This window comes from Mustela nivalis, assembly GCF_964662115.1.
Source record: "Mustela nivalis genome assembly, chromosome: 4".
Classification (NCBI taxonomy): domain Eukaryota; kingdom Metazoa; phylum Chordata; class Mammalia; order Carnivora; family Mustelidae; genus Mustela; species Mustela nivalis.
The window spans coordinates 102,405,849-102,550,027 of NC_139023.1; the positions used below are offsets into that span (position 1 = coordinate 102,405,849).

The 144,179-nt window shown below is 37.8% G+C and overlaps 1 long non-coding RNA gene across 2 annotated transcripts; it reads right to left on the reverse strand.

The window, feature by feature from the left end:
* Nucleotides 1–2,012: 2,012 nt before the first annotated feature.
* On the reverse strand, nt 2,013–98,092 carry LOC309863937. 2 transcript variants are annotated; one of them, XR_014311303.1, is made up of 5 exons: nt 97,831–98,092; nt 25,665–25,732; nt 22,736–22,839; nt 5,261–5,326; nt 2,013–2,568 (listed from the first exon to the last, which is right to left on the reverse strand). It is a non-coding gene; the product is annotated as an uncharacterized lncRNA (long non-coding RNA). The 2 variants fall into 2 exon arrangements; XR_014311304.1 differs by lacking the exon at nt 22,736–22,839 and having other exon boundaries at nt 97,831–98,089.
* Between the last annotated feature and the right edge of the window lie 46,087 nt (nt 98,093–144,179).

Below are 144,179 nucleotides of genomic sequence, written 5' to 3' on the forward strand. Positions count from 1 at the left end.
AATCTATTTGTAATAGCTCTCTCTCTAAAATGATAATTACCCTCTACCACACATGCTGAAAATATTTTCTTCCACTTTGTGGTATCTTTTACCTTTGTTTACCTAAAAGTATTATTTTCATATACAAATTCTATGGTTTTATGAAGTCAAATGTATCAATCCTTTTTTTAGGGCCTCCAGTTTTATATCATGATTAGAAAGAATTATAGAAATATTTTCATTGACATCACTGCCACTTTATTGGTGAAGAGTGGGGACTCAAAAACTGGTTTCAAAATCCATAGGACTATTTTACAGAGCTAGGTAATCAAGTTGACAGAAAATATTAGCCACCTTAAAATTATTAAAAGACACCTTTTCTGGAGAAAATACTGACTTTCTTTGACATGAAGTTTTGGTCTAATATAGCAACTGTAGAAAAAAAGGGCATTTTATATTAAAATAGAATTTAATCTTCTCAAATAGGAGCTAGAATTATATTTTAAAATGTCACTTTATTTGAACTCAGGAGTTGGCTCTGTGATTTTTTGGAATCTACATTGTAGCCACATACCTCCTGGATAACTTGTATGGGTGTATTTGAATAAAAAAAAATGTGATTTTCTTCAGTGGAAAAATAGATAATTAAGTTGCTATCAATTCTCAGTCATTGACAGAGAAGAGCCAATAATTGATTTCAGAAGGGAAGGAGAATATTATATAAGCTGGCACTGATTTTTTAAAAAAATTTTATTTTATTTAATCTGTCTCCTGATGATTAACACAGAAATTCCTCCAGCAATTGTGGACTCCTTTATAAATGTGTCATAATTTACATCTTGCCAGGAGCAGCTTCAACTCAAACATGTGTGTAATTTACTCATCTGGCCTATTTCCATCACATCAACACTCTCAATCCAGACTCTTTTACACAAGTGATATGCTCCATGCTGAGAATATGTGCCCCTTTCACAGAAAAAGTGACCTATCATGTAAAGAATACCAAAAAGAATGCCATAGGATAGGTTTCATACTTCATTTCTTTCTTTTTTTTTTAATTTTTTATTTTTTATAAACATATATTTTTATCCCCAGGGGTACAGGTCTGTGAATCGCCAGGTTTACACACTTCACAGCACTCACCAAAGCACTCACCACAGCACTCACCTCCCCAATGTCCATAATCCGACCCCCTCCTCCCAACTCCCCTCCCCCCAGCAACCCTCAGTTTGTTTTGTGAGATTAAGAGTCACTTATGGTTTGTTCTTTTAACCTGTGAATATATCTTTATTGTGAAAAATTCAACAAAAATATATGTAGAAGAAAGAGTTAATTCTTCACTGTCCCTCAACTCTTCCCTCCACGAAAGTAATGTTTTTTTTTTAATTTTTTTATTTTCAGCATAACAGTATTCATTATTTTTGCACCACACCCAGTGCTCCATGCAATCCGTGCCCTCTCTAATACCCACCACCTGGTTCCCCCAACCTCCCACCCCCCACCACTTCAAACCCCTCAGATTGTTTTTCAGAGTCCATAGTCTCTCATGGTTCACCTTCCCTTCCAATTTCCCCCAACCCCCTTCTCCTCTCTAACTCCCCATGTCCTCCATGCTATTTGTTATGCTTCACAAATAACTGAAACCATATGATAATTGACTCTCTCTGCTTGACTTATTTCACTCAGCATAATCTCTTCCAGTCCCGTCCATGTTGCTACAAAAGTTGGGTATTCCTCCTTTCTGATGGAGGTATAATACTCCATAGTGTATATGGACCACATCTTCCTTATCCATTTATCCATTGAAGGGCATCTTGGTTCTTTCCAGTTTGGCAACTGTGGCCATTGCTGCTATAAACATTGGGGTACAGATGGCCCTTCTTTTCACTACATCTGTATCTTTGGGATAAATACCCAGTAGTGCAATTGCAGGGTCATAGGGAAGCTCTATTTTTAATTTCTTGAGGAATCTCCACACTGTTCTTCAAAGAAGCTGCACCAACTTGCATTCCCACCAACAGTGTAAGAGGGTTCCCCTTTCTCCACATCCCCTCCAACAAATGTTGTTTCCTGTCTTACTAATTCTGGCCATTCTAACTGATGTAAGATGGTATCTCAATGTGGTTTTAATTTGAATCTCCCTGAGGGCTAGTGATGATGAACATTTTTTCATGTGTCTGATAGCCATTTGTATGTCTTCATTGGAGAAGTGTCTATTCATATCTTCTGTCCATTTTTTGATATGCTTGTCTGTTTTGTGTGTGTTGAGTTTGAAGAGTTCTTTATAGATCCTGGATATCAACCTTTTGTCTGTACTGTCATTTGCAAATATCTTCTCCCATTCGGTGGGTTGCCTCTTTGTTTTCTTGACTGTTTCCTTTGCTGTGTAGAAGCTTTTGATTTTGATGAAGTCCCAACAGTTCATACTTCATTTTTAATCACTGATTTCAGATTCTTACCCCTTATACAGCTTTTTCTTCTTCCTATTTTTTAAACTATTACAGTTATGCACAAACAACTCAGTTTATAAATTGAATTTTAGTTCCTTTCTATTTATATTTCTTCTTTTCTAGTAGAGACACAAATGATCTGTGAAATGACCAAAATATGAGTATTAATGGGTAAAGAAGAAAGAAATAATTCAGCGACCATATACACCCAAAATTCCTCTCTGAACAATAAGCACTTGGACATGGAACCATATTAAAATTTCCCAGTAAAAGACATGTAATTTGGCTTCAATGTAGTGCTTATTTTTATTAGTAGTAACATTTACATGATTGTTAAAGGGCTTATTTCTTTTCTATTGTGCATGGTAATGTTGGGCTGAAGAAAAGCAGATAGACATATTAATAGCATTGGGCCTATAAGGTGGTGGGTTGCAGTTTTAGGAATATAATCTGCTAAAAATATATTGCATGCCTTTCAACGCACTCTACCTTGCCAGGCTTCCCGGCATAGATTTTGGGATAGGGTATGGAATGATAGGGAGGAAAGCTTATGATCAATAGATAAAGCTACAAAAATACTGGATCACAAAGGGCCTTCCAGAAAGCCATAATAATGGAGCCAAAGGGACTGAACTGGGACCAATGCTCAGTTGCCATTATTCATCAACATTTGCCAATCACCTACAAAGCCTAGGCTGTGGAACAAGGTTCCGGGGACCAGCAATAAATATGAGATTACTGTACCTCCCACCCAGTTAATTGTGTAGTAGAGAGCTGGGAACCTAGGAGGAGGTAGCAGGAGTAGTGGCAAATATGGTTGGTCACAAAGACAGAATGAAGCATGATAAGAATTGGGAAAAGGGGCGCCTGGGTGGCTCAGTGGGTTAAGCCGCTGCCTTCGGCTCAGGTCATGATCTCGGGGTCCTGGGATCGAGTCCCATGTCGGGCTCTCTGCTCAGCAGGGAGCCTGCTTCTCTCTCTATCTGCCTGCCTCTCTGTCTACTTGTGATCTCTCTGTCAAATAAATAAATCTTAAAAAAAAAAAAAAAGAATTGGGAAAATATGCTTCAGGTTCAAGGCCCTCTTAAGTGTCAATGTTTCCTTTATACTGCCCTAATGTGGTCTTATGAAGCTGAGGACACACAGTCAATGGCTGAAAGACAGAGATAATAGCTAAGGCATAGTCCTGGAGTACAGGTTCTTAAATTCAGGTTGTACTACATGAAATACGCATGGACCACCATATTACAAGATAGTATGTGACCCATGCCATTGGATAGGGAGGGGATAACTGAAAATTTACTCTCACTACACTGGCTATATCCCATTGTCTTTAATACCCACTGTTCCTTTCTTGATAAGGTTGTCTTGCCCTCAACTGCCAAGTCAGAGAAGCAATAAAAGGCTTTTTTGTTGGTGTGGCCAGTGTTTGGACTTACAGTGTATCCCAGAAACAAATCACTTAGCCTATAACCTGGTAGATAATATATGATGCAGTCTGACCTAAAAATACAAATTTACCCCTGGGTTCATTTTTCAATGGAATTGAGTTTAGAGCCCCTAAGAGAACAAAGTGATTAGCATGGGGAAGCAAAGTGAAGTCACAATTCAGAGCATTGAGAAGGGACTGTGCAGTTCATGAAATAAACAGAAGTAGGGGAATCAGTTTAATAGAGAAGCTGAGGGCTCCCACACATGTTGGGGTGCAGGGAGTTCCTTGGGTACCCCTCATGCATCTGATTTTGAAAGATGACTTACCAGTGCAGGATGGTAAGAACGGATTCGGAAAAATAGTGAACACCTTAACTGGTTCAGGAAAGAATAGAAGGGAAATTTAAAGCAGTAAATATAATTGACTATTTTAAGTAGTTTTGATGTGAGGGGAGAGAAATGGTACAGTGATGAGAGGGAAAAGTGGAGTCCGGAGAGGAAGTTTTTTTAAGATGGGGAAAGAAGCATATTTTGATGTTGGTAGTGAGGATTCCATAGAGAGGGAAACAATTATGTGGGAGAAAAGAGATGGAGTCCTGGAGTTGTGATTTCCTTGAACAAGTGAGAGGAGTTTCTAGAGCTGGTTGATAAATGAAGTTCATCCTTTGTCCCAGAAAGAAGGCAGACAATGTGTGCCAGTTGTGTCAACTTCAATGGCTGTGGCAATGAGAGCTTGTGGAAGTTCTCTTCTGGTTGCTTTTATTTTCTCAGCGAAACTGCAAACAGGGCAAGCAACTTGAGCATAAAGAAAGGCTAGCAGGTGTAGTGAATTTGGAGAGAGAGAGCAAGTATGAAATGGGTGAGAGAAGGAAGGCTCTGCAGATATGTGGTGGCAGCATAGCATGCAGGGTCCATGTGATGGTTGAGAACTATGAATTTAAAGTGAAATCAGTCAAGGTCAGCTGCATCATGGGTCTGGAGTCAATATAAACTCAGGTTACTATTATTGAGGTTGGTCAAGAGGGCCTAGAGAGAGAGCTAGATATGGGGAAATAGGGGGTATTAAAAGGAATGGTTACTGTTAATTGACAATGGAACTTAACCTCATCAGAGGCCATGAGGGAGTAAAAGAAATACAAAGGTGATAGGTGGGGGGGCCCTGGTTGTAGGAATGAGTGGTTAAGGTAAGTGAAAGGATAAGGTCCCTGGAAGACAGGAGGTCAATGACCAGTTTTCACATTCTATTAAAATTACCTGTGTATGTGTCTTTCTCCCACTATATTAGAGTTCCTCAACCTTGGCACTATTGTCATTTTGAACTGGATGATTTTTGGAGGCTTGAGGGGAACTGTTCTGTTTATATTGTAGGATGTTTAGCAATGTACCTGGGTTCTACTCACTTGATGCCAGTAGCACTGTCCCAGTGGTGATAATCAAAAATGTCTCCAGACATTACCAGATGTCTCCTGGAAGACAAAATCAGTTTTGGATGAGAATCATCCAAAATCCTGAGCAATAGAATCTTTCACAGTTTATATCTTACTCATTATTATATTCCCAGTGTTTAAAAAAATACTTGGATACATAATGAAAGCTCAACAGCTGTGTGATATCCTGAAGACTTTTAGTAATAGTGAGTAAGGTACTGTGTTGAAGTTATCCAAGATCACCTCTAGGTTTGGTGATTTGATAGGAGAACTCATAAGAGTCAACATATAATCATATTCATGGCTATGATTACTACAAATGGCACAAAGTGCAATCAGCAGAGGGAAAAGGCATGTGGGGCAAAGTCTGGGGGAAACCAGGTATAAGTTTCAAAGAATCCTTTCCCAGTGGAGTCACACGGGTTACACTAAATTCCCCCAGCAACAAGTTGTAACAACTCTTTTTGGTAGTGGTTGTCATCCAAAAAAGCTTGTTTGAAACTCAGTGCTCAGGGTTTTGTTAGCTGGTCATGTAGGCATCCTCTGAGCGGCACACAGATTTCAGACTCTCAGAGTGAAAAAAAGGTGTTTAGGGTAAACCATATTGATTGCACAATTTAGGCACAGTGAGCCACTTTCATCAGTTCTAGGAATGGTGGGAACCCTATACCCCAAAATCCAAGTTCTCAGACAAGATCAAGGGTCAACCTTGTTGTAACAGATCTCTTACTTTCAAAGGCTAGAAGTCAGATCTGCCATTTTAACTCTGCTGCTCTGATTTATATTACATATCCCATAGAGAAACAATACAATTTCCACTTAATCCCTGTTTTCAAAATTCCTAATCCCCTGTCCAAGTTCCTCATTTTCCACCTTTTTTTTTTTTAATGCCAATTTGGAAAAAAAAAATAAAAAAAGAAGTCTCTGATACAACACCACACAACCCTGCATTCCCCTATTTCATTAGGAAGCTTTTCAGGATCATTTATTTTTTATAAGGAATGATGTCAGGAGATCTAAAATTCTCTAATACTACCTTCAAACTGCCAGGAAAACAAAGTATTTTCCATATTAATTCCTACTGGAAAAAAAAAAGAGGGGCTTTTATTTGTGTAATCTTTAAGAAACCTTTTGTATACTCTGTCATAGCTACTTCAGTATTAGAGCAAAATACACTTAATAGAATAAACTTTTTCTTGAAAACAGGGTTTACTGTAGCAACAATATCATCACTAGCTGTTTGATCTGTTGACCAGATTTTTAAAAAGTTGTCCAATTACTTAAAGCTCTGTCTCAAAAAAAGAAATAATCCATATGCTAATTTACAATCTTCATAAGTATGAAGAGTTTTTTTTTTTTTTTATTAAAGGTTACTCCCTATAGACCACAGCAGAGAACAGAGAGGCTGTAGGAATGAGAAATGCCAAGCTGCTCTCTGACTCCCCTTGCTCAATTAAAATACCCTCTTAAAGAAGCTCTAATAAAAATTAATATGTAGTTCTACTAAAATGCTTCCGCACAGCCAAGGAAGCCATTAACAAAATGAAAAAGACAACCTACTAAATGGGGGAAAATATTTACAAATCATATATCTGATAAGGGGTTAATATCCAAAATATATGAAAAATTCATACAACTCAATAGCAAGAAACCCCAGTCTGATTAAAAAATGGACAGAGGATCTGAATAGGCATTTTTCCAAAGGAGATACACAGATGGCCAACAGGTACTTGAACAGATGCTCAATGTCACTGCTCAGGTAGGTGTAAATCAAAACCACAGTGAAATACCACTTTATACCTGTCAGAATGGCTATTATAAAAAAGACAAGAATTAACAAGTAATGGTGAAGATGTGGAGGAAAGGGAATACTGGTACACTAGTGGTGGGGATATAAATTCATACAGCCACTATGGAAAATAACATGTGGAAATTCCTCAAAAAATTAAAAATAGAACTACTATATGATCCAGCAATTCTGTATCTGGGTATTTGTCTGAAGAAAAGGAAAACACTAATTCAAAAAGATATGTGCACTCCTATCTTCATTATTTAGAATAGCCAAGAATGGAAACAATGTAAGTGTCCATTATGAATGAATGGCTAAAGAAATTATTTTTATATATGTATATATATATATAATGTATAGCACAGTGAGTATAGTTAATAGTTTATTGCATATTTGAAAGTTGCTATGAGAAAAGTTCTCATCACAAGAAAAAAATTGTAACTGTATGATGACAGATGTTAACTAGACTTATGATAATTTTGCAATATATACAAAAGCCAAATGATTATATTGTACACCTAAAATATATTTTATGTCAATTATACCTCAATAAAAAAGCTGAAAACTAGAAAAATGAAATTAATAAGATATGAGTAATAATATGTGTTTTGAGTAAATTTTGAAATATTTTTATATTTTATTTTATACTTTGTATAAATTTATACTTTTTAAAAAATATTTTATTTATTTGTTTGACACAGCAAGAGAGGGAACACAAGCAGGAGGAGTGGGAGAGGGAGAAGCAGGCTTCCGACTCAGCAGGGAGCCCAATGTGGTGCTTGATCCCAGGACCCCGGGATCATGACTTGAGCCGAAGGCAGGTGCCCAAAAACTGAGTCACCCAGGTGCCCTGATAAATTTATACTTTTAAAACAGTAACATGGAAGACGTTGGGAAATGGAGAGGAGAAGCGAGTTGGGGGAAATAGGAAGGGGAGACAAATCATAAGAGACTGTGGACTCTGAGAAATAAACTGAGGGTTTTGGAGGGTAGGGGGGTGGGGGGGGTTTGTCTGGTGGTGGGGATCACGGAGGGCGTGTATTACATGGAGCACTGGATGTGGTGCATAAACAATGAATTTTGGAACACAAATAAAATAGAATAAAATAAAATTTAAAAATAATAATATAAAACAGTAATTCATTTGGAACCTCTATAGTCATTAACAGCATGAAATCAGATCATGATTAAAGTCCTAGATCCTTTCCCTAGTAACCATGACCTCTGGGAAGTAACAATTTCTCTAAGCTTTAATTCCCTCATCTATAGAGTAATAATAATATCTACATCTTTTGAGTAGTAAAAGAAATAATGCACATAGTTTGGCCTCATGGTATTAGCCCATAGCACATTCTTAATAAATTTCCTCTCTTGTTTTAGTGACACACTATTTAATACTGCTATTTAACTATCCATGCATTCACTCAAAAAGTTTTATTTGACACTAGACCTTGCTCCACTTAGTAAGAACATAATCAATGAGCATGACAACCCTCACAGTGCTAAGAACCTAACAGGGAATTACGTATGTAATTATAACTAGATAACTACTAGAATAAGCAGGAGTAACAAAGTAATCAAAGCATAACCCACAAATTACTGAGATACATTACTGTGTTCGATACTGGCTTTTGGAATTTCTAAATTAGAGTACAGGGTGTATGAATCTATCCCATTTTGTAAAATAAATCTTATAGATGACTAATTATGTTGTTAAAAATAATCCTATAGGTGACTAATTGTGTTGTTGACCAGGTGAAAGATGGTTACCAATTTATTCACAGTGTTGGCAGGATGAAGAGATGATACTATGTACATTTTCCCCTACATTCACAGATTGGGGTTAAACATGTTACTTTTGAGATTTCTGAGAAATTTTTAATTAGGAAAAATCATATTTCTATATAGGAAGATTCCTTTAAAGACTACTACAATAGTCCACATAAGAAATGATGCATATCTGACCAGGGTATTGGAGGAAGAGAAGAAAGAATAAAGAAGATGATTCTAAGTTACCATGTTTAAACCTTGTAACTGGTAAGAGGCAGCCATGAGAAAGAAGAGTCAGGGCACCTTCTAGATCACTGGCTGAGGTAAGTGAATATACGTAGCTAACCAGAGAACATAATAAAGAGATGGGATGTCAAAATTGAGAAGTTACGGTTTGACCTTTGAATATGTTGACATATAGGCCCCTATAGGACATCAGAGAGGAGAAAGCGTTTGACAAGAGAGTCTCTTTCAGGAGAGATGCAGAGATTGCAGATAAATATTGACAGGAAAGTCAGCTTATCATTTGTTTATCTACCACTTGCTGAGTGCCAAGCACCTGCTGGGACTGTCAATGCTGGTTTGTCTCCTGCCCTCCATTCACTCCTCCACTTAGCCCCTGACTTCTGTGTCATTACAAATAACTTCAACTAACTCCACAATCTCAATTTCGAGCTTTTCCCGCTCTGCTCACCAGCTCCGATCATTCTAGTTTCCTCTGTTCAGAACCTTGACTTCAGATGTTCCTTTGCCTCATCAGAACCTATAATCTACAACAGTTTCACTGTCAATTCTTAGCCCCCTCACATTCTCACTTTCCCTCTTATTTAACTTAAATTCTAACCCCCTTTCCCTTGATGACTCCTGCAGAGCCTGACTTTCTCAGTCATCTCCCTTGCAGGTAGGGGTTTTCATGTGACTCATTTCTGTCCCATAAACTGTTAATAGAAAACCTGGTGGGGCAAGTATGGGTAAAGGTGATGGTTTTGGGAAATCTCCACCCCCCCCTTTGCCCTGACATTAATGAGTCTATGATGGCTAAAGCCTTGGCAGCCATGATTCAACCATGAATGAAAAACCACGAGAAAGAACTGTCCAGATGCAGGTCAGCGTGGATACACTGGAGCAGCTAAAGCAAAGGTAGCAACTGCATTCCTTTGGATATCTTTTAATGCAAAATGCAATCCCCAATCAAGGCAGAGAACATTCCTAAGTATTATGCCCAAGTAAGAATGATGGGGGTTTTGATGAATCTGTGTCCTTTACAGTGTTTTGTGCTGTTCTGAATGTTTTCTGCTATAAGCAATGGTGAAAGTTGATGTTTAAACAAAGGAAAAACCACTTTAGATCTGTATTATAGAAAGAGATAGGAGTTGGATATATGGAAGTTTAAAGAGGACAACATTTTCCTTCCTTTTCCTTCCTACATAACTCTTCCTTTCTCATTTTATGTGGTCTTGGTGAGGGTCAAACACCCCTCCTGACTGCATGGCCCTAGTAATTAGCCCAGGGAATGAAATTTGAACCAAGGAAGGTCAATCAGAATCCATCATTAGGATTATTCTAGTCAGCACTAGGGAGAAGGCTTAGCTCCAGTTCTGGGACAAGAAAGTCCTAGTCACTCAGGCCATCTAATTCACTGTTATAGGGTGAGGAGGCAGACACAGATAGAGTTTGTAATGCAAATGTTTATTAGGGATCAACCCCAGAAAAAGGATTGAAGACACATAGTTGGGCAAAGAGAGGAATGGATTGAGATGCAGGCTTGACAAGGCTTCAGCCAACCTGGCAAGAAACTCTGGTGTGAGGAAAGCCCAGCAGTGTCCTGCATAGGTTCCAGATGGCTGGTCAGCTTCATTCAGTCACCAGATGCATGTGTGACTTTGGGTGAGGTGGCTCTCTGTAGCTTATACCGATACTAAGGGAACTGACAACTAGAGGCTGTTGGCTCTTTGCATTTCCCACAGTTAACAGCAAGTCTTTCTGGAAGAGGGATTTGGCCAGTATGTCTCCATGTCTACAATACCCACCATATGGAGAAAATCTGACTGCAATAGGTGATAACGGGGCCAGAACATGGACAAAACCACTGCTGAGGGATGGAAAAAGAAATTTAATCTTAGGCTTGAGTATATGGACCCAGTTGCACCTGAAGGCAGAACTACCCTTGTCATTCTTAATTACTTGAGCCAGTCAATTCCCTTTTCTGACCTAGCCACTTGAGCCATGTCAGTCAGGGTTGAAACAGTTCTGTTTAAGACAATAATTGATTTGAAGAGTAGAGAGAACTTTATAGAAGTTGGGAGAATTGATGAGAGACTAAGATAGTAGCAATGGAGATGTACAAATGTTACATGGAATAATTGGCAGGCTAAAATGACGAGTATAATGCAAGAACCAAGGAGAAAAAGGATCCTCAGATTAACTCGTTAACATTTGGTTTGGGTGATATAGGAAGATAGTGAAGCTACTTATGGAGCTAGGGAATAAAGGGAGAGGTGGAAAGTGGGAAGAATTTAATGTTACATACTATATTCCAAGTGAATATAATATACTTACTGAAAAATCTAGAATGCTAAAAAACTTTCAATAAAAATATTACTACTAATAGGCAGGAAAACTTAAAACAGTTGGGCATCTGAAGAGTTTTTCTGCTTGGAAGAGTTGTTCATGAAACCAAATTAAAATTGAAAATTTGCTTGAGTCAGGATAAGTTAGTTAAATAGTGCTTTTTAATTATCATGAAGCTGTGACATTCATTTTGACTACAATGACAAATCACCAAGAAAACTTGAATGGGTTTCCAGTTGGTTAGAGCAAAAATCTGGAAAATACCTCTGTTTTTATCCCCAAGACCCAACACAGAGTCCCTTTTTTTTTGGCTTACGTAATCATTTCAGGACATGTTATAAATTTCAAGCTTATACTCTATATATTTAAGAAAGTTATGTTTTGACAGTATCAAAGGATTTGCCCTTTTGCCTCATAAGATAAACTATATGAAATAGCCTTATGAGATAGATTACTATGGAAATAAATATTATTCACATAAATCTTTATTTACAGAAAATGGCATCAATTGACATTCACCCCACAGTCTGGCCTACATCTTCTTTTACTGTCATTATCCTTGTTTCACCATCTAATACAGATACATGAGTAATGGAGACCAAAGGACAGCAAAAATCAAGGAGGAATCCATGTTTTCTTCTATTAGATTCCAAAGCCTGGAAATAAAGCTATTACATGTTATGTGCACTAATTTCTTCATTTCATCTGAAATATATATTTGACAGGGGTGCCTGGGTGGCTCAGAAGCCTCTGCCTTTGGCTCAGGTCATGATCCCAGGGTCCTGGGATGGAGCCCCACGTGGGGCTCTCTGCTCAGCGGGGAGCCTGCTTCCTCCTCTCTCTGCCTGCCTCTCTGTCTACTTGTCATCTCTGTCTGTCAAATAAATAAATAAAATATTTAGAAAGAAAGATTTGAAATATAGATTTGACATCTACACTTATGGAAGGAATGAGTGATATAACACCTGTTATACTGGTGATATGCAGTCGTTCTACAAACCATATAATTGTGAGTTAGATGTAGCCCCAACATTTCACATGTCTAGAAAAATCTACAGTCTAAAGGTACAAAAAAATGTGTCGGATCACCATGGTTCCTAATAATTCATACCCTGCCCCAGATCCTCATTTTGGTACCTCTGCCTCATTGTTCTTCAACATAGTTCTTTAGTTAACTCATGATACCTTATTTGTCATTGCCTCACACTGTCTGAAGATTCATTCTCTCCTCACTGGGACTTCTAGTCCCTTAACCCTTCCCAACTCCTAAAACTCTGTGGGATAAGTATCACTCTCAAAGGGACAAGCTGTTAAATATAAGCTGGGCAAGGACATCTTGCATATTTGAGTGATTTGGGATCCACCATGGTACATAAACAGATATATAGTATATTTTTGGTTTAAATTTCATGGAGGACTGACAACAACAACAACAACATGGTCTAAAAAGACACCTTAAATAATTATAAAAGAAAAAAAAAGGCCAAGAAACACTTTCTAGAACAACCACCTACCTGAACATTCAATTAATTCAATACCTACTTACTCTCACCCTCTCTTTCCCTGTCCTTGTGATCTTCTGTAGTGTCCAATATTGTCTAATAGAAATAAAATGTGAGTCTCACATGCAATTTCAAATTTTCTACTAACTGCATTAAGGAAGTAAAAAGAAACAGGTTAACATTGATTTAAATATATTTGACTTAACTTAATATATCCAAAAGATTTAAGAGATAGCAAGTATAATAATTATCAATTAAATAGCTCACATTCTTTTTTTGTGTGGGATTAATCTTCAAAATCCAGTGTGTATTTTGTACTTATAGCATATTTCACTATTCATTGAAATTACTTGATCTGTTTCTAGATTTTATAAAATGGTTAAAAAGTAGAGTCACATCTCCAAGTTATCCTAAACTTATTTAAACATTTCCAATAACCAAATATAGTGTCCAGTATTTTAATTTAAATTGAAATTAGATCAAGTTAAGTGAAATTAAAATTTCAGTTTCTCAGTCATTCTCAGTAGATTTTAAGTGCTTAAAAGCCTTATCTAGCTGGCAGTTACCATTTTAGAAAAAGCAGGTTTGGTCTATAATTCTTTCCCAGTTTTCTTTCACTCCCCCCACCCCCATCCCGGATTGCTGTATACAAATGTGATAAAGCTGTAGATGCTGGTCAGGACAGATATAAGAAAGCAGAATTCATTTGAGTCTTCACGGTTACTAGGCAATCATATGGTTGATTTCTCATAGACTTCCTTGCACAGGATGGCTACTAACTTGGTACGATAATCACAACTTCTCTATTCTGACTTCAGGGCAGACATCACAAATTAAAGATGGTGCTCTTTCCCACAGAGCTCAAGTGCAGCCTCAGAATACTTTTATAGGTTATTTCAACCCATATAAGTCCTCTTTAGACAGAGTTTCAGTCAGCCACAATAAATATATCGAAGTTAACATAAAAGTTGAAAGCATTCTGTCATCCTTTTCTTGCTTTATTCCATCATATTCCTTTCCAGAAGATATTTTAAATGGATGTAATGGGTTTTAGAATGGGATATATTATGATTCATGGACATTAGAAGGCAAGTATCTATAGCATATGAGTAAAAAGCAAATCTCTGTTCATAAAACAAGCTTGGGATTGAATCCACTTTTACCACTTACCCTCTATGTAATCTTGGGCAAGTCACCTAACTTTCCTGAGTCTTATTTCCTAATTTTAAAAAAATTGGAATAACATCTGCTTTGAAGGATTATTATAATAATTGAAAACGCAGGACATATCATGTGTTTGGTAGAGTCTGGCACATAGTAACCATTCAAATTAAATTGATATCTATCATCTTGAGAGAATTAAATATCTTATAGTATTACAGAAATGTTGACTATACAATTTTTTGGATTCCCTACTAACTTTTTAGTTTCTTGGAAAGAAGAATTATGTGTCATTCAACATTTTGTATCCTTTCTAGGAGTCAGCCAGATTCTAACCATAGGGCTGAACTTCAATGACTACTGAATGAATGAATCAGTGTACCTGTAAAGTTATAATGCTCTCATAACATTTAAAGATAAATATGCCTTACCTGATAAATGGTTAGTATCCAAAATATATAAAGGACTTATAAAACTCAATACCCCTGAAATTAGTAATCCAATTAAAAATGGGCAGAAGACATGGAAAGACATTTTCCCAAAGAGGACATACAGATGGCCAACAGACACATGAAAAGAGGCTCAACATCACTTATCATCAGAGAAATGCAAACCAAAACCATGCTGAGATATCACTTTACACCCATCAAAATGGCTAAAATCAACAACACAAGAAAGAAAGAATAGGTGTTGTCAAGGATGTGGAAAAAGGGGAACACTCTTGTAGTGTTGGTGGGAATGCAAACTGGTGTAGCCGCTTTGGAAAACAATATGGAGCTTCCTCACAAAGTTAGAAATAGAACCACCCTATTATCCAGATATCTTACTACTAGGTATTTATCTACAGAATACAAAAATACCAATTCAAAGGGACACATGCATCCTGATGTTTATAGCAGCATTATCTACAGTAGCCAAAATATGGAAGCAGCCTAAGTGTTCATAAACTAACGAATGGATAAAGATGTGGTATATATATAATGGAATATTACTCAACCACACACAAAAATGAAATCTTAACATTTGCAATGCCATAAATGGGGCTATAGAGTACTACATTAAGCTAAATAAGTCAGTCAGAGAAGGACAAATACCATATGATTTCACTCATATGTACAATTTAAGAAACAAATGAACAATGGGAAAAAGAGACAGAGAGGCAAACCAAAAAACAGACTGTTACCTATAGAGAACAAACTGATAGATACCTGAGGGGAGGTAGATGGGGGATGGGTTAAAAAGGTGGTGGGGATTAAGGAGTGACTTGTTGGGATGAAAACCAGGTGTATGAAATTGTTGAATAAGTACCTTGTATAGCGGAAACCAATATTACACTGGGTGTTAACTAACTGGAATTTAAATACAAACTTTAAAAAAATATGAGAAAGACAATTGTCATACGATCTCCCTGATATGAGGAAGTTGAGAGGCAATGTGGGGGGTTGGGGGGATAGGAAAAGAATAAATGAAACAAGATTGGATCGGGAAGGAGACAAACCATAAGAGACTCTTAATTCCACAAAACAAATTGAGGGTTGCCAGGGGTAGGGGGGTAGGGAGAGGGTGGCTGGGTTATGGACATTGGGGAAGGTATGTGCTATGGCAAGTGCTATGAAGTGTAAACCTGCTGATTCATAGACCTGTACCCCTGGGGCTAATAATACTTTATGTGTTAATATTAAAAAAAATTAAAAAAGAAAAAAAATATGCCTATTCAAAAAAAAATATACCTATTCAGATTAAATAGCTATTCAATACAAGCTGAAGAAATTTCTGTGACACTAGAGAGCAGTACAAGGACTATAGGAGGCTACAAGTTCAAAATCCTAAAATCTGTGTCAGTTTATCTTAGAGTCCATGATATTGCCAGTGTTTCAATTGGAGCTTAGATCATAGGAAAACTAGGACAACATAGTAAAGCCATGGTAAAGAATATGCTTTCACAGAGGAAAGACAACAAATTGAAAGGTCTCAGCATCAGAAAACAGGAAGTGGTTAATAGGAGTTATTTAGGGAAAGACTGGTGGTAGCAAGAACTACATTTCCCAGTAGGTGAGTATAGCATATCATAGTTGGGGAACACATGATTAAGGCAATCAGTAGAGGGGCACCCTGGCAATCAATTACTATCAAGCATATTTGATATCATGTAGAAGTGCTGCTATTAAGATTAACATGGGGTAGAACTTTAACATCTGGAAGGGACTGTGAGAAGTAAGGCAGGAAACCAATTCTAAATGAAACAGTGTATTAGTCGGTCAATCCAGAGAAAAACTCAATGCCATAGATTAAACTACCATACTTTCATACTTGAATTACGGCAATCATCTCCTACATGGCTCCTCCTCCTCCTTCCATCTTTCTTCCCTTCCTTTCCGTTCTTCATATGACAGCCAGAATAAAACTTCCAAAATGCCAAAGTGAGCCAACTGTTCTCCTAGTTTATGCCTTTCAAGAGCTCCAAATTGCTCCTAAACTTCAAACTCTCTTATGTGGTCTACCAGTTCCTATAAAATCTATTCCTTAATTCTCTGAACTCACCACTCAACACTGTAATTTAAAATCCAGCTATATTAAACTCTTTCCAGTTCCTCCAATGAATATCTGCCATGGTCTCTCTCACTTCCAGGTTTCTCAGCGTTCTTCCTTCTGCCAGATAATTTTACCTCTCCTCTGTGCCAGGATAACTTTTAAGCCTCATTTAGATTGTGGTTAAAGGCATTTCTTCTAGGAAGTGGTCTCAAAACTGTCAAGTTTGATTTAGTTGCCCTTATACTTCCTTCTATGAACATTCTACCTCCTCTTTGTAACTTCATCACTCACCCCCAAATACAATCAGGTTAGGGATCATCTATGTCATCTTTGGTTATATCTCCAGGGCCCAACACACATTATATGTTCAATCAATATTTGTTGAGTGAATAAATGTATGGTAGAAGCTTGTTTATAAAGAACATGTCTGGTCTTTGATTCTGAGCTTTAATATTATAGGGTAAGCAATAAGACTAGCCAAATGCTGAGGCTTGAAGTACTTTAACAGAGTTTACAAGAGATCTCCTTGATTGTATTCAGAGGTTGGGAATGGTAAATTATGAGTCCTACTTCTGAGGAGTGAATAGATACAAAGAGCTAAGCAGATGCAGATTCTTATAAACATTTTGCTTGTCTTAGTTGTGGCTAGGATGGAGCCTAATGGTTTCCTACACATGATTTTTTTTTTCTACTTACAAGCCACTAATAGAATATTAATTATTGTTGGCTATGTTCACATTAGTACTGACACTGAGGAAAAGGGGAGCATGATAGTTATACTTTATAATCTTCATACAATTATTTCACACCCTAATAGTGAAAATTGATGGTCTTTCTCTAACCTAGATTAGTATAAAGAATACAAAATAAGCATTTTTACCATTGACTAACAAATTAATATGTGGGAAGAGCACAGACACCATATTATCTCGATCAGAATTATCCCTAACAATGATCTATTCTGCTTTACTTGGTACTGCTTCTCTAAAGAATTTTACTGTAAAATTCCAACATTTACAGATTAAAAAAAAAAAAACTGCATTTGCAGCCAAGTGTTTTCCATTTTACTGATGATCCAAATCCTCGAGCAGCATAACCAATATGCAATATTTCATCCTGCACATAAAAACAAGGTAGGGTTTCTTGCCTTTGGAAGATACTTATTATGACCTTGACAAACTGTGGCCCCTGTTGTGTGATATGTCATCTCATTACAACTCAGAGGCAATAAAGATATTTAATTAGTGACATACTTCCAAGAATTTTGCCAAATTTCTTTTGATGAGTAAAGCAGCATTGAGTTACTCTTGATTTTCTTTTTCCTTTCAAACTTGATGGTGTGTGTGTGTGTGTGTGCGCGTGTATATACACTTAAGTGTATATATATATATATATATATATACACACACACACTTATACTTACAGGCTTAAAATGTTTTATATGTTTTTAATGAGTTTATTAAAATCTTCATTTATTATTTAATATATTTATATAAAATATATAATATTTAATACATTTGATAATATTAATATTTACTATATTTAATATTTATTTATGAAAAATAAGCACAAAATGGGTGCCTGGGTGGCACAGTGGGTTAAAGCCTCTGCCTTCAGCTCAGGTCATGATCCCAGAGTCCTGGGATCAAGCCCTGAATCAGGCTCTCTGCTCAGCAGGGAGCCTGCTTCCCACTCTCTCTCTGCCTGCCTCTCTGCCTACTTGTGATCTCTGTCTGTCAAATAAATATTAAATATAAATAAATAAAATCTTTAAAGAAAATAAGCCCAATGAAGGCAGAAGTTAATCTACTTAGCTTGTCAAATTGTATTCCCTAGTATCTAGCATAAGACCTAGCATATAACAGGCACAGGAAAATAATTCTTTGAATTACTGATTAAGCGTACTGAACATTTTAATCCTGAGTGTGTTCAGATTTTTCCAGAAAATAGAAGTCATTCTAGTATTTTGGGTAGGAAGAAAATTAATCCAAAGCTTTGGGAGAGGCCTGGAAGATTATTTTCAGCAAATTTGAAAGAATTGCAGGAGAGCCACTATCAGTGATCCTAGTGGCATGGAGTACTTATTCTCAAGAGGATGGCCGAGCACTGGAAGCTTCTGATGATTTCAGCTGCTTGCTTATAGCAAGTGATTCCTGGGAGAAGTGCTGAAAGCTAAGGAGTGCTGCCAACAATGATCTCATCGGTCTGCAAACAGCTGCTGCTGAGAAAAATGGCTCCTTTTTAAAAATCTTTGTGAATGCCTCATTGGCAGAATCAAACCCTGACTGATACTAGAAAGGGATTCTGGGAACTGTAGTTCTATAGAGTAGACCGAGATGAGGGTAAAATTGATGAAAGATGATTCAGTGCACTGAAACTTTAGGAGGAAGCTCTTATCAGAGTAAGAGTGAACTAGACTCTAAGTTCCATGATGAAAGGAATTTCATCAGCACCTGGGTACTTAGGGCAGTGATAGCTTGCTGAGCAACAGAGTCAGAATCGCCTTCCATAGCCTGGAATTGTAACTAGGAAGTGGCTACCTAGCTACTTTCCCCAGCTTCCCTTGCATCTAGGTGGGACAATGTAACTAGTTCTTCCCAACACACTGTGGACAGAAGTGATGTGTTTCTATTCTGAGTTGAGGTTATTAAGTGAAAGGCACTCCATTTTCCAAGGTCTCTTTCTTTTTGCCTGTTGTCTGGCTGCAGGTAGAGCATCCAGCCAAAGGTTCTGAAGAGATTCTAGGACAAGGCAGAGTCACTAAGGGAAATTTGTGGTATTTTGACCTCACTTGAGTTTAAGTTGCTGACCAGGAATATCTGATCAGACTGTGTATGAGAAGTAATTCATGTAGTGTAAAAATAAATGAAATTTGGGGTTGCTTGTTGGTCCTAAGTGCTTACGAAATAATTGATGAATAAATGAATAAGAAAGAGGCTTGCCATGCTCTTTGCAAAGACTGCTGTGTCATTGCCTAAGGATGAATGCCCATATAGGCAGACTCCATTCCAGCATATTCTTTGTGTGCTTCTTCCCCTTTACATATGCCAAATGTTGCTCAGAGATATGACAAAACTAACTTGTAACCAATTAGAAAGGGATCTCCCACTGTTAGGAATTAAAAATCCTTTGTTAACACAGCTTTCTGATCAAAATTTTGTAGGAAAAATACAAGTGGTAAGAGGTGTCATCCCTTACCATAATTAGTCTGCTTGATTAAACCCCAAAACTCCTTTTGGATACCCTCCTACATTTAGTAATTCCTACTTGACAAACTAAGAATAAGTGAGGATCCCATGTGATATACCCAAAACCTCACTCTAATCCTGTGGGAGGCTCAGGTATTGGAAATTAGCCAAATCATTATTTTCTGATAGGTCTTCAAATTCTTCTACTAAATCACTTTAATCCTAGCTTCAGAGATAAAAATGATAGCCAACACAGCAATAGGCACTATATGAAGTGACTTATGCATACCACCAGCTAATTAATTCCACGCACAAAACAACTTATTATTATCACCACAATTTTACTGGTGAGGAAACTGATGCTCAGTGAGATTAAGAAACATTCCTAAGGCCACACAAGTATTTAATAGTTTTCTTTGATCTAGAAAATGATTTATGCATCTCTTGGTAATTTGCCCAATACACTCCCAATTAGTAAGTTTGTCTTGCCAAGATTGTGTTTGTCATTATTTTCCCTAATAAATACTCTGCTAAGGAATGAGTTATTCATATATTTGGCAAGATGTCTCTCTTGATTTCAAAATCTTTCATTTTACACTTATTTATCCATTTCTGTACACTGTCTTTTTTATAGAATTTATCTCTTATTTTCTCATTGTTTTTAAAACCAGAGACCATTTGGTTAACCTGGTCTTATTGTTTTAAGGACTGAGAAATGTTATCATTCCAGTACCTTAGAACTAAAAATTAAAAGGACCTTATTAAAGAAATTTTGTGCAAGATAACTGTAAGCCTCAGTTGCATGACTAGGAATATTTCCCATGTCACAAATACTTCAGAAACATAAAGTGAGAGCTTTTGATTTGGGATATAAGCTAATAATTTCTCTGTTGGTATGTACAGATAACAACAGCTAACAATAATGACTGTAAATACGATTGCTATCATTATTCTATTTGTTGCCACAATTATTTATTGAATAAAAGAATACTCATAAAAGAATACTCATCTTTTTTTTTTTTTTTAATTCCTTATTGTTTATTCTTTCCTTACAAAAAGACACTGGGAACAAATAAATATGAAATGGCATATGTCTTATCTTTAAAACAATGATGTGGGGGCACCAGGGTGGCTCAGTGGGTTAAAACTTCTGCCTTCAGTTCAGGTCATGATCCCAGGGTCCTGGGATCAAGCCCCGCATTGGGCTTTCTGCTCAGCAGGGAGACTGCTCCCCACTCTCTTTCTGCCTTTCTGCCTACTTGTGATCTCTGTCTGTCAAATTAAAAAAAAAATATTTAAAAAAAACGATGTGAGGGAGATATTATTATCCCTATTTTACAGGTGAGTAGTAGGTTGAGGCTAAGGGAGATTGAAAAGTTTCTCCTGTGGACATAAATAGGACTAATTAGTGACAGAGATCAGATATGAATCCGATGTCATGTTCTGCTATCTTCATTACATCATGCTGCCTCTAACTCATTTATAAAGACATATCTGAGTCAGTCTCATTTGCTTACCTGGAATCAAAGAGAAATTCTCAGCAATATATTTGAATAATTGTAGAGTAATATCATGGACATCCGGAACATACATTAATGTGTCTTACCTCTGTGTATTCTCCTTCCTGGGAACTGCTTTGCCAACTCTTTTCTACTACTATCCGGGTCCTGGCCAGCCAATTAGCATACAAGCTGGTTGTTTTTTTTTTTTGTTTTTTTTTTTTGAGGCGGTAATACCTAAATGCTAACCAGGTAAATACTTCTCTTAGAAAGTCTTCCCAATTTCTTCCCTACAGATGATCTCTTAGGAAGTACTTGATAGGAGGAAGAGCTGGTCTGGGGGAGTAGAAAAAAAAAAAAAAACAGTAGGTCAGGCAGTCACCTTAGCAGACAGACGGAGGTCTAAAACTTAATTTAACTTATTTTTAGCTCTGCGGGTTCACTGAAGACTGTTAAGAAAAGGCATGACATCCACCCCTGATGATTAACAGTATTGATCTCATTAGCATTATTGCTTTAGCTCTATAATTTTATGAAATGAAAGGAGAAAAAAAGTCTAGAAGAGCAGCAAAGTTTGATCCAATAAAATTAGAGGCTTTATTTTAAAATTTTAGTGTGACTTTATTCTCTGCTAGGTGGCTGCTTAACTATTTATATTGCTGCCAAAGAACTGCCCTCTCTCATCCACAGCTGTTTCTCACCCAGAAAGCTTATACCCCAGCTGGGCAGCCTTAGAATCTGGATCAGGAGCCAACACATGGCTTGTTAGAGAAGTGATTCTACACATTGGAATCACCTGGGAAACCTTAACAATTCTGCTATCTGGGTTTCCTGCTCAGAGATTCTGATTTAATTGGTCTGGGTACAGGGGATCTTAAAACCTCGCCAAGCATTTCTAATGTGGAGCCAAAATTGAGAACTAGTGAGCAACTAGGCCAGCCCTAGGAGGCTCTATGCTGAAATCCTTGGAATTTGTAAGGTAAAATGACACTAACTAGTAGCTACTCCTGCGATTTTCCTCTTATCTGATTTCTTCAGTTTCTTTCTTTCTTTCTTTTTTTTTTTTTTTCCTTTCTTTGTCTTTTTGAAGAAACCGAGATGGTCCAATAAGAAAGAGAATGGGACTCAAAGTGTTTTGGGAAATCGGGCTTTTTGAGACTGGCTATCCTGAATAAGAATTCATGTTTTGGCTTGGCTGACTGGCTGGGAAACAAGTAGATTAGAGATGGTGAAAGATGAATTAGAGACTAAGGAAATATGGTACAGTGAGAAAAATTAACTTGAAATTAAAACATGGAATTCATTCCTGGCTTTTCCACTTATTGTGACTGATTCTTTTTCCTTATTGGCCAAAGAAAAGATCTGACTCTTTGATCCTTGAAGTATTTCCTGGTTTAAAAAAAAAGCTTCATTAGAGAAGAGGAGGGAAACTCTACCTGAATTTCAGGAAGCAGTGCTTGGGTAGTCTCTGGCCCCTTTGTGGAATTATATTGGCTTTCAGAAAGCTGGAGGCAATCCAGCTTCATCCAACATTTGGCTCCTTTCAAAAAGCATCGTAAAACATCGTAAGGAAGAGTTTCTGATCCCAGGTAGTACCTGGGGCTTTCCAATTACTTAGTTTCCATCTCCCTGACACTTTACCATGGGTGACATGGACTTTCTGCTCTGGAGGTATGATTCCTGTACCTACTTGATAACCTAACCCCTAGAGGAGCCCTGACCTTGTATCTAGGTGGCATTTTTTCCCCCCACTACCAGATACCTACACTTTCCTGCTCAACTACTGCTGGTGCTCAGCTAGGTCGAGCTTACCCCAATGAGATGTTTTTCCTGAATCCAGGGAGTGAATAGAGAGTTCTTTCCATTGAGGTGACGGGGCTGAAAGGGTGTTCTTTGTAACTAATAACCTTGGCCACTTCTCTATTCCTATCTCTCATGTACATAACGTGGTCATGACTCAGCAAAGGGTATGATATTCCCTTCTCCCCGGGCCTTCTGCACTTTATTGGGAAGGGGTGGCTCTGGGGAGGGGGATGGACCCCACTTTGAACTCTCAGGATCTCAGAACAGAATAGGAGGAGAAGTTTGGACAGGGTGTGTTCCACATTGGAGAGCACAGAGGAGGTATGGTGGATCCTGTGGGCATGTAGTCTCTGAAGCTCCATGTTGTGGTAGGTGCTCAAGGAGGGGCAAGTGGCAGTGATTCTCTTCACCTGGTGGAGGTGGGAAATGATTAGTCTACCTTGTGGTTTCGAAAACTTATGCATTGAAATTACCTGGGCATCTTCGAAAACCATACAGTTGACTGACTCCAATGGGACTATTAGATTAAATGAGGATGTGTAATGAAAAGAAGATTGGTGGAAGCAGATTTTATCTGAAAAGATTTTTCTGACAATAATGCTAAAAACAATGATGAGGCACACATTGTATATAGGGCACTAGATAAAGCACTTGGAATGGAGAAGCTCAGAAGTCACTGGGGGGTGGGGGGTGTGTGTGTATGGCATGTTTCTCATATCTGTGTCCTACACATTTACAAGGGGAAGGTCCTATTCTTTTTCTCCATTTGTGTAGGATCTGATATATTTCTACTGGTTGGTGGCTCTGGGAGTCCTGTGTGCCTTTCATGCTCACTGGTCCCCTCTGTCCCACCAGGTGAAGAAACTGCAACAGTTGCTGCTGGTTCACAAACTGGTCCCTTTTAACATAGGACAAGGGGAGACAGAAGAAAGAGGGAGAGCACAGAGATTGGTAGTCAAGAAAAGTCACAGGATTGTCGGGGTGGCTGCAGCAGGGGTAGATCTCCACTGTCTCCCTCCAAATCTTAAAAGTTTATAGAGGCTCTCATAGTGTTCAGTAGCCTATAGTCTTCAGATAATATCAACAACACATTGTTCTCTCAAGACCACATCCTTGAAGCCATTCCCATGGTCGGAACACTGGGAACAATGTGTATTTCAAGGATGGGGGGTTTAGGAGCCTCCTATTGACTGCATTTAGTTTGTAGGTCAACTGGTGGTCCCATCCTCTAGATGACATCTAGACAATGACATCTAGAAAAAAAATGCTAGCAGTTGATGACCAGTAGAAGGTGCAGTGTATGAGGTGTAAAGGAAGGGGAAGGAGCTGGGGAAGCTCCTGGAACAGGTGTGGCAGATACTGGGGAATGGTAAAACCACCAAGGAAGCAAGTTTCTGGAGGTGAAGGGAAGTGTTCTTAGAAGAAAGCTCCTCAGAAATCTATAGCACCCATGCATCTTCCCTTTCTCCACCAGAAACTGACATTCTCAACAACCTGAAGTGGTCAGATGGGAGGCAGACCATATGGAAAATTGGCAAAGCTAATAAATAGCAGGAGGGAAGGTAAGGGTATAAAGGCTTTTGGCAGAATTGAGCAGGAATGCTTTGATGAGTTTTGAGCTCTTGTTTCTCTTTCTGTCCTGTTGTATCTTGTAGAAAAGAGAGAGGTTTGTTTCACAGGTGGTGAAAATCATTGAGAAGCAGGAGGCAGTAGTTCTCAGGGAAAATGAGGAACTCACGCAGTTGCTGACCATGCTAGACAGGGATGTGTTTGAGTTTTTGGGCTGCCCTTGGGGCATTCTCACTGAGTTTTCATGCAGTGGAAAGAGAGGAATAAACCTTGGGTCAGGCTACCAATGGATAAACCAATGGTTTTTAAGGGCTCAAGGCAAGGGAGGTGGCGGTGAGAGTGTGAGGGTAGTGTTATCTCCAGAAAATTACCCTGCTTAAGAGGAGTCAGCTGGGAAAGAAGTCCACTTTCTAGAAGACTTCAGGTTGTGTCCTCCAAAACTGCCTGCTTGAAGGGTCATTTGTGCTGAAGGCAGTCAGTGTCTTCTCTTCTTTCCTAATCTATACCACCTCCCCTTCCATAGAAACTTGCTTGTGGAATTTGTGAAAAACTGACCGTGTAAACTACTTTTAATATTTCCTTAAATAAGTGGGGATTTTGTTTTGGTGTTGCCTGAGGGAAGTGTGAAGGTGGGGAGTGAGGGGAATGCTAAGCTAACAAGAGGGGTCTTGGTATATGGTGTAAATAGTGGTCCTGTCCCTTAACCATCCCCAAGGGTGAGGATTACATCTCCTTATGTATGTAGGTTTCCCATCAACAAAGGAGAGGGACTCCCCAAGACAGAGACACTATTTTACTTTTAAGTTTTAGCATTTGCCATGATCTCCACATTTTCCCACCCACCCCTGTAAGCACGCCCCCCCCCACCCTTTTTCTTTTATTATTGTTGGCATATCCTGAGTTTTGCCTGGATGTAATTGAAAAAAAAAAAAAAACTCTCAAGAACTAACATAGAAATGTTTTGCAGAACTTTACCATGACTATAATATTTACCTGATGATGGACACTATAGTCTTGGCTCACAGTCTTCTTTTCAACTCTGAGATCAATTATGAGAAAGCCTGAAAGTGGCAAATATTTTCTTAGCTTCTATTCCATTACGAAGGACATATAGCCTAGTTCTGACCAGTAAGATATAAAAAGATATTATTGGGGAACTCCTGAGAAAGTTTATTTTTTTAGAGTGAGAGTGGGAAGGGGAAGGGTGGAAGGAGCCTAAGCTCCTCGCCCAACACAGAGCCCGAGATGGGGGTCCATCTCACGACCCTGAAATCATGATCTAGGCTGAAATCAAGTCACATGCTCAACTGACTGAGCCACCTGGGCACCCCAAGAATTTTTTTTTTCTTTTGTGATTTTTAAATTTTTATTTTTTATAAACAAGATGGGATTGGGAGGGAGACAAACCATAAGTGACTCTTAATCCCAAGAATTTTTGATTAAAAAATTCTATAGGTCAGAAAGGTCTCTTTTTAGCCCTTTTGTCCTTCACGGATGTGTAAGGAGTGATGTCTGTCCTGGTAGAAAGCATTTTTTCACAAGGTGGCAGTTATGAAGATGAATTCCAACCTGCCTAGGGTGAGGAGTTAATGGGTTGAAAATATATAAGACTTTAAGGAAAATATTTCCTCAGTTTACTGAAAAGAAAATTAAGGATCGTGTACCTTCATATTCCTGTGTGGCTATAAAAGCTCTATGTTTGGAGCTAGTTTTTTGGAGAAGTATTCTCTGAGTTGCCTCTTTTTAATATCACAGTTTATTTTTGAAATCTATATCTTGCTGTGTTGGTGGGTTGACTAGAATATTTAAGATTTTTTTTTTCCAGGAAGATTGCAAGAGTGGTATACAAAAAATTTGAGGAAGTATATCTGGGAATATTTTTTGCCTTTTTTGTGTGAATAATTCATTTCAGTTCCACAGAATTCTTTTAAGTGTAATTGACCTACAATGTCACATTAGTTGTAAGTGTACAACATAGTGATTTGACAATTCTATACATTATAGGAAGCTCACTAAGATAAATGGTTAACATCTGTCACCAGACAACATTATTACAATGTTATTGACTATACTCTCCTTGCTGTACTCTTCATCCCTGTGACTTACTTACATTGTAACTGAAAGTTTGTACTCTTAATGTCCTTCACCTATTCTGTCCATCCTTTGCCCCCACCCCTCTGACAAATACCAGTTCTCTGGATTTGAATCTGCTTCTGATTTTTGTTGTTCTGTTTTTTAAGATTTCACATTTGTGGCTCCCAATATTTTCCCTGAAATTTTCATACAAATTTCCTCCATTGTTTTCTGTATCTATTGTGCACATTAAAAAGCTCAGGGATGGGGCACCTGGGTGTCTCAGTCGGTTAAGCATCTGCCTTTGGCTCAGGTCATGATCATAGGGTCGTGGGATAGATCCCAGAGTCGGTTTCCTTCTCATTGGAGTGCTTGATTCTCCCTCTCCCTCTGCCCCTCCCCACCATTCTTATGTGTGTGTTGGCTCCTGCTCTCTCTCTCCCCCTCTACCTCTCACTGGCTCACTCATTCACACTCTCTTAAATAAATAAAAATTCTAAAAAACAAAACAGAACAAAAAACACCTCAGGGACAGCCTCATCCCTCCCACCCAGCCCCCTGAACCAATATCTCCTCATGATATAACCAAGTGTTTATTATTTTGCTACTTTTCTTAGTAGATTGTGAGCCCTTTCGATCTGCTTGAATCTTTCCTCAGGTTAGGAAAATATTCTATCTTTGTATGTCCTACATTTCATTTTAAGCCAGGTACAAAGATGTTCAAAAACATGTATTAAACTAATACTCATTCACATTTTAAATATCTAAGCTGTTTTTCATATATTTTACGTGCCTCATTTGCTGTTATCTTTTTAATCTAACTGTGAAAGAGTCCCTGCAGTTTATTTTCTGTAGTTGGATCTGATCTTGGCTATTTCTAGGGCCATTTAAAAATGTCACTGTACTATTACATTGTTTTTTTTTTTTTTAACTTAATGTTAGTATTCTTTTTATCTCTAGTCTTGTGCATTCTCTCTGTATCCTTCCTTGGTCCCATTAATTTTCTTTAATTTCACTGCAGGTGATATAAATGGTTGACTACCCCCACTCCCCTCAGTATGGCTGCTTCTCCTCATGTGTTCATTACTGAGCTGGAGCAGATCTGTTGCTGAATCCCATTTCCTCCAAATAGCATTTACAAGGCTATTGGTGGCCTTCTCCTTTCAGAAGTTAAGGTGTTTAACTGAATTCTTTTAAATTTTCATTGATTTATCAGTCTGAGGGGTGTGCAGAGAAAGATAAATACATCTACAGGAAACATGATTTTTACAGTTTCATTACTTGAAACTCTTCTAGTAGGGCCAAAAGTCACATTTCTTATAATCCAGGAATATAATGGTACCAGAGCCAGCTCTACCTTGTTGGTAGAAATCTAGAATGCTCTTATAGTTTAGGAGAGCGTATTTCTAGTTGAAAAATTCTGCTACATTGGTGAGAAGCAAGATCAGAGAACCTTCCATTGCAGGTTTTTATTTGATATGACCAGGGCCCTCTCTGAATGAGATATCCTGGCCCTTGTTTGTGCTGGTGATAGGACATTAAGTGGAGAAGTGCCAGTCTTACCTCTAGCCCTATCACCTCAAATTTAGAAGTATTTGTTTTTGGTTTTGCCCCTCACCCCCCAAGGATTTCCTTAGCTCTTCCCTATGTCACAGCACTACTCTTGGGGAGGGGGAATTATGAGTATGTGGAGCCCTTCAAGCTAATACCTTCTTTATAGGCAGCAAAAACCCTTGAGGTTTTTGCCATGATGTATTGAGGAGACACCCACATGTTTGTGTGTGACCTGGGGGACAGACTTTCTGTATCCCCCTATTTCTAGTGTGCCTTTTTGTGTGCAAGAGCTGAAAAAATAAATACATTTCCTAGATACTCTCTTAGCTGGAGTTCTAAATGGGACTTAGGTTTCTCATTCAGATGCACTTGCATGTTACTTGGAAGATAAGAGTGAGGTGCTGGCTGTTCTAGGTTCTGCTGGCAAATACCATGCTGGGGTATCCAGTTTTGTGGTGCTTGATTGCGGAGGGGAGGGGGGTCTCAGCTTCCAAGGTTTGCAGGTCAGAGTCTGATGGCAGAGCTGCCATTTCCTTCCTAGCTCAGTTCTACAGTGCTATTCTCTGTCATTTCTGAAAACTTGCCTGCTGATTCAGTTTTCTAATGATTTGGATAGTCATCTAATAGACTGTGTGAACTCTTGCGGCTAAAGTTAATTAAATTCACTAACTGCCTCTTAGAGTTTGACCAATGTGAACTTCAAGGTAGGATTTTTCGCTATTCTTATTTTTCCTTTAGAACTTAGCTCAATTTCTAGGAAGGATTTTAGATATCTGCTACCATACTACCATCTTGTCTGAAAGTCTTTTAAAACATTTTTATGTATGTCTTTATGAGTCGTCTTTATTTCAGATCAGTTTTAAAATTCCAGATATTTAATCAAATCAGCCTCTGTGTTTACTCTCATTTGTATCTTTGGAATTTTGCTTAAGAAGTAAGATAATTTTTTGGAGATTTCATAAGTGCCCCATATCTTCAAAGCCTCAATGGTAGTATTTTACTATAAACCAGAAAACCTCTGTATGAGTCATTTTCTGATAGTATATTTTGTGAAAGAAGGCTTAATTTTATAACCATTCTGAGTTCTTGATGCCAAGTGTTTTTGTTTTTCCTGCTTTCACTTTAAATGTTGTTCATTTTCTTGCTCTCACTGTCTTACCCTCATGGAGCTTAGTGCGATGGGAAAAATTGAAGGAAACAGACTGATGGAGCAGATGTGCTTTCTCTGTGTATGCATCTCTGATTTGAGATGGGGTGGGAAGGAAGGCTTCCTGTAGGAGGAATATTTAAACTGATTTTGAGGAAGCTGCAGGCTTTAGCCTAGTATAAAAGAGGGGTGACAGTGAATGCTCTAGATAGAGCAATGTTTTAGAAGTTTAGAGACTCTGATGCAAGAAAAACATGGGTTCTATAAACTGCAGGCAACTCTTGGAGTCAGGGTGAGTGTGGTGCTGGAGTCAGGGGAAATCCTAGTGGTCAAATTAATAGAAGGTGAGTGTGTTTTACTTCTAGTGTGAACAGAACCCAGAGTCCCACACAGCCCAATTTCTTTATGGAGTGGCATGTAAGAAAGCTCAGTCTAATCACAGAAGGGGATCAAGTAGTTCTGATTTCTACTTGTGTTTCTCAGAAGAACACTAAAATCCTCATCTGTCCCCAATCTGAATTCCTTTTTTTACAGGGTGTTCAACTTTATTTTTATTATTTTTTAAAATTATTAACATATAATGTATTATTTGCCCTGGGGTACAGGTCTGGAAATCATCAGGCTTACACGTTTCATAGTACTCACCATAGCACATACCCTCCCCAATGTCCATAACCCAGACACCCTATCCTTACCCCCTACCCCCTGCAACCCTCAGTTTGTTCTGTGAGATTAAGAGTCTCTTATGGTTTGTCTCCCTCCCAATCCCATCTTACTTTCGAACACCTCAAGACTGGCCTTGCGTCTCTCATTCTCCAGTTTTTTCTTGGCACCAACCTTCATCTCTCTCTTCTCCCTGCCTTCCCCCAACACCCCACTGCCCACCTCCTTTCTCATCTCCTTGTGCTGTTTTCTTTAGTTATTTGAGTCTTTCTCCTTCTCTGGCCATTTCTTTGACTACCACTGGATCTGACATCCCAAAAGACCCAAAACAAGCCTGCAGGAGGTAGAACATTTTTTAGATGGCAGGAACTAAGGGCTGACCGTGGCTGTAGGAACTTGGACACTTAGGAACTTTGACTTTATTCTGAAACCTGTGACAGATATGGAAGGACTTGTAATCAAGGAGTGACCTAGGTTTACATTTTAGAATGTTTACTTTCATAAAATTGTCAAACATATACAGTTACTTCAATTACATATCCTGGTAAGTGCTTAGCCTTTATTTATTAAATTTACATATGTTCAAACTCCTCTGTCCTAATGATATAAGAGAATTTTTAATTCCAGATGACTTTAAACAACTTGGCTAAATGTAAGTAGAAAATTGAGGCCAAGGGGAAAAAAGATCTCTTTGCAAAAGTAAGTGGATGGTTTCTTTGATTCAGCTTTAAGCTTATTCCCAGGATGTCCAGTTTCCCAACTAGAAAGAGGAATGTAGGGGAGAAGGAACTACTTCTTCAGAAGGAATATCTTCCAATCTTGAATCACATTGGAACTTTTTATGACTGGTGCACAGAGTGTTAGACTTATCAACCTTAACACATTATAGCAATTATGACAATGCTTTCAAGGATGATTTCTTAAGGGTGTTTTGAGAAGTTAAGGACTATACAATAAAATGTAAATTTAATGTCAGAGGTTATAAGGACTGAATATACTTTCTAGTGTGTAAGATTCAGGGATATGCACTAGATTCCTAGAGTGTGAATGGTTTGCATATCTATTAGTTGTCCTGTATCTGTTAACTCTTACAGATTTGTACAAGGAACAAGTATGGAGTAGGACATATGATATTTTAATCTGAAAGGATTTTTAAAGCAGATGCTTTAAATTTACTTTTGACCTAGAAAACATATCTGTAGGACTGGAAAATTCTGATTCTAAGAATTATGCTGTTCAGACACGCTTATGCTATAATAATTTCTAGTAACTGTTTTGCTACATGGTATGACCCTATAGTGACCAAGTGAGTTTTGATGAAGTTTGCCAATGACCATGATTTAGGGTATGTCTACCCTTTCTCTCCTGCAGCAGATCGAGGTCTACTCCAGGTTCATGAAGGAATGCTCAATAAGGCATAATATAAAGATATCCTTTCAGGCCTGGTATCTAGTGGAGAGGTGTGGAGATTAAGACATGTAGAAAGTACCTGCACATAGTCAATGCACAGTGAATGTGAATCCCCTTTTACTTCCCAAGGCACTAACTCCTAGACCGCATTTGAGTTGTCATTAAATCTGATTGCCATGATGATTATTATAAGAGAATGACTATATCTAACACACCAGTGAAGTGTCTTATTCACTTTTGTTTTTCACTGGCTGTGGTTTTATGATTCTAGTAAGAGGGGAAAGGTGAGCCCGGTGTTTTGAAAGCTATCATGGAAGATGTGCTACTTGAAGGAAGGATAGTTGGGTTTAGAGAAATACTGTAATAATCCAATCAAAGATAAAAACACAAACAAAATCCAAGAGATGTGTCATGATCAAATTCTTGTGAGAAAGGGAGAGCTCATCCTTGGGGGATAAAGGAAAACACTCCACTGAATGAAATTGATCAAACCTTTGTGAGTTTTTGTTTTGTTTCTTAAGTTACCAAAGATACACAAGCCACCAATCTATGTAGTGTAAAGTGACAGCAAAGACAGTTTGGCAAAACTTAGTGATATAGAAAACAATTACATGTTTCACATTTATTAAGCTGAATTTTTTTTTTTTTTTTTTTTTTGCTATTTTTACACCTCAATATTATAATAGTTCCCCTTTTTGTGACACTACAGTGTTGAAATGTACTTATTTTAAACTTTCAGGTCAACATTCAATATCAACTAATCAGAAAGTATAGTTGGACACATGGGAGTGTTTTACAAGTATCAAAAGGAGAATCTTTAAAAATGTACTTAAATATAAAAAGTAGAATTCCTGATCTTTTGTCCCCCTCCCTTTTTTTCTGAAAGCTGGAATATTCTAAGATTATCTCAATCTTAGAACTGCAAAGAAAACTTTAATACTTAATTTTGGTTCAGGAAACAATGTAAATTCTAGACCATCAAGTGCTATGGCAATAAGGTGTAATTTTCTTAAAAATATGTTTTAACAGGAATATTTTCATGTAAAGCATCTTATTTTTCTCTGAAAGTCATGCTTTTTCCAGCAACCAGTAATTTCATTTTAGTATTTTAATCAGTATTTTTCTCTTTTCCACAATCTGTTGATAGTGATGGGGAATTTGAACTTGACCCTGTTTAGTCATGCAGATCTTGAAATTAGTATGTCTTTCTCAGTGGGGACATCATTTGAATAGGGAATCAAACTGTTGACTCAGTATAGAAATACTGAAGAAGCAGTGCAGTGTGACATCATAAAACATTCAAAATGAAAATTACAAGGAAGTTGCAAGGGAAGGAGGATGTCTTAAGGTTCAAACCCTCAAGAAAAATTCAATAAAACTAGAAAAGTCATTTTCCATAGCTTTAGTAATATCTCCTTGTTAAGCTTTAAACTTGAAAAGGAAGTATTACTGTTTTGTGGATCTTGTTTTTTGTTCTTTGGTTTTTTGTTTGTTTGTTTTACTTAAAGTTTAAAGACCATAAATGAAATGAAACACAATTTAAACCACTTTTTTAAAGTTCCACAGATGATTCTAATATCCTGTCAAAGTTAAGAAATCCTGCTTTTCTTTTGACACATGACCTTCTCTTTGGCTCACTTAGCCAGGATTCCTGAAAGTAAAACATTTCTTAATTTCATATCAAGCCAATATTAGAAAACATCTATATTAAAAATTCTTCTCCTGGGAAGCTGGGATTTTTAGCTACTGTGCCCTTGATTGTTCTGTTCTATTCTAGCAATTTTCTGTGAATTTCTCTACCTTTTCTGTAAATCATCCTCTATTACTTCTCATTGCTTCCTAACTCTTGACTCTCTAACTTCATCATTTTGACAACTATTACTTTCCTCACCTCAATATGCTACTTCTCCTCCTTTATCTTTACTTTTGGCTCCTATTTCAACTTTGGTAGTCTTCACTCTCTTTGTTAAGCAGCTCTGACCCATTGCCATCACACAGGCTTCTGTTCTGCCCACTGAGTAGTCAGACAGTGAGAGCTGCTGTTGGAGATTATGAAGGCTTGGCTCCTGCTTGGAGAAAGTTTCATTCTTTTATTCAACCTGCCATATCCCTTTCTACATTTAAAATGGAGTGTGAATTTTGTTTCCTGATGAAATGATAGCAATACCAGTTACCTTCCCCCAGTCAAATGAAAACCAGTCTTAAAACCTTAAAGGACATGTTTCTAGAGAATATGGCCTGGTTTTGTCAATTTTGTAAGGGTACCCCAATGATAATTTTAGAAATCCTTCAGGGAGAAAAAAAACACTTGAACATATCATTTGCTATAAAAATCATCATAAAAATGTTCTGAAATCTTCAAATAAGATAAATACTCTAAAACTTTAGTATTTGACAACTGGTATTACATTTTCTTCAGTGAATTTTATGTAGGGTTTGGTTCTATATCTTTTTTCTCTTGCCATGTCTAGGCTACTCTTATGGTGAGTTAAAGGGACTTTAATGTCCTCTAATGTCTATAAAAAGAAACAATTTATAAGCATACAAGTACGTCATACGGCATGGCTTCAGCACCTGTGAGGGAAAAACTTGTGGTTATTCACAGAGCACATCAGCAATGAATCCAGAATGGGACTTCAGTATGAAAAATCCCAAAAGGAATGCAGAGGAGAAGTCAAGATGGGAGAGGAATAGCAGGCTGAGATGACATCAGGTTGCAGGAGTTCAGTTAGTTATCAAACCATTCCCAACAACTACAAATCCAACAGGAGATCAAAGATTAGAAGAGCAGTAATTCTAGAAACAGAAAATTGACCACTTTCTGAAAACAGGATGTGTGGAGAAGTGAATCTGAAGTGACAGGAAGATAGACTATAGGGGGAAGGGCCAGCTCAAGGCAAGTGGTGGTGCAGCAGAGCACACAATTAGAACTTTTAAAAGTCTGCTCCACAGAGGGACATTGCTCCAGAGGTTAAATGGGGGTGGACCCCTCTTGGGGACAGTGTGGTCTCAGGTCCCGAAGGGTCAATGAAGGATCAGGGGTGTCTGAGTGTAGCAAACCTCACATGTATCAGAGTGGAGAAGCCAGCTACAGAGATGGAACTGATGAGTGAACTCTCAGCTTCGGGTTACCTTAACTGTGATCTCTGGCACAATCAGGCCATTGCTCTTTGAGCAGGGACCCCACAAGAGGCAGATCTGGGAGAGCCACTGGAAGAGCAGAGCAGCAGGATCTGCCAGATTTGGAGACTCCAAATGGGGCTGTGTGCCAGAGACAGAAATGTTTGGTCACAGCATGGCTGGAGACTGGGGAGATGGGAGTGATTGAGTGCTTTTCTCCAAGGGCACACTGAGAAGAGGGGTTCTGAGCTGTTGGCTCCTCTGGGCCAGAGATTGGGAGGCACCATTTTCACTCCCATCCTCCAGAGCTCTATAGAAAGAATTCAGGGAACAAAAGCTCCCAAGAGCAAACCTCAGCAGATTACTTAGCACAATCCACTGGCAAGGGTGGTGAAATTCTGCTTTGGGCAAAAACACTTGAGAATCAGCACGATAGGCCCCTGTCCCCAGAAGATGAGCAAGAATATCCATCCAAGACAAGGCTTACTGATCAAGGAGAACAGTGGAATTCCAGAGGATGGGAAAGCAAAGCATGGAATTCATGACTTTCTGCACATGATTCTTTAGACTTGCAAAGTTAATTAAATTTTTTAAATTTTATTTTTGATTTTTTTCTTATTCTAAATTTTTAACTTTTACTCTTTCCACTTTTAACATTTTTAACTTGTTTATCTTAACAATACCTTTCTTTAAAAAAATCCATTTGATAGCATGGAGGACATGGGGAGTTAGAGAGGAGAAGGGAGTTGGGGGAAATTGGAAGGGGAGGTGAACCATGAGAGACTATGGACTCTGAAAAACAATCTGAGGACTTTGAAGGGGTGGGGGGTGGGAGTTTGGGGTACTAGGTGGTGGGTATTATAAAGGGCACGAATTGCATGGAGCACTGGGTGTGGTGAAAAATAATGAATACTGTTATGCTGAAAATAAAAAATAAATTAAAAAAAAATAAGAAAAAAACATGAAAATAAATAAAAAAAAATCCATTTGAACGTTCATTATTATAGTCATATTTTACCCTTCATTGTATCTAATTTTATCTTTTGCATACATATAGGGCTTTTTCTTCTAAAAATTGTTGGGATACATCTTCTTCTAATACATCAAAATATACAAATATAGCACATGGCTTTGTTCAATTCGCCAGCCTGAGAAAATTCTCTCCACTTTTTCTTTCTTTTCCCAACCAATTTATCAAATCCTTTTTTTAGAATTTTTAAAAAAAAATTTTATCTTTATAGTCATAGTCCATTCCTTCATCGTGTTTACCCTTATTTTTGTGTATATATAAGTTTTTCTTCCTTTCTTTAAAATTTTGGGAGGTAGTGCCTTCTCAGAGACCAAAATACATCCAAAATAAAGTGGGCAGCTGTTCTATTCACCAGTCTAATATATACATACATATATGTGTGTATATATATATATATATATATATATATATATATATATATAATTTAAAAAGTTTTTGAACTTTTTTTAATCCCCTTTCTTCTGACAATTTGGGATCTCTTCTATGTGGTTAGCACACATTTTTCTGGGGTCTTTGCCTCCCTTTTAATATTTTATTTGCTCATTCATATATTCTTATCTGGATAAAATGACAAGGCAGAAGAACTCACATAAACAAAACAAAACAAAACAAAACAAAAAGAACAAGAGGCAGTACCAAGGCTAGGGACCTAATCAATACGGACATTGGTAATATGTCAGATCTAGAGTTCAGAATGATGATTCTCAAGGTGCTAGCTGAGCTCAAAAAAGGCATAGAATATATTAGAGAAACACTGTCAGGAGAAATAAAAGCCCTTTCTGCAGAAATAAAAGAACTAATATCTAACCAAGGTGAAATTTTAAAAAGCTACCAATGAGGTGCGATAAAAAATAGAGGTTCTTAATGCTACGATAAATGAGGCAGAAGAGAAAACTAGTGATAGAGAAGACCAAAAGATGCAGAATAAAGAAGGTGATGAAAGAGAGACAAAAAACTACCAGACCACAAAGGGAGAATTTGAGAGATAAGTGACACCAGAAGATGAAACAATATTAGAATAATTGGGATCCCAGAAGAAGAAGAAAGAGAGAGAGGGGCAGAAGGTATACTGAAACAAATAGCAGCAGAGAAATTCCCTAATTTGGTGAAGGGAACAAGCTTCAAAATCCAGGAGGCACAGAGAACCCTCCCCCCCCCCCCAAAAAAAATTGGCCCATACCCCATCATCTAAGAGTATAACTTACAAGTCTCAGTGACAAAGAGAAAATCCTGAAAACAGCTCAGGACAAGAGGTTGGTAACATACAATGGTAGAAATATTAGATGGGCAGCAAACCTATCCACCGAGACCAGACAGGCCAGAAAGAACTGGCATGATATATTCAGAACATTTAATGAGAAAAACGTGCAGTCAAGAATACTATATCCAGCTAGGCTATCATTGAAAATAGAAGGAGAGATAAAAAGCTTCTAGGACAAAGAAAAACTGAAAGAATTTGCAAACCCCAAGCCAGCTCTACAGGAAATATTGAAAGGGGTCCACTAAGCAAAGAGGGAGCCTAAAAGTAAGAGACCAGAAAGGAGCAGAAACAATATACAGTAACAGTCACCTTACAGGCAATACAATGGCACTAAATTTCTCTCTCTCAACAGTTACCCTGAATGAAAATGGGCTAAATGCCCCAATCAAAAGACACAGGATATCAGAATATATAAAAAAAAACAAAACCCATCAATATGCTGCCTACAAGAAACCCATTTTAGACCCAAAGACACCTCCAGCTTTAAAGTGAGGGGGTGGAAAACAACTTACCATGCTAATGGGCATCAAAGAAAGGTGGGTGACAATCTTTATATCAGATAAATTAGATTTTAAGCCAAAGACTATAATAAGAGATGAGGAAGGACACTAGCTCATGCTCAAAGGGTCTGTCCAACAAAAAGATCTAACAATTTTAAATATCTATGCCCCTAACATGGGAGCAGCCAACTACATAAACCAATTAATAACAAAATCAAAGAAACACATCAAAAATAATTCAATAATGGTAGGGGACTTTAACAGCCCCCTCGCTGAAATAGGCAGATCATCTTAGCAAAAGATCAACAAGGAAATAAAGGCCTTAAATTACACACTGGGCCAGACGGACATCACAGCTATACTCAGAACATTCCATCCCAAAGCAACAGAATACACATTCTTTTCTAGTGCGCATGGAACATTCTCCAGAACAGATCACATCCTGGGTCATAAATCAGGTCTCAACCAGTACCAAGAGATTGGGATCATTCCCTGCATATTTTTAGACCTCAATGCTCTGAAACTAGAACTCAGTCACAAGAAAAGAAAGTTGGAAAGAATACAAATACACGGAGACTAAAGAGTGTCCTACTAAAGAATGAAAGGGTCAACCAAGAAATTAAAGAAGAGTTGAAAAAATTCATGGAAACAAATGAAAATGAAAACACAACTGTTCGAAATCTGTGGGACACAGCAAAGGCAGTCCTGAGAGGAAAATACATAGCGGCACAAGCCTTTCTCAAGAATCAAGAAAGGTCTCAAATACACAGCCTAACCCTACACCTAAAGGAGCTGGAGAAAGAACAGCAAAGAAGGCCTAAACCCAGCAGGAGAAAAGAAATAATAAAGATCAGAGCAGAAATCAATGCAATAGAAACTGAAAGAACCATAGAACAGATCAATGAAACTAGGAGCTAGTTCTCTGAAAGAATTAATAAGATTGATAAACCCCTGGCCAACTTACCAAAAAGAAAAGAAAAAGGACCCAAATTAATAAACTCATGAATTAAAGAGGAGAGATCACAACCAACACCAAAGAAATACAAACAATTATAGGAACACATTATGAGCAACTATACACCAGCACATTTGACTATCTGGAAGAAATGGATGATTCCTAGAGACATATGAACTACCAAAAATGAACCAAGAAGGAACAGAAAACCCGAACAGACCTATAACCAGTAAAGATATGAAAGCAGTCATCAAGAATCTCCCAACAAATCAGAGCCCAGGGCCTGGCGACTTCCCAGGGGAATTCTAACAGACATTTAAAGAAGATTAATTCCTATTCTCCTGAAACTATTCCAAAAAATAGAAATGGAATGACAACTCCCAAATTCATTTTATGAGGCCAGCATTACCTCATCCCTGAACCAACGACACCATCATTTACAGAGCAATATCCTTGATGAACATGGATGCAAAATTCTCACCAAAATACTAGCCAATAGGAACCAGCAGTACATAAAAAGGATTATTCCCCACACAAGTGGGATTTATTACTGGGCTGCAAGGGTCAACATCCACAAGTCAGTCATTGTGATATAATACATTAACAAAAGAAAGAATAAGAACCATATGGTACTCCCAATAGGTGCTGAAAAAGCATTTGACAAAGTACAGCATCCTTTCTTGATCAAAACTCTTCACAGTGTAGGGATAGAGGGTACACATATCAATATCATCAAAGCCATCTATGAAAAACACACGGCGAATTTCATTCTCAATGGGGAGAAGCTTAGAGCTTTCCCCCTAAGGTCAGGAACATGGGAGGGATGGCAACTATCACCACTGCTATTCAACATAGTTCTAGAAGTCCTAGCCTCAGCTATCAGACTACAAAAAGAAGTAAAAGGCATCTGAATTGGCAAAGAAGAAGTCAAACCCTCACTCTTCGTGGATGATAGGATACTTTGTGTGGAAAACCCAAAGGAGTCCACCCCAAAACTGTGAGAACTCATACAGGAATTCAACAAAGTGTCAGGATATAAAATCAATGCACAGAAATCAGTTGCATTTCTAAACACCAACATCAAGACAGAAGAAAAAGAAATTAAGGAGTCAATCCCATTTACAATTGCACCCAAAACCATAAGATACCTAGTAGTAAACCTAACCAAAGAGGCAAAGACTCCGAACTCAGAAAACCAGAAAGCACTCATGAAAGAAATGGGGTAAGACACAAAGAAATGGAAAAACGTTCCATGCTCATGGGTTGGAAGAAAAAATATTGTGAAAATGTCTATGCTACCTAAAGCAATTTACACATTTAACACAATCTCTATCAAAATACCATTAATGTTGTTCAAAGAAATGGAACAAATAATCCTAAAATTTATATGGAACCAGAAAAGACCCTGAATAGCCAGAGGAATGTTGAAAAAGAAAACCAAGGTTGGTAGCATCCCCAACCCGAACTTCAAGCTCTATTACAAAGCTGTCATCATCAAGACAGTATGGTACGGGCACAAAAACAGACACATGGATCAATGCAACAGAATACAGAACCCAAAAATAGACCCTCAGCTCTACGTCCAACTAATCTTCAACAAAGCAGGAAAGAATGTCCAATGGAAAAAAGACAGTTTCTTCAACAAATGGTGTTAGGAAAATTGGGACTGCCACAGGCAGAAGAGTGAAACTGGACTATTTCCTTACACCACACACACAAATAGACTCCAAATGGATAAAGAATCTCAATGTGAGAAAGGAATCCATCAAAGTGTTTGAGGAGAACACAGGCAGCAACCTCTTCAACCTCAGCCACAGCAACTTCTTCCTAGAAACATCACCAAAGGCAATGGAGGCAAGGGCAAAAATGAACTATTGGGACTTCATCAGGATGAAAAGCTTTTTCACAGCCAAGGAAACAGTCAACAAAACCAAAAGACAACTGACACATGGGAGAAGATATTTGCAAATGACATATCAGATAAAGGACTAGTATCCAAAATCTATAACAAACTTATGATAGTCCACAACCAAAGAACAAATAATTCAATCAAGTAATGGGCAGAAGGGTGCCTGGGTGGTTCATTGGGTTAAACCGCTGCCCTCTGCTCAGGTCACGATCTTAGGGTCCTGGGATTGAGTCCCACATTCGGCTCTCTGCTCAGCAGGGAGCCTGCTTCTCCCTCTCTCTCTGCCTGCCTTTCTGCCTACTTGTGATCTCTGTGTGTCAAATAAATAAGTAAATAGCTCTTTTAAAAAATGGGCAGAAGACATAAACAGACATTTCTGCAAAGAAGACATCCAGATGGCCAACAGACACCGAAAAAGTGCTCCACATCACTCAGCATCAGGGAAATACAAATCAAAACCACAGTGAGATTCCACATCACACCAGTCAGAATGGCTAAAGTTAACATGTATGGAAACCACAGATTCTGGCGAGGATGTGGAGAAAGGGGAACCATCCTACACTGTTGGTGGGAATGCAAGCTGGTGCAGCCACTCTGGAAACAACAGAGAGGTTCCTCAAAAGCTTGAAAATAGACCCAGCAATCACACCACTGGGTATTTACCCTAAAGATACAAATGTAGTGATCTGAAGGGGCAAGTGCGCTGGAATGTTTATAGTAGCAATGTCCACAATAGCCAAACTATGGAAAGAACCTAGATGTCCATCAACAGATGAATGGATCAAGAAGATGTGGTATATATACACAATGGAATACTATGCAGCCATCAAAAGAAATGAAATCTTGCCTTTTGCAATGACATGGATGGAACTAGAGGGTATTATTCTGAGTGAAATAAGTCAATCAGAGAAAGATAATTATCATATGATCTCCCTGATATGAAGAATTTAAGAAGCAATTTAGGGGTTTGGGGGTAGGGAAGGAAAAATGAAACAAGATAGGATTGAGAAGGAGACAAACCAAAAGGGACTCTTAATCTCACAAAACAAACTGAGGATTGCTGGGAGGAGGGGAGTAGGAAGAGGGTGGTTGGGTTATGGACATTGGGGAGGGTATGTGCTATGGTGAGTGTTGTGAAGTGTGTAAACATCACGATTCACAGACCTGTACCCCTGGGGCTAATAATACACTATATATTAATAAAAAATTAATTTTATAAACGAAAAATCCCAGCAGGAAATGTACATTAAGAGTATAAAAAATGAAGCAGGTGATATTTTTCTCCCTGTAAGTTTTGATTGAACTTCACTCAATAGCACATTTGCTTTTGCAAGGCACTAAGTTCAGGAGATGCAAACATCTTTAGGAGTTAAGGGGAGAGTAACCAGGAGGAGGAGATCTCAAGAGGAACAAGTCAATGAATGTGGCTGTTTGGCTGGCAAAAGAGAGAGTTTACGAGGGGACATAATCAATGTTTTCAAATATTTGAAGGGCTCATGTGTGGAAGCTCCACCCAACTTGTTCTGCGGATGCTAAGGGGGAGAGGCTAGGGGCAAAGGGTTCATTTAAAGGATGTGAAGAATTCATGATATAAAATATCATGATCTCCAACAGAACATTTCTGATTCTAGGATATACACGACTCTCCTACACATTGATTTCTTAGTGAATTGTCTCCAAGTTAATTTAGAATTTAACAATGGGCTATTTATTTCTTCTTTAGAACACGTCTGTAATCTTAGGCTAAATTATCTTGGACTCTTTTCCTCGTCTTAACCACCTAGTAAGCTCTATATACCCTGATTATCATCGTTGCTTAGAAAGACATTTTAAAAAGTGTTAAATCCTTAACATGATTTGGTCTGTACAGAAAAGAAAAATGATTTTGATGATCTGGAACAAGTTGTTTTGATAAGTGAGTAACGAGGTTGACTTTCCAATATCTTAGCCTTATCTGTACATATAATTTGAGTAAATTACCTCTACCCATTGAAATGCACATCTGAGGGGCACCTGGGTGGCTCAGTGGGTTTAAGCCTCTGCCTTCGGTTCAGGTCATGATCCCAGGGTAATGGGATCAAGCCCCGCATTGGGTTCTCTGCTCAGCGGGGATCCTGCTTCCCCTTCTCTCTCTGCCTACCTCTCTACTGCTTGTGATCTCTGTCAAATAAATAAATAAAATCTTAAAAAAAAAAAGAAATGCACATCTGAGAAAATATTGTAGATGAGTATCAAGTATCATTGCTCAGGACAAATGGAGGAACAGAGGCATGGTTATTTCCCCTGATGAGTGAAAGTAAAGTAAGGATGGACATCTTTTGAAAATTTACTCCTATCCTATAGAGTGTGAGATAATCAGGAAATAAAAATTGAAAAAAATTGTTTGAACTTTTCATTGCTTAATTTTTTATTTTAAAAGTCTTGAAAAAATGAGTAAATACCAAGATTCCCTTAAGAATGTTTCTGAAAGCACTAGGTGTGGGCAACATTCAAATGGGTGTAAAGAAAACATTAAAACATAAAGAAAAAAATCTCTTATGAGGCCTTACAACTTCAGAAGTATTAGCAACTGAGGGATGCCTTGGTGGCTCAGTTAGGTAAGCATCTTCCTCTGATCCCAGGGTCCTGGGATTGAGTCCTACATCGGAATCCCTGCTCAACTGGGAGCCTATTTCTCCCTCTCCTGCTCCCCCTGCTTGTGTTTTCTCACTCTCTGTTAAAATCTTAAGAGAAGTATTGACAACTGAGATATAACCTGGCAATGTGCACATAGAATAATAACACTTTTTTCTTATTAAAAGACTGGATACTCTAGTTCTTCTAACTATGAAAATAAATTGAAAAAAAGTCATAAAAATTTCAGAATAAATGAAAATAATTGAAATCCTATGCAGATAAAATCACTATAAATATATTCAAGTACTTTGTTTATGTAGAAAGCACTCTAGAAAACTAGCATGCTTCTTATAGAGAAGATTAAGAGACATGACTTAAAATTTTTTGTTTTTCTAGAATTTTCCATACTTAGTAGGTATGGAAAGTATTAGGTAATACTTTTACCTTTTATAAGTAAAAGTATTACTGTTTTGGTCCCAGAGACCTGTAATTAGTTTGGGGTGGGGCCCAGATACTTTTAATTATTTTTTCATTTAAATTAATTAATTATTTTTGAAGTTTTTATTTATTTATTTTTTATTGACATATATTAGTTGCCCCAAGTGTGTAGGTCTGTGAATCATTAGGCTTACACATGTCACAGTACTCACCATAAAACATACCCTCCCCAGTGTCCATAATCCAGCCACCCTATCCCTATTCCCTCATCCCCCAGCAAACCTCACTTTGTTTTGAGACATTGAGACTCTTATGATTTGACTCCCTCCCCATCTGATGATTTTTTTTTTTCCCTGTTCAGGTTTTCTGTTTCTTCCTGGTTCGTTTTTGATAGTTCATATATCTCTAGGAATCATCCATTTCTTCCAGATAGTCAAATGTGCTGGTGTATAGTTGCTCATAATGTGTTCCTATAATTGTTTGTATTTCTTTGGTGTTGGTTGTGATCTCTCCTCTTTAATTCATGAGTTTATTAATTTGGGTCCTTTTTCTTTTCTTTTTGGTAAGTTGGCCAGGGGTTTATCAATCTTATTAATTCTTTCAGAGAACTAGCTCCTAGTTTCATTGATCTGTTCTATGGTTCTTTCAGTTTCTATTGCATTGATTTCTGCTCTGATCTTTATTATTTCTTTTCTCCTGCTGGGTTTAGGCCTTCTTTGCTGTTCTTTCTCCAGCTCCTTTAGGTGTAGGGTTAGGCTGTGTATTTGAGACCTTTCTTGATTCTTGAGAAAGGCTTGTGCCGCTATGTATTTTCCTCTCAGGACTGCCTTTGCTGTGTCCCACAGATTTCGAACAGTTGTGTTTTCATTTTCATTTGTTTCCATGAATTTTTTCAACTCTTCTTTAATTTCTTGGTTGACCCTTTCATTCTTTAGTAGGACACTCTTTAGTCTCCGTGTATTTGTATTCTTTCCAACTTTCTTTTCTTGTGACTGAGTTCTAGTTTCAGAGCATTGAGGTCTAAAAATATGCAGGGAATGATCCCAATCTCTTGGTACTGGTTGAGACCTGATTTATGACCCAGGATGTGATCTGTTCTGGAGAATGTTCCATGCGCACTAGAAAAGAATGTGTATTCTGTTGCTTTGGGATGGAATGTTCTGAGTATAGCTGTGATGTCCGTCTGGCCCAGTGTGTAATTTAAGGCCTTTATTTCCTTGTTGATCTTTTGCTAAGATGATCTGCCTATTTCAGCGAGGGGGCTGTTAAAGTCCCCTACCATTATTGAATTATTTTTGATGTGTTTCTTTGATTTTGTTATTAATTGGTTTATGTAGTTGGCTGCTCCCATGTTAGGGGCATAGATATTTAAAATTGTTAGATCTTTTTGTTGGACAGACCCTTTGAGCATGAGCTAGTGTCCTTCCTCATCTCTTATTATAGTCTTTGGCTTAAAATCTAATTTATCTGATATAAAGATTGTCACCCACCTTTCTTTGATGCCCATTAGCATGGTAAGTTGTTTTCCACCCCCTCACTTTAAAGCTGGAGGTGTCTTTGGGTCTAAAATGGGTTTCTTGTAGGCAGCATATTGATGGGTTTTGTTTTTTTTTATATATTCTGATATCCTGTGTCTTTTGATTGGGGCATTTAGCCCATTTTCATTCAGGGTAACTGTTGAGAGAGAGAAATTTAGTGCCATTGTATTGCCTGTAAGGTGACTGTTACTGTATATTGTTTCTGCTCCTTTCTGGTCTCTTACTTTTAGGCTCCCTCTTTGCTTAGTGGACCCCTTTCAATATTTCCTGTAGAGCTGGCTTGGGGTTTGCAAATTCTTTCAGTTTTTCTTTGTCCTAGAAGCTTTTTATCTCTCCTTCTATTTTCAATGATAGCCTAGCTGGATATAGTATTCTTGACTGCACGTTTTTCTCATTAAATGTTCTGAATATATCATGCCAGTTCTTTCTGGCCTGTCTGGTCTCGGTGGATAGGTTTGCTGCCCATCTAATATTTCTACCATTGTATGTTACCAACCTCTTGTCCTGAGCTGTTTTCAGGATTTTCTCTTTGTCACTGAGACTTGTAAGTTATACTCTTAGATGATGGGGTATGGACCAATTTTTTTTTGGGGGGGGGAGGGTTCTCTGTGCCTCCTGGATTTTGAAGCTTGTTCCCTTCACCAAATTAGGGAATTTCTCTGCTGCTATTTGTTTCAGTATACCTCCTGCCCCTCTCTCTCTTTCTTCTTCTTCTGGGATCCCAATTATTCTAATATTGTTTCATCTTCTGGTGTCACTTATCTCTCAAATTCTCCCTTTGTGGTCTGGTAGTTTTTTGTCTCTCTTTCATCACCTTCTTTATTCTGCATCTTTTGGTCTTCTCTATCACTAGTTTTCTCTTCTGCCTCATTTATCGTAGCATTAAGAACCTCTATTTTTTATCGCACCTCATTGGTAGCTTTTTAAAATTTCACCTTGGTTAGATATTAGTTCTTTTATTTCTGCAGAAAGGGCTTTTATTTCTCCTGACAGTGTTTCTCTAATATATTCTATGCCTTTTTTGAGCTCAGCTAGCACCTTGAGAATCATCATTCTGAACTCTAGATCTGACATATTACCAATGTCCGTATTGATTAGGTCCCTAGCCTTGGTACTGCCTCTTGTTCTTTTTGTTTTGTTTTGTTTATGTGAGTTCTTCTGCCTTGTCATTTTATCCAGATAAGAATATATGAATGAGCAAATAAAATATTAAAAGGGAGGCAAAGACCCCAGAAAAATGTGTGCTTACCACATCAGAAGAGACCCAAACCTAGGTTTGAGAGAATAAATGGGGGGGGTTATCTATATATAACCCCCCCCTTTATTCCATACATATATATTTTCTATTTATAATATATTCTACATTCTATTTATATAGTATAAATATATAGATTTAATATAATTATATGTAAGATATATATATTTATATATACATTCATTTATCTATATATATATAAATATAAATATATAATAGGTTATATAATATAGAATATATTCTATTCCATTATATATATATATATATATATATATATATATATGTGTTTGAGTAGAACAGAGCCTCGCACTTTTTTTGAGTCTATTCTGGTGTCTTAGAAGAAACTACCTTCCAAAATTTTAAAGAAAGAAAAACTTCTATATATGCAAGAATAAATTTAAACACAATGAAGGGATGGAATATGTCTGTAATGAGGAAGTTTACAAAATTCTAAAAATGAAATTGATAAGCAGTTGGTAAAAAAAAGACAAAAAAATTAGGAAGGAATGTGATCAGTGTGGAGGTGAGAACAAAGTCATCTGCTAAGTTTAGGTTATTTTTTTATATATTAGGAAAAATTGTAACCCAAATTTTTAAAGAAATAAGCCTTATGTGTTTACAAAAAATGGTTAAATACAATAAAAGGCTAAAATATGAATATAAAAATGAAAATTTAAAAATATTTTTAAAAAATGGTATTGATAAGATAAAATAGTTGAAAATGTCAATGGAGGAAAGATGAAGAGTTAAAAAAATAAAAAAATTTCTAAAAATTTCACTTTGAAAGACAAGTATCATGGTTAAAAAGCCATGAATTCTATGTGTTGCTTTCCCATAGCTGTGGAGTTCCACAGTTCTCATTGATCAGTGAACTTGGTCTTACCTGGATGTTCTTGCTGATCTTCTGGAGAGGGGCCTGTTATAGTGATTCTCAAATGTTTTTGCCCGAGGCAGAATTGCACTTCCATTGCTGGGGGCCGGGCTAAGTAATATGCTTGGTTCACTCTATTTGGGTTTGCTCTTGGTAGGTTTTTTTTTTTTTTTCCCCATGAACACTTTCTGTACAGTTTTAGAGGATGGAAATGAAAATGGCAGCTTCCCAATCTCCTGCCCAGAGGTGTCGAGAGCTCAGGGCCCCCCTCCACAGAGTTCCCTCAGAGAAAAGCCATTGATTACTCACATTTCCCTGGTCTCTGGCTGCATTCTGTGCTCACCTGTCTTGTGGCTGGGTGTTTTTATCTCTGGTGCCCTGTTTTGAGTCTCCAAACCCATCAGATTCCTGCCATATGCTCCTGCTCTGCTCCTCTCAGAGGAGGAAGGTGAATCTCTCTGGATCTCTCACTTTTGGGGTCCCTGCTCAAAGAGCAGTGGTCTAACTGTGCCTCAGATCATGGTTTCAGGTAACACTGAGCTGAGAGCACTCTCCTTGGCCCTGTCTCTGTAGCTGGCTTCCCTACCCTAATACCTGGCAGCTTTGCTGCACTCAGACACCCCCAGTCTTTCTGTGACCCAGTGGGTCCTGAGACCACACCGTCTCTATGAGAGCTCCACCCCCACTTAGCCTCTGAAGTGATCTCCATCAGTGGAGCAGACTTATAAAAGTTCTGATTTTTTGCTCAGCTGCTCCATCACTTGCCAGGAGACAGCCCCTCCCCCACGGCCTATCTTCCCATTGTTTGGGATTCACTTATCTTCATGTTCTACCTTCTAGAAAGTGGTCGATTTTTCTGTTTCAAGAATTGCTGCTTTTCTTCTCTTCTATCTCCTGTTGAGTTTGTAGGTGTTCAGAATAGTTTGATAACTATCTAGCTGAACTCCTGGGACCTAATGATATTTCAGTCTCCTACTTCTCTGCCATTTTGCTTCCTTCTAATTTTTGAATTTTAAAATTTACATATAATGTACAATTTTGGGGGGTAAAGCTCTGTGATTCATTAGTCTTACACAATTTACAGCACTCACCATAGTACATACCCTCGATCCTGGTAATTCTTAGAGTTCCCCAGTTTTTCTAATATTCTCCCAAGGTTGAGAAAGCTGCTCTAGTGTAGGTTTTTGTTGTTATTGATTAACAACCACCTTCTCAGCTGGTGAGGCTTGGTTTCCTAAACAGAACTGCACTGTTTCTTACTCTATGTCTTGGGGTACATATCTATTTCATGAATTTGTCAAATCTCTGCTGGTGACTCAAAATCACTGCAATCCTGTCTCTTATCTGAGGTCTTGAATGGTATCACCAAATGCTTATTGGACATTTTTATTTAAATTTTTCCCCTCAAACATCCCATTATCATTTCCACAGCATTATCAGTCCCCCCTGTGAAAGTCTGCAATCATCTTTGCCCTTATCTCTTCCTCCCAAATTCCTTTCCTTTCCTTCTGATTGCTTCCTTTAAGTATAGCTCTTCAGACTTTTCTGCCTGGAGTCTGTACCTTTATCCAAGGCTCTCACCAGCTGGCATGGTTATTTGTAACAGCTTTCTAGCCTTCCCAAATGTAGGCCTTCTGACCTTTGATGTATCCTCTGTATGATTAGCAGGTGAATTTCAGCATTGCTTTAATTTCATTCCCACTTGGCATTGATTCCTATTTTATTTATTTATTTTCTCATGTCAAAGGTCTGGATAATTTGACCTAAGACTTTCCACCTAACATTGTTTAATGCTGTTCTTTTTGTCTGGGACGTCTGTCATGTATGCTACTCAGCATGCTTTGATTAATTCAGTGTTTCCCAAAGTTGATACTTCTCACTGATGGCACTTGAAATGATTTTGGGTGGTATATGAATACACTTCAAGAGTGTTTAGTTATATATTTAAGTTTAATGTAAACCAGAAAAGTGCACATGTACTTCAAATCTATGATTTGACAGATTTTTATGACTTAGACTGAGACTAAAGTAAATATTCAAGTTTTTTAAAGGATCAATTTAAATAGGATGTTAAATATGTAATATGGGAAAAACTGAAGTTAATACATGAATAGCTGACATCCATAAAAATAGTGATTTATGTTATTTTCACTTTCTGGAATATGGTGGAACAGATTCTATCCATTCCTTCAGGCCTAATTTAACTTCAGAAATCTTCATAAAGTCAACCATGGCAAACCTGCTGGAAATATATAGAAGGATAAAGAAAAACAAAAACCATTGGTTTTGACCCAGAACTCTATTAATGTCTGAATGCAAAGTTTTCTTGAACAGGGAGCTGATGTGATAGCTCCAGATGGCCTACTCATTTGAGTGGCAAAGGGACAAAAAAATAAAAAAATAAAGCTAGAATCAGTACTAAAGGTGAGACCTAGTTGAGCATGCAGGCAACTCCTAAAAAATCAACAAATGCATACTGAGAAACACCAGAACTGTAGTCTTGCCATACATTTTGTCTTCTTGTGCACCACCTCTTTTCCCTCTTCTATAGAAATCCTGCCCTGGTGTGCATTCCAAATGGAGACCAGGGACCAGGAACTAGTCTTGGGAAGGAAGGGTGTGAGGCACAGATATGGGAGGTGAGAAAACATGCTGTGGGCTGCTGTAGCTTGTCTGGTTCCTTTATGCTTGAAAAACCAGTCCTAGAGTACTTTGGGGAAGAAGCCCAAGGTGGCAATTAATGTTATTCATCCTCCCCCATGCCACAAATAGAGGTTTTTCCCATGGTTGAATCATGGTTAAATCATAGGATGTTTGTTTTTCTTTTCCTATATTTTCTCCCTCAGGGATCTCCTACACTCCCACGTCTGCCATGAATGTGCCTGACTAGATGAGAGTCCAGTAATCATGGCATCTTTGAGGTATCCCTTCCTCTCCCCCGGAACTAAATCATTCAACTGTGAAACCAGTTTTTCACAATAATTTTTTAGTGGTTTCACTCTTTATCAAACAAGGAAGAAATTCAAGTGAAGTTGAGTGTGTGTGTGTGTTTGTGTGCATGCAGGTATGTAGGTGCATTAGTAAAAACTGAACTATGAGTTGGGTGTCAGGTTTTAATTTTAGATCTGCCTTTAACAAGCTGGGTGTGTGCAACTCATTTCCTCATCAGTAACATGAAGTGTGGGATTAGAACACCTCAAGTTTAATCCCAGCTCAGTCACAGTGAAGAATGCTTTTCTCTTAAGTTTTATTAGAGTATTTCCCTGTACTTTCTTAAATCTTCTGTGGTCTCACTGGCAGATACACTGGAATCAAGTTTATCAACTCATGTAAAAACTCTTAAGAGGCAGGTGGTTAGGCTTAATCCAACTTCTGACAGCATTCTGGATATTGAGGGGAGAAAAGTAACTAGTTTTATCAGCTCCTGGTTTGAATAAGAAGTCATGAATGTTCTGAGAAATTGGGACTAGGAGATGAAACGATGTTTTGAAACCTGAAGGTAGGCTGCTTGATAACCAAAACAAGGATATCAAACTTGGTTAAGGAATAATAGTGCTCCACAGATGGTCTTTGAGAGATTGAAACACAACCAATTGGACATTTCTGGCGATCTGAAGAAATATGGCAGTTTATTCTTCTGCCTCAGGGAAAACTTTGTATCTTAACATGTGAAGCTCCACCTCCTGCTAAATTCTTCTGGTGTTTGAGAGCTCATAATATTATACATTATACATCCAACTGTTCCATTTCTAGAGAGTGCTGACATACTTTAAATGTGTATTGTGTTTTCTAGGGAGATGAAGAACACTCTGATTATATACTATTGGGGTGTGTGTGTGTGTGTGTGTATGTTAAAGTTTGCAAGTCTTCATTTTCATAGGAAAGTATGGCATTTAACAAAGAAATATTCTGGATGGTTTTTCTGCTTATGCACCTGATGAGTTAGAATTATGATGAAAGATTTTAATGTGCCACTTTTAATTTTTTCCTATATTTTCTGTTTTAGCATAAGAGGTACTCTCTAGTAACTCCTTGTTCTTGGGAACCTGAATGTTGCAAGAGCTCTAAGAATGATCATTCCTAACAGATCTCTTTACAACAGACTATCCCTGCCCTCATGCCAAGACCACCCATCATTTTCCCAGGAATGGGATTAAAAGGCTTCAACAATAAATAGCACTGTCTAACAGTCTGGCTCAAAAGAAGTATTCTATCTCCTGTATCATATCCTTCTTCCAGGGGAGATTTTTAATGAAAAATAGTTAGGAAGAAAAATTCCTGTAAGTCCAGGATAATAATTTTTCTTTTCAAGGTGTTCAGTACTTCCACAAATGAACATCACAAAATCTTTGTTTTACTCCATTTCAAGAGCAGCAATAATAATGGATATCATTTGTTGGGCAGACAGTGAGCCCTAGGAATTTGCTGTATTAACTCATACAGTCCTTCTAACAAGCCCACTGGATTGTGATTCTTGTTTAGCAGATAATGAAATGACTCCAACAGTTTAATTACCCTGTCCAAGTTCACACAGCTAATAAACTGTTGCCTTCTTAACAAAGTTTACAACCTTATTATACTACTTGGATTTTCTTAAAGAATTCCTTTTTTGCCCATTTGCAAGGAATTTTATAATTGTTTAAAGAACAGATATCTGCTTTCAAGTTCTCATTAAAAATGATTTTTTTTTTTTTTTGGAATTCACTCAGAACACAATTAGAACAGGCCATAAACATGCATTTATAATTTACAAAAACAGTGGATGGGTTTGGAGTAGTAAGTTCTGATATGATCATCTCTTTGCTATTGGGAGAAACTTTTAAAATTTCATCAAAACATGTGGCGTGGGGATTCCCTCTGCTACTGGCCTTAGGGGGAACTACTTGAACTCTTTTAGTTATGGGACATGCAGAATTTTTCAGGCAGACTTTTCCATTTTTAGACAACTTGAATGATTAGTTATAACACTTCAAATTTATATCCTCTTTGCCATTGATCTGTTACTCAGCTCTTTAATACATCTTGTTTCATTTATGAAAGCTTGTTCTTATTTTGAGTCCAAGTCTCTTCTTATTAACTGCAGCTCCTAGGAAGGATGGAAACTTTTTCTGTATAGAATGTGAATGAGGAGGTGGGCATTGTTGGAGTGAATAATTTCTAATTTAGTATTCTTAATGTATCTTTTTGCAAAGATGGACCTATTCCTCCAGGATCTCACAATAATGAATATTTGCCTTCCTCTTGTATGAACCCCCTCTGAAGCTACAAGGTCAAGAGCTTTACAAGAGCTCTGTGTACCCTCCTTTTCTTCCCCATTATAGACATGTTAAAAACAGCAACACAGAAGACAAGAGTGTTTCTGACCAACAGCAACAACTTGACACTTTAGCAATAGTAGGTTGGCCTACAAATAGAGAATTTTAAAGTAAATCCTTGGTAGCTAAGATTGTTGGTTTAGTTTTAGGAATTGAAATTTTGACTTTTGACTTACTTGTTAATGTCAATGTGGGTAAAACACTCAAAAGAACCTTGTATTACATACCCTTAATTGTACTTTTTGTGCGCTTTAAAAATGCGTTCTGAGGGCTTGGTAATTGGAAAAAAAACTTAACCTTATTTTTTTCCCCTTCTGATTTAGAAAGGGGCCATATTTTTCTAACTTGAGACTTTTGTGTAAATGTGAGATGTATCCTTATTTTTTTCTGCTTTTCTCATTCTTGTGTGTAAGGTTTAAGTGTGTAAAGGGGAGTGTGCAATCAGATAGAGTTCAGAAAATGCATATGCAAGATTCAAATAGATAAAATCATGTGATTTCACTAGACTTGGTTCTAATTACTGCATGACTCCAGTCTGTGGAGCATGGTTGTTATGTTCCTCAGTTAAGATAGAATCAACCACACTGTTGGTGCAGCTCTCCAATCAGCTTTATGTCACCATAATTGTTATTTGATAGGTGGAATTTACCTTTGTTGGGAAGTATGCTCCAAGATCAGAATTTAAAATTTGAAATCCATCTGATCTTTTACTTTGTCAGAGGAGATTAGACCAGTCTGACAGGACTTTATTCAACCATGCTGGTTTCTTTTGAGAATCTCCACAAAGTGTTTACCTATTGATATATTTTCCTACTTATTTTTCTCCTTCAGAAATGTCAGTGATCAGACGCCTGGGTGGCTCAGTGGGTTAAGCTGCTGCCTTTGGCTCAGGTCATGATCTCAGGGTCCTGGGATCGAGTCCTGCATTAGGCTCTCTGCTCAGCAGGAAGCCTGCTTCCCTTCCTCTCTCTCTGCCTGCCTCTCTGCCTATTTGTGATCTCTCTCTGTCAAATAAATAAATAAAATCTTATAAAAAAATAAATGTCAGTGATCTAATCCTGATGGATATTCCTTTCTCTATATTTGATCCATTCTTTCTCTGTTTCCTTCTCCTTTCTCTACTAGTTCTGTTCTCTCCAAAAGGGTAGCCAGTGTCCTGTATTTGAGAGGCAATTTAAAAAGTTACACCAGGACTCAAAACACTTTGAGTGCATATTTTTATGTAGTGAATTTATGTGATAACCACAATTTGAGTGTATGTCCTGGATTTCAATCCTCAAGTCTGAGTTAAGTGATGTTGTCTCCATTTTACAACTAAAATACTGATGATCAGAGTGGTTAAGAAACCTATCCAGTGTTGTTAGTAAGCAATACAGCTGGACTAAAGTAGTGGAGCTATAAACATACAGTGGTGGTGAGGTGGTTGGGTAGAAGTTAATATGAGGGTCTGCACAAAAAATTGGCCATATCTAATCTGAACCATACTGGGGAGTTGGGGACATGTTATTTATTGTCAGTTAACTGAATATTGGGGATGAGGCTTATAGTTATTCTTGTATAGCTCTAAAGGGAAGAAAAAAATAGGAACATTTTTGTTCAAATATAATAGAAAATCTACTACCTTTAGGAAAAATAATTCTACCCTTACCCTTTTCCACCCATAAAACACCACACATCTGAGGTTTCTCAAGAAGATTTTATCTTTTAGGATTGTGTTAAGATGGATTTGTGGGACCATCTCAAATACTTCTTTCCTAAAGGTGTTCAAATAGACACACAACCAATTTTCAATGAGTTACAGATTTCTTAGCATTGGATGCTGCAGATACTACAAAGAATAAGACTGGCACAGTCCTTCCCTTCCAGAGGTTATATTGAGCATAATGTTTGGCAGAGCTAGAAAGTAGAAAAGGTAGGAAAGGAGTGAATCTACTCAGAAGTTGCTCTAGGTCAGAGGGGAAAGAGATGGGATGCTTCTGAACAGTGGCTGGGATGTGGCAGTTTGGTCCAGGTTGGTCCTGGGGCATAGTGGTTAATGATATGCCATCCCAGCTCATAAAAAGCCTCTAGTCCAGGTGGGTAAGCCATACTTTAAAGAGTGTTGATTGGTTCTGCCTAGGATTCAAACCTTGGGAGCTGACCCCTTTCTTTCTTTTTTCTTTATTTTATTTTATTTATTTATTGTATTTATTGTATTTATTTATTTATTTATTTACCATTTCTATGTGGTGATCTCATTGTAGATTGTGAGCTCTTTTGGTCTATTTCTCTAGAAACGGAGACCTCAAGCCTGAGATGCACACAATGTGGCTGTTCTTAGGTCAGCACTTCGTTCATTCTCGCATTTTCTGTGAAAATAATAAATCAGTCTTTGAACAAATCCTTCCAAAACTGTAACAACTAGGTAAGAGTGTCAATGTTTACATTATTATTCAGCAGATATAATAAATGCATGTATAATAAATGTGACGGTTATTTAGTTCATATATTTGCCTTAGAAATGAACCTATTTTTTAAAACTGTGGTGACCAAAGTATAATTTGACCTCTTTTAAACATTTTCTACCTCTTTACTTATACCCGGAATTAAGTATTTCCAATTTTAATTTACAGTGCTCTGGGATGTGAGACAAATGTCCAATGGAGCTAAAAGCAGTAAATTTCCCTTTATTATTGTTGTTATTTATTGTTGAGACATGCTTCATTAAACAGTTCCTGTCTCATTACTGAAACAACTTAATATGGCTTTGCACGATTAATGGTTTTCATCAGCATTTATCATGGAATTGTTTTTCACCTAAGACATGGGGTTTGTTTTCTAAATGGGGTCTATGCTAGGAATAGGGATCTTATTACCAAGAAGGTGCATAGTAAGTTTTAGGAGGAAACTAACTTAAATCAATCAATAAAACAGTCTCTTTAGAGCATTACATGAAAATTATAATAATGTACTGCCTACTTTTTTATTTAGGAGGTTAAATACCTACTTTTTTTCTCTGATACTGACCAAGCAGAGAGAAAGGACACTTAGGTTTTAGCTTGCAATAATTAAAGTGGGCATTTCTGTGTAGAAAAGAGAAGTGAGCTGAGGCAGGTGATGCATGGTCTAGTTGAGCAGGGCCATTTCTATGGCCCTCTCTTGCCTCATCTGTAAAATGAAAAGAGGGCTGGTATTTTTCTCTAAATTTGCTTCAAGTTCTGAAGCACATGGTTCTCACATTCTCTACTTGCCACTGCAAGACATCTTTGATGTTAATTAAGGAATGATGGCACTCATAGTATCAGCTTATGAAGAAAACTCGAGAAGGAGGTCTAGTATGACAGAAAGAGAACCCAACCAGGAACTGGAGAATTTGGGTCTCAGTTTTAACTCTGTCTACAACTAGCTTTGTGACCTGGAGTGAGATCCTTACTCCAGTAGTCCATACAGTCGTTTTCAGTTCCAAGATTCTGGGAGTTCAACAGGGAAGTCCAAGTCAGAATGAAAGCATACACCTATACCTGATGTTATGAGGAAGTGAACTTGGGACTGAGGGAGACAGATTTGATGATTTCTTTTTTCTTCAATACAGGCTAGGTGTTAAACATTTTAGAGCTTTTCAGATTACCTTTGGCACAACTTTGTTCAAGTTTGAAGAGGTAGAGGATCATTGTTTCTATCCCATAAATCCCGAGTTTGGACCTGAATGAGAAATAAGTAAAGCCAGATAGATCAGGATCAAATCATAGACTCACAAGGCCAGATTTGGGTGTATTTCTTATATATTTCCTTAGTAGTGGAAAATTTGACTGTTTCTGACTATTTTCCTGTAAGTATAGGCTTTGGAGTGATCTGACAGAATTCTCTAAAGAAGATGTACTTTGATTTCCCGCCTCACATCTGCTGAACTATAGTAGATGACAAGGAGGGAGATGGTTCTTTAAGAAAGAATTTGGGACCCTGACCTATGAACATTCACCACAAAAAATTTAAGATCTGGAGAAGAAGGCCAGTGTCAGTGAAAGGGGGGAAGAAGCCAGTAGAAGCTCCTGGGGCTGCTGGTCTGAAAAGGATGTGGGTCTGCATTTGGAATCCCATGAGGAGTTTTGTTAGTCTACCCCTTTTTGGGGACCTCCAAAATATTTTTCTCCAGGACTGCGCTGTTCTCTATCATCCTACAGAAAATTCTCTATTCTCTGTAGTCCTGAAAGATTGAAGGTAGAAAGGCTGAGCCATGCTTACACAGCTCCTTGTTCTAATCTACCCCATCAGCTGTGTCTTTTCTTCTTGTCTGGGGAACACAGAAGGGAATGTGGAGAAGCTGGAGAAAGTGTTATTCTAGAAGCTCTTTCTTAGAAACAGGAGATTAGGGTATTGGTAATTTTCTCTAACAACAGCTTTATCTTTCTACTTGTGTTGACAATATTTATTAAAAATTCTTTTCCCCCCACTAAAAAAGATTTTAACACTAAAGCTGAATATATACAAGGAAACTGCTGTTTATAAATAATTGTTCATTGATTATTATGAAACCTTTCTTCCCTGCTCTTGGCCTTGATCTAATATGAACGCATGAATTTTTGCCTAAGAATTCCATATAAGTATTTTGGCCTTTTCCTGAAGGACCCTTCGGGGGATGAGTTAATATAAGCTTTACTCATGGAGGTCAAGGAATTTTTTAGATGTCTTGAGATCGTATTGATAGTTTCTTGGGAGGAACTAACTTAATACATTGTTAATCACTTTTGCCCTGCTTCTTTCTCCACCAAAGCTTGGGGCTATAGTATCTGGTTTTATATCCAATCATGCTAGATTAGCTTGCTTGAGTGTAGCAGAAATCCTGGGAGCTTTGATGAGACTGGTGAAAATATTGATACCTTGATGTAGAGGTGACTTGGATATAGTTTAAACTAGAAAAAGGGCAGCTCTCATCCTCCTATATGCTATTTTACCTGTCTTTGTGAATATACTTTATGAATAAACTTCCAGACTTTGTTGTCTTCCTCCCCCTATGTATTTCAGAAATAATGGGACCAGATTTTTGTCAGATCTGGGCAAGAATACTGAGAAAGATTTGTGGCCAGGAGGTGGTGAAGACAATGGAATAGAAGGGTATCTAGAAATGTCAAGCTGAAACTGAGAAAATGGAGCAAAATAAATTAAAAAAAAAAAGGCTAGGATTCATGATAACAGACTGCCAGTTGAAGTAAAGGCTATTGCTTTTTTTGTTTTTTAAACATACAATGTATTATTTGTTTCTGGGGTACAGGTATGTGAATCATCAGTCTTACACAATTCACAGCACTCACCATAGTACATACCCTCTCCAGAGCCCATAACCCAGCCATCCTCTCCCTCCCCTCAACCCTCCAGCAATCCTCAGATTGTTTTGTGAGATTAAGAGTCTCTTATGGTTTGTCTCCCTCCCCAGTCCCATCTTGTTTCATACTTTTCCCTCCCTGCCCTCCCCAAGACCTCCTGACTTGCCTCTCAAATTCCTCAAATCAGAGAGATCATATGATAATTGTCTTTCTCTGATTTATTTTGCCCAGCATAATACTCTCTACTTCCATCCGTGTTGTTGCAAATGACAAGATTTCAGGGTTTTTTTTTTGCTGGCTGCATAGTATTCCATTGTATATGTAAGTGTGTGTGTGTGTGTATATATAAAATCACATCTTCTTTATCCATTCTTCTGCTCTTGGACATCTAGTTTCTTTTCATAGTTTGACTATTGTGGGCATTGCTTCTATAAACATTGGGGTGCAGGTGCCTCTTCGGATCACTACATTTGTATCTTTAAGGTAAATATCCAGTAGAGCACTTGCTGGGTTGTAGGGTAGCTACCTTTTCAACTTTTTGAGGAACCTCTATGTTTTTTTTCAGAATGGTTGCACCAGATTGCATTCCCAACAACAGTGTAGGAGAGTTCTCCTTTCTCAGCATCCTTGCCAGAATCTGTGGTTTCCTGACATGTTAATTTTAGCCATTCTGACTGGTGTGAGGTGGTATCTCATTGTGGTTTTGATTTGCATTTCCCTGATGCCAAGTGATGTTGAGTACTTTTTCATGTGTCTATTCGCCATCTGGATGTCTTCTGTGCAGAAACGTTTGTTTATGTCTTCTGCCCATATCTTGATTGGATTATTTGTTCTTTGGGTGTAGAGTTTCATAAGTTCTTTATAGATTTTAAATACTAGCCTTTATACTGATATGTCACTTCCAAATATCTTCTCCCATTCTGTCAGCTGTCTTTTGGTTTTGTTGACTGTTTCCTTTGCTGTACCAGAGCTTTTCATCTTGATGAAGTCCCAATAGTTCATTTTTGCCCTTGCCTCCATTGCCTTTGGTGATGTTTCTAGGAAGAAGTAACTGTGGCTGAGGTTGAAGAGGTTGCTGCCTGTGTTCTCCTCAAACACTTTGATGGATTCCTTTCTCATATTGAGATTCTTCATCCATTTGGAGTCTATTTGTGTGTGTGGTGTAAGGAAATGGTTCAGTTTCATTCTTCTGCATGTGGCTGTCCCAATTTTCCCAACACCATTTGTTGAAGAAACTGTCTTTTTTCCATTGGACATTCTTTCCTGCTTTGTTGAAGATTAGTTGGATGTAGAGCTGAGGGTCAATTTTTGGGCTCTGTATTCTGTTGCATTGATCCATGTGTCTGTTTTTGTGCCTGTACCATACTGTCTTGATGATGACAGCTTTGTAATAGAGCTTGAAGTTCGGGTTGGGGATGCCACCAACCTTGGTTTTCTTTTTCAACATTCCTCTGGCTATTCAGGGTCTTTTCTGGTTCCACATAAATTTTAGGATTATTTGTTCCATTTCTTTGAAAAACATTGATGGTATTTTGATAGAGATTGCGTTAAATGTGTAAATTGCTTTAGGTAGCATAGACATTTTCACAATATTTTTTCTTCCAACCCATAAGCATGGAACGTTTTTCCATTTCTTTGTGTCTTCCTCCATTTCTTTCATAAGTACTTTCTGGTTTTCTGAGTACGGAGTCTTTGCCTCTTTGGTTAGGTTTACTCCTAGGTATCTTATGGTTTGGGGTACAATTGTAAATGGGATTGACTCCTTAATTTCTTTTTCTTCTGTCTTGATGTTGGTGTATAGAAATGCAACTGATTTCTGTGCATTGATTTTATATCCTGACACTTTGTTGAATTCCTGTATGAATTCTAGCAGTTTTGGGGTGGACTCCTTTGGGTTTTCCACACTAAGTATCCTATCATCCACGAAGAGTGAGGGTTTGACTTCTTCTTTGCCAATTCAGATGCCTTTTACTTCTTTTTGTAGTCTGATAGCTGAGGCTAGGACTTCTAGAACTATGTTGAATAGCAGTGGTGATAGTTGCTATCCCTGCCATGTTCCTGACCTTAGGGGGAAAGCTCTCAGCTTCTCCCCACTGAGAATGAAATTCGCCGTGTGTTTTTCATAGATGGCTTTGATGATATCAAAATGTCTACCCTCTATCCCTACACTGTGAAGAGTTTTGATCAAGAAAGGATGCTGTACTTTGTCAAATGCTTTTTCATCACCTATTGAGAGTACCATATGGTTCTTATTCTTTCTTTTGTTAATGTATTATATCACAATGATTGACTTGTGGATGTTGACCCAACCTCGCAGCCCAGGATTAAGTTCCACTTGGTGGTGGTGAATAATCCTTTTTATGTACTGCTGGTTCCTATTGGCTAGTGTTTTGCTGAGAATTTTTGCAGCCATGTTCATCAAGGATATTGCTCTGTAAATGATGGTGTCTTTGTCTGGTTTGGGGATGAAGGTAATGCTGGCCTCATAAAATGTATTTGGGAGTTTTCCTCCCATTTCTATTTTTTTTTGGAATAGTTTCAGGAGAGTAGGAATTAATTCTTCTTTAAATGTTTGTTAGAATTCCCCTGAGAAGCCGTCTGTCCCTGGGCTCTGGTTTGTTGGGAGATTCTTGATGACTGCTTCCATATCTTTACTGGTTATGGGTCTGTTCAGGTTTTCTATTTCTTCTTGGTTCATTTTTGGTAGTTCATATGTCTCTAGGAGTCATCCATTTCTTCCAGATTGTCAAATGTGCTGGTGTATAGTTGCTCATAATGTGTTCTTATAATTGTTTATATTTCTTTGGTGTTGGTGGTGATCTCTTCTCTTTTCATTCACGATTTTATTAATTTGGGTCCTTTTACTTTTCTTTTTGATAAGTCTGGCCAGAGGTTTATCAGTCTTATTAATTCTTTCCAAGAAATAGCTCCTGGTTTCATTGATCTCTTCTATGGTTCTATGGTTTTTTCAACTCTTCTTTAATTTCTTGGTTGACCCTTTCATTCTTTAGTAGGACACTATTTAGTCTCCATGTATTTGAATTCTTCCCAACTTTCCTCTTGTGACTGAGTTCTAGTTTCAGAGCATTGAGGTCTAAAAATATGCAGGGAATGATCCCAATCTTTTGGTACTGGTTGAGACTTGATTTATGACCCAGGATGTGATCTGTTCTGGAGAATGCTCCATGCGCACTAGAAAAGAATGTGTATTCTGTTGCTTTGGGATGGAATGTTCTGAGTATATCTGTGATGTCCATCTGGTCCTGTGTGTCATTTAAAGCCTTTATTTCCTTGTTGATATTTTGCTTAGATGATCTGTCCATTTCAGTGAGGGGGGTGTTAAAGCCCCCTACTATTACTGTATTGTTGTCAATGTGTTTCTTTGATTTTGTTATTAACTTGCTTATATAATTGGCTGCTCCCATGTTAGGGGCATAGATATTTAAAATTGTTAGATCTTCTTGTTGGGCAGACCCTTTGAGTATGATATAGTGTCCTTCCTCATCTCTTATTATAGTCTTTGGCTTATAATCTAATTTATCTGATGTCAGGATTGCCACTCCAGCTTTCTTTTGATGACCATTGGCATGATAAATTGTTTTCCACTCCCTCACTTTACATCTAAAGGTGTCTTTGGGTTAAAATGAGTTTCTTGCAGAAAGCATATTGATGAGTCTTTTTTTTATTCATTCTGATATCCTGTGTCTTTTGATTGGGGCATTTAGCCCATTTTCATTCAGGGTAACTATTTAGAGATAGGAATTTAGTGCTATTGTATTGCCTATAAGGTGATTGTTACTGTATATTGTCTCTGCTCCTTTCTGGTCTCTTACTTTTAGGCTCCCTCTTTGCTTAGAGGACCACTTGCAATATTTCCTGTAGGGCTGGCTTGGTGTTTTCAAATTATTTTAGTTTTTGTTTGTTCTGTAAGCTTTTTATCTCTCCTTCTATTTTCAGTGACAACCTAGCTGGAAATAGTATTCTTGGTTGCATATTTTTCCTGTTTAGTGCCCTGAATATATCATGCCAGTTCTTTCTGACCTATCAGGTCTCTGTGGATAGGTTTGCTGACCATCTAATATTTCTACCTTGTATGTTACCAACCTCTTGTCCTGAACTGCTTTCAGGATTTTCTTTGTCACTGAGACTTATAAGTTATACTCTTAGATGATGGGGTATGGACCTTTTTTTTTGGGGGGGGGCAGGGGGGTTTCTGTGCCTCCTGGATTTTGAAGCTTGTTCCCTTCACCAAATTAGGGAATTTCTCTGCTGCTATTTGTTCCAATATACCTTCTGCCCTCCTCTCTCTTTCTTCTTCTTCTGGGATTCCAGATATTCCAATATTGTTTCATCTTCTGGTGTCACTTATTTCTCAAATTCTCCCCTCATGGTCTGGTAATTGTTTATCTCTCTTTTTCTCAGCTTCTTTATTCTGCATCATTTGGTCTTCTCTATCACTAATTTTCTCTTCTGCCTCATTTATCCTAGTATTAAGAGCCTCCATTTTTGATTGCACCTCATTAAGAACTTTTTTGATTTCAACTTAGTTAGATTTTAGTCCTTTTATTTCTCCAGAAAGGGATTATCTATTGTTTTCCATGGTTTTTTTGAGTCCAGCTAGCAGCTTGATAATCATCATTGTGAACTCTGGTTCTGACATCTTACTTATATACTTATGTCCTTAGTCGTCACTATTGCCTTTTTTTTTTTTTTTTTTGAGGTGAGTTTTTCTACCATGTCTTTTTATCCAGGTAAGAATTGATGAATGAGAGTACAAAATACTAATAGGGTATCAATGACCCCAGAAAAATATTCACTAATGAAGTCAGAAGAGATCTGAAAGCAGGGGGAGAAGAAAGGAGAAAAAAAAAATCATATATATGTGTGTGTGTGTGTGTGTGTGTGTGTATACATATATTTATATATGGGATGTATGATTGTAAAGATGAAAATTAAAATGATTCTAAAAAAGGAATTGATAAGAAGTTGTTTGAAAAAAGGCAATAAAATAGAAAGAATGTGATCAGGCTGGAGACTATAACAAAGTCATGCGCCAGAATTAAGGTATATTTTGATCTGTTAGAGAAAACTGTATACCAAAATTTTAAAGAAAGAAAAACCTAGATGTCTACAAAAATAAGGTTAAATACAATGAAGGGATAGACTATGACTGTAACAATGAAAAATTAAAAAGATTTTTTAAAAGTATTGATAAGATAAAATAGTTAAAAATGTTAAAATAGGAAAGAGGAATAAATAAAAATAGAAGAAAAAATAAAATAAATTAATTTGAAGGACTGAAGAATCATGGGGAAAAAGCCATGCATTCTATGTGCTGTATTCCCATAGCTCTGAAGTTTTGCACTTTTCATTGATCGGTGAACTTGGTCTTGGCTTGCTGTTCCTGTTGATCTTCTGGGGGAAGGGCCTATTTTAGTGAGTCTCAAATGTCTTTGCCTGAGGTGGACTTGCACCGCCTTTGCCAGGGATCAGGCTGAGTAATCTGTTTGGTTCGCTCTTGGCATCTTTTGTTCTCTGAATGCTTTCCATACAGCTTTGGAGGACAGGAATGAAGATGGAGGCCTCCCAATCTTCGGCCCTGTAGAAGCCAAGAGCTCAGGGCCCCACTCCTCAGTGCACCCTCAGAAAATGCAATCACTTCCATCTCCCTGGTCTTCAGCTGTGCTTTGTGCCGATGTGGCCTGTGACTGAACATTTCTATCTCTGGCACACAGCCCCATTTGGAGTCTCCAAACCCAGCAGATTTCTGCTGCATACTCCTGTGCTGCTCCTCCCAGAGGAGGATGGGGGGGTATCCCCATATCTTCAGCTTGTAGGTTTCCTGCTCGAAGAGTGGTGGCCTGACTGTGACTCAGCTCACAGTTTAAGGTAACTCTGAGCTGAGAGCCCCCTCCTCAGCTCTGTCTCTTGAGTCAGCTTCCCCACTCCAATACCTAGTAGCTCTGACACTCTCAGATACCTCTGGTTTTCTGTGACCCCACAGGTTCTGAGACCCCAGTGTCTCAGTGTGGGCTCCACCCCCTGCTTAGCCTCTGGAACAACATCCTTTAGTGGAGCAGACTTCTAAAATTTTGATTTTTGTGCTCTGCTGCTCTACCACTTGCTGGGAGCCCGCCCTTCACCCCACAGTCTATCTTCCTGTATATCAGATCAGATTCACTTCTCTATACATCCTACATTCCAGAAAGTGGTTGCTTTTCTGTTACTAGAATTGCTACTATTTTTCTCTTTGATATCTTGTTGAGTTTGCAGGTGTTCAGGATGGTTTGATAACTATTTAGCTGAATTCCTAGGACCCGATAATATTTAGGTTTCCTACTCCTCTGCCATCTTGCTCCTCCCTATGGCTATTGCTTTTTGAGAACACCAAAAATATGAGTGGCTTTATATTCCATCAGTTGAGTGCAAACAAAAACCATAAGGCCAGGAACTATTCCAGGTATGGCAGAGGGGGAGAGGACAACAAAGGAGACAAAGCCTTGATTTAGTGCTATCTGGAACCTGCCTGTCTGGTTTAGAATATTGGTTCATCATGTTATCTCTGGCAAATTGTTTAAACACTCTGTACCTCGGTTTCATCATCTCTAAAATGCGGTTAAAGATAGTAACTACAGCTCCAATAATGTGACTGTTGAATGTGGTATGGTAAAGATGATACAGCCAAGGGAAAGGGACTTGGAAGGAAGAAGTTTATGAGACTCACAGGTCCCAAAGAGGGGTCATATGGAAAGTGCCAGGTCTTGGTCAGGTGGCAAAAAATAGGGGCGAAGGGAAAATCTGCACCAGGGCTTTTCTCGGGGTTTCCACAGAAAAGGTAAGGAAGGGTACGGTAAACAGTTTAGTATTGGCCAGTTTGAATAATTCTCATGGGCTTCAGGCTAAAGGGGTGGTTTCATGTGGCCTGTTATCTGGCCCTAAGGTAATTTCAGGCAGGGAAATAGAAGCTTGCTATATATGAGATAAAGAGGTGGCTGGAGCTACAGACTCAGGATTGGCTGGTTTGCATGTAGAAGATTTGCTCCCAGACAAACTTTTTACTATCTCTAAGAATTGGCTAGTCCTGGGAGGGCATCTCTCTCCAGTTCTGTGAGGTAACCAAATACCAGAGCATCAGACATACAGAAAATATAGTTAATATAATTGGACATATAATCAATGGATGTCAAATAGACACAGACTGAATCTAATGAAACACATAATACCTACCTTATTGTGACATTTGATGATTTAATATGTAAGTAGTTCACCAGCTCAACCGGGTCTTATGTCCTCAGTCTAACTGCTTGGGAGACTGAGGTGGAGGGGGCTGCACAGCTAGCTTGGCCATAGGTAGATAGGGCCCAGAGTATGTAGGAGAATTTGGAAAGCAACTGGAAGATTTTAAAAATGTCCATGGTGAGTGGCATGTTGGAATTGTACACAATAGTTAAGCTAAAATAATTTACATAACATGATTTTCAAATAGATACTTTGATAAAATATAGTCAAACTGTATAGCATCAATTGGACTACAAGTTATTTACAGAATTTGAACTGAACATTATTGATACCCCAGAAGAAGAAAAACAGGGTGTTAAAGTAAATATACTGTTAAGAGATGTATTTTCTTTTATAAAGTTAGAGATCAACAGTTACTTTAGTTGATGCATGCTTGAGACAGTGTCTAGACTGAAGGTGATCTGAACTTTGCGATACCATGGGTATAACACTGTGAGGGACAGGTTTTACCATCTCTTCTGTCATGTTTGAACTAGAGTTAAATGGTGGGAGTATTGGTCTTGGATCTATAAGACCCAGACATAGATTTGTCTCTGTCATTTCCTAGGTATGTGACTTTGAAGTATTCCCATCTGTAAATGGGAACAACACTAATTTAATAGAATGGTCATGAAGTTTCAGTGAGAAAATATTTTTGAAAATATTTCCAGTGGGAATTCATTCTCACTATCCTAGCTTCTGTTTCCAGTCATAGTATCTGTCAGATAGACATTCCCTGCTTTTTTAGAGTTCATGGAGAAGGTAGACAGTTCATTCCTGATGCTAGTGGGGATTCAAGTCTTAGACTCTTTTATTGTGCATGAAAATGGATGAATTCAGGCTTTGCATTCTATTTGAAGTTATTCCTCTAAGCATTTTTCTAAGCACTAATATCAACTGCATGGTTTGTCATGATAACTAAATCAAATTAAGCATGTAGAACCCTTAGTTCAGTACCTGACACATAATAGTCACTCAATAAATGGTTGTTATTAGTCTCATTTCATGTATATATGAAGGAGTTTCATCTATACTTTTGGGATTCAGATACAAGCTAATCCATGGATCATTAGCTCAATCAGTGAGGAAAAAAAAGTAGTAGGAGTTAACTAAAATTACAATGTAATTATTGGACAAAAGATTAGTAACAAAAGGACAAATGAATCTTCTAGCTTTCCACAGGCTTTGTTACAGCTCAGGGTGTTTCTTTGAGAAAATATAATTCTCTAATAGAAACCTATTTTCTTCATAATTAAAGCCTCAAATTCCTTACATTTCTGGACTGGCAATGAACTTTGATTGTTAATACCAGCAACTTACAGTAATATCAGGCCAATAAGGAAACTATTATTTCACTTAGGTGGAAATTACTTAAGAAAGAAATACTAATAATTGTTTAAGTAACAATTATATAAGTAACAGCCATCTATTATTTACTGGGCATTAGATTCTCTTAGGAGAGAGAACAGTCAATAGGAACCAATATTTACCATGAAAAAGTGTATTTAAAACAATTAGACTACTCTGGCACTTAGGAGTTCAAAAACTATTAATTTCTTCTTCTCTCAAGGAATTTGTAAGTGGTATAGAGAAAGAAGACATACAGAAAGTAAAAATTTAGTACAACAAAGGATTTAAAGAAAAATAGTCTTATCATTTGAGTAGTACCTACAGCAAATGCTGCAGAAATTCCATTGGTCTTTCAAATAATGCTTCTAGAGGGAGGGGGTTTTAATGTACCACGGAAATTGTGAGATAAAGCCCATTAATTAGCATAAACTTGAAGCCAAATAGCAGGAAAAACATGTTCCAGGACATTGCAGATCAAATCATATTTCTATAAAAAGAAACTGCTGGATGTTCAGCTGACAGATCATCAACCATAAAAGGATACTTTAATGGATTTTAACCATTATCTCAACACAAAATCACAGAGGCAAGTTTATGTGCATTGTTAATCACATGTTGTGAACCTGTTTTTTTTTTTTTTTAAGTAGCAAAAGCATCAGATGAGATGTTTCTCTTATACCAATTTTAAAATTGCAATATCTGATTTTTGAGAATCACAGAAAAAATAGTTCTTTAGGGCAATCTTTCTCATTGGAGAAATAGTATGGTATAACAGGAAGAGCTCTCTGAACAGTGTGAGTGCTTTATAAAAATACTGAAATCCTTGCTTTTGCTAATATTTAAATTCTAGAAGAAAGCATGTCCCAATCTAGAGGATTCATCTGTATATATTTGTGTAGGACATGTGTGTGCGTATATTTTAAACCAGCATCGCTTTTTTTCATTTTAAGTTATTCTGATGACCCAGTTGTTTCTTGATCTATTTTAAATAATCTAATCTTTGAAAATATTGAAAAATGATCCATCTTCCAGACTTGTTAAAGTTTTAAGAAAACAAGGATGTTCATTAAGGTAAATGGCTACAAACAAGTACCAATAGTTTTCTGATATATCACATTCTTATAAAGAAAATATAAAGGGAAACATTGCATTTACTTCTACAGCTGTATAGCATTTAATATCTGGAAAACTTTTTTTTTAAAGACTTTATTTATTTATTTGACACACAGAGAGAGATCACAAGTAGGCAGGAAGGCAGGCAGAGATAGAGGGGGAAGCAGGCTTCCTGCTGAGCAGAGAGCCTGATATGAGGCTTGATCCCAGGGCCCTGAAATCATGACCTGAGCCAAAGGCAGAGGCTTAACCCACTGAGCCACCCAGGGACCCGTATCTGGAAAATTCTTAAGAAATGTACAGAAACTAGAAGGAGGAGTCAAGATGGCGGAGAAGTAGCAAGCTGAGACTGCTTCAGCTAGCCGGAGATCAGCTAGATAGCTTATCTAAAGATTGCAAACACCTGAAAATCCATCGGCAGATCGAAGAGAAGAAGAACAGCAATTCTGAAAACAGAAAAACAACCACTTTCTGAAAGGTAGGACCGGCGGTGAAGTGAATCCAAAGCGACGGGAAGATAGACCCCGGGGGGAGGGGCCGGCTCCCGGCAAGCGGCGGAGCAACCGCGCACAAAATCAGGACTTTTAAAAGTCTGTTCCGCTGAGGGGCATCGCTCCAGAGGCTAAACCGGGGCGAAGCCCACGCGGGGTCAGCGTGGCCTCAGGTCCCGCAGGGTCACAGAAGGATCGGGGGTGTCTGAGTGTCGCAGAGCTTGCGGGTATTGGAACGGGAAAGCCGGCTACAGAAACAGAGCCGACAGTAAGCTCACAGCTCGGTGTTACCTTGAACCGATCGCAGGCTCGGTGAGCTCGGAGCGCGGCCGGAGGTCAGGCAGACGGGAATAACTGGGCGCTGTTCTCTGAGGGTGCACTGAGGAGTGGGGCCCTGGGCTCTCAGCTCCTCCGGGCCGGAGACCAGGAGGCCGCCATTTGTGTTCCCGTCCTCCGGAACTCTACGGAAAGCGCTCAGGGAACAAAAGCTCCTGAAAGCAAACCCGAGCGGATTACTCACCCCGGCCCCGGGTAAGGGAGGTGTAATTCCGCCTGGGGCAAAGACACTTGAGAATCACTACAACAGGCCCCTCCCCCAGAAGATCAACAAGAAATCCAGCCGAGACCAAGTTCACCTACCAAGGAGTGCGGTTTCAATACCAAGGAGAGCAGCAGAACTCCAGAGGAGGAGAAAGCCAAGCACGGAACTCATGGCTTTTTTCCTGTGATTTTTTTTTTAGTCTTGCAGTTAATTTAATTTTTTCTTTTTCTTTTTTTTTTTTTTTCTTTTTCTTCTCGCCTTCGGGTAAATTTTTTTTTTTTTTTAACTGTTACCTTTTTCTTTTTTAACGATTTTTTACTAGTTTATCTAATATATATATTTTTTCTTTTTTACATTTTTCTCAGGTGTTTTCTTTTTTAAAAAAAATTTTTTTTTCTTTTCTTTTTTTTTTTCTTTCTTTCTTTTTGAACCTCTTTTTATCCCCTTTCTCCCCACTCACGATTTTGGATCTCTTCTAATTTAGTTAAAGCATATTTTTCTGGGGTTGTTGCCACCCTTTTAGTATTTTACTTGCCCCTTCATTTACTCTTATCTGGCCAAAATGACAAGACGTAAAAATTCAACGCAAAAAAAAGAACAAGAGGCAGTACCAAAGGCTAGGGACCTATTCAATACAGACATCGGTAATATGTCAGATCTAGAGTTCAGAATGACAATTCTCAAGGTTCTAGCCAGGCTCGAAAAAGGCATGGAAGATATTAGAGAAACCCTCTCGAGAGATATAAAAGCCCTTTCTGGAGAAATAAAAGAACTAAAATCTAACCAAGTTGAAATCAAAAAAGCTATTAATGAGGTGCAATCAAAAATGGAGGCTCTAACTGCTAGGATAAATGAGGCAGAAGAAAGAATTAGTGATATAGAAGACCAAATGACAGAGAATAAAGAAGCTGAGCAAAAGAGGGACAAACAGCTACTGGACCACGAGGGGAGAATTCGAGAGATAAGTGACACCATAAGACGAAACAACATTAGAATAATTGGGATTCCAGAAGAAGAAGAAAGAGAGAGGGGAGCAGAAGGTATACTGGAGAGAATTATTGGGGAGAATTTCCCCAATATGGCAAAGGGAACGAGCATCAAAATTCAGGAGGTTCAGAGAACGCCCCTCAAAATCAATAAGAATAGGCCCACACCCCGTCACCTAATAGTAAAATTTACAAGTCTCAGTGACAAAGAGAAAATCCTGAAAGCAGCCCGGGAAAAGAAGTCTGTAACATACAATGGTAAAAATATTAGATTGGCAGCTGACTTATCCACAGAGACCTGGCAGGCCAGAAAGAGCTGGCATGATATTTTTAGAGCACTAAACGAGAAAAACATGCAGCCCAGAATACTATATCCAGCTAGGCTATCATTGAAAATAGAAGGAGAGATTAAAAGCTTCCAGGACAAACAACAACTAAAAGAATTTGCAAATACCAAACCAGCTCTACAGGAAATATTGAAAGGGGTCCTCTAAGCAAAGAGAGAGCCTACAAGTGGTAGATCAGAAAGGAACAGAGACCATATACAATAACAGTCACCTTACAGGCAATACAATGGCACTAAATTCATATCTCTCAATAGTTACCCTGAATGTGAATGGGCTAAATGCCCCTGTCAAAAGACACAGGCTATCAGAATGGATAAAAAAACAAAACCCATCTATATGTTGCCTCCAAGAAACTCATTTTAAGCCCGAAGACACCTCCAGATTTAAAGTGAGGGGGTGGAAAAGAATTTACCATGCTAATGGACATCAGAAGAAAGCAGGAGTGGCAATCCTTATATCAGATCAATTAGATTTTAAGCCAAAGACTATAATAAGAGATGAGGAAGGACACTATATCATACTCAAAGGGTCTGTCCAACAAGAAGATTTAACAATTTTAAATATCTATGCCCCCAACGTGGGAGCAGCCAACTATATAAACCAATTAATAACAAAATCAAAGAAACACATCAACAACAATACAATAATAGTAGGGGACTTTAACACTCCCCTCACTGAAATGGACAGGTCATCCAAGCAAAAGATCAGCAAGGAAATAAAGGCCTTAAACGACACACTGGACCAGATGGACATCACAGATATATTCAGAACATTTCATCCCAATGCAACAGAATACACATTCTTCTCTAGTGCACATGGAACATTCTCCAGAATAGATCACATCCTCGGTCCTAAATCAGGACTCAACCGGTATCAAAAGATTGGGATCATTCCCTGCATATTTTCAGACCACAATGCTCTAAAGCTAGAACTCAACCACAAAAGGAAGTTTGGAAAGAACCCAAATACATGGAGACTAAACAGTATCCTTCTAAAGAATGAATGGGTCAACCGGGAAATTAAAGAAGAATTGAAAAAAATCATGGAAACAAATGATAATGAAAATACAACGGTTCAAAATCTGTGGGACACAATAAAGGCAGTCCTGAGAGGAAAATATATAGCGGTACAAGCCTTTCTCAAGAAACAAGAAAGGTCTCAGGTACACAACCTAACCCTACACCTAAAGGAGCTGGAGAAAGAACAAGAAAGAAACCCTAAGCCCAGCAGGAGAAGAGAAATCATAAAGATCAGAGCAGAAATCAATGAAATAGAAACCAAAAAAACAATAGAAAAAATCAACGAAAGTAGGAGCTGGTTCTTTGAAAGAATTAATAAAATTGATAAACCCCTGGCCTGACTTATCAAAAAGAAAAGAGAAAGGACCCAAATAAATAAAATCATGAATGAAAGAGGAGAGATCACAACTAACACCAAAGAAATACAAACTATTATAAGAACATACTATGAGCAACTCTACGGCAATAAATTTGACAATCTGGAAGAAATGGATGCATTCCTAGAAACATATAAACTACCACAACTGAACCAGGAAGAAATAGAAAGCCTGAACAGACCCATAACCAGTAAGGAGATTGAAACAGTCATTAAAAATCTCCAAAGAAACAAAAGCCCAGGGCCAGATGGCTTCCCGGGGGAATTCTACCAAACATTTAAAGAAGAACTAATTCCTATTCTCCTGAAACTGTTCCAAAAAATAGAAATGGAAGGAAAACTTCCAAACTCATTTTATGAGGCCAGCATCACCTTGATCCCAAAACCAGACAAGGATGCCACCAAAAAAGAGAGCTATAGACCGATATCCTTGATGAACACAGATGCGAAAATACTCAACAAAATACTAGCCAATAGGATTCAACAGTACATTAAAAAGATTATTCACCACGACCAAGTGGGATTTATTCCAGGGCTGCAAGGTTGGTTCAACATCCGCAAATCAGTCAATGTGATACAACACATCAATAAAAGAAAGAACAAGAACCATATGATACTTTCAATAGATGCTGAAAAAGCATTTGACAAAGTACAGCATCCCTTCCTGATCAAAACTCTTCAAAGTGTAGGGATAGAGGGCACATACCTCAATATCATCAAAGCCATCTATGAAAAACCCACCGCAAATATCATTCTCAATGGAGAAAAACTGAAAGCTTTTCCACTAAGGTCAGGAACACGGCAGGGATGTCCATTATCACCACTGCTATTCAACATAGTACTAGAGGTCCTAGCCTCAGCAATCAGACAACAAAAGGAAATTAAAGGCATCCAAATCGGCAAAGAAGAAGTCAAATTATCGCTCTTCGCAGATGATATGATACTATATGTGGAAAACCCAAAAGACTCCACTCCAAAACTGCTAGAACTTATACAGGAATTCAGTAAAGTGTCAGGATATAAAATCAATGCACAGAAATCAGTTGCATTTCTCTACACCAACAGCAAGACAGAAGAAAGAGATATTAAGGAGTCAATCCCATTTACAATTGCATCCAAAACCATAAGATACCTAGGAATAAACCTAACCAAAGAGACACAGAATCTATACTCAGAAAACTATAAAGTACTCATGAAAGAAATTGAGGAAGACACAAAGAAATGGAAAAATGTTCCATGCTCCTGGATTGGAAGAATAAATATTGTGAAAATGTCTATGCTACCTAAAGCAATCTACACATTTAATGCAATTCCTATCAAAGTACCATCCATCTTTTTCAAAGAAATGGAACAAATAATGCTAAAATTTATATGGAACCAGAAAAGACCTCGAATAGCCAAAGGGATATTGAAAAAGAAAGCCAAAGTTGGTGGCATCACAATTCCGGACTTCAAGCTCTATTACAAAGCTGTCATCATCAAGACAGCATGGTACTGGCACAAAAACAGACACATAGATCAATGGAACAGAATAGAGAGCCCAGAAATAGACCCTCAAATCTATGGTCAACTCATCTTCGACAAAGCAGGAAAGAATGTCCAATGGAAAAAAGACAGCCTCTTCAATAAATGGTGCTGGGAAAATTGGACAGCCACATGTAGAAAAATGAAATTGGACCATTTCCTTACACCACACACAAAAATAGACTCAAAATGGATGAAGGACCTCAATGTGCGAAAGGAATCCATCAAAATCCTTGAGGAGAACACAGGCAGCAACCTCTTCGACCTCTGCCGCAGCAACATCTTCCTAGGAACAACGCAAAAGGCAAGGGAAGCAAGGGAAAAAATGAACTATTGGGATTTCATCAAGATCAAAAGCTTTTGCACAGCAAAGGAAACAGTTAACAAAATCAAAAGACAACTGACAGAATGGGAGAAGATATTTGCAAACGACATATCAGATAAAGGACTAGTGTCCAGAATCTATAAAGAACTTAGCAAACTCAACACCCAAAGAACAAATAATCCAATCAAGAAATGGGCAGAGGACATGAACAGACATTTCTGCAAAGAAGACATCCAGATGGCCAACAGACACATGAAAAAGTGCTCCATATCACTCGGCATCAGGGAAATACAAATCAAAACCACAATGAGATATCACCTCACACCAGTCAGAATGGCTAAAATCAACAAGTCAGGAAATGACAGATGCTGGCGAGGATGTGGAGAAAGGGGAACCCTCCTACACTGTTGGTGGGAATGCAAGCTGGTGCAGCCACTCTGGAAAACAGCATGGAGGTTCCTCAGAATGTTGAAAATAGAACTGCCGTATGACCCAGCAATTGCACTATTGGGTATTTACCCTAAAGATACAAATGTAGTGATCCAAAGGGGCACATGCACCCAAATGTTTATAGCAGCAATGTCCACAATAGCCAAACTATGGAAAGAACCTAAATGTCCATCCACAGATGAATGGATCAAGAAGATGTGGTATATATACACAATGGAATACTATGCAGCCATCAAAAGAAATGAAATCTTGCCATTTGCGACAACATGGATGGAACTAGAACATATCATGCTTAGCGAAATAAGTCAAGCAGAGAAAGACAACTATCATATGATCTCCCTGATATGAGGAAGTGGTGACGCAACATGGAGGCTTAAGTGGGTAGGAGAAGAATAAATGAAACAAGATGGGATTGGGAGGGAGACAAACCATAAGTGACTCTTAATCTCACAAAACAAACTGAGGGTTGCTGGGGGGAGGGGGTTTGGGAGAAGGGGGTGGGATTATGGACATTGGGGAGGGTATGTGCTTTGGTGAGTGCTGTGAAGTGTGTAAACCTGGTGATTCACAGACCTGTACCCCTGGGGATAAAAATATATGTTTATAAAAAATAAAAAGTTAAAATATTAAAAAAAAAAAGAAATGTACAGAAACTAGATGAATAAAATTAAAACATATGGAATGGCATGACAAAACGATTTGAGAACATGAGAGAAGATTTGAATAAATGGACAGACATGCCTTAGGAAAAGTAGGTTTAATTTTTTTGAAGAGGTCAACCTGGTTTAAATTTATGCTATACACAAGGTGGTCATCAGCCAAAATCCTGATGTGTTGTGGGGACGTGTGGTGGAACTTGACAAAATGTTAATCTTTTTTTTTTTTTTTTAACTTTTTATTTTTTATAAACATATATTTTTATCCCCAGGGGTACAGGTCTGTGAATCACCAGGTTTACACACTTCACAGCACTCACCAAAGCACATACCCTCCCCAATGTCCATAATCCCACCCCCTTCTCCCGACAAAATGTTAATCTTAACAGAGTTAAGACTCTACTTTCAGTTGGAAGAATAAATGTGCAGGTATAGCTGAAAGGGTTCTAAAAAACACAAAATACTAAAAAGGAACACTGCCTAACCAGATATTATGTATCATAAAGCTGATGAAATTGAAATAATATGAACTGAGAAATAGATGGTTAAGAAACAAATGAACACCCTTCCTTAGACTCTTTTCTGTATAGGGATTCAGCATTTGAGAAAGAGTCTTAAACCAGTGAGGAAAAAATGCATTAGTGAATAAATGTTTAATATGTAACCATTTGGGAAACTATAAAACTAGTAGAAGAAAGTATGGGTAGATTTTAAAGATGATATTGGCGTAGAGAAGCTCTTCTAAGTATGATATGAAAGCCAGGAACAATAAAAGAAGAAGATTGATGAATTTAACTATAAAAAGTAAATGCTTCTCTATGGAATGAACACGCCATGTGAGATTGAAAGACAAATGGCCAGTCCACAGAAGTATTTTACATGGGCACGAGACAGAGGTCTACTATCCTTAATATACAAAAATCTTAGAAATTGATAAGAATATGTGCAAAACACAAAAATATAGTATATCCCAGAAACTTCGTTCAAGAAAATTAGTGGCAGACTAAGATCAGAAGAGGATAACTGACATTAAACCTGAAATAAAAGTACAGAAATGAATTTTTACTAATGGAATAATAAAATGTTTTCCTTACAGTGGGAAGTATTTCTAACTTCACTAGATATATATATCTAATATATAGAAATATTTCTCATATACTGAATGTGATTCTAATCTTCACTGAAGATCTTTTAAAATAAAGGTTTTTTAAAATGTATATACTGGCTCACATAATTGGAAAGTCTAGAAGGTATACAAGTTTTAGGCATGGTTGGATTCAGGGGCGCAAACTGTTGTTAGGACCCAAGACTCCATCTGTTGGCTCTGCTTTCCCTGCACTGGCTCAGTGTCGAGGTCAGCCTGTTGGTTCTAACTTTTCATCTTCCAAATTAAGCAACTGCAGTAAAGAAAGTTTCTCTTCCTCCACAGTTCAGTTGAATACCACTGCAGTGACTAATCCTCAACCAATTGCTAGAAATAAGGAGATGGACTGTGCTGGTTGATCAGGTCTGACTTACATGTCATTTAAATGCCATGAAATTTAGGCTGGATTAGACCATCTGAACCATGTGGACTAAAAAATAAGACAGGTATCTCCAAGAAACATCAAAAAGTTGTTATAAGGAGATGGAATGGAAGCTAGGCAAAAATTTAGAGTTTACTTTGAGATAAAGATTCAGATGCAGTTGTAAGAAATAGAGATCTTTTAACCCAATTTTCCCTAATGGTCACATTTTGCAAAATTATAGGATAATATCTCAATCAAGATACTGAAATTAGTGTAGTCAAAATACAGACTGTTTCCATCAGCTTGGGATCCCTTAGGTTGCCATCCTATAACTACACCCACTTCCCTTCTGCCCTTCTACCATGCTAAACCCTGGTAACCACTAATCTGTTCTCCATTTCTATAAATTTGTCATTTCAAGAATGTTATGTAAATGAAATCCTACCCTTCGTAACCTTTTGGAATTGGCTTTTTTTTTTACTCAGCACAGTTCTCTAGTTGATTTAGGTTTTTACATGTATCAATATTCTTTTTATAGCTGAGTAGTGTTCCATGGTATGGATATGCTGCAGTTTGTTTAACTGGTCACCTGTTGAAGAACACCTGGGTTGTTGCCAATTTTTGGCTATTGTACATAAAGTTGTTATGAACATTAGTATACAGGTTTTTGTATGAGCTCAGATTTTCATTTCTTTAGGGTAAGTGCCCAGAAGTAAAATAAATGTGGTTTTAAAATGAAGATTATTCCATATTAAGGAACTACTTTAAAGTTTAAATATTTTTTTCAATGGTGTCCTTCAGAAGAAGGGCTGATTATGAAAACAGAGGTAAGTAAGCAAAGAGAAAGTTTGTTAGCTAGAGTTTCAGAAATGGAGTGGATGAACAAATAGTTAAAAAGACAGTGGATCATCAAAAATACAGTGGATCATCATAATAATTCCTTAGGTTGATAAGCAAGGACAATTTCAAGCAAAATTCCATAAAGAATTAAGATATCTTTGGAAGTTTTGACATATGGCGAATGCCATCTGAACCATCTCAGGACTTTGACTGTATTATTTAAGTGGTAGTTATATGAATGAGTTTGAAATTTTTTCTTTAATAATTATATGCTCCTTCTAAATGCAATAGTTTTAAAATTATTAAAACAAAATCATGCAGGAATTCTTTTAAATAGAAGTATGACTTGGGTCCCTGGGTGGCTCAGTGGGTTAAGCCTCTGCCTTCACTCAGGTCATGATCTCAGGGTCCTGGGATCAAGCCCCGAGTCGGGCTCTCTGCTCAGCAGGGAGCCTGCTTCCCCCTTCTCTCTATGCCTGTCTCTTTGCCTATCTATGATCTCTGTCAAATAAATAAATAAAATATTTTAAAAAAAAGAAGTATGACTTAAACTTATACACACACACACACACACACACACACACACACACACACACACATATATATATATATATATATATAATTTTATTTATTTGTCAGACATATACAGAGGGCATAAAACAGGGGGAGTGGCAGGCAGAGGGAGATGCATACTCCCCACAGAACAGGGAGCCCAATGTGGGACTTGATCCCAGAATCCTAGGATCATGACCTGAGCCAAAGCAGACACTTAACTGACTGAGCCACACAGGTGTCCCAAGATTTTATACTTTAAAAATCTTTTTTTGCCCTATTTCAGTTTTCCTGTAGAAAAGGGTAGATACTGAAGATACTTGCAATCTTAGAATGTTTTTGAAAAGAAATTTATTATAGTAAATTAGAAAACTTACACCCTAGCAGTTGAATCACATCAACATTTTAGACATAGAATTTTAAAGCACATTTTTATTTGAGCCCAACACGTTCCTAATACAACCTGGCTAAGATGACTGACAAACTGTATGTAATGTGCATTCACTTCTATAAAACATTTTTATTACAGGATCTCATACACTTCAGAAACAGAGTCGAAAGTTATAACAATGTCAGAATCTGAATGATACCCATAGCAGTATTATTATAATTTAATATTCATTGAGTGCCAGCAGTGAGCTAGACTTTCTATAAAACACTGCATGAGAGTTGGTTCCTGTCCTCTAGACAACCACCCTGTATATATATATATTGAGGCCTTTTGTTTCTTTATAAAAGCAAAGCACAAAAGTTTTCATTTGGAATGTATGAAATAATTCTGAATAAATGAAAGCTCAAAATGTAAAATAACTATAGCACCATGCCTTACATACCATAGTTAGTGAATAATTATTATTTATCTAAACATGGGCCACTAATTTAAACTTAAAATTTCATCAATCAGTTCACATCATTCATTTTATAATATTTATTAAATCCTCACCAAATGCAAAGCCAAGAGGAGAAAAGAGGTGAAGGTAGGAAAGCGTGTGATGTTTGGGGTGAGGCATATTGACTGACAGGACTGCACAGAAGCCATGAAGCAGAAATTATTACATAGGATGATTTTGGCTACAAGTAACAGAAAATTGGACTAATAGTGGTCTAAGTAAATAAGGTTTTTTTTTTTTTTTTTTTTCCCCCTCTCACATAGCAAGAAGCAAGATGATGGATGATTGCTGGTCTTGTTTCCATTGTTGTTTTCACTAGCAAGCATATAGACTCTAGATTTTCATTCCGTTTTTCTTCATCTGCTGGCTCTCTCCTCCTCTGCTTGATGTTCCCTGATTTTTAATAGGGCTACCACAGCACCAAGTGTTATTTCCATATGGGAGGAAGAAGCAAGGGGTGCCTAGGTAGCTCAGTTGGCTAAGTGTCTGACCCTTGATTTCAGTTCAGGTCATGATCTCGGAGTCCTGATTTTGAGCCCCACATCAGGCTCCATGCTCAGCAGGAAGTCTGCTTGTCCCTCTCCCTCTGCTCCTCCCTAGCTCATTTTCTCTCTCTCACTCTCACTCAAATAAATAAATAAAATATTTTTAAAAAGGAAGAAGAGGCAAGAGAAGTTTCCAGCCACATCTGTTCCCTTTATCAGGAAATGCAATCACTCCTAGTTGCAAAAGTAGGTGCAAGAATGACTTTCTGGCAAAGGGAAACATTGTGATTTTTGTCCTAGAATGATTGTAAGGAGCACATGCAGACTGGACTTCTACCAGTAGAAATAAGGCATATTGGCAGTTTGAAGTCAGTCTACAGTATTCCACATAGGAGGAGGAAAATGAAGTTGGTGGCAAAATCTCAGAGGTCTCTAGGCAAGTTTAAGAGGTTAGGCTTTCTCAACAAATACCTAGTATTTGATAGGAGTCTCCTATAAATGGATTAGGTGCTTGACTGTCATAAACCTTGGAACATTGCTAGGATTTTATGTTTTATTGTGATTGAGAATTTTCTTGGTATCGCAGTTTTATCTCCTAGAAAAAAATGCTTGCCAAATAGGCCTTACAGAAGGAGAGTTTTGCAACCTATTTAGCAAAATAAGCAGGAAAATATAACAAAAGATGCATCTATCATTGATCCACCAGAAGCCAGATTTATCCTGGAGCAGCCTATATGGTCTCAGAATTCCATAGAGATATGGGGTCCCCTAAAACCTGACAGTGATAAGTGCCTGGCAGGCTGTTTTTCCTCCAACATGTGGACAGCCTGCCCTTAAGAGGTTTTGTGAATACTCTCAACACATTCATTCTCAGTACCTTTTGTCTAAATAGGACGTGAAAATAACAATGGGATGCTTCTGGAATGTTATCTGTATACAAAGAATTTGCCAGCGTATATACTTTACTTACCATTAAATACCAATAATTTTTGACCTTATACAGCAGATACGAGGAGTTTTAAGAGACCATGATTTATGTAATTCTGGCAAAATACTTTGAAGTGTTACAAAGAAAATCTGAGAGTTGTGCCAGGTATTTTCCTATTTAGTGAATATGTATGTGTATGGTCTAGGAATGACAGATTTAGGGGTGAGGTGCTTTCTAACTTTTTCAGTATCACTTGGTGCTGATTTTTAGTGATTATGTAAATTAGCTGAAACTTTGACCTTTTGGAGAATCAGTTCCTTTTTTGTTGTTCATTTTAAAAAGTTTGTAATAGGTTCTAGGTCTTTGTAGGAAATGTGACCACTGTTAGCATTGCTTTTTAAAAGCTAAAATCCATATTGGTTTCCTTATTTATGAATGAAAGGATACAAGAATATTCAGAGACTTGTTCAGGGAAAAGGTGGGGGAGAGATCATTATATCTTAACTCATTTCTATTATACCCTGTTCCTTTCCTGTGGGAAGATATGAAAATGTGATGTTTCATTAAGACAGGTTAACCAGGAAGTAGAGTCCCAATGGCCATTTCATATCTAGAAGCAAAATTACGTAACTGTTGCTAAGACAGATTTAATCAGCAGGAACCAAGACTTGAGGCAATGACAGATAAACAGAGATATAAGTTCTGGTGACAATGTAATCAAAAACATCTGGTGATGTCTAAACGACCTTAAAAGGCCATCCAGAAGCATTTTGCTAGGATTCCTGTACTGTCAGCCTAACAGAGGTTATGCTCCGTCCATTGGAAATTAGGAACTTTGATAGTTTGGGGCAAGCTAATGCAGCAAAAGTCCAGACTACATTTTTGGACCAAATGTAGAAGGATGTGGCTATAAAGACTGTAGCTCTAGATGTGTTCTGTTGGTCAGCTCAAAACCCCTGCATATCTAGGTTGTGTGTATAACTTTATTTCTTATATTAAGATCTTTAGTATTACACACACATACATATATAATTACCTTTTTTATCTCTAATAAAGCAGTTTATAGTTTGCTCCTTTCAGTTTTCTATGGATTGGTTAAAATTTTAAACATAGTTGTGTTTCTATGCATAATGAACTAGAGAGGACTGTAGTTGGTGGTTTAGAGAATAGCTCCATTTGGTGATACTTCCCACATGTGTTTGGCTGGGCTAAATAAGCTACTTCTGTTTTGAAGAACACTGGATTGTTTATGAAGGGTGTTGGCACATTAGAATTATATAACAAACCTAACAAGAATTTCCAAACCATCTTTGTATTTAAGTCGGTAAATGTCAAAACCTTGCACAAAGATCGGTGCTTACTTTGTGGGAAGAGTGGTGGAAAGAGCCTTCTTAGGAATAAAGTGTTAGAGGAAATTTGCTCTCCACAATTCATGTGTTGTGTACAGTTAAGGAGGAGAAATACCTTGCTTATAGATGGAAGACACTTATATTAGGATTTCATAATGTGCTGGAGATACTGATGGACCTTCTATCTGGAATGATGAATGGGAACTGTATGTGGAGGGAAAAAATTAACATGAGTTATGGGATTCTCCACATTGCTTGACATAACATGTTCTAACTTGGAGCTTGTCTGCCTTCAAATATCTCTTAAGTTGCAAATCTATCTATAAATGAGCCCATGTATTTTAGATGACTGGTTATAGGGATATTGCATGCCATTTTCATTATCTTATATGTCTAATTTAGCAGGAGTAAAGTGTTTTTTTTTTTTTTTTTTTTGTGATGGGATTTACATTTGCGGTCTTTGTCAGTCACCCAGGGGCAGGAATTCTGTAGTCTCCTGAGCACATAGTACTCTGTCCTATTTGAGGGGAGTTAGGCTTGGCAGCCAGATACAAAAAGGAAAACAAACATTAGATCTGGATTCACTTCTGATTACAATCTGCCAGTTAATGTTGTGTCGATAGAGGTAGCTGAAAATGTGTGTGTGTGCGTGTGTGTGTGCGTGTAGATTTAGGGATAGTTTTGGCTACCACAGGTGGCTTCTTGTTTTGTTGGGCTTGCTGAATCTCCTTATAGAAAAGAGCCATGTCCTGTTTATCAGGTTTCTTTAAAAATCCTTTTCTTCTCAGTGCCCAAAACACATTAGCTATTATTCTGTGTGTCAACATGCCTTCTTTCTTGAGCATAGCAAATAAGGCAGCCTCCCTTCAAATGTAATCCAACCCCTTAAGGGCAAATTTTTTTGTCATCATTTATGTGGGTAATTACAGGTATTCCTGCTATAATTTACAAAATTATAGGAAGTTTAATTTTCTTAGTTGTGGGTTTTCATCACAGAAAGTTGTCTGACTAGTTCCAATGCTTCACTCTGAAATCCATTGTAATATATTAATTTTTTACTTTAAATTGCAGTTCGACTGTTCTATACAACCACAGTGGGTGGGAGTCGATGGTAGATGAAGTAGATGAGTTTAAACTAAAAAGAAGCAATGAGGGTCTTTCAGGAAATTCTGATTTTATAGAGTCTAGCCAAAGTGTTTTGGTTTTGATTGACTGATATTTTGCTACTGAGATTCAGCAACTGATGAGCAGTTTTACCACAGTCCTTGAAAGCTTGCACTGTGAGAGTAAATAATTGCTATTTCTCCTTATTTCTTCCCAGTGTGTTAGTTTACAAACAGAAAGTTTCTGTCAAAAGCAATTAAAATATAAGTAAAGTAAGAAGTGGTAAATTTTAATTCTACTTTATTCCAGAAATCAGATTTCTCTTAAAATAACATTATATATTCCTTCTCTGAAATAATTCATACACTTCGTTGCCAGAATGTCTTCTATATACAAGAGGTTAAAATATGGGTGCCTGGGTGGCTCAGTTGGTTAAGCATCTGCCTTTGGCTCAGTTCATAATCCCAGGGTCCTGGGATCAAGCCCTGCATTGGGCTCCCTGCCTGCTCAGAGGGGAGCCTGCTTCTCCCTCTCCCACTCCCTCTCCCTGCTGTGCTCTCTCACTCTCTATGTCAAATAAATAAAAAAAAATTCTTAAAGAAAAAGAGTTAAAATAAATCATTAGATAGTTTTAAGGAAGTCAAAGTACAGTTGAATGTACTATTTCAGAGAGTCTAAGTGCAAACTTCGTGTGGGTGTATGTGTTTAAATTTCTCCTTGGTTATTTTGCATAACAATAATCAGTCATTGGCAATACATTTTTTGAGTTGACATGGCAAACGTACATAAGAAGATATAGGGTAAAGTTGACAAGAAAAAAAAAAATATATATACTTTTGGCAAAACCAAGAGTTGGACACTTGAGGAATATATTTTTTAATTAAAAACAAAAAATAAAAAAAAACAAAGTCTCTCTCTGGCACAAGGATGAATGAGCTGTATCTCCAAAGTGACCCAAAGAAAAAGAAGGGAGGTTTTTATTGTTATGACTGTTCTTAGGAAGAAATCTTCAGAATTACATAAAACAGGACCCAACATTTAATAAGCAAAATATTTACATTCTCTCTGCCTAAAACTTTCCTGTAGGAGATGAGGGAATGTGTAACATGAGGGCCATTATGTCTGTGAGAAGCGTTTGTCCTAAGGGCTTTTTGCCTGTTTAGTTCACTGTGTGTTCTAGTAACATTTCTTATCTTCTAGCACATTGAGGTAAAACTTTCTGTATGATAGCTTTGTGGCTTGACAGTACAATGAATTTTTTTTTTTAAAACCAATAGTATATTCTTAAAACACTGAACTAACATGTAAGATAATACATAACTAATTAATACAATTTGTCTGGTTAATGATTTTAAGGGAATAATGCTAAGTTGAAAAGGTAATGCCCTTGCAGTTAACTTGGAAGAGAGAGAAAGGCATGGAGAAACAATGGCTATGCCAGTTTTCATACCCCTTATTTCCCCAAATTAAGCTAAAAGGGGATCAAAGCATCCATATGCTGATTTAGTATCTTGATTGAGGTTCTCTCTCCCAGGAGGAGTCCATTAGATTTCCACACCCAAACAGGAAGAGTCCTGGTGTTAAATCCATCTGGGGTTATTTTGCTGCTGGCATTTTTCCTGCTGTACCCCTGCCGCTCTGTAAACTGATCATCTCTCTTCAGATGACCACCCTTCGTTGACACTGCGTTGACACTGCGGGAGAGTGTTAATCTTTCTGGCCTTGTTCACGGCATGAGCACATGAGGTAGCTGAGTGTTACTTTCAATCCAGGTTGCTTTTCCTTGGAGTCCCAGGTTTACAGTTCCTAGCACCCAGCAACCTGACTCCCTGCATCAATTTTCTTTGAAAGTACTGTAGTTCCCACAAGTCCTGGCCCAAGATTGGTATACTGTCTGCCCAGTATGGTGTATAACCTACCCATGTTTTCTACCCTGGGAAGTTCACTCAGCTGTCAGAAGTCTTTCTTTATGAGCTTTCAAAGTACACATGAGTTCCTAACGTAACTCATCCCCCATGAGCTACCCTCTGGTATTTGTTTCACAAGGGAAGAAAGAAAAATCAAGTCACAGACAGAAGAATAAGTGTGGCATCATTTTTTTTTAAAGATTTATTTAATTGAGAGAGAGAGAATGAGAGAGAATAAGCAGGAATGGTGGGAGGGGCAGACGGAGAGGGAGAGAGAATCTTCAAACAGACCCCTGTTGAGCATGGAGCCTGATGTGGGGCTTGATCCCAGGACCCTGGGATCATGACTTGAGCCAAAATCAAAAGTTGCATGTTTAATGGACTGAGCCACCCGGGCATCTTTCCAAAGAAGAAAAATAGCCAAATAATACAATGTAATCCCAAAGAAAAGTAGTATATTGTGAACAACCTACTTAGTGAACAGAACACAAGAGTAGTGTCAGAGACTTGAGTTCAGATCCTGATTCTCCTCCTTTTGACTGTATGATTTTGCTCAAGTAATTTAAAGTTTCAAATTATTCAAAACTTTCTGTGCCTCAACTTCTTCATCTGCAAAATGGGGGTAATCATATCTCCTTCACAGGGTGGCTGTGAGGATAAAATAAGATAGCGTTTATTTAAGAACCTAAATAACAATAGGCAACAAATACAAGGTAGCTATTGCACTATTTTCTATAAAGGCAAACTAATTCTTCAACTTTTTTTAATAGGGTGTAAATTTATGCCATTAATATTGCCGTTTAATAAAGCACATACTTTTGTTTTTAAAAGTCCTTTCTGTTAAAAGAAAAAATGCCCAAAGGAAAGCAACTAAATACAAGTTTCTGCTGTGATACTAACTCTTGCCAAATATCATTGCACAACTGTTGGTTTGCAACATTGCATTGGCTTAAAAAAAAGAAATGCAATATTTGTTAAAGCAAATATTCCAAGTAAACAAATTTCTTTTATAATTCCAAAGTCAATGTGGCTAATACCACAATGGAAAACCTTACAAAATAAATAACACTTTTTAAAAATAATTTTGCTTTTTAAAAATTTCAGTTTGTATACATGGTATTCCTTTCAAGCTAGATTTCCAAGTTTGAAAGAGAATTAATATAATTATTTGAAAAGCCTCCTTGAGCTAAGTGTATTTGTGTTTCTTAGAATAGAAATGGCCCTTGGCTTGGTATCTACAACCATGGGGACTGTGATCTGATGGTCATGATGTTAAGGGCTTATCTTTGATTTTTTTTTTTTTTTTTTTTAAGGACAAGTGAATGTGGCAGTTGAGATACTGAAGACTATATTTAAAGAAATTCTTTTTTGAGTATAGCTGATGTACCAAGTTACATTAGTTTCAGGTGTACAACATAGTGATTCAACTTCTCTGTGTTAAGCTATGCTCACAAGTGTAGCTAACATCCAAACAGTATATTTTTATTAATATATATTAGTATTTGTTTTAAGAATTAATACATTTAAAAAAATTATTATAAAAACATTTATATTTCTCATAGAAAATCTGGAAAATGTAGATAAATAAAAAGACAAAACCACCGGTAATCCTATCAGTCAGAGATAATTACTGGATATCTTCGAGTCTTTTAAAAATTCATTTATACCATTTTACTCAGTTTTGGCAGCTATAAAAAGTACCAATGACCAGGTGGCCTGTAAAAACGGATGTTTATTTCCTGTAGCTCTGAAGGCTGGAATTTCAAGATCAACGTTCCAGTGTGGTTGGGTTCTGGTGAGGGCTCCCTTCCGGGTTGCAGACTGGGGAGTTCTCATTATATCTTCACAGGGGTGGAAGGAGCGCACTAGCCCTCTGGCCACTTCTTAAAGTTGGGTTAATCCCATTCATGAAGACTCCACCCTCATGACCTGATTACCTCCCAAATACCATCACATGGAGAATTAGATTTCGATGGGTGAGTTTTGGGGCACATAAATACTTAATCCATAATCACTCTTGTATCTACATCTATTTAAAACAACACAATCACACATCTGGAATTTACATTTATCCGCCTAGCAATGTGTTTTGCATGTTTGTCCATATCGTTTTTCCTTTATATTTTTAACATCCAAAGACTTCCATTGCATGAATAAACCCCAATTTAATCAATCTTCTATCATTAACCTTTTAACTTTTTACTAATTTTCTTCAATTATACATCGTACTTCCACAGACATTTTTGTGGCTAACTCTTTGTATACTTCTGTGGTTTTGTTCAAAGTAAATTATGGGTCAAATGTGATATGTAAAAATATTAGAACTGTTGGATATATATCTCAAATTGCCTTTCAAAAGCAAGTACAAAAGGACATCACTTCTTCCAGTCCTTCAGTGTTTATTTCCCCAAAGCCTCGATTATTTCTATTAAAAATTTTTTTATTAAATCAGTAAGACTAAAATGCATATGATTTTACTTTGTCCTTATTCAATTATGTGATTATATTTTCTTGTATTTGTCTATTACTGATTTGTAAAGGTATGCCACATGAATATGTAAATGTTAAGGAGTTAAAGTTGAGATCTGAATATAAAAAAGGAACATGCTTATTTGCTTTCCTGCTTTTTCTCATTTCCTGCTTTGCTGTTCTCAGCCCTTTTTGTACTGGGTCTCACAGTTCCTTAAGTGAAGTGGTCCTATTTTGACTTAAAAGGAACTGAAAATTGATTCGACTTGGAACTTCAAATGGTAGATCAAATTTATGATTTATGCCCTTTAAAAAAGGGCTTGCTTAAATTCAGAACTCTATAAACATACATCATCTCACATTATTCCTGTACCTTTCACCTACAGATCAGATGGGATTAAAAAAGAGTAAATGCAAATATTATGACACATCACTCAAAGTCTTAGAATGTTGAATGGAAAGGACCTTTAAAGCTCTAGTTCAACAATTTGGTTGGTTCACAGAGGAAGAAGGTGGAGAACCTCTAGACTTTAGAGTTAGAACCCTTGTTCAAATCCTAGTTCTGTCACTTACCGAAAGTAAATAGGAAAATGTACTCAACCTCTTGGAACATTGGTTTTGCCATCTCTCAACCATGGTTAATGTTAACTGGTTCATTAGACTATTGTGAGGTCAGTTGCTTTCCCGTACTCTAATGACTTACCTGGGGTCACTTTACTAATTAACCGGACAAAACAGACTAGAATCCTTATCTCTTAATTATTCATCCCATGCTCAGTTCACTGTATCCCAGTTCTCTTTCTTAATTAAGGATCTTGAAGCATGGCATATCAAGGTATAGCATTTTAACTGAAAATATACTAGAATGAAACAAAGGTGTGGTGAATACACTTGTTTAGTTGACCCAATCTCTCAGTGCTGTCTAGGGAAAGCCCACCAGGAACACATACCTATGACTGGACAAGCTAGATTTATTCCTGGGTGCAAGGAAGGGAGAATTTCATTGGGCAATGTGAGACATTTCAGAAGTTTTTGAAGGACTTATCACAGGATCAAGACAAATGTGAAATGACTTGGGGGGATGGTTTAAGGAAGTGGCTTTGCCCTCATTTGGATGTTATCCATAGTTGGGGATAATTCTATGATTAGACATTTTTTAAAAAAGATTTATTTGAGAGAGAGAAAGAGATAGCATGAGGAGGGGCAGAGGGAGAGGAAGGAGAGAAGCAGACTCCAAACTGAGTGCAGAGCCCAATATGGGGCTCTGTCTGAGGACCTTGAGATCATAACCTGAGCCGAAATCAAGAGTTGGCCACTTATCTGACTGAGACACCCAGTACCCAACTGGACTAAGACTTAAGTCTGGACTAAGACTGGACATTTTTAAAAATCCTGTGTATAAGATGGGAAAAGTAAAGTAAGCCCAAAGCGGCAGTTGGGAAAAGAGCAGCAAGTTTCCATATTAGCCAGTACATGGGGATGTTTGGTATTTCTATGGTTTGCACAATGACCTTGTTTCTATGCTTAAAGAAGTTATGGAATAGTTTTGTCTTTCTTCGTCACAGGCATTGGTGGTGATTTAGAAGCTTATTTATGATCAATTGTAGAATATCAAGGCCTATTGTGAGTGATTAGCTCTTAACACTGCTAACGTCTGGCTGTGTTAGGCCAGTTTCTGAATGTAAGAAGCTGCTTTCCTTTTTATCCGTGTTATCTTCTCTCTTGCCACTTTTAGGCCAGCAGGGACTCTGGGACAAAATTCTGGCCAAAGAGATACAAACATGTTCTGGGATCTTTCCGTTAAAATTGGATTTTACCTATTAAAATGTATTGGCACCATCCCTTCTTGCTGGCCCATCTTCCTGCTTGGGGGAAAGAGGATGTATTTATAGAAGGTGCAGCAGTCTTTTTTTTTTTTTTTTTTTTTTTTTTGTAATAATGAGGAAGATCAAGGAAATCTCAGTCTTTGGCATGACTGCTCTGCTGAACCAATCAAGCATTAGTAATTGGATTTCTCACTGTAGGGGGAAAAATAACTCCTAATTTAAGAAAAAAAGTCACTCTAGTTAGGCTGTTTGTTACCTATATTTGAAAGCATTCCTAAAACATTAGGTATCCATGTTCATATTTACTAAACTAGATACTTTTCTGGCAGCCAGATTTTTATGATGGCTCAGAGCATATTCCATTTGGAAATATAACTTGGAAATACCCCATTTTTTAAAATAAGGCTTATGTTAGGTGGAAAAATTGTTTTTTCTGCTTCATAAAATTTGTCATTACTTCATTCAGATGCAATTGCTTCCTTGGTTTCAGAAACCTACATAAAAATGAAGGCTTTATAAACCTTCCAGATTAAGTTCAACGGAAAGAAGTGTGGGCACATTTTTGTAGACTTGACTATTAAAAGGTGAATACAGCTGTAAACCTAATTGCTGGATAATTGTGACTTCACTGTTGCAGTTTCAATGGTGAAGTCCCAATGGGTCCCTACAGGCATTGTGATTTGTTAAGCTTAACAATGTATTAGTTGGCTTTAATGATCACTGACTAAAGGGTAGAAAGACCTCTTATCCTCCGAGAAGGAGAATTCCATGGTTACTCTCTACCACTGTGGTTAGCAGTTTAGAGCTCCTAGTACAGAATCAATGGCCACTGGAAAACTGATACTGTGTTGAAAGATGAGGATGAGGACAACAGCTAATTACTATTTTTTTTTTAAAGATTATATTTATTTATTTGACAGAGCGAGACATAGCGAGAGAGGGAACACAAGTAGGGTTAGTAGAAGAGGGAGAGGGAGCAAGGAGCAGGGAGCCTGATGCTTAATGACTGAGCAACCCAGGTGCCCCAATAGCTAATTACTATTAATATCTAGTGTGCAAGAACACTAAACCACAGGGGCCAGTAGGAATTCAATGTCTTCCAGATTCTGAATGAGAGGTTTTAATAAAAGATAAGGGATGATGTTCAGAGAAACTTGATGTACTGACATTTAGGACTCATATTGAAAATTATGTGTCTATGGTTAGAATAAATTTGACTCAATCCACCAAATGATAATTATTCCACAGGTGTTTCTTATCTGCCTTTATACATAGTAGGTGCAAAATAGTTCAAGAAATGGTTGAAAGTCCATTAGAATTTGGCTCTGCAGAATGGCTCTGCAATAGTGACTATAATTTATCAAAATATTCTCTATAAATGGTAAATCAATTAGCAGGTCACAATTCCTATATTACAGTTATATTACTGAGTAAAATATATTAATGTTCATTGTGGTGAACCTATACTATCCAGATGCAAGGAAATTGAGTAATTGATGAGGAAGATCCTTGTCCACTTAATTAAATAGAATGTGAATCTTGCATGGAGTGCTTGACTCTACCAGAAAAATGTGTCAGTGCATGAAGCTGACCAGTGTCTTTTTCAAGAAAAACTCAACCCTAATCCACAACAAAACTGTTTCACAATATAAGTTTAATATTCTATACTCAGAATATTTTAAAAGTCTGAGTTTTTCTTCCAGTTCTTATATAGGCAGATGAAATAAATCCATCCAAATGAAAGGATTCATACAAACAGCCCCCTGAAGGGTTATTGGCTATAGGTATGTGTTGAAATTATAGGCGCTATACACCTTCATGAAATTTGAGTAAACTGGAGAAATTCACTGAAAGAGGAACATGCAGAATATAAGTTTCATGGTAATCCTCTTCGGTAGGATTGTCATTATGTAGGCTTCTCAGACTTCCTTCCTGTTTTGCATTTCTTCAGGAAAGAAGCTCTTTGAAATGAATAGGAGATCCATCCCAGGAAAGATACTGCAAATGATGTTTAGAAGCTTGTCTGGTTTTCCTATTTTGTTGTTTTTGTGATACTGAACACCTTCCCACAGAATTAAGTTCTGATGAAGTCTGTGTCATGACGAACTTATTTTCAGAGAATGAATGCATGAAAGAACAAACTCTTAGTCTTTTTGCTAGGAATTTCTCTCCAAATCTGTTAAAAGCAGAGGGAGGGGCAGATGAAGTCAGTGAGCTAAGTACTAAATTGGATATATCAAATTAGCAGTAAAAAATAAAGGAGGGAGTCTAGAGGCCATTCTACCTATCACAGGGGTCCTGAAGGTACTTCGCAGCACTGGACTTTAAGACTGGTAAGGAAGGCAGTTGCCACAGGGATAAGCTAGTTCACCAAAACGATTTTGCTTAACCTCTTTGGCAGAAAGGTTGGCTATGTTTTGCACCTTCTTTGCACTTACTTGTGACCAGGAAGACTAAGTTCTGGCCAAGAGGAGTTACTAATGCCTTCTCCAGGCATGGCCCATAAAACACCTCTCACTCAATCTTCCATGCTCTTTTTCTCCTCACCTGGCTAGATGTAGGAGGATCCAGCAATGTACTCTGAGGCCCTGAGGAATGGTAGAGTCTCTAGCTAGAAGCAGCTGGGTTCCTTTGTGGAGCAGAGACCCCCACCAAAGCATATTGCACCATGATTTGCTTGAGAAATAAACCTTTATTGTGTTAGTCTTTGAAATTTGAGAAGTGTTTGCTACAGCAGATAGCTTATCCTAACTGATTTTGAAATTTGTACCTACCAGTGGGGCACTGGTATAACAACAAATGTGGCACTGATTTAGTGTTTGCCTGTGGGCAGCGAGGACTGTGATATTAGAAGCTGAAAATATGGTCATGAATGGGAAGAACCTTGGATGTTGTCTGGGAATCCAGAAGGCATGATGTATACTTGAAAATCTTATAGCTTTAGGACAGTGATTCTTAACCGTGGGTACATATTAGAATCACTTGAAGAACTGTAAAAACTATCTATGCTCTGTCCCCACCCCCAGAGATTCTGACTTAACGTGTGTGTATGTGTTGGAGAAGGGGAAGATCATTAGTAGCATTTTAACAGTTTTCCAGGTAGTTCTGATATGCAGCCAAGCTTGAGAACCAAAGCTCAAGGCAGAGATCAGCAATTGGCTTTTTTGTAAAGGTCAAAATTGTAAATATTTTGGGCTCTGAGAGCACTATCATCTTTGTTGCACATATTCAACTCTGCTGATATAGCATGAAGGCAGCCATGACAATATGTAAGCAAATGGGTAGCCTTTGTTCCAGTAAAATTTGTTTACAAAACAGGCAAAACAGCTGGATTTTACCTGTGGGCACTTGTTTGCTGATCCTTTCTCTAGGCCTGTGATTCTCAAAAACTTTCTTCTTGGGACTGATTTATCTTTTTAAAAACTACTGAGAATTACAAAAAGATTTTGTTTATGAGCTATATTTAGGAAAAATTACCACATTAAAACTGAGAAGTTAAAGATACTAATGAGCTGAAAATAATCATAAATCCATTATGTTAAAATAAACAATATATTGTTACTGTATTTTCAAAAGCACTTTATTAAAGGATGACAATGTTTCACATTTTTTGTAAAACTCTATACTGTCCAGTTTAATAGGCATAGAGATTCTCATTTGCCTTCCCATTTGCTCTGTTATGATATGTTGAAGTATATGAGGAAAACGTGGCCTGACACAGATGTGGACATATTTTCTGTGAGAAGGGCAATCTTCTTTTGTCAGGGTATTTGAATAGCCTTTTCAAATAACTATGGATAGTTTTTGTAATAATTCAACAGGTGATAATTTAAATTGATTACAATGTGGATTCTGAAACCATATCAAGGAACTTTTTGCACATTATTACATTAAAATCTATTGGTTTACTGTACTTCAAAGGGATTTTTTACCCATGAATGATTTTGTGATATCTTTCATCGGTTTCTTAGAAAATATTGTTTCACTGATTTACACATTGACACACCTCATTATATAATATTTTTAAAAATCACATTTGTTAATATCAGTACTGATATCTTCAGAAAAGTCTTTAAAGATTCAGAACTGTCAGGCGCATGGTGTCAGAGATGATTTTTCCAAAATTCTAATTCTTACTTGAAAGCTTGAGTTTTATCATTGGCAACAGATACTGTCAGGTTGTTCGCCTTCAAGTGACAGGCTCACTTCATTTATTTTCAAGAAAATGACTGCCAAATACCCAAGTCTGAATAACCATATTTTGTTTATCACTTGTTCTCTCAAGTAAAAATGGTGTCCCATGAAAAAGAGATGAGTTCAGTTTGCAACTCAAACAATCACATATTGCTTTTCCTCCAAGACAACCATTGTATTTTGGTATGCAGCAGAAGTGCTTTACGTGTTCTTTCCTTTTGATCCCACAGAATATTGAAAAGACTTGTACTCGAGGGTTGAGATTTAATAAAGTGAATAATTTTTCCTGTTTCAGCAGGGGCATTCTTAAGTGAAAGGTGTTTGTTTGTTTGTTTGTTTGTTTTTTGTTTTTTGTTTTTTTTGCAGCAAGTTTATGGTGACAAATAGGACCCAAAGTCCAATGATACAGTGATGCAGTTTGCTGAAAGTGCCTTGATTTGTGCTAAGGCACCAGCAGTTTCACCCACCACTGCTGGTGTGGCATCTGTGCAAGTGTTGTCAACACTGTGAAAAAGGCAAACAACCTCTTAGAGTTTTTATAAAAGTAGTTTTGACTTGTGGATCCACTAAAAGAATCTCCAGGATTCCTAGGTGTGTGCAAACCATACTTTGAGAACCCTTGTTTTAGGTCATGTTCATCAGTGTGTTGGCTTCCTCTGGTAAGGTGTTTCAAAAAAGAGATGTGTTCAGACAGGGTTGCTCAGTTTTCAAGCTGACCAGAAAACAATAGACAGTCAAAGACTTGGGGTAAAAAGTGGTTGGGAAGCCAACTGCCTCCAGATCCTAAATAGAGCCATGAAAGTCAGGTAAAACTTTTTAGTTGGTTGTCATGAATTAGTTTTAGGTCAAGGATCTGATTAAGAGTGAAGCCTTGTGATATGAAACCATAATAAAAGTAGCTGTTAAGGAGAGGGAGGGAAGAGAAAGACCTGAGACTTACAGATTGGAGCAAATGCAACAGAAGCCTAGAATGTTTTTGATGAAAATTTTATTGTCAAGAAATCCAAAATATCAGACTAAAAAACTCACTGGCTGAGCTGTAAAATCACATTTTGGGTTCTCAGACTTTTGGTAACACTCATTTCAGCTGTTACCAAAGGGAGTAAATACACAATAAGAACTCCTAAAAGCTGAGTCCAAGGAGTAAAGAGGAAAGAGAATTGTTCCCAAGTAGCAGAATTAAAGCTTAATTAAATAACTCACCTTCTCCCTAGGATAAGGGCTTTAATAAGACCTACCAAGCAGGATTTCAGAATTGCAATAGGCCAGTGAATACTGTAATTCCCATTATTCCCCTTTTGGAATAGAAGTTCTAATTGCATTTATTCTGTTCATGATCCACCACTGTACATAGACTAGGCTCATAACAACACCACTCTCTTCCTTACCTGCCTGCCACGTACAAAGGTCTGAGCCGGGACTCCACGCCATAAGGAGGTGGTGTGGCCACTGGATGGAGGAATCCTGATTAGTCAACAGAGCATAATCTTGCCCTACACCTTGAATTGGATTGTGACATGAGCAGGGAGAAAATTTTATTGTGCTAAGCCAGAGATTTTTGTTACCACACTTGTTACAAATGTTCTCTGTTACAGTATTTCAACGACTCTGAAGAAAGTAGAGTCTCTTCCATTGATTGAAACATGAGAAAATGAACTGAGGCAGTGGCAGAATCAGAATACATAGTAAAGAGGTAGACTCAGTAAGCTTCTGGAGACTGAGGAGATTTGAGCAAAAGGGACAGCAAGGGCTGTGGGATGAGTTCTAGCTCTCTATGTCTAAGTGGGTGGAAGTTTTGGATGGTACCAATAGAACAATCCAGTGAAGTTGTCCAATAGGCAGTAGTAATATGGAGGCTAAGAGCCAAGGGCAGAGGTCTCAAAAGGAGGAACATACAAGACAATCATCAAGGTATAGGTGATGGCTGAAGCCATGGGAAGGAGCAGTGGTGGATGGAATTTGTTGGGATGACTACTGAGAGGGAGAAGAGTACAGAGACCATCTAATTAAGAGTAGAATGCATAAAAGAGAATACTCCCAGAAAGGGCAAACTCCCAGAAAGGAAGCAAAATGGTAGCAAAAGTCTAGTCCATTTTGAAGAAAAAACAGTTCAAAGAATTATTAAATATTAGAGTCAAATATTGCAAAGAGTTCTAATTTTAAATTTAAGTGGGTATTGGTGACCTTCATCAGGATAATTTTAATACAGCTTTGATGTAAAATTCAAATCATTGTGGGATAAATGCCTCATGATTTTATGGATGAATAAACAGACTGAAGGTGTTAAATCTTGACCAAGGTCCACGGTACATATTGGAACTTGGCTTGGAACGCTTGCCTATCCAAGACTACAACCTGTGCTCCTCCACTCTTCCAAACACAGAAAGATGCTATTCAGATATAATTTTGATTATCATTTTGCTAAAGCAGTATAAAATAGAAGGCTTACAGAAACTGTAAAGGTCAATATTTTCAGAGAGAAAGTTATCGGTGACTTTTCTATATTTTCTGAGACGATTCCCCTCTCATTCCTCCTTCCCTGCTTTCTTTACCTTAAGCTGATTCTATGGATTTTGTTGGTAATGTGGAGTTAAATTTTATAACATGAATGGGTGTGTCACTGTTATACACTTTTAATAGGATTATTTTGGTTTTAGAACACAGGTTGTATTAGTCTGCTGAAGTAAACTTTTTCCCTAAAACTACGTCTAAATAAGATGATTGATAGAACTTTTTCTCTCTAAAGTTGTATAAAACTTAATTAGCAAGATCAAAGCCTAGAAGAGCTTAATAGCCACAGTCACATTTACCAGATGCCTGGTTAGTAATTTAGCTTTTAGAATATAATCCCTAAACAAGTAAAAAACAGAAACAATTTTTTTTTAGGAGATTTAACTTATGATTTTTTACTTCAATAAACCTAATGGAAAATCTTAAGTGCTGTTATAGAGCACTATTTCAAAATAAGCTCCTTAGCAAAATAAATGAAAGACATGTAGAAACCTGAAGAAGCATTTATGCTTCAGAGCCAAGGTGTCTGCAGAACTTGTGGAGGAAACCTCTCTTTCTTTCATTTCATATAAAGACCATTTTGTGTGAAATAAAGGAGAGTAATTGGCATCACTTGAATTCATTATTCATTAAATTTAACTATTTTTGGCTTGGTATATACTGATTTCCTAATCTGGAATGCCTGCTAAAATATTTTCATTAAGATGTGTTATTTTAAGTAGTAAAGGACCTTCCAATTTAGGACTCAGAACATTCAATTTGGAGTATATATAAAGTCAAGAATAAATACAGTCAGCATTATTAAACATAAACCTTGCTACTGCCCTACTTCAGTTGCAATTTTTGATTGCATAATTCATTCTTGTTTATCCCCTTTGCATTTCTATAGCAACTATTTCTGTGGAATTTATGTGTTTGGTTGAAATGTCCCAGTAGAACAAAAAAGAAGCTTTTGTAAAATTTTTCTGAAGGCTGAATGTAGTGATGAGGAATTGAGAAAGGACCGGGCTTGTTTGCAAAGCAATTAAAAAAAAAAAAAATCTCTTTATATGTGTTCAAATGTGTGTGCAAACACACACTGGATGTGTGTCTCATTTTAAAGACCATAAACCTCATCTGATTATCCATATTCACTTAAAATGGGGTGACAGATGACAATCTCCCTTTTAAAAATTAGTTGATAGGAAACAATTCAGAGAGCAGAGATATTCAGTCTCATCTAAAAAAACCCCCCAAAACTCATCTTATTTTTAAGTTACCCATGTGGATTTTTGTAAAATTATAAATAGAAAAATGTAGCTATCACATGCCAATTACATGTTACATAAGAGATAGGGTAATGGATGTGCTCCATGTTTTAAGGGATACTATTATGCAATGCACACTGCCACATGGGAAATTCAAAGGAAACATAAAATGGTTTATGAAAGAACAAAATTAAACTAAGTTTATTTTTATTTCTAAACTAAGCTTATTTTTTAGCAATTGTAAAACATTTTATTCAGTTGTTCTCATCAGGACTAAATTTATCTTATTCAGACAATTAATTCAGAAGGTTCAGAAAATTTTTGCTTATGAGATTGAGATCTGACTGTTTTTCAGAATCTGTTGTATGCTGGAAGGATAACATTGCAATTTCTAAGTCTCTTATCAAATGTTAAGACTGCTTAACACATTTTATAAAAGCAATAAAAATAGAAAAATTATATATTAACTAAATTTTGTATTTTTAACATTTTAAAACATGTTTTGTATTTAGGTGAAACAAGGCTAAAATTTGTGTGTGTGTTTTTTTTTAAGATTTTATTTATTTATTTGAAAGACAGAGATCACAAGCAGGCAGAGAGGCAGAGAGAGAGAGAGGAGGAAGCAGGTTCCCTGATGAGCAGACAACCTGATGCAGGGCTCTCTGTGGGGCTTGCTTCGGGGCTTGATCCCAGGACCCAGGGATCACAACGTGAGCCAGAGGCAGAGGCTTTAACCCATTGACCCAACCAGGCACCCCTGGGGTTTTAGAATTAGAATAGTTGTCTTGTATGGTATTAGTTACATATAATAAAAGCAAGTAAAACAAAAACTTTGTAATTTCATACTAAATGTATTCACTAATTCATTGAACATGTATGAATTATTTACTCTGTGACAAGATATTCTACCTATATCTCTGGATACATAACAAAAGTTTAGCTACTCGATACTTTCCGAAACCTGAGGACTAATTCTTACTATCACTGTGTAGTAAGATAATTTGGTGCAGGTCCTGAGTAAAAGGGAAAAAAGGAGCAAACAAAACAAAAGTATACTGATGAATTACAAAAACTACTATTTTTTGAGAATGCAGATATTTAACTGGGTTGGGACCAAAGGTTGTTAGTGCTGTTGGCCACAACTATCTGAAAAGAGCCCAAAATGTCAAGCTGACCTCTTAATGGTGACTGGGTAATTACCAAGGTTCAGTGGTTTGTTCTTGATGTGCATCCAAACATTTGGATGTCTGTCCAGCATTTTTAGTTAGAGCTTTCTCTTCTATTAACACAGTTTAGGAAAGTGTAAAGTAGGAGCTGAACATTTATGATACTATTTTTATCATTATATGAAACAAATGAAAGCAGTCCATATTTTGAATGCATTCCCTTAATTTTTTTTATCATTATATGAAACAAAATACATTTTGAATGTATTCCCTTAAGTTCATGTGGGGCTAAAGTTGGTTGGCATTAGTTATTTATGCCTCATTGTTGATAGCAAGAATGCAGATGTTGTGAATTCAGAACCTGAGGGACAGACAATAGCTAAGATCCCCATAGGCTGTGACATGTTCCGTGAAAGACAGAAATGGGTGATGCGAATGATGGTAATGGGCTGGAGGGGGTGGGAAGGAAGTCAAAAAGAGGCTCTCCAAGGAGGCAACACCTAACTTGAGGTCCAAAGGATGAGGAGCCCTGGGGGAAAGAATGTTGCCGGCAGGCAGAACTAGTAGTGCAGAAATAGGCAGTGAAAGGAGCGCGTTGGTTAGGAACAGGAAGGAGGGTAATTTATGCTCCACTGGAAAGAATCTTTCTGACTTAGGTGATTTCATATCCAATGGAGAATGCTCCGCTGTCAAGCCGCAGAGCCTGGGTTGCAGTACAGTAATCAACCATCCCCAATTGCAGCCACTTCGAACAACTAGATTTCTCTCTCACCCACTCCATCTGTCCATTGCTGTCGGCCACGTGCTCTGCTCGGCGTACTCCTCACTCCAGGACCCTCGCTGACCCGGCAGTCATGACTGGGAACACAGCCGTTACGGTGCAGAGTAAAAAGCAAGCCCGGCACATCCAGGGCAGCCTCTTAAAGCTTAGCAAACGTCGCTTCCACTTGCATTTCATTGGCCAAAGCAGTGACTAATCTCAAGTCAGGAAGGGAGTGTGGCTCTCCAGCGTGCCTGGGAGACGAGTAGAGCTACAAGTATTGATGAGCGGAAGTAATAATGTTCCCTGTGTGGGTCAGTGAATGACCTGGTATTGCATGTACAAGTGGTGAGGGGGTGCGCGTCTTCAGGGAAAAGGTCTATTGCTTTAATCAGATTCTCAAAGGAATCCGTGACACAACAATGATTAAAAACCACTGGACCAGTTGAAAACTGTCATGTAAACAGATAATTGCTATACAAGGCAATTTGCAGCATGAGTGAAAGGCTGAAATGATTAAAATGTTGTGAGTGGGGATGTGTGCACGTGCGTTGTGTGCACATTTGTTAGGTGCACGCAAGTGTGTGTGTGGTGATAAGGCAGACATTGAGCAAATTCATAGATCAAAGAGTGGAAGGCAGAGAGCAGAAAGCAGCAGATTAAAGACCCCAAAGGGTTAGGGGAAGTGACTGAAGCCCCAGAAGATGTCTGAGGAGAAGGTATCCAATATTCTCTACAAGTGTTAGCTCTGGGGATCAGCTAATTCCCCGATGGAATTAAGGAGGAAAGGGGAGCGGGAGTAGGGAAAGGACGATACTCCCACAGCTCAGGCTGCAGGGGGAGGGGAAAGAGAGGACCTCTGTTTTGTCTGATAGATGGACAAGGGCAGCTACTTACACTGAGGAGATCGTGGAGTATGTTGACAATTCGGAACAGCTGTAGGGGAAATCTGAAACGGAGCTGACTGGGGACAAATGAAAGGACTGCCAGCAGCACTGAGGGTCCAGCTGATGTTGGAGAACATAGATTTGGTGTGGTGCCAGTACACAGAGTTACGGGATTTTTCCGTATCCATGCTCAGCTGCCTGGAAGCAGAAGCTGAGAAAGTTGATGGTTGGATTGATCTGGGGCTGGGGATTGGCAGAGCAGGTGTGGCAACATGTTCTGCTGATAATAGGAAGTTCAAGGATCTCTGAACAGGCAGAAAAGACTAATTTAACTTTTAATTTTTTAAATTAAGCTGGTCTGGGGGCGCCTGGGTGGCTCAAGGGGTTAAAACCTCTGCCTTCAGCTCAGGTCATGATCTCAGGGTCCTGGGATCGAGTTCCGAATTGGGCTCTCTGCTCAACAGGGAGCCTGCTTCCTCCTCTCTCTCTCTCTCTCTCTCTGCCTCCCTCTCTTCCTACTTGTGATCTGTCAAATAAATAAATAAATAAATCTTAAAAAAAGAAAAAGAAGTTTAAATTAAGCTGGTCTGTAATGGCGAGAAACCCCTTTGCACCTCTAATTGCTCGTTGTGAGTTGTGGTTGTCATTCCCAGGACAACTTGGTTTTGTCATGAATTCATAACTGATGTAACATCTAGAACCAGTATGGTTAAGAGTAAGCAGTATAGCTTATTTCTTACTGCTTGAGTAGGAGTAATCGTGCTACAGCCACAGAAGATTTTATGGGTTCCTGATAGCCCCTTACTTATTCCTCTAGTAAAATCTCACAGAAGAAAGGTAAAAGAAAAAAAAATCTCTAAAAATAAAATCACATACTCAGAGACAGAATTGCTTAGCTAAGCATCTTGCTATTAATTAATATGTTGTATATTTTGCTGCCTTGGCTGCTAGTAGGACATTGTATTTAGGGAAACTATTAAATGAAGACAAAAGAAAAACATCTGGAGTAGCTAGCTCCGAAGCAGAGTGTGGTTTGAAGTAGTGTTGTATTGGGTGCCTCTTTCCCCAGTTGCCTGCCAAGTCCCTGAATTTTCCCAATTTCAGGGAGGTTACATCATAAGCATTTGATTAAAAATCATGTTGCTGTTCATAGAGGCTGCATATGCATGCTTAAGGCAAACACAACCATCATGCTAATTCTTCTGGCTTTCTTGAAACCTGTCCTTTCACTTCCCACCTCCTTGGAATGGAGGTTTTGTCTCTGATGTGTCTCTTGATGAGTGACAGGTGAGGTGAGCGAGTCTGATCCTTTAGAATTATGTTTGAGGCTGAAATTAAATGAGACTTTTCACATCCTTTCCCAACAGAAAGGAGTTAGCTAGCAGGAGGCAAGCAAGTTAAAATTCTAAAAAGAGGTTGTCGCTACAAATGGCTCTTCCCCAGAAGACCCTCTCTCAGAATTTCGGTTGTTGAAAACGAGCAGGTTTTATCTCCAGGAACTAAGTCTCTCTTCGCTTCTGGGCTGCCAGCTTGTCGACGATCTTCAGCTGAGGCAGCGCTGCCAGAATGAAGAGCTGGAGAATCTCCTCGACTCTCTATTTATTTTAGAGTATGATAATTTGAGGGAAAATTAAAATTGCCAGTTTTCCATTACATACGAAAGCTCTCAGTGCCGGTTATCTCATCAGACCTCACAAATATATTTCTGCAGAAAATTATGTAAACAGATGGAAGAGCCAAGAAAAGGGGGGATTAATGTCTGGTCAAAGTCCACACAGTGTCTTTAGGGCGAGGCTGGGCACCTGCCCCTCTGGACTGATCTGCTGGAGCTCTTCCTGTGCTAGCCCAGGACAGGGCAGCATGCGATGCCCAGATCACAGAGCCAATACTGTGCTGAGGGCTCGTGATGAAAGGGCCAAGGATACTAGGTTTTAAGTCTTCACGTGTTGACTGCAACAAGCAGCTCCTGAGTCCCAGAGACTGCGGCACTCTGAAAGCAGGAGCTGTGTGTTCATCTTCGCAAACAGCACCAACCTCAGTGCCTGGCACAGCACTAGAAATCCACTCAGTGGTGAATCCCGTGGAATACATTCAGCCTTTAACAAGGACCCAAACAATCTCCATTCTCTGCTCAGTATGTTGCCATGGCTTCTCGTTCCACTCTGAGTTCAAGTCGAAGCCCTAAGCCAGGTGATTTGCTGCCTGCTGCCTGAGACACTGGTGCTCGTCTCCATCCCCCCTTCTCTCCCCATGTACCCTTCTTCTACTCCTTTTCTGTGACCCTCGGCTGTTCTTTAGGCCTCGGCCCTTACTCTACATCCCTGAAAGGCCACCAGCTTTACTTCCTTCAAGACTCTGCCCAAGTGTCATTTTTTTATTGTCCTATTTCCATTGTTCTTGTCCTCCCTTGTCCCCTGCCCACCTGTACCTTTGAGCTCCCTCAGCCTGGTCTTACATAGCACTTACCACCTTCTGACTTTAATCTGCTATATTATTCACTTAATTATTACTTTGATGTTTTGCTGTTTGTGTCCCTTTTCCTAAGACATTAGACTACAAGGGCAAAGATTTTTGTCTTTTTTTTGGTCACTAATATCACTAGCATTCCATCCAGTGCCCGACACATAGAGAATGCTCTGTAAATAATTGTTGAATGATTAATAAAAGTGGATTAATGAATCCAGTAAATAGATGAGTCGGAAAGTGAAAAGGATACACCTTTCAAGCCAGCTATGAAGGTGAACCGTCAGTTGTGGTCAATTTATAGAGGCAAACATTTATTTTCATATTCAGAATCTCTTGTAATTCATGATGAACTTGGCCAACTTTCAGAGTCCAAGCTGCAGACATCCAGCCTATTAACTATTAAAGTCTTAACTCTTGTTAACATGTAGTTCAATCCCTGATGAACTCACACAGAGCACGTGTGGAGTCTGGTATTTTTCCAAAGTGGGGTCTGAGTCCCTCTGCATTAGAGTTGCTTGATTAATATTAAGGTTCCTGAACCTTACCTAGTTTACTGAATAATCTCTGAGAGATTACTCGTAGATCCTCAGGTATTTCAGATGAATGAAAATTTCTGAATTACTAGTGTATAGATCTATAGAAAATGAGGACTGTAGTAGAACAGGATCTCTTATTATAGTATGGTTATTCCATAAGATATTGATAAGATTGGAATTTTTAAAAAAGTGTTCCTAGAATGAATAATGGAAACTCTGAATTAAATAGATTTTTTTTTTTTGTAATAGGAATTCTCAGATCCTTTAATAAGTTGACATCACTGTGAATTCCCAGTAGCAGGATATAGTATGTATATCCCTTTATTTATTGTGGGTATATTTTTTATTTCATTGTGGGTATATTTTTAGGTACCTCTTACTACCTTTTAGGGAGAGGTGATTTTGTTTTGTTCTAAGGAAAAAGTCTGAGCTTTGCTGTTGGAGATAACACCCAAGATTCATTCCTGATTGTAACATTCTATAATTTTCTTTTTTGCTTATTCTCCTCAGTTTGTAATCTAATTGGGGATTTTTGCATCCTTGAGAAAAGTGTAAAATAACATATCTGCATTTCACTATTCCTAGGACTCATCCTTGCAAATGAAAAATGTATCTCTCCCTCTCTCTCTCTCTCTCTCTCTCTCTCTCTCACACACACACACACACACACACACACACACACACACACAATGTGTGAGAGAGGAGCAATGCCAGTTCAGAGGGCCCACAGAAAAGCTTATGTACATACATCTGAATGAATTGGGTCTGTTTGTTAGAGTAAAATTTGTAGGTTGGTAAGTGAGGGTTCTGTTCTGTTACATGTTTGTGGGATTCACATGTATACATACCTCACTGGGTATTAGCATGTACGGGGCCTGTCCCTCTGTATTGATCACCACTAATCTATTCCTTATGTCACTTTCTATTCCTTTGGCGTGGCCCCTGGAAACAAGATAGGTATGTGCCTGGAATAAAGTGCCTTCTCCCCTTTTGAAAGCCATTTGAGGTCTATGGCACATTACATCCTTCTGTGTAATGGAAGTATCCACACATGGGCAATCGCTGTCTACAGATGTAATGAACCAAGTGGGAGGTAATGAGAAGTGACTGTCACACCATCTCTAGGGCCCTGTTCCTCCCGCCACACAATTACACTGTGACCCTAGAGAAACCAAGAAGACTATAGCATTCTTCCCCCTTCCTAATGGTCTTAAAATCAGGCCTTGCTTACCAGGGGGAGCTAAAATGCAGCATTATTCATTTGACAGTCAGAGGATGTCCAAGGAAATATATAATTATAATACGGGAGGCTGTTCTATACACAATCATGCACTGTTTCCTCAGTTCTGACTTGGCCTCTTGCCTGAAAGATGCCAGTAGACTAAGACAGTCCTTTCCTGCTTTTCCCTGGCATGTGTTTTTGGGGTGAGAACTGTTACTTCTTTCATAACGGGAGAGTCTAGGGCTCCGGCGGGTGGGCAGAGCTGCAGTCGGGGTAGAGGAATACGTGCCGCAGCTTCACAAAAAGAAACTCCTCTCTTTTAAGTAATGATGATAAATGCAGCGAGAACAGCTTCTGGGGGCTATGTCTCACCAATCCTATTTCTGAGTCGTGTTTCACAGAGCGCCTTGATTACAGTGACCATTCCCACTGGCCTATTCTTGCGGTGAGGGAGAGGTTGGCAGGACTGCAGAAAAGGTAGAGGGCTGCCTGCTGAGTCAACTTTTAGAGAGCATACAGAAAGTGCAAAAAGGTGGAAGCCTTTTAAAATTCCTTTCATTGTCTTCATTTTGCTCTTAGAGCTGCGGCTTGCCCATGCTCTGAGGGAAGTCTGCCAACCGCTTGCTGAATAGTGAATGGGAACAAGCTGGGCTGCTGTGTTGCTTGGCAAAGAGAGAATAGCAGCGCAGGCTGGCTGCTGGATGGAGGACACCCTTTCCCCTCCTCTGTGCCTCTGCCTGCAGGAAGCCCCCAGGTGGCGTTAGGGGACATTAGCGTGTAAATCACAGGGCCTGCTAATTTCTCACCACTTCATTAGCTGACAGTTCAATGAAAGCGCTCTCCTGCCATTCACCTCACGTCTGGGACAATGACGCTTCTCATCAGCAGAAGTTCAGAGTTCAGGCTTTCTGTGTTGACACGCTCGTGACTTTTTGGTCACCCCCCTCAGCATGTGCTAGTTTATTCTCTGACCCTGCTACTAGCAAATACTTCCTTGGACGTCCCCGCAACACCTACATCAGATTTCCGTTTGATTCACACGTGGGTTAGTGGTGCCAGGAAAAGCTGCAGCTTTTCTTGATCCTGTCCCTCTTTTTTTAATGGAATGGGTTTGAAGATCCTACAGGGCATTAAAATGACATTCTATATTTTAAAGACTCTCCTTCACAGCATTACTAATAACCATTTTTTTTTTTGAGAACTTACTATGTGATACGTATTGTTTTAAGGACCTTCCAAGCTATTGAATCTTATTACTTCTATTTTATGCAAAAGGAAACAGAAAGGTTAAGTTTGTTGCCTAGGACACACAGCATTTTAAACACAGGAAGTCTGCAGCCAGAGCCCGCACTCTCAGTAGTAAGGCATTTTTCCTTAAGTAGTCAATTACTTGATTAATTCCTTTTGCCTTAAGTAGTCAATTACTTGATTAATTCCTAGATCAATTCAGCAAACATTAATGAAACACCAAATATGTGGCACTTATATCAGAGTTTAACTATTAGAGTTGAGCTCTCCTTTGATTTTCATTTCTGCCTGACAGAAGATATTTGTTGAGCACCCCCTATGTCCCTAGAGTTGTGCTCATGGAGATGCAAGAGAAATACAGGGTGTGACCTTGCCTTTGAGAAATTTACAGATCTGTATCACTTCTCGGCCTTTTGGCTAAGATCAAGTGGAGAAATTTACAGACCTGTAGACCAGAGGGTGACAAGTTCTTTTTTTATAAAGGGGCAGATAGTAAGTAATTTTGAAATGAGGTCATATGATTTCTGTACCAGTAAGTGTAAAAGCGGCCATAGACAATATGTGAGTAAATAAGCATGTCTGCGTTTAATAAAACTACAAAAGTAAATAGGCCGTTATTTGGCTCATGGGCTGCCTGCCATAGAGATTAAGAGAACCATATAGAAAGGTGAATAATGATAGTGTAACTGAATGCGGAACTGTGCGTTCTGTCCAGTGAGACGCACAAATGAAATAGTGTCAGAGAATAAAGAGGCCGGTGTGCATTTTAGTGATTAGGCAAATGGTTTCTAGAGGTGGAACATGAATCTTTCCAATAGTGGGAAGTATCTGAGACATACCTGTGATGTTGTTAGGTAGGTCTCATGAACCAAGCCCTGCTTGTTCTTCCTGTGTACGGCGGGCAGACTGGTTGCCTAATATCCTTTGTCTCCTTCTTCCTTGCTAACAAAACCCCAAATCTGTTTGGCATCACCATGTCTTCAGGTCTAATGACACGACATTTATTAAAGATGGTCTTAACAATTGTATTCTCTAATTTCCCAGCTATATGGTCAAATTCTGACCAATTAGAAGTAGGGGATACCAACTACAATAACGTCGAGAGAGATGTTTGGCCTTTCAAATCAAGGGGGCAGACAAAGCTAGCACCACACATCCCTCATGTTCTCCTGCCATCATGTGAATATGAAACTGAGTTGGGACAGCCATCTTGGTGCCTTGAAGGAGTAAGCCAACATGCTGTGTGTAGGGGAGGGGGCCGAGAGGAGGAGAAGGAGCGTTGGGTAATGTCACCCAGCTACCGCACAGGAGCTGGCTGCCTATCTCCACCTCTTCACTGACAATTAACTGAATGTTTTCATTGCTTTAAGTCACTGTTAGTTAAGTAACAAATGTGGCTTTTAAAATATTTCAGGAGAACTACCTAGAAGTTCCTTACTTCTAGACGTTTCCCACTCTCTCAGACATCTCAGAAAATTGTGCTAAATCAGATGAGGATTATTTCTGAGACTTTTCTTGGTATCTCCTTCTCCACAGTACACTAGGAGACAAAAACATAGAGTATCAGCCCATTTAATATTCATTTAAATATTAGTCTTGAAACATGTAAGACTGAGATTAATAGTGGTTGTATCTGCATTCCTGAGTCTCTGTAGATGTTAGAATCTGGAGGGTATTTTTTGTTTTGGTTTATTTTTGTAATTTTCTATAGGAAATATATACACAGAAATCTTAAAATGGCTTTGACAACACCAAACTAATCTTATGATGGCAAGCTTCTTTTCTGGCTGACACTATTTTCCTACCCTTGTTTTCTCTTTGGCTTTTAAGCTCACCTCCTAATTTTCTTTCCCACGTTACATCATTCATTTGTCTTTTAGATGGTCACATTTTTCACTTTAATGTAGCCTATCACATGATGTCTGAAATATGAGTATGGGGTCCTTGGAGTCTGAATCTTATTTTAAAAAGTTTCACCCAACTGTCTTCGACAGTCATTCAGTCATTCATTCATTCAGTAAATGTTAACTCTTACATACCAGCCACTGTTCTATGTGCCATAGAATTAGGAGGAACGGATATTTGAAACTCTTTGCTCTTCTACCCTCTTTCCTCTGACACACACCTACTCATTCTGTGATACCCAAAACAAGTGCTGTTTCCTCCATGAAACTAGAAGTGACCCACTCTCTGGCTCTTTTCAGAGTGCTGGTATATTACATTTATTGGTGTACATCCTTGTCTGGATGCTGAATTCCCTTAGGGGATCTCCTGTGTCATTTTAACCCTCCCTTAGCATCCAGCCATGTGTTGCCCCTTTAAACAGCCAGACCCTGTATCCACAAGGGCCACAAACTACATGAATTGCATGTTCTGATACATGCTGTCTGTGGAGAAGGTCATGGACTTGACCTATAGTGTGTCATACCTCACTGTCCGTTCTCACAGACACCAAAGTCACCTACTATTGTCTTTTTGAATCTTCTCACCATTCGTCAGATACACTTCACTCTTTGTCTTTTTCAGACCCTCTCAGCATGGCCGCTCCCCAACTTTCTTACTTTGGCAGGGAGGCTCATGCAGAGGGACCTAGAGACCAATTCTACTTTATGCTCAGGAAGTCCTCAGTGATATATTTAATAAGTAAGTGGATGGGCAAATGAGTGTTCCTAGAAGATGTACATAAAAATACTTTTCCTAGTATGTTTGGAATGAAAGAAACCAAAATGATACTATGTGTTGCTGGTGATATTTATTGAAATGTGGGAAGGCACATGAATATAGGCCTGAGGACTCCCTGGTGGGGCCCAAAGTCAGTATTCTCCTGGTCACTCAGCCCCTCTGCATCACATTGTTGTTGGTAGAGGAACTCTCTTTAAGGAACAAAATAAGGAAAATAAGAAAACACAACTCTTTCCCAACTCAAGTTAGATCAGGAAATTGTGGCAATTTCTGGAATGTCAAGAATAAAAATAAGGAAGAAAGAATTAATCCTGCTAGCCCAAAATGAAAAGCTGTCACCACCAAAGCTGTAACTCTCTAAATGAATGTAACACCTCTGAAAACTCTCACAACTGTGCCAAGTATTTACATGTTCTCTGCGAACGTGGCATCTCACAGCAAGTGGTTTTGGTTGTGAAGCACACCATCTGTGTGATTACCCACCCTTTGCTAGAGTACTCTGAACTCAGCAGTTGTACAACAGATGCATTTAAATATACAGTATTCCTCCTCGCATAGTTCAGAATGGGTGTTAGGAACTGAGGGAAAACAACCAGCTTCCTTGAAACTCAGGCTCCATCTGACATCTTTCCAGACACCTTCCATAATCATACCCCATGCAATTCTAGAAGATAATAATATCAGAACAGATTTACAGATCTAAGCAGGTCAGCTTGACCCAGTACATCAGTACTGCCTTCACAACCGTCAATGAGCCACTTGATTTGGAAGGTGAAACCAGATCACTGTTTGGTTTTCACTTAAGAGGAAGTCTGCATAGTCCTGGGAAAAACAAATCTACAAAAGCCCAATTGTATGTACTCACTCCACGTAGGTGAATAAAAATGGTGTCGTTGTAATTCATCACTCTCATTTTAGGAGATGTGTATCTTTGGAAAAACAACACTAGATTAGACAGTTTTTGATGAAAACATGAAATTAAGAATAATAGACTGAATTCTATCTGTAATATCTTTTTTGTTTAAATATTCCACAGGCACTCAACAAGGTATTTTCTTTGGGGATTAGTTCATCCTAATTGCAGGAATGAGATTTAAAGTTGCATTTATCAGAACGTGCATCTTAGTAAAGGCTGTTCAGCCCTTCTAACTCATGTTCTCACTTGCTTCCAGTAGATGAGGTGACATTATGCCCTTTCAGGCTGCTCATAAGCCATGCTGGGTGAGGGACAGACATTTCTTATCTAAGCTTCTCTACTTTGCCAACAGGACCCTCTTCCATTTTTCCTGGTGGAGGGGTGTATGGGAAGTCAACACTGAGAGGGCACGCTCAAGGAATAACATGATATAACCGATAGAATTTAAGAGAAAAAATGGGTGAGGGATTTATTATCCTACCTCCATGTGATAAAATTCCAAACACTAAATTTAGCATAACCAGAAGATGAATTGTCATTAGTATATTCTGCAAACTCTGGATAAGCATGGTGTTCATCATCCTGAAGCATAGTCACAGGCTCTGAGAGAGTCACTGGAACCAGTATTCATGGGCTGCTCACTGGCTGAGGGAACATTTTTAGTGAGTAACCAGCATGATATAAATAATAGGATCCTGCAGAGGCAAGAAGATCTGTATTGTATTGTTACAAAAATATTTCAAAAAGCCTTGGCATTGTGAGTGATAAAAGCATTGCTACTTTTTGTGTGTCAATCAGGAAAAATAAAAACATAATTATTATTTTTTAAAAGATTTTATTTATTTATTTGACAGACAGAGATCACAAGTAGGCAGAGAGGCAAGCAGAGAGAGAGAGAGGAGGAAGCAGGCTCCCTGCCGAGCAGAGAGCCCGATGCGGGGCTTGATCCCAGGACCTTGGGATCATAACCCAAGCTGAAGGCAGAGGCTTTAACCCACTGAGCCACCCATGCACCCCAAAACATAATTATTTTGAACTCAAATTAGGTCAGGAACTGGCAACAATTCCTGGAATGTCAAGAATATAAATAAGAAACGGAGAATAAATCCTATTAGCACAAAATGAGGGACTGTCACCATCAAAAGATAATGACAAGAGGATTACCAGACCTTAACAGTCAGAGACCGAGCCTGGACGCTAGGAAAAATCTTAACGCATTCTGATTGGACAATAAATAGGTGAGTCCATCTTCTCTATGTTTGATTTTAAATATCTGTTAGCAAATCAGTATACCTCACATGGGCCTTTGAATTTTTTTTTAAAGACTTTATTTTTTGAGAGGGAGAGATACAGAGACAGATTGATAGAAGAAGTGAGAGGAGACATGGAGAAGCAGACTCCTTACGGAGCAGGGACCCTCCCCCCAATAAGACTTGATCGCAGGACTCTGGGATCATGACCTGAGCCCAGGGCAGACACTTAACCAACTGGACCACGCAGGTGTCCTGGGCCTCTGAATTTTTAATGCGTTTTTAATCAAACTGTCATTACAGACAGGAACGCTGAAAAAAAAAAAAAATGCCCACATCCCCACATGACCAAGAGGTGGCCCTAACCTGGAGTGTGTGATTAAAGACTTAGAACAGTATTTCATAGTCAGTAGATAAACACTGAAAGAATATTTAGCTTAATTTAACAACCAAATTGTATTTCAGATTGTAATACGCAAAGAGACTATGCAAGATGATTTAGTGCCTGTGAAAGAAGCAATCACAGGCCGGGGTTGTTGGGAAGACTAATACAGTGTCCATGTGAGGACAGCCTCACTGAGCTTTGTGGAGGGATGTAGGGAAATGAGAATGCTCCTGTTTTTAACAGAAGTGGTGACATCTGAAGAAGAAAGGTTTGTGTGTGTGTTTTTTTTTTTTTTTAAGGGAAAGAAAATGTATTTGGAATTTTATGCTTTGGAACATTGCTTATTTAATTTGAATTTTAAGAATGATGACTCTGGTAGAATGTCTAACTAAATTTTGCTTGCACTGAAATCCAAAGGTCTTTTGGCTGCAGATTTCTCAGAAACATTAATTAAATTGTTGAACAATCAGAAAGTTTATTTAGACATTCTGCAGAGTTTTCTCAACCTGCCTTTAAGCATTTCCAAATCCGTTAAATCAGTTTCCCACAATAAGTACAAGAGAAATGGTCTGGTTTTTCTGTATTTAGACCTACCGTCTTCATCTATATACAGCACAGCTTTGAGATCTAACACAACTATTGATAAAATATATTTATAGATGAAGATATCTATCTCTTTATATTTATGTATAAAATCTCTATATATCTGTATCTCCAGGCAGTTTTGATGTTTGTGGCTTGTTTCTGCTGAGAAATATGAAATTCAGACCACATCACCAAATGACTATTCAGATAGTTCTCCTTTAAACTTCCACTCCCCTAGAACGGAAACAGGCCCAATCAATGTTCCTATGTGGGTAAAGGAACATTGCTCAGAGTGAGAGAAAAGTATCCTGGGGTGGGTGTGAGAGTGTGCGTGTGCGTGTGCGTGTGTGTGTGTGTGTGTGTGTGTATGTGCTAGCTCAGTGCCCCAGGCAGGGTCGCATCAGGGTGCTTATAGTGACCAACAATTGAATATAAAGCAAGGGAATGGGAGATAAAAGTAATTATCAGTCATTATCATCTTGGTAACTAAGATCCTCCTAGGATACTTAGTTTTTTTTTTTACCATGACGTGAGTTTTCATATTTGATGACTGATTTGGCAAAATCCCATTAAGTACTATATGCTGCTGAAGGTGATTAGAGAGGTGTCAATGAAAGGCTTCTACTCACAAAGAGTCCTAATATATTGCGTTATTTTGGATTATTTTTTATCTGGTAATAGATTGGTGTATTAAAATTCTAAATTAATGGTTTGGGAAGAATTCACAATAATAGACCCACTTTTTTTTTTGAGGTATACAAAAATGTTTTTCCCCTAACATTTTCCCCATTACATGTTCATGACATGGTTATTAAAAGTAATAATGTTTTGATGAGGAGGAAATTGGACAGAATTTAGGGAATCTTCATACAATTCACTGTTTCAAATGTCAAAATTCAATGTCAAAATCTGAAATAGAAGTAGGGCTTCCAGGACATTTCCACTAGATCATTCTTTTCCTCTGTTTTCTGGGATTATCAATTCAACTTAAAATATATATATATATATATATATAGTAGGTGATATTTTACGGGAATAAAATCAAAATTAATTTAACCTAAATTTAGAGATCTTTGAAAAGATTTAATCATGCCACTATTTAAATTCTGTAATTACTAAGAACAAAACTTTTGCTTGTGATCATCTTCACTGTTTCTCTTTTACTCAGAAGGAAACATTCTTTGAGGAGGTTCAAAATAAGTATCTAAAACTCCTTATACTAATGGTTGACAGTTAACTAAGTTGTACAATGGGAAGATAAACTGATTAGATAACTAATTCTAGACCCATTCTCATGGGATCTAGTTAATTGTTTTAGGATAATCTTTCCTCCTTTTTATCTTCTCTCCCTTCCTTCCCTCTTCTCCTATCTCCTTCCTTCTTTTATTTGTGAATCTCATTATGCTCATCTGACTGAAGATTGGGGATAATAAGGCCTACGACAGAGCTGTTGCAAAGAGCTTTTGGGATGATGATTTGAGGCATGTAAATAGTTGGATTCCTTTCCTCTTATCTTAGTAAATAGTATCTCAGTAAAATCTTCAGTGTCTCCCTGATGCTTTTCTTCTCCCACATACCTACCCAACTGCAAGTCTTTTGCAATGTCCTTCAGATTTATTCACTTCTTCCTTTTCCCATGGTCACCATTCCATTTCAGGCCACCCAGACAACTGTAACTTCCTCTAACTGGTCTCCCTGCTTTTCTCTTTTTCTCATTCAGTATACTCTGTGTTTAGAAGCCCAAATGATATTTTAAAAACACAAACAAAATTATGTCATTTCTGCATCTTAAAGCCTCCAGTGGCTTCCTGCTAGACCCAGGAAAAGAAAGGAAAATGCTTACCATGGCCTCTATAGCTGACTCAAGATGGCTGCAAATTCTTTGACCTTCCTCTCATAGAGAGGAGATATTTGACTCTCCTCCCTTTGACTCTGGGTTGGCCTTAGAATCTTGTTTGATTAACAAAAACTGGGAGAAGGATGTTTTGAAACTTTGAAGAGAGGTCACATAGAAGGCTTGAAAATGTGGATCAAAGATTGCTCTGGGGGAAGGGAGTCTTGGTATAAGCCATCTAACAACCATGAGATAGCTATGCTGACATCATTTAGGAAGAGTGAGCCATTGGAGAGGCCCTAGAATGTGAGGTGCCATGTAGAGAAAGAGGCCAAGGAGCATGGAGGCACAAGACACTGAATGAAGAAATCACCTGGGAAATGAGTCCTCCAGCTTTAGCTGTCCCAGCTTGTACCTTGTATCTGAGATAAATTGCCTGGAAGAACTTTCCCATATTCCTAATCTTCAAGCTGTAAGCAAAATATAACCTTTGTTTTAAGCCACTACATTTTGTGGATAATTTCACAAAAAATGGGTAGCCTAGTAGCTTCTAATGACCTGAAAATATGGTTCTTGCCTATTTTGGTATTCATCCCCTTCAATTTCCCCTCTTGCTTACTGTCCAGCAACCACACTAGCTTCTTTGAAGGTCAGGCTTGTTCCTGTGCCAGCACCTTGGTACTTGCTATATACTCTGCTCAAACTCTGACCCCAAATCTTTTCATCATTCTTTCTTCTTATAATGGAGCTCCAGTGTCATGTTTTGTTAGGTCTTTCAGATCACTCTAAATTAGCTTCACCTCCCCCATATCATTTTAGTTTATCATTATTCTTTGTTTTTCATAGAACTTATAACTATCTAAGTGATTTTGTGTTTCCCACTTACTGATTCTTTTGCTAATTAGAATGTAGACTTTTGAGAGGAGGGGTCTTATCTGTGTTTTTCACAAATGCATCCCTAGTGCCTTTTATACTCAATATAAAATTTTAAAGGAATGCATGTAAAAGTGTTTCAAACCTAAGGGGTTTCATTATTATTGCACAACAAGAAACTATTGCATGAAACCACTGAAGGCTGGACAAAATATATAACGGGATGTACGCAGACATAAACTATTAGAATATGCTGATAATAGAGAAAGTCAGAATTCTCTAGAATTGTAGAGAATTATAAATTCTCCACAATATCAGTTCCTTTAATTTTACTTGTGTTGATCATAGCAATACATTTTCATGCTAATATCTCCTTTAGAAAATTGGTGGTTGAGTTGTATAATTTTTCTTTTCCCCCTTGGCACCTGGCTCAATCTTCAGTTTTTCAGCATCTGTCCTTTAGTGATAAAATAAAAAGTGAGATATTCTTTTTGGTTTATCCATCCATAAACTCATTGGCCAAAGGATCAGTTAGAATTAATCATTTAATGAGGAGGGATTGGTCCCTTTCAAAGAAGTGAGAATGAGCTCACAAGCCGATTCATGTGAATTTCTGTTTTCCTTTACATTTAACACCCGAGGATCACTTGGGAGAAGGCTGTTCTTAATAGTATTTAAGCAAATGGGGAGGGGGGCACGGAGAACACACAAAGCTTAACAATGTAGAGAGAGCATCCCTCCAGAGACTTAGGAGACAAGTTTTGTGATTTTGATTTCAACAGACTTATTGGCATGATAAATTATATAATTGTCAGCATGTATCAGGAGAGCAAGTTTAATATATATATTACTATAGTACACATTTTAATATAGTGAGCTAGAGAAGCTCACTGACTAGCAAGGAATTGAAATGTTGAAATGGAAATCCAGGCTTTGAGATTCCTAGAATCTCTGAAACCATCTTGCATCTTTCTCTCCATCTGCCTGTCAACATGACTTTCTGAAATAACTAATCTCAAAGGAATATTTTAGAAAAAAAAATCATGTGGATGTGTTTTTTTTTTTTTCTCCCTAATAAATGCCAATCTTCGGCAGTGTTTTTGTCAGGAGTCTCTGTTCCAGCTTTAAAAGCCAAAAGAAAGATGAAAATGAGTACACCAAAATGTAATTTAAAATGCAAATGCAGATTCTGCAGAAAAGCAGCAAAAGCTAATTGTAGTTTTTCTTCATGCTTGGCTCCATAGACACAGGGTGATGTTACCTTCCTCCTGCTGGGGATGCTCAGCCCCAAGCTGCACTACCACGCCACGACCTCTCAGATAAAATATACCTGATCCAAGAAGAAACCCCCTAAATCCGAGTCACAGAAGTCAATAGGAACTTAACCCCACCCAGTACTAGGTGGAAAGGAGACCATATGTGACAGTGTGGCTGTAAACTCATGAGAAATCCCCAGAATAGAAATAACAGTTACATATTATAAAGAAAGGGCAGCAAATCTATATTCTCCAAGAGCTCACATAGGCTAGATTTAAAAAAAATACAAAAAACAAAAAACAAAACTCAACCTCTGAATGAAAGAGCCCATTTGTTTTTCATTTATTAATGTTGTACTAATATTCCATATTTAGATGAATTTGGAGTCAATTCTAAAATGTGCAATTCTGGTTTCTTTTGATTTTTATTCCTGTTATACCTGAAAACTAATAGACTACATATTCTGCTAAACTTGGGTAAATATATTATTTGTGATAAGACCCTGGTCACTCTTTTAGATTTTAGAACTTGTTTGCACAAAAGTACAAAATTATTTGTGGATCCCATCGTTTTTTACTCTGTCCCCTTTTTTCCTGGATTGGATGAATATTAACCATCCTTTTGTCACAAAATATGAGTGGTCTTGCACACTTGCATAGGAGAGCCTGCTCAAAGATATTTAGAGTCTAGGGGAAAGAATGAATTTACCAAATAAAATAACTTAGGAAATGCTTGTCAGTCACATTATTAGAATTTTGAATTTTCAAAAATGACTCTAGGACTCGAGAGTGGTCCACTCTCCATTATGTATGTTAATTAGAACAACAAACCCTATCCACGGAAGAAATTCTTCATCTTCACTCAAAACTTTATGAACTCCATTAATGGAGTTCTACTGGTTCTTCATGCCCTTTCCTGCCCTCTAGTGGGGGAGCTACTGTTCTAGAAAACACAAAGGAGGCTGTGAGGTGGAGTTCGGCTAATTTTATTAACCTTACCAGAGCATAATGAGGATCCTGATATCCACACGTGTGCCAGGGTCCAAAAGACCTCAAGGCTGCTCAGTGTGGGAGAGGTGCAGAGCTTCCCTTGTGAAGGCTTAGATTGTACCAGGGCTTGGGACCCACAGTGCTTGTATTCTGTTGCTTTGTACCTACCTCAGTTTCTCCTTTCAGGCTTTGCCATCTGGTATTATTCTGCCTGATAACTTGTAATTCCTCTTAGCAATACATACATTTTAGGGTGAAAGACAGAATCCTTTGTTCAACTATATCAATTACTGGCACAGGGAAGCAAATCTACCTGTTTGCATGTCTGTGCTGGCTTTGAGGCAGAATGAGCATAAAGAGAAAGAAAAGGAGTTAGAGAGTTCCCTTCTAAATTTTGTGAGAAATACCAATTTACAGGAAGAACAAGCAGTAAAGCAAGTTTTGCAGGTATCAGTCATGTTTATATACTGGTCTTAAAGTTCTACCAAATGAGTCAAACTATGCTAGTGTTCCTCATGTAACTGCTTTCCTTCTCTGTGCAATTTCTTGCATTTAGTTCTAAAGAACTTTTTTTTTTTTTTTTTTAAATTTCATCTTTTCTTTGGGGGAAGCGAGGACATGAACTCTGAGTTTTCCTTGCCAGAAATCTTATGCCTGAGTTCATCTGTGTGAAAAATAGAGGGCAGAAAACACTTTTATCATACTAGTCAGAAATAGGTTTCTTCTTTTAATAATTATTTTTGTGTGAGTATTATAATTTGTTTTGTAAAATGAAGACTGGCACTGTCTTTTACTGCCTGTCATACAAAGAAGGGGAATACATTCTAAATTCAACTTAACACTTCTTGGAACATTATAAACATGATACACAGGATGTCAAATTGAAAAAAAAAAAAGAAATTTCAAGTGAATCAGGATGTAAGGGAAATCCAAAGGCAGGAGGATAACAGAAGGTCAATCAGAAGTAGGAAAAGGTTCAGAAAATCCAGCGTAAGGCTGACTCTAATCAAGCCTGTGTCTCTGACATGTAGTTCAGTCTCTTGCATTACTAGTTCTACATTTTCCAAATGTGTGGGTGCTCTTCCCTGCCCACCCAAACCCAAAGGTTTATTTCCTCCTTCCCCTTGCAGCCAGTCGTCATTATTTATAATGTGATCCTGGCAGTTTGAGTAAAAAAAAAAAAAAAAAAATCAATTGTTTTGCTAAGCTTTACAATTGTTGAATAAAAAGGACCAATTTCCTTTACCTTATTGAAGGCCGACAAGAAATCTCTATCCAAGATGAGTGATGGATCTGAGATCCTGTTGGATTTAGGGTCCGTGTGATTTTTTTAAAAATTAACATATAATGTATTATTTACTTCAGGGGTACAGGTTTATACCCCTGTCAATCTTACACAATTCAGGGGTACAGGTCTATACCCCTGTCAGTCTTACACAATTTACAGCACTCACCATGGCACATACTCTCCCCAATGTCCCATAACCCAGCCACACTATCCCATCTCTCTACCCCCAGCAACCCTCAGTCTGTTTCCTGAGATTAAGAGTCTCTTATGGTATGTCTCCCTCCCTGGTCTGTGTGATTCTTAAGTGCATTTCCATTTTATATGATTTTCTGAATTCCTTCTTTATGACTCTTACATCAGAGTATTCCCATTTATACAAAATTGCTCCCTTCTTCCTCTGAACAATGACTACAATAACACTAATATAATAATTCATCTACTTCTAGTAATGATAGTAAACACGATAGCATCTCTATGTGTCAGGCACTATTTTAAGTGCTAATATTAACTCATTTATCCTCTCACGACCCTGTAGCTACTCTTATTTATACCTCACAGATGAGGAAAATGGGGTGTAGGTTGATTAACTTGGTGAAGATCACACAGCCAATGATTTTGGAGCTGTGATCACAAACCAAGCGGTGTGGATCCAAAATTAGTTCTTAAACACAAGGAGTCATTTTTTGATGATAATTGCTAAAACTTGTCTATTTATCATCAACAACATAAAACTATACATCACTATTACAGTTACTGGTAGAGCAGCCCGTGTCCTGCTGGTACTCATATGACACCTTGAAATGGAGAGGCCAAGAAAAATATTCTTTTAAGCCTCTGGGAAACCCACATAGGATTGTATGACCATTCAGAATGTTAACTGGACCCTAGGTCTGAAGAAGTGACTCTGTGCCAAAGGAACTTTGCATAAATTGTCCTACAGAGGCCTGAGGAGTCACAGCACCTGCAGAGGGGTCCAGGGCTGGATTTAGTTGCACGACTTCAGGCAGGTTATCTAACCTCTCTAAACATTAGACTCTTCTTTAAAAAAGATAATTTCAATCCTTCAGATTGCTGGAGGCTAAATAGAGATTGAAAACTGTCATTATATGCTGCATGTGCAAAAGTTTGGCTAGAGTTTTAGAAGAGGCAAATAATGGTAGAACTAAGTCATCATTTTGTATGCAAGAGTTTAAGAACAGATCAAAGAGCACATATACTGTAGCGGTATTACCATTTTTATATTGTAAGTAGACATAAATGTGTAGCAAAACCACTCCTGTGTGTCTCCTTTACTCACATGCAATATCTCAGACACCAGATGTGTGATTTCCCCCTCCCCCCACACCAAGCAATTCTGTGATACCACCTAAAGTGTTACACAATTCAGTTGATATCTCTAGTTGGAGTAAGTATCAGACACCACAAGTTTAGGGTTCAGTCTCAGAAAACTGCACCCAGTTCATGTGTCAGTCACAAGTTTTAGGTTGTCTATGGTACTTTTGACTGAATGGCCAGAAAATTTCCCAGGGTTACATAATTTATTAGAATGGTTCACAGAACTCAGAAAACATGCACTTATATTTACCAGTTTATCATATAAAGGATACAGATGAGCAGCCAGATGAAGAGATACTTAGGGAGAAGTTTAGAAGGATTCTGAGCCCAGGAGCTTCTGTCCCCATGGAGTTAAGGTGTGTCATCCTGGTATTGGATGTGTTCACCAACTCAGTGAAGAGGCTCTCCAAATCTCCCACTTTTGGGATTTTCTATGAAGGTTTCATCACGTAGGCATAATAGGATATTAACTCAATCTCTAGCCTTTCTCCCCTATCCAAATGATGAAGAAGAGGCTAAAAGATCTAAGTTTTTAATCATGGCTTGGTTTTCCTGGTGATCAGTCCCCATCTTGAAACTTTCTAGATGTCCACCAAGTCTAGACCCAAAAGGATGAGAGACATTTCTATCACTCAGTAAATTCCAAGGTATTTAGAAGCACTATGTCAGGAACTGGGGTCAAAACCAAATATTAGAAAAAAAGGTATTCTTAGTGCTCTTATCACATAGGAAATGATAAAGATTTTAGGAGGTCTGTGCTAGGAAACTGGCAGACAGAAATCAATATTTTGATTTCTATTTCACACTTAACTAGAGGTTATCACCTTTGTGTATACCAAATGGGAACAGTTTATTGGTGGTAGATGTAAATGTTCCTTATTAAGAACTGCATTAGATGGGGCACCTGGGTGACTCATTCGTTAAACAACTGGCTTTGGCTCAGGTCATGATCCCAGGGTCCTGGGATCGAGGACTACATTGGGCTCCCTGTTCAGCAGGGACCCTGCTTCTCTTCTCCCACTCCCAGCTTGTGTCCCCTCTCTCTCTTTGTCTCTCTCTGTCATATAAATAAATAAAATATTAAGGAAAAAAAAAGAACTGCATTATTTTTTTAAAGCACAGAGTTTAAAAGTATAACATGTGACAAAGATTAATAGTTGCTTACTCTGATAAACATTTTCCTCTTTCACCTTAGTAACAAACCCAGACGCACTGCTGCATGGAAACGAAAAACAAACTTCTATTTCTTTTCTTCCTTTGCAACTAGGTATGGCCATATGTTTAAGTTGAGGCAAATAGGATGCAAGTAGAAATAGTGTGCTGAAATTATGACAAAACTCTTTGAAGGAAGCCAACTCAGTGGAGAGGAATACTTTTTGCCCTTTTGCATTTTCTCCTTTGTTTTCAGTGTGAAGATGATAATTGGAATTCCAGCATATGCTCCATGGATGATGGGGTGACTTTAAAAATGTAAGGTATTATTCAGGAACAGAAACATAGGAGCCTGCATTCTTGATGATATCATAGCCTTCCTGTATCAGTCATGGACTCCTGATTTCTAGACTTCTTTTATGATAAAAGAAAAAAAAAATCTAAAGAATTGAAACCATGTTTTTTTTTTTTTGTCTCTACTACCAACTTGTATACCTTGTATACAGAAACACTAATCTTCAATTAAACTGGTCATTTGTATAGTTATTTATATTGGTATGTGAAAATAGATTATTGTAGTTTTGATTAAATGTAAGATCTGATTATCCTGAAGTAGCAAGAAAAATCTCAAAGTTATTAATTCCCTTATATGCTGCATGCTTAACTTAAAAAGACATTTTTAAGCACTAAAACTACTGAATTCAACACACAGAAATAGCTAAAATATAGAATCAGACCTGAGGACATATATTCTACCATTTATAACATCAACTTTGGTTTCAGTAAAAGAGCATCATCATCTATCACATTAACTTGATAACTTAATTTGAATATATCCATGGTTTTGACTGTATCTAATACATGTATTTATTTTATTTTTTCCAAACATAAGGTTATGTAATGCTAAACAATCAAACAAAAAAACACCAGAGGCTCCATAATGACTGTTTCCTTTTAAAAAGTGAGAATAAATTACTTTTTTGAAAAATAACACATCTGAATATAGCAAAAGTTAAATACAAGCTACAAATTAGTCTGAATACAATAGATACAAAGAATACATCCAGAATCCAGCTTCAAGAATTTTTACTGAGGGGGTGCCTGGGTGGCTCAGTGGGTTAAAGCCTCTGCCTTCGGCTCAGGTCATGATCCCAGGGTCCTGGGATTGAGCCCCGCATCGGGCTCTCTGCTCAGCAGGGAGCCTGCTTCCTCCTCTCTCTCTGCCTGCCTCTCTGCCTACTTGTGATCTCTGTCTGTCAAATAAATAAATAAAATCTTCAAAAAAAAAAAAACCAGAATTTTTACTGGGTTCTGTAGTTATCTAAACCTCTGTATATCTCTATCTGCCACAAATTTATAGTTTTTGTTTGATTCACTAAGAATCTATATTATCACTTTAGTTTAAGAAAGACTAAGTTTTGAATACCTGAGAAACATTTCCTGGAGAATACTACTAACTTCTGACATTGTGCCTTTTGTCATCTTTTTCCAGCTAAGGCTGGGCTCTTCCAGTCTATGTTGCCCTTAATTCCAGAGCTATTTTTCTAGTAAGAAACCAAAATTCACCTGGATCAGTCACATGCATGGATATTGTACTATTATTATTATTACATTAGCAAACATAACCATATTAAAATAACTAGAATTTGAATTCAGAGTCCAAGGTGGGGAAGAGCTGCTTGTTCCATTAAAGCAAGAGGTAGCAGGAATGGAGGAAACGTGCTGACTCTCAGGGAAAGTTTGACAATCTTCATAGCTTTTCTAGGAGGAATAATATAAAACAGAATAGAATGAATTCTGGCTTTGTAGATGGCCCATGTGGGAAACTTTGCTGTGCTATCCAATACTATAATATTATAGTGGCAAATATTATAACTTGTTTGAATCTTAGATTACTTGTGTATAAAACAGGGATAACACTTACCTTGGAGGATTCTTAGTATTTGGTACATAGTAGGTATTCATTTTGTGGTAGGTGTTATTGTGACCAGTCTAGATTGTGACTTCTCAATGTTGTGATAAAAACATGCAGTGAGGGCCTATAGGCCCCAAAAGGTGACAGAAACCAAAACTAGGAAATGGAGGCAAAGCTGTTGCCATAGGTGTTATAGTCTGCGTGTTTGTGTCCCCTCAAAATTTAAAATTTCAATATGTTGAAATCCCAATGCCTGCAGAAACGGTATTAGGAGTGGGAGGTGATTAAGTCATGAAGACAGCACTTCCATGAATGAGATTAATGTTCTTTAATTACTGAAATATAATGTTAGTTTCAGTTATAAAACATAGTGATTTGACAATTCTATACATTACTCAATGCTCCCCTGAAAAGTATAGTTACTATTGATCACCACACAATGCTGTTATAATACTGGCTCTATTCCCTGGCAGGGCTCTTCATCTCTGTGATTAATTTATTTTATAAATGGAAGTTTGTACCTCTTAATCACTTATTTGTATGTCTTCTTTGGGAAGATATCTATTCAGTCCTTAGACCATTTTTAATATGGATTTAATATGGGGTTTTAATATGGGTTTTTTAATATGGGTTTTGTTACTGAGTTGAATGAGATCCTTACATATTTTCAATACTATTTCCTTATCTGATATATAGTGCACAATATTTGCTTCCATTCTATAGTTTTTCTTTACATTTTGTTGTTGGTTTTCTTGCACAAGCTTTTATATTGACATAATACCACTTGTCTATTTTTCCGTTGTTGCCTGTCCTTTTAGGGTCATATCCAATATAGCATTGTCAAGACCAATGTCAAAAAGCTTTTGGTGTCATACAAAAAATCTTTGTTAAGACTAATGTCTTATGAAAGATACCAAAGAGAATTCCTTAGCCCCTTCTACTATGTAAACACAGAAAAAAGATGGTTGTGAACCAAGAAGCATTCCAGATACTAGATCTGCTGGCAACTTTATCATGGAGTTCCCAGCCTCTGGAACTGGGAGATATTTATTTATGTTGTTTATAAGCTACCCAGTATATGACATTTTGCTTTAAAAGCCCAGACAGTAAGGAATCAACTTAATATTCTTGTCAAGTTCCTCTTCTCCGTTTTTGAGGGTAGAATCCTTCTCTTCTCTTCCCTTTATAATATAGCCCATGACAATGCATTCACTAAAGGGGTTACTTATAACACAGCATTATGGTAGGGAAAAAATGTGCTACTAACTTTCAATTACATTTTTTTTAATATAGTATATGTGCTGCCGAAGCGAGCACAATTACATTTTTTTTAAAAGATTTTATTCATCCATTTGACAGAGAGAGATCACAAGTAGGCGGAGAGGCAGGCAGAGAGAGAGGAGGAAGCAGGCTTCCTGTTGAGCAGAGAGCCCGACGCGGGACTCGATCCCAGGACCCTGAGATCATGACCTGAGCCGAAGGCAGCGGCTTAACCCACTGAGCCACCCAGGCACCCCTCAATTACATTTTATAATCTGGGATGAAGTTAAAAACATTTAAGAACCAAATAGGGGCACCTATGTCCCACATTCCAACTGACAACCCATTATCAGCCCACATGTGTAACCATGAACAGTCACAGTAGACTCAGACTATGCCAATGTGTACTTTCCAACTAAGTACATAAATGGTTTATATATCAGGATGTGCATGAATTAGAAGGAAAGAGACTTTGAAGGACTTTACTACTCAATGTGAACTGCTTGGAGAAATATACTCTGTGAAATGCGTGCACTTTTGCTTAGTTTTTATATCCAAATATTGCTTTCCCTTTCCCTATCAGTAAGGAAAAATCCCCAGTTCTTTAACAAATGGAATAATAAGTGAAGTTTTAATCCTGTTCCTCAAAGAGTAACAGTGTACTAATTGGAGGTTTCTCTGCATATACATCAAATATTTTAAAATACATGTGACAACAGGGATGCCTAGGTAATTTAGTTGGTGAAGTATCCACTTTTGACTTGGGTCATGATCCAGAAGTCTGGGGACTGAGCCCCATATTGGGCTCCCAGCTCAGCAGGGAGTCTGCTTCTCCTCTGCCCCTCACCTCTCTCCTGCTCTCTCTCTATCTCATTCTCTCTATCTTCCTTGCTTTCTCTCTCTCTCTCAAAATCTTTGAAAAAAATTTCATGACAACTTTTACTTTGGTAAATATTTAATTAAAGAAATCACAGATGATAAGGAGTAACCAAATATCCAATACTTCATTTTCAAGATCAGTAGTAGTTTAAGTAAATGTGAACTGGACAGCTTTAAAAAATATTAAGATGTGGGGACACCTGGGTGGCTCAGATGGTTAAACATATGCCTTTGGTCAGGTTATGATCTCCAGGTCCTGGAATCGAGCCCCATGTCTGGCTCCCTGCTCAGTGGGGAGTCTGCCTCTCCCTCTGCCTCTTCCCCTGCCTGTGCTCTCTCTGTCTCTGTATCTCTCTCAAATGAATAAATTTTTAAAAATCTTAAAAAATAAATAAAATATTAAGATGTAGACTTAGGTTTAGAGATACAACATTTATTCCCTGGGTAAATGTTTAATACCTTGTATATATCTTTGATTTATACCCCTATTAGGTGTGGCTCTATGACTTTGTGGCTGAGTTGAGAACATGTGTATAGAAGAGAAATCCATTGGTTTGATGAGAATCTGTGAGAACATGAATTTCTTGGTCTGTGTTGGATATTAATATGTAAGAGCTGCCTATTCCTGGATTTCTCTAGAGGCAGGCAATTGTCATTTCTGTCCTGCCAGTCTGAAGAGGATGGGAAGTTCTGAGGCTTAGGCCCCACTTCCTTTTCTTACATGATACTTTCCGGAAACATGTTAAGTTGGCCTAGGAAGTTTCTAAGAGTCCTCTCAACCTCATGCTGAAGAGCGATTTTTAAGGAACTCATACTGCCAGTGCTGGAAAGGCAAGAAGTACAGAAAGGCAAAGCCCATTTACTGAGTAGCAGTATACTCCTGGCATTTCTGGAGACAAATCAGTTTTATCCAAATCCCTTGGCTGGTAGGAATCTCCGGGAATTAGCTCACTGTTGGCATTATGTTCCTTGGCGTACATGTCTTCATTGAAAATCCAAAAGATGTTGGAAGCCAGGGTTGATCATGGATTTTAAACCTTCCAAGGGTCTTCAGGCCACAAAAGAACAACCCCAACTAAATAGGGAATGGCATTTTAGGAAGAGTCTGTGCTATCTTTCCATGTGTGTATATTAGAAATGGTTTAAGAGTGTTCAAAACCTTGGGGTTTACTGTACATTGACTGGATCATTGTAACAGAGCTGTTGGTAGGCTGATTCTCAGCCTGAATCCAAGAGTTCAGCTAGAGCTGTTTTTTCTCTGCCAGCACAGTGAATTAATCATGGTATAACTGGCAGAATGCAGTTCTGGGTCAATCGTCAGAACAAACTCGATTACCATGTCTATCAAGGGTCATATTAACTGCCTATTTGTATATGTAGTAAATATTCTCCAGGGGCCGCACTAACTGGTATAAACTAAACTGACCTTGTGCCAAGATAATAGGTATGCACACTGCACACAGCACACAGCTCGGCCATCTTCTGTTGCTTCTCAGGTGGTGTGAGTTCTGGCAGGAGTCAAACTCCAGGATGGAGACTGGCTTCTTTGGCCCACCAGCGGTGTTGGGCAGCTTCACAGGGCATGTGAAGGAGTTCCAGTTGGCAAACAGCCCCTTCCTTTTAATAGAGTCATTGGCACCTTCCTTAGGAGAGAAACAGAAATGGTAAAGAGCTCATCTTCATTATGAACTGAGGCTGTCAAACTGGTACATTCTTAAGTTTAGCTTCAGACCTTTTTGTCTGAAAGTATCAACAAATGCAGAAAAAACCTAGAGCTTTATCTTCCTCTTCCTCTTCATCCTCCTCAGGAGGTTACAGAGGGAAGAATTAAATAGTACCCTGAAGACTCTTAGGTTCCCAGAGCAGATCCACTATGACTTGGCACCTGTGTTGCTAGAACATCTTGTAAGCAGGTTCAATGCCAAATGAACACATGTGAACAAGAATACTCAGCAAGGAGGAAATGTTGATTTTATCAGTGAGCATCAAACCTAACTAGAAGTAGGAAAGAATTGTTCCATCTGCTTCATTGACAGAGCCATCCAGGCTGCAAGACAGTAGATCACGGCTGGTATAGAAGTCAGGGGGGGAAAAGGAAAAACATACACCTGGCCCTTTAGTGAAGTCTGGCATGTAAGCATTTTCCAATGTATAAGTGTGGGTTTCCAGCCCACCATCATAGATCAGGGAAACATTGTAAATCAAATTTATATGCTTTGCTACTCATCAGACATTGGTTATTATTCTCCTGGGCAAGTACGGAGAGTGGCTAATTGTTTGGCTCCTTTTTGCATGTGTAAGTATATTATCCATGAAGACTGCATACTTTATTTGATAGTTCATAAATTTGCAGGTATTATCAGGGGGAAAGGAAGTTCAGTGTGTGCTAACAGCAGACAACTTGGTTTGTTTACCCCATATGGTATTCTAGCATTGTCTCTGGGGAGTGTTTTCCTTTTTTTTTTTTTTTAATACAGCATTATTGAGAAATAAATTATATACATTCAGCTGCACACACATCAAGTATACAACTGATAAGTTTGTATGTATGTGTATATTCATGAAACTATCACTAAAATTAAGATAAAATTAAATTAAAATTAAAATTAAGATTGGAATGCCTGGGTGGTTCAGTCAGTTAAGCGGCTGCCTTCAGCTCAGGTCTTGATCCTAGGGTCCTGGGATCAAGTCCCGCATCTGGCTCCCTGCTCAGCAGGAAGCCTGCTTTTCTCTCTCCCTCTGCCTGCCACTCTGCCTGCTTGTGCTCTCTTTCTCTCTCTCTGTAAAATAAATAAATAAATAAAATATTTTAAAAAATAAAATAAAGATGATTAACATATTCATCACCTCAGGGGTTTTCTTGTGTTCCTTCGCAATCCCTTCCAAAATCCTTTCCCTCTGGCTCCACCCTATCCTCCCCACCCCATTCCCTCTTTCCGAGGCAACCCGGATCTGCTTCTTGTTACTATAGTTTACTGCACTATCTAGGATTTTATATAAATAGAATCTACAATATGTATTCTTTCTGTTTAATTTCTTTCACTCATACTTTTTGAGATTGTCATATGTCAATAGGCCACTCTCTTGTATCGTAGAGTGGTATTCTATGATGTGGATAAAGGATCATTTGTTTATCTATTTATGTGTTGATGGCATTTGGAATGTTCACAGGTTTTTCGCTATTGCAAATAAAGCTGTATGAACATTGGTAAACAAGTCTTTCTGTGGACACAGGTTTTGTTTCTCTTGGGTAAATATCAAGGAGTGGAATGGCAGAATCATAACAGTAGGTATACGTTAATTTAATAAATTGCAACGTTGTTTTCCAGAGTGTCTGTACAATTTTACTGTTCCATCAGCAGTATACAAGAGTTCCAGTTCTTCCATATTATTAAAGACCGTTGCTATGTTTTAAATTTTGTTCCAGTAGATGTGTAGTGGTATCGCATTGTGGTTTTACTTTGTATTTTCTTATTGACTAATGGTATTGAAAATGTTTTCATCTGTTATTTGCAGTCTGTGTGACTTCTCTGGGGTAAGGTCCTGTTCAATTTTTTTGCCTATTAAAGTTTTTTTTTTTCTTACTGAGTTTTAAGAGTTATTTACATTTTCTTTAAACAAATCTTTATATATATATGTATGTATATATATACATACATATATATATAGATATATAACTTATAATTATTGTTTCCCAGTCTGTTGCTTGCCTTTTTATTCTCTTACTAGAGAATAAAATCTTCTCTTATTAGAGAATAAAAATTATTCCCTTTTTATTCTTTTATTTTTCCGAGATCAGACGATATTGGGCGCGTTCAGGGTGGTATGGCCATAGACTATTCTTTGATTTTTAAAAGAGCAGATTTTTAATTTCTGTGAAGTCTAATTCATTGATTTTTTTTTTTTTGGGTGGATCTTGCTTTTGGTACAATGTTTAAGAAATGTTTACAAAGTCTTTTGGGGAGCGGGGCTTGCGTATTTTATTGGTGGTGCATGACAAGGTGTCTTTGCCTAATCCAAAGTCATGAAGATTTTCTTCTATGTTTCCCCTTTCTCTTTCTTTTCATTCTTTGGTTCCAAGAACAGAAGTTGTAGAGCTGGTTACTAGATGTCAGGAGACTCTTGTTTTCTGCGTTGAACAGCTCTGTGCCATCTGACTACTTGCCATTTGGATTTGAAGTATTAGAGAGTGGGAATAAGACCTTTGAAAATTTGCTATGAAACCTCATATTCAAATAAAGAAAAAAAGCCAGTAATTACTTTTAGAGAACTTGTTAGGAAGGTTTCAGAGGTACTGATTAGGTTTTTCCAAGAAAAAGCAAAAGCCATTGTTTTTTTTAACAGTATCTTGAATCACTGACATTTATTATTTGGTGGGAAATGGGAAGAACTTTCTTGACACTTAAATCTTTCTTTTTAATTGTAGTAAAATTGACATATAACATGTTCATTTCAGGTATACAACATGATTCAATATTTGAATGTATTGCAAAATGGTCATCACAATATATCTAGTTAACCTCCATCACTATGCATAGTGACAGAATTTTTTTTCTTGTGATGAGGACTTTTAGGATTTACTCTTAGTAACTTTCAGATGTGTAATATAGTATTATTAACTACAATCACCCTGTTGTACATTATTATTCCATGACTTAATTGTGTTATAACTGAATTTTGCACCTTTTGCATCTATTAAGAAATCTTAATAGATTTCTTCCCCTTTCCCAACACCTGTAGCAAACACCAGTTTGTTCTCTACCAATGAGCTTGGTTTTTGTTGTTTTTAAATTCCACATGTATAAGTGAGATCATATGATATTTGTCTTTGACTTATTTCACTTAGCATAATGCTCTCAAGATCCATTGATGTTGTTGTAAATGGCAAGATTTTATTCTTATGACTGAATAGTATTCTGATGTGTATGTGTGTGTGTGTGTACATGTATCACATCATCTTTATCCATTTATCTATTGATGGGCTCTTAGGTAATTTTTATATCTTGGCTATTGAAAATAATGCAGTAAACATGAGGTACATATATGCATTTCAAGTTAGTGTTTTTGTTTTCTTTGGTGAAAAACCTACTAGTGGAATTGTTAGATCATATGGTAGCTCTGTTTTAAGTTTTTGAGGAAACTTCATTCTATTTTTTTGTCTCAGCTTGACCAATTTACATTTCTATCAAGAAGGCACAAGGGTTTCCTTCTTTCCAAATTCTCACTAATACTTCTTATTTCTTATCTTTTTGATAATAGCCATTTTAACAGATGTGAGGTGATAGCATGTTCTGGTTTCATTTTGCATTTCCCTAATGATGAGTGGTGTTGAGCATCTTTTCATATGTCTTTTGGCTATCTGTATGTCTTCTTTGGAAAAATATCTATTCAGAGCCTCTGATCCATATTTTAATCAGACTGTTGTTGTTTTGCTATTGAGTTGTATGAAGTCTTTATATATATTGGATATTAACCCTAATCAGTTGTATGATTTGCAAATATTTTGACCTATTCAATAGGTTGCCTTTTCATTTTTTTGATGGGTTCCTTGTCTGTATAGAATCTTTTTTGTGGAGTCCCACTTGTTTTTATTTTTTTGTTTTGCTTCTGGAGTCAGACCCCAAAATTCATTGTCAAAGCTGATGTCATGCCTTCTTTTAAGAGTTTTATGGTTTCAGGTCTTACTTTCAAGTCTTTAATCTGTTTTGAGTTGATTTTTGTGTGCAGTATAAGCTAGTGGTCTAGTTTTATTCTTTTCCATGTAGTTGTACAGTTTCCCAACACAATTTATTGAAGACACTGTCTTTCCCATTGTATGTTCTTGGCTCCTTAGTCACAGTTTAACTGACCATGCATGTATGGGTTTATTTCTGGGATCACTATTCTGTTTTATTAATTTATGTGTCTGTTTTTATGAAAATACTATACTGTTTTGGTTGTAGTAGTTTTATAATGAGTTTGAAATCAGGGACTGTAAGGCCTCCAGTTCTTTTTTCTCAAGAATGTTTTGGATATGTGGGGTCTTTTGTGGTTACATACAAATTTTAGGATCGTTTGTTCTATTTTTGTGTAAAATGCCATTGGAGTTTTGATAGGGATTGTACTGAATTTGTAGATTGCTTTCGTTAGTATGGGCATTTTAACAATATTTAGTCTTTCAATCCATGAGCATGAAAGATCTTTCCTTTTTTGTGTGTGTCTTGGGGACTTTAATCTTGAAGTTTAATTAAAATATTATTTCTTTCAGTTAGTTCTCTTTTCCTTAATTTAGATTAAATATTTCTGGTATCTGAGCTCCACTGATGGCTCAAAATGAACAATCAACGTGGATGCAAAATGGGCAGTTCTGAGGGCTTAAAATTAAAGTGGTAACAATGCAAGCTTCAATATTCCATTTAAAAAATATTTCTCATGAGTTACAATTCTGATATGAGCTTTATTTGCTCAAATTGCTTAAATTCAAGGCAGACTCCATATGATGTTTTCCTAAAGATCCTATTATTTTAAGTCACCTAATATAGAAATGAAATCCCTCCTTGAAACCACCTACTTTAAAGCAAACCTCTTACCCGTGAGAACAAAAGTATTTGAAAAGTTTCCATTTAGGTAATTCATATAGAACAGATAATCTAAGAGAGTTGCTTAGTTAATGCTATCTGGCTATTTTACTGGATATTTATTCTGATATTACTGATATTGCTTATTACTTTTGGAACTTTTGAGATTATGTTGTAGAAAACATGCATGCTTAGCATTCTGATGTTTTGATTTAAACTGCATATTCTGCACTGAGGAAGAAAGTCTATCACTAAAGCTGGTTAAAATAGTTTAAATGCAGTTAGAAAAGTCATTTTGGGGGCACCTGAGTGGCTCAGTGGGTTAAGCCGCTGCCTTCGGCTCAGGTCATGATCTCAGGGTCCTGGGATCGAGTCCCGCGCCGGGCTCTCTGCTCAGCAAGAAGCCTGCTTCCCCCTCTCTCTCTCTGCCTGCCTCTTTGCCTACTTGTGATCTCTCTCTGTCAAATACATAAATAAAATCTTTAAAAAAAAAAAGTCATTTTGCATTGACAGTGTAAGAGCTGGCTGAAGGGTTTGGAAATGCTCATATAAGAGAGAAGGAGAGGGGCTTGAATTTCTTGTCATGGGCCACCACTAGAGCAACTGTTAACAATTTAAACAAGGATTATTTTTAAAAGCAAAACTGTGCTTTCCTCCAGGCGGGCAAAGGACATGGCTGGGCTCATACATTTTCAGCAGCTGATGTGTTAATGAGATCATTTCCATTGAAATCAGCTAAATACTATTACCATTTGTGGACTTCCAACTGATTTCTGAAGCATTGACTTCAAAATTTGCTTCCAGAATCAATTAAATACAATTTTTAGATTCAACTTGCATGCACCCAAGACTAGTCAACATTTATCTTTATCTGACTTGGCTCATATTGTGTCAAATTTTCTTTAAAGGATTGGTGTTCTGATAGTTAAATAATAATAGAAATGAAATCTAGCATAATTTGTAATCTAATTCAGCCAACTTCTCAAAATTTTAATTTTCCTATTTTGGGGGAAATTAACCAAAACATCCACTGACCAAAAGCCACTCATTAGTTGTCTAAGGAGAATAACTGGAAAGTAAATGCATTTTACAGCAGTAGGAAGAAATGGAGCTCTTTTTTAGTTTCTGAATCTAAAGTAAAATGTTAGTGGATCGGAATTATAACTTTGGAGTACAATAGTGAATTTGTCAAAGCACTGATCTATTTTGACTTTGGTTATGATAGCTCATTTCCCCCCCCCCCCATACTTTATATTAGTTATCTTATTGAGCTCTCGCAAGTGATATTACCATGCACAAAAGAGAATTAAAAACAAAGAAAAGTTAAATATTTTACAAAGTAACATTGCCTGTTAGCAGAGAAACTAGGATAAGAAGACTGTTTTTCTCTACTAGTTTTTCCTCTATATGTGACTGCCATGTTTTTAGAAAAGCACCTCTTTCTGTTAATGGGGTATCAGACTGTAGCTAATTCTGCTTCTGTTAATATCCACCAATAGATAAAGGTAAAAAATAAATGCTAATGATCTTGGTGGCAAAAGAATGAAAACAGTAAGTTTCCTATGCTGTCCAGACACTTCATATTCAATTTGCAGAGAAAAAGACTGTTCTACAGTTTGAACTTAGACCCTGCAGTGAGGAGTGTGACCCTCACTAAAGCTTCTTCCATGTGATCTTTCTAAGGGATTCCACTGTGAGGCTTCTCTGTGCCCAATCTACTACAGAATGATCAGATTCCAGGGTCTGTTTCTGAGCTAAGATAGTCTTCACGTGCTCTATCCTTTTCGTAAATATGAACTTCATGTCCTAATTTTAAAAAATAGAAAGTACATACCTGTGACATGTGGAGGCTGGTGGGATCAGGAGCTGAGGGGGAAAGACTGTTGACGGCTCCTGAATCTGAAAGTATGTCTGTGCTGTAGCAGACTGTGCCATGTGACTTCCATAAGGCTCCTAAGAAAAATAAGGGGTAACAGAAAGATGCTCATTGCTCCTCAGAAAAAAAAAAAGGTGTAACCCTATATTTATTCTCATGGGCCCTGGGACTACAAATAAGATGTTAATCTAACCTAGAAATTTCCTTACTTGTGATAAAACTTTGAAAAGGAGTATCATTTCCTTTTGCACAAAATGCCTTTTTTTCAGCTTCCGATATGTTTCAGATGACAAAAGAAATGGTCCTGATTTTGGCCTGCAGCACATTTTAATGAATGCTGACTTATTAGGTCACTGTTATAATGGCATACCAACTTTCCTTGAAAATGAGACAGCTGACGGGGTGCTCTGATTTTCTCCAGTGTGTTCTTACATTTTAGGGAAAAAAGGATATTTCTGACACCTATCTGATGACTCTCACACTTGGTTCAAGGCTTTAGTAGTTATTTGTTGTTTTGAGTTTTCTCTTGCTCTCTCTTTTTAGTAGCAGCACCTTAATTTCACTGTGGAGTTCTACCTTTTCCCCATGTGTGTGTTGATGGTAAGAATGTACACCAAAACTCCTTCATCTAGCTAAGTGGTCATCATGTGACTCAAGCCAAGCCAATCTGATTCTCCCCTGAGACTTTGAATCTGGAGAGAATGTCACAAGGATGAAAAATAAGCTCTGTATAAATTTGTCATGGTGGTGGCATCATGACAATAGTGTCAGGAGTTTTTGCTACTAGACTCCAGATCTTCCCTGTTTTCTGTCTTTTTATAAGTCTGGTTTCTCAGTAGTCAGTTCTGTGATTTACCCCAAATACTTTTAATCTCTTTTCTGCATAAGGGTTCACACTGGAGGAGCTCTTAAGTAAACTTTGGAGATATCAGGGAAAGATTTCTGAATGTAGTATATAAGTTGAGTCTTGAAGGACCAGCACAACTTACCCAGGTGAAGAAATGTAAAATTTGATAAAGGTAGAGGGAACAGTATGTGAAAAGGATGGGGTTCATGGCAGAGCAATGGCATATTAAGGAAAAGGTATTTATGTTTGTTTGTGACTTAGGAGAGATGGTTGAGAATGGGGACACAGTTAAGAGTGAGATCCTTGAGGGAATTTTTGTCATGTTCAGTGATTTATATTTTATCCTGAAAATTTAGGAAACCATTGGAGGGTTCTCAGTAAGGCAATGGCATGAGCACTATTGCTTTTATTTATTTATTGCTAGAAAGCAATATGCAGATTGGAGTGGGGAGGAGCAAGACTCCATGTGGGAAGGTAACATTGTAATCTTGTTGGAAGATGATAGTGACCTTGGACATGGGAGGAAGTGGTGGGGAATAGGGAAAAGCAGAGGAATTTGAAAGCATAAGAAAGTAGATTGACAAAATTTAATAAAGGATTTGATGAAGAGCATAGTGAAAGAAGAGAGGAATCATTGTTAATCCCTGGGTTTCTACCTTAGACAATGAAGTTCCTGGAGGTATCTGTAACTGAAGTAAATACGAAACAGGAAGATCAGGTTTGTGGGAAAAGATTCATTTCATTTTAGACACAACAAATTTGATGGGCTTATGTGATATTTGAGTAGCGATGTCCATGAAGCTGTTGTAAATGTGGATCTAAATTCAGGAGTGAGATATGGGTTAGATATATCTAGAGGTTAGATATATCTAGACAGAAATCGTCTCCTTGTGGGTCACTGTTTTCCCAACTTCCCTTTAAGTGAGTGAGTATTCTAAGTAAATGAGTTCTCTGCTCCAGGAATACCTTACTTCTCATACTATTACAAATACCCCCTGGACAATCTTATCCCTGCTTATGGCTCCCACTACCACATGCAAATTGATTAAAAACAAGACAAAACTCTGAAATTTACTTTCCTATTTTTTTCTGACATTTCTATCCAACTATATTCTAAACATTTCCATCTGGTTGTCCATATTGGTGCCTTCACTCTTAAGAATTTCAAAATTGAACTCATTATCTTTTCCTGAATACCTACTCTGAATAACAAGTAAGAAATCTCCCCTTCCCTTTATTTCCCTACCTCCAGTAAGTGGTACCACCACTCATCGTTCAACCAATCATCCAGTGGTGGAGCTCTTGTTCCCTGTGTTAGTTTCATATTACCAGAAATTTAGTAACTTAAACACACACACACACACACACACACACACCCCAAATTATCGTTTTACAATTCTGGAGGTCAGAGGTCAGCCATGGTCTTATTTGGTTCAATCGAGCTGTCAGAAGGGCTGCTTTTGTTTCTCAAGGAGGGAGGGGAGAACCCATTTTCTTCCCACCTGAGATTCTAGAGGCCAGTCACATTCCTTGGTTCATGGTGCTTTCCTTTTTTCTTTTTAAACTTTCCCCTGCTATTTTTTAAAAAATTTTAACTCCAGTATACTTGTGCATAGTACAGTGCTACATTAGTTTCAGGAATATAATATAGGGATTCCACAATTCTACACATGCTCATCATGAATGAACTTTTTTTTTTTTTTTTTTTTTTTTTTAAGATTCTCTTTATTTGACAGAGAAAGTGAGAGAGCATGAGCAAGGGGCCCAGCAGAGGTACAACAAGAAGCAGGCTCCCTGCTAAGCAGGGAGCCCCATGCAGGGCTCAGTCCCAGGACCCCGGGATCATGACCTGAGCAGAAGGCAGATGCTCAATCATCCAAGCCACCCAGGTGCCCCATAAGTGTACTCTTAATCTCCTTCACCTATTTCACCCATCCTCCACCTCCCTCCGTCTGGTAACCATCAGTTTGTTCTCTGTACTTAAGAGTCTGTTTCTTGAATTGTCTCTTTTTCCTTTGGCTTCTTAAATTCCACATATGATTGAAATCATATGGTATTTGTCTTTCTTTGACTTATTTCACTTAGCGTTATACTCTCTAGCTTCTTCATTGTCATTGCAAATGGCAAGACTTTGTGGTTTTTTTTTTTTTCTAATGGCTGAGTAATATTTTGTTGTGTGTATATACATACCATATCTTCTTTATCCATTCATCAGTTTGATAGACATTTGGGCTGCTTCCATCATCCTGCTATTGTAGATAGCGCTGCTATAAACATTGGGGTGTATGTATCTCTTTGAATTAGAGTTTTCGTATTTTTTGGGTAAATACCCAGTAGTGGAATTACTGGATCATATGTGACTTCTATTTTTAATTTTTTACTGTTTCACAGTGGCTGCACTAGTTTGCATTCCTATCAAGAGTGTGCAAGGATTCCTTTTTCTCCATATTCTCACTAACACATGCTGTTCTTGTGTTTTTTATTTTAGCCATTTTTTTTAATATCAATTTGTATTCTCTCTTTTTTTTTTTGTATTTAATTTTTTATTTTTCATAAACATATATTTTTATCCCCAGGGGTACAGGTCTGTGAATCACCAGGTTTCCACACTTCACAGCACTCACCAAAGCACATACCCTCCCCAATGTCCATAATCCCACCCCCTTCTCCCAAACCCCCTCCCCCCAGCAACCCTCAGTTTGTTTTGTGAGATTAAGAGTCACTTTTAGTTTGTCTCCCTCCCAATCCCATCTTGTTTCATTTATTCTTCTCCTACCCATAGGTGTGAGGTGAGCTCTCTGTGGTTTGACTTGCATTTCCCTGATAATGAATGATGTGGAGCACCTTTTCATGTGTCTTTTGGTTATCTGGATGTCTTCTCTGGAGAAATGTCTGTTCATGTCTTCTGCCCATTTTTTAAATGGATTATCTGATTTTTGGGTGGCCAGTTTTAAAAGTCTTTATGATAAACCATTTGTAAATATCTTCTTCCATTCCATAGGTTGCCTTTTAGTTTTGTTGATTTTTTCCTTTGCTATACAGAAGCTTCTCGTCTTCATGTAGTCCCAATAGTTTACATTTGCTTTTATTTCCTTTGCCTCAGGAGACCTATCTAGAAAAATATTGCTAAGGCTGATGTCAGAGACATGTCTGCCTGTGCCCTCTTCTAGGATTTTTATGGTTTCAGTTCTACATTTAGTTCTTTAATCCAGTTTGAGTTTATTTTTGTGTATGGTATAAGAAAGTAGTCCAACTTCTTTCTTTTGAATGTAGGTGACCAATTTTCCCAGCACCATTTGTTGAAGAGATTGTCTTTTTCAAATTGGATATTATTTCCTGCTTTGCTGAAAATTAATTGCTATATAATTGTGGGTTTATTTCTGGGTTTACTATTCTGTTATATTGATCTATGCATCTCCTTTTATGCTGGTACCATACTGTTTTGATTACTATAGCTTTGTGGTATATCTTGAAACCTAGGATTGGAATACCTTCAGTTTTCTTCTTTTTCAAGATTACTATGGATATTCAGGGTCTTTTGTGGTTCCATAGAAATTTTAGGTTTTTTTTTTTTTTTCATTCTGTGAAAAATGCTGGTATTTTGATAAGGATTGTGTTAAATCTGTAGATTACTTTAGGTGGTATGGACAATTTAACATTTGTTCTTCTATGAACATGAAATATTTTTCCTTTGTGTCATCTTTCTTTCATCAATGCATTATAGTTTTCAGAGTACAGGTTTAAGCTGTACTCTTTGCTTAAGCTCATTCTTAGGTATTTTATTCTTTTTGGAGCAATTGTAAATGGGACTTCTTTCATAATTGCTCTTTCTACTACTTCATTATTGGTGTATAGAAAGGCAGTGAATTTCTTTATATTGACTTTTGTATCCTACAATCTTACTAAATTCATTTATCAGTTCTAGGTTTTTTTTTTTTTTTTTGTGGAGTCTTTAGGGTTTTTTGTATGTAGTATCCTATCACCTGCAAATAGTGAAAAATTTACTTCTTCTTTACCCATTTACTTTTACCTTTACCATTTCCTTATTCAGGCATTTTATTTCTTTTTGTTGTCTTACTGCTGTAGTTAGGACTTCCAATATTATGATGAATAAAAGTAGTAACAGGGGACATACTTGCCTTGTTCCTGATCTTAGGGGAAATACTCTCATTTTTTTTTCCCTATCAAGGGTGATGTCAGATGTGGGTTTTCATATATGGCCCTTATTATGTTGAAGTATGTTTTGTCTAAACCCCACTTCATCGAGAGTTTTTATCATGAATGGTTGTTGTACTTTGTCAAATGCTTTTTCTGCACCTATTGAAATGATCAATTGAAATGATCATTTCTCTTATTGATGTGATATACCATGTTGATTGATTTGCAAATATTGAACCAATCTTATTCCCAGAAATAGATTTCACTTGATCATGGTAAATGATTTTTTAATGCATTCTGTGATTCGGTTTGCTATTATTCGTTGAGGATTTTTGCATCTATGTTCATCAGAGATAATGGCTTGTAGTTTTTCTTTGGTAGTTTTTTGGTTTTGGTATGAGGGTAATGCTGGTCTCATAGAATGAATTTGGAAGTTTTCCTTTTCCTTCCTCTTCTATTTTTTTCCCCCCTGAAATAGTTTGAGAAGAATAGGTATTAACTCTTTTTAAATATTTGGTAGAATTCACCTGTGAAGCCCTCTGGTCCTGGACATTTGTTTATTGGGAGGCTTTTGATTACTGATTCAATTTTATTGCTGGTAATCAGTCTGTTCAGGTTTTCTATTTATTCTGATTCAGTTTTGGGAGGTTATGTTTCTAAGAATTTATCCATTTCTTCTTGGTGGTCCAATATGTTGCTATATAATTTTTCACAATATTCTATTATAATCCTTTATATTCTGTGGTGTTAGTTATTTCTCTGCCTTCATTTCTGGTTTTGTTTGCATCTCCCTTCTTTTTTTTTTATTTGTTTTAATAAGTCAGGCCAAAGATTTATGAATTTTGTTGATCTTTTCAAAGAACCAGCACCTGGTTTCATTGATCTGATCTATTTTTTTGTTTGTTATTATTTTGTTTATTTCTGCTCTAATTTTTATTATTTGCTTCATTTTGCTGTTTTGGGGTTTTGTTTGTTCTTCTTTTTCTAGCACTTTTATGTATAGGGTGCAGTTGTATATTTGAGGTTTTTTTTTTTTTTTTTTTTTTTTTTTTTTTTTTTTGCTTCTTGAGGCAAGCCTGAATTGCTATAAAATTCTCTATTAGAATCTTTTTTTGCTGCATCCCAAAGATTTTGGACCATCGTGTGTTCATTTTCACTTGTCTCTATGTAATTTTTAATTTCCTTTTTGATTTCTTGGTTGACCCATTCATTATTTAGTAACATGTTACTTAACTTCCATGTATTTGTGCTCTTTCCAGATTTTTTTCTTGTGGTTGGTTTCTAGTTTCAAAGCATTATAGTGAGAAAAAATGCACGGTATGAATTCGATCTTTTTAAATTCGTTGAGACTTGTTTTGTGGCCTAATATGTGATATATTCTGAAGAATGTTCCATGTGCACTTGAAAAGAATGTGTATTCTGCTGTCTTAGGGTGGGATGTTCTGAATATATCTGTTAAATCCATCTGTTCCAGTGTGTCATTCAAAGCCACTGTATCCTTGTTGATTTTTGGTTTGAATGATCTACCCATTGATGTAAGTGGGGTGTTAGTCCCCTGCTATTGTTGTATTACTATGGATTACTTCCTTTATGTTAGTTATGAGTTGCTTTGTGTATGCTGGGTGCATAAGTATGTGCAAATGTTATATCTTCTTGTAGGACTGTTCTCTTTATGATTTTTTAAATTAAATTAAATTTTATTCAGTGTTCCAAAATTTACTGTTTATGCACCACACCCAGTGCTCCATGCAATACGTGCCCTCCTTAATACCTACCACCAGGCTCACCCAACCCCCCACCCACCCTCCAAAACCCTCAGTTTGTTTCTCCGAGTTCAGAGTCTCTCATGGTTTGTCTCCCCCTCTGATTTTCTTTATGATTATATAGTGTCCTCTTGTCTCTTGTTACAGTCTTGGTTTTAAAGTTTACTTTGTCCAATATGAGTATGCTTTTCCATTCCTTCACTTTCAATCTGCATGTGTCTTTGGGTTTCAAATGAGTCTCTTATAGGCAGCATATAGATTACTCTTTTTTTTTTTTAATCCATTTTGTCTTTTTCTGTCTTCTTATTGGAACATTTTATCCATCTACATTTACATTTGAAGTAGTTATTAATAGGTATGTACTTATTGCTACTTTGTTACTTGTTTTATGGTTGTTTTTGTAGTTCTCTGTTCTTTTCTTCTCTTGTTCTCTTGTCTCATGGTTTGCTGACTGTATTTGGTGATATACTTGGATTCCTTTCTCTTTTTTTTTGCATATATATTGCTGGTTTTTGATTTGTGGTTATTATTAGGTTTGTATATAGTGTCTTGTGCACATAGCAGTCTATATTAAGTAATGGCCACTTAAGTTTGAACCTGTTCTTCACTCCCATATTTTAGATATATGGTGTTATACTTTATATCCTTTTATTTTATGAATCCCTTGACTGATTTTTATAGATACACTTATATTTACTGCTTTTGTGCATCTTACTTTTCTTTCTCCTACTAATGATCTTTCCTTTCCACTCAGTCTCCTCTAAAACTTTTTGTAGGACTGGTTTAGCGGTCATGGGTTCATTTAACCTTTGTTCATCTGAGAAAGTCTTTATTTCTCCTTCTTTTCACCTTGCTGGATAGAGTATTCTTGGCTGTAGATTTTTCCCTCTTAGCACTTTGAATATATTGTGTCACTCCCTTCTGGCCTGCAAAGTTTGCTGAAAAAAATCAGCCTTATGGAGTTTCTCTTGTATGTAACTGTTTTCTTTTCTCTTGGTACTTTTTAAATTCTCTCTTTACCACTACTTCTTGCCATTTTAATTACCACAAGTCTTGGTGGCAGATCTTCTTGGGTTGATTGTGTTGAAGGCTCTCTATGTCTCCTCGGTCTGGATTTCTATTTCCTTTCCCAGTTTTAGAAAGTTTCCAGTTGTTATTTGTTCAAACAAATTTTCTTCTCTCTTTTCTCTCTCTTCTTCTGGGATCCCTATAATCCAAATGTTATTACAGCTGATGATATCACTGAGTTTCCTAAGTCTATTTTCATTTATGATTATTTTTCTCTCTCCTGCTCAGCTTGATTGCTTTCCATTACTCTGTCTTCTAGGTTGCTGATCCATTCCTCCACTTCTTCTAGCCTTCTAGTTATTCCAATAAGTATATATTTTTTTGTTGCTGTTGTTATTGAGTTTTTCATCTCTGGTTCTTTTTTTTTGTTTTGTTTTCTATCTCTTTGTTAAGGGTTCTTTCATTTGGGACATATTCCTTTGCCTCATCATTTTGTTTAAGTCTTTGTCTGTTTCTTTGTTTTAGGAAAGTCAGTTGTGTCTTCTGCTCCTGTAAGTACTGGCCTTATGAAGATGTCCTGTAGTTCTCTGCAGTGTAATGTCCCCTGTTCATTGGAGCCTGGTGACAGTACAAATTAAAGGGAATGGATATGAATATAAAAAACATCCTATCAAAGTCAAATTTACAATCTTTACTGAGAAATTAATTTTTACTCATTCATTTACTGAAAGAATATTTATGACTTTTTCTGTGTGTGTTGTGTGCACCCTAATATTATGATTGAGGTGCTTTTGCCTCCAGTCCAGTCCTCTCCAATAGCTCCCTTTGCCTGTTGTAGGCAGGGTTTGGTCCCTTTTAGTAGGCCTGTCTGGGGCCGCCTTGGCATAAAGTTCAGTCAGACCAGGTGTTTTCCAGAGATGCTATATCATCACACTACAGGGTACTTTTCCATGTGTTGTCCCCTGAGAAGCTTTTGTTGTTAGACCAGATGTCTGCCCTTATCCCACTGCTGGGGCTATAGTGAAACAGGTGTGTATGGTTATCTTCCCCTTGCCCTGGGGCAGGAGTCACTTTAGAGTGTGTGGGAGTTGCTTGCACACTGCCAAACTTGTGGCCCTGCTTTAGATGGGTGCTGTTCAAGAGTATATTAAAGGGGGAAGGTCTGCAGAAGAGTGAGGGGCAAGGCACATACATGGCACATGGTGCCAGCAAGTTCTTCACTGTGTCCTGCAGGAGGGGACCTACAGCTGCTGGGGCCTGATGCTAGCCAGGTTGGAGGGGTACAGAACCATGCAGGACAGATTGTGTGGGGTGCTAGCAAGGCTTGCATGGGCCTTCTGTGGGAGGAAACATGGAACCATGCCCTGGCTAGAGGGAACATGTGCAAAAAAAGAGGGAAGTGTGTCCTGCTAGCAAGTTATGTATGTATGGACTGTTAGCACTGCACACTGGTTCCTATAGGTGTCTGTGTATCTAGGTTAGGGCTTCAGGAAGGGAAATATCACCTGTCACCTCCTTTGTTCCTGGAAAATTCTCCCAGGGATCCCTGCTTCTCTAGCACATGCTCTGAGATTAGTAAGCAAATCTTCTCTTATACACAGGTATTTTTCAAACTGTTGCTTATATACTGTATCTCCATGGTGCTGTATCTTTAAAGGTGGGGGCTCAGTTTCCTCTTTCCCTCTCTGTTCTCCCAGAGCTGAGCCCATTGATTTTTAAAATTCCAGGTGTTAAGTCCTGCTGATTGTAAGAACTCATGAAATTTGGCTTTTCTGGCTTCCAAAGGCAGATATTATGAGGCTATGTCTTCCTCCTGTCTGTGGTGCCTATTGTCAGGGTCTGTTCTTTCCTCTGTCTGTGCTGGTGGCATCCCATGGACACTCCCATGGTCAGTTTAGTGCCCGACCATGTCCCTACCCTTTTTATCCTCTTTGATGTGGCCTCTTCTCTATATTTAGTTGCAGAGAATCTGTTCTGCCCATGTTCAGGTGGTTTTCTGAGTGATTTACCCTGATGCAGATGTTATCTCCTTCTACCTATGGGACAAACGAAGCCCAAAATCTTCCATACTCTAAGATTTTCCCAGGAAGTCTGAGTTTTTTCCATCTTGAAAATCAGCAACATGAAACCGAGTCCTGCTCAGACTGCTATCTCCCTTTTTCTCTCTCTCTCTCTCTCTGTGTCTTTTTCTTATTTCCTCCTTCACTTTTAAGGGCCCTTGTGATTATGCTGAAATTGCCCACATCATCTAAGATAATCTCCCTATTTTATAGCTCGGTGGTGAGTCCCTTTAATTCCATGTCAAACTTAATTCCCCTTTTTAATGTGACGTAACGTCTTCCCAGGTTCTGGGGTTTAAGACGTGGACATAGAGGAGGGATCATGATTTGGTTTAGCACCTTCTTCTTCTCTCACATTGTCCTGAGCACACACCCATCAGCACACTTTATGCTGCATTTTTCTTCACTGCACTTCTTACCTATTATTACTATAGCCTTGTTTACTTTGTGCTTCTCTTGCTGGGATATACCTTAAAGTGTCATAAGGCAAAAGACTTTGTCTTGCCCATTGCTGCATCTACAACCATACCAAAAATTGGTTAGGTACTTCATAAATATTCTTTGAATAAATGAACGAGTAAAAATTTTTCAGTGAAGATTGTAAATTTGACCTTGGTAGCATGTTTCTCATATCTATTCCCTTTAAACTGTCATTTGTGGGGCTCCTGGGTGGCTCAGTGGGTTAAAGCCTCTGCCTTCGGCTCGGATCATGATCTCAGGGTCCTGGGATTGAGCCCTGTATTGGGCTCTCTGCTCAGCGGGGAGCCTGACTCCCCCTCTCTCTCTGCCTGCCTCTCTGCCTACTTGTGATCTCTGTCAAATAAATAAATAAAATCTTTAAAAAAGACCTGTCATTTGTATGTTTCACTCCATACTCTCATTTTTTCTTAAGTTTCCCTATTTTAGTAAATTCCTGGCTAGTATGTCTACCACCAGATTCTGCACCTATTTCTAAAGCACAAATTTTCATGTTAATTCCTAAAACTTTTCAATGGCTCCTTAGAAAAATTTGAGATTAAGTTCAACCTGCCCTTTGCCATCTCTTCAGAGTAGTTTTTCCTAGTCTCTCTAGCTTATATTCTAGATTCTGGAATACCTGTCCTTGCTGTTTCCTCAGTTTTGAATACCTTCCCTTCTTTGACTACCTAGAAAAGTCTTCTTTCCTCAGGGATCTACACTGAACATATCTTTCTCCATAAACCTTTCAGTAGAAGCATCTCAACAAAGTTAGTTACTTCCTCTTGTGAGGTCATCTTATCAGAAATAACAAGATGGGGAGGCTGCTACAAGGGACCAATAAAACTCATATATACAATGAACATGTATAAGAGATATCTTGGATGCTTCTTGATCCTGAAAGAAAGATTTAGAAGTTAGGTTCGCATGAGTCTGCTAGTATATTTAACCAAATCATTATTCTATTTTTACAATTATTATGACTTTTTAAAGCCACTACCTTCCTCCCTAATGACTGCACACATACATAGTACATTTGGCTTTTCCAGGTTAGAGGAGATTATAGAATTTTATATTATACTATTTTTAGTCAGTGTTTACCATTTCCCTGCACTATGCATTATGCATGTTCTAGATGAATATATATTTTATAAATCACATATGTTTTTATGTGATGTTTTTCATACTGTTTGGCGTTCTGGATTCAGATTTTAGCTTTGTCACTTAACAGCTATATAACCTTGAGCAAGTTACTTAAGCTTCTCCAGTCTTAGTTTTATCTGAAAAATGAAAATAATAGTCTGATTTTGTAAGTTTATTGAAAAGATCAAATTAATATGTGTAACATGCTTAAAACACTGCTGAACACAGTGTCTGATAAATGTTAACTGTTGGTATTACTGTTGTTATTCTAGATGCTGAGTTTTCTGGGGGAAGGTACTATTTGCTTTTCAACTCTGTATCCCTGAACCAGATACAAGTATGGAACATAGCAAGTGATCAGTGAATATTTTTTGAGCAACAAATGTATATTAGCTATTCTCAGAATGTTAGTACATAATTTTTTGAAAGATTTTATTTATTTATTTGACACAGAGAGAGAGAGAGATCACAAGTAGGCAGAGAGGCAGGCAGAGAGAGAGGGAAGCAGGCTCCTCAATGAGCAGAGAGCCCGATGCGGGGCTCGACCCCATGACCTGAGCTGAAGAGGGAGGCTTTAACCCACTGAACCACCCAGGCACCCCTGTTAGTACATAATTAATGGACAGAACACTAATCTGAAATAAGCCTTGTTGTTAATAGGTTTTGAGAATTTGGGCAGTTTACCTCTTTCCCTCTTGTTTATCCTTCCACTCTGTGAATTAGAATTTTTATTTTTCCTGTCCAAATGCATTCAGTATATAGTTAGATGGTGTTTATTAACTTGGAATTAACAAAATGAATTTAGGAATTATTTTATTCAGTAAATAAGTATTTATGGAGGAACTAGTATGTGTGTGGGACCTACTTGGTGCTGGAGTTACATCATTCCATTCTCCATAATTGGAAGCAGGCAGTTTTCTGTCTCTAAACGACAGAGGCTGGCAGGGACCTCGTATTGGCTGTGCTTTCTCCTCACTGCACATCTAGGAACAGTTTTTCACTAGAGTGAATAAGGGACCAATGCAAATCTACTGTTCTCTGTCAGGTCCCATGTTGTTCTCTCTGGAACAGATTTCTTGACCTTGTGGATGGTTTCACCTAAATTTCCCTGCTGTGCTTTCTCATTGTTCATCTTTGTAGGTCTGGGTGTCTTCTCCCTCCCTCATTTCTTCTGGTGCTTGGCTCTGTTAGACTTCCTTCCTCAAGAGAAAACCCCTTGAATGGACACGATCCAATGTGACTCTGGTGATTTTCCTAATTGTCAGACTTTTTCATGAAGTTTTAGAGAAATTTTGGTTCTTGAAGCACTATTCCAGAATCTTGGCTGTCCTCTTATTGCATTCATTTCCATATCATTGGCATATAATCGACATTCATAAGTAAAAGCTGTTGATATGAATCCTGGTGTGTCTGTAAGTACTGACTCTTCAGATCCCCAGGACAGAATAGATCACCATATGCTCATTCCAGAATTGTTTAGTATTCTGTTGTGCAGTTGTAATCTACCCAAAGCTTAGGATAAGAAATCCGATTA